Here is a 143,383-nt window from a genome sequence, read left to right as displayed (position 1 = left end):
ACTCACCCCGACCAGGCGTAGATAGCCAAGCCAAACCACGGTGAGTCAGAAGACGCCGTCGTTTTGGGAACCACTATCACTTCCTTCCCCCCTTCATAGCAGGCCTGAGTGAGTCCAAACAGACATTAATCACCTTAAAAAAACAATTACATTTAAAACTAAACTGCTCTTCTGCTCTACTTTACTTGCCTTGCAAGTGTAGATGCGGTTGTCTGATTGCGCAGAGTAGCGGCAGCGATGTTTGGCTTCGTGGTCGACTCCCTCTTTTAGGTGATTCATGCTTCTCTTGCAACCTGATCTGCAAAAAGAAACCAAGTTTATATTCAACACTTTTTAGTTTTCTGTAATTTACAAAAGTTCAGATACCAAAAAAGTATTGCTTTTTTAGATTTGCATTCAATTCCCCACCAACTCTGATACTCCTAAATAAAGTCATCTTATTATAATATAACAGTCTGGCAGGAACTCTTTGGACCTTCCACATTAGCTCTTAATAGTGACTAAAAATAATGGTTATGAATATCGTATGATAGTAAACACCAGTCTTAGAAGCTTTAGCAGTTTTTAGCAGAAAACTTCAATATAAATTCCACAGTAGAGTTACATTAAAAACACCATAAATATGTTTTTAGGTTTCTTTTCCATTAGCTTGTAAATAATAATTATTTTTTTAAACATAAAATAATGTACTTTAGAAGAAAGTCCAGGGCTCCTTTCCATAAAACAATATATGTTTTAGCTTGTTTTAAAACCTAATAATACAAATAAATTGTTTGTTTAAAATGGCAACAGATTTCCAACTGCCTCTATATTTACCAAAAATAATAAGTAGTGTTTTATTAGAAGCTGATGTAATAAATAGCTCTTTAATTTTAAAGGTTATAGACCCCTGCTTTTCTTCAGCAGGAACAGGGAAGCTAGTCAGAGTTTCTGAGAAGACATGTGGGGCTAAATACTGGAAGAAAAGCAGGTAGAGGCTGCAGAAGTCATAGGAGTGAGGTAGAGGTTCACCTTTCAGGGGATAATGACACTAAAACAAAAGCAAATTATTGGTTTGGGGTTTTTTTCCTGCCTCACAATTACCGGTATGCACAACTTTGTGTCAGTCTAGCACATAAAAACAAAATAAATCACAATAAAGTTTACAGCTGAAGCATAAGACTTGAAAAGGTTAGAAGAAAATCAATAAAAAGCTTTGCACTGATCTGTAGGTTGAGAAATGTTTGGAGATTGAATCATTTATTTCTAATTAAGGTCACATACAAGGAGTAACTTCCTGTTAGAGGCTACGTACCCACAGCTGAGGCATATGCTGGAGCAGGTGAAGTACTCATCTGGGAAAAAGGAGTTACTGGTCATTTGCTCATCTGGAATCTCCCCACAGAAACGCTCACTCAAGGCCTGAACAAAAGCAGCGGGTTAGGTTAAGAATTCAAGAGACAAATATGGAGGATCTATGACTAGCATCAACACCTGAAGAGCCTTGAAGACAACGGTTGCAGAGCGCGGTGATCGGGTGTTGTTGTTATCCAGCTGCTGCTCCAGGCTGCGCAGCAAACCACTGAAGTCTGTGGGAGGGTTGTAGGTGCGAGTCCCGCGGTACTGGATGGAGCTGAAAGCCTCGGGGAAAAGCCCCAGTTTCCTGAAACGGTCCTGGAGCAGACGCTCAGCAGATTCAGAGGGTTTGTCTAAATATGGACAGATGTAGAGAGAAGAACGGCTTAATTTAGGTAGCTCGAATACTAATAAAGGATTTGATTTAAATCCAAACCAGTTGATAGGATACCTGATCCCAGAAGCTTGGTGTGGACGGTCTCATGGAAAATGATCACCGCAGGACCCAGTGTGGACAAGGGAACATCCAGACCACAGCGGGCCGTGGTTACCTTCAGCTCCCTAGAAAAGTGTTTTAGGTAGGCGTCTGATGCGTCTCCAAGGAACTTAAAGAGATCATCATGGAGACGGTCTGCATGGGTTCTGTAGATAACCACATCAGAGATAGCTAGGACCTTTAGGAGCAGTCTGGTCCGCTGACCTTGATTAGCTCCTGATTAGAGAGAAAAAAAAGCGGTTACTAAAGGTCATTTAAAAGGGTGAACTGAGTAAATAACCAAGCAAATAATTATTTTATGCCATACCAGCCCCGAGCAATCCCTCTGTGTCAAGGACTACAACTCTATGAATGGGGTCCAAAGCTGCCCAAACACCCACGGTGCAGGACTCCTGTGTAGGGGATGTCTTAAATACTTCTCTCCCAAGGAAGAAAGTGTGGTTCAGGGTGTAAGATTTTCCCTCCCCAGTGTTGCCAAATATGGAGACCACCTTGAGCAGTTCATCTGGGCTGCAGCCCAGTCTGCTGACAAAGTCCTCCTCATTGTTCACCTAAGAATCCGAATTATATCACTTTAAATGAAAACATGATTTAAAGATGAAGCTGCTGCTTAAAGTCTGATCAATTTTAGTGGATGTTACCTGCATTTCCTCCCTCTCGTCAACCAACAGGAAGCTGCACACCTTCTCAAGCTTCAGTTTGAAGATCTCCATCTCCCCGTCAGTTACACCACTGTCCTGAGGAGCCTTGGCGGGGGGATAAGGCGTCAGAGGGTGCTTCCTCTTGTTTACTCCACCGTGGGTGCGTTTCTGGCAGTCCAAACACAAGTTGATCTTACAGCCCTGGCAACGCACCACTGCTCTGAGTCTGACAGCGCAGCTGTTGTTGCCTTTACAGGAGTCGCAGAAGGGAACGTGACCCGCTGTGATCCGAACCCGGTCATGATTCCTCATGCGCTCCTGCCGGTGGAGCTCCAGTTCACAGCGGGCACACTGCAAGCTGCTGCATTCATCGCATTCAAACGCGGCCTCGTCTGAGCCTCCACAGGCGTAGCTCTCCTGGCAGACCAGGATAGTGTTCATTCCTTTATCCACGGCTGGACTCTGGCCACTCATGGTACACCTGAAAAGTCAGATCATTTCCAAAGGAATTGAGCAACTGGGAAGCTGAATTATGTAAGTTTAAAAAAAATGAACGGCTGAAGCAAAACAGTAAAATAGGGATTAATCGATTATTGAAATAATCGTAAACTAATTTATTAATCGATTAATCGTCAACTGGAGTGTGGAGACTCTAAAACATGCCTTTAGCTCACAGAGCAATCTAATTAGGGCAGTAATTATATAAAAATTGTAAAAATATATTTAAACATTTTGCATTTAAGAAAAAAAAATTTTTTTTTTTTGTCTGTCAATACACTCTATCCAGAACTCCTCAAGTCAGGGACATCCACAGATAGACACTAGGTGGTGCTGGAGCTCCTGCCCTTTTCCTCTCTAGACAAAAAAAGTGCCTTCCTGAAATTGTTTTTTGTTTTTTTTTACTGTTTTTAGCCTTTGGCCCGAAATACAAATTATAAATTTAAAAGCCTATCAAACCAAAAGTCTAGATTTTTGTAACTTAACTCCACGAGACGTGTAGCAGCATTTCAATAGAGCCTTGCCCTGGTGAAGGGCCAGCTAACCAAACAAGAGCATTTACCTCCTTCACCAACCGGTTACTTTATAGCATATCGTCTTTAATGGCCTCTACAAGGCGCCAAGGAACAGTTTAAAACGGAAAAAAATGTAATTTAAAGCATCTCATGGATGTTATTATTGATTTGCTGTTTTTACAGCAAATCTAGAAATACATGAGTCAAACAGATAACATGACATCGATTCGACTCGTCTTTTTATGACAACTACACAACACATGTTACCTTTTGTCTGTTAAACATTTCATATAAAAGCAAACATAAGGCCAAATGATCACAATTTAAAAAAATTGGTAACCTTAAATAAGATTATTAAATATTATGCAATTGAAATAGGATAATAGAGTGGGAGTTTTTTCATATCTTAAATATAAATTTAAGTTCGTCCTCAAATTGTCATATATATACCCACTCAAAACAGAAAATAAACTTAGATAATCTGGAATCCTGGGCTTTGTATTAGACTTCCTCTATTTCTTTGTACCTTGGAAAACCTGCCTGACAAACTTTGAGCAAGTGACAAATATTTATAAAAGATATTTATCCAGGGGATGGAGACATCCTAAATTCACTACTTTCCAGAAGAGAGACTGTAGAAGAAATGGGATCCTCACACATTTAAAGACTTATAATAGCCATTACATGTAAAATGTAATGTTTATTATAAGTAGAAGGTAAAGTTTTGTACAGTGTAATCTGTTTCCTGCACCTGATAACTCAGAGCCTTAAGTTCATGGCTGTTTGCAGCTCCAAGTGACGTAGAAGGTGCCCTTTTTAGAGCCTGAGCACCTGCCCCCAAAAATATCTGTGCAGCCTAGTGACTCAATTGAAAATGTTTTAGTTTCACCTTGTTTAATTTTATAAAAAAAAATCTTCTTTAAGGATTCTGTGATTTGATCATTAATCGATTCTATTTGCAAAATAACCGTTAGTTGCAGCCCTATAAAGGACATACGGCATGCAGCAGGAGTATTAATACAAAACTGTTAAATTTATGGAGTTTATATATGATTTACCTCTAAAATCTGAAAATGTGGACCCTTTTACTTTGATAACCATAAATATAATGAAATCAATCATTATAATCCTTTATCAGTAAAAGGATTTAACCCAGGAGTTGAATCCAATAGAAAAACACAAGTACAGATGAATCTCAGCCAACAGACTTGGTCATGAAGAGGAAAATAAAAATAAGACAAACAAGCGAGTGAAAATGTTGTGAAGAACTTTAAAGCTTGGTTAAAGTCTGGAAAAATACCCCGGGCTTTGAGAAACTCACGCTGGACTGTTTAATAATTAATCTGAGAAGCAGATCTGTGAAAAGCACAGTTATTAGTTGTGTATTCCAGATAGATCTGGCTTTCATGGAGGCAAAAGCATTTAAAAAGCCATATTTGAAGGAAAAAAATATAATTTGGACCCACAGAAATCTATGTTAAGGCAGAAAATACTGCACCTCAGACCAAAACATGTTGATGGCAGCATCATACTGTGGGGAAACTTTTCCAAAGCAGCTGGAATTTGGTCAAAATGAATGATAAAATGGATAACAAATAAGTTGATATTCACTTAGGGGAGTGGTGGCCTAGTGGTTAGGGCATTGAGCATGGGGTTAAGGGCCTGAGAAAGACCCTTAAAGTCACACTGCTCCCTGGGCGCCACACAATGGCAGCCCACTGCTCCCCAAGAGGATGGGTGAAATGCTGCGAGGTGATTTCGTTGCTCTATATTTGTGACACTGTAAAGAAAATAAAGTTGAATTCTATTCTATTTTATTCATTTGTTATCTATCAATCTGAATGAGCTTGAGGTATTTTGCAATAAAGAATCTCTGTGTGCAAAGCTAATTTCTAATTTCAGGATAAGTTTATAATAATCTATCATGAATCATTTGGTTCTCAAACATTACTGATTGTCAAAAACTAACAAACAAAGTAAATTCTATCTTCTAGCATCCTGTTAATGATAAAAAAAAATTGCTCAGTCTGAAGTAAAAGAAATACTAGGAAACAAAATTGAAAACAATGCCATAGAATAAAAAAATCTGTTAGGTAACATTAGGATGCGAAGTTAATCACCAGATGGTGCTGAGTGTCAAAAGGTCCTCTAGCTCAATAATAAACAGCCGTTAGCTAACAGCCGCCTCAACACAAAGAAACAAGCAGCCTACCTTCACTTCACTCCGCTGAGCTAACAGCTCCAACTGACGGAGGGTTTCCAGGTTATAGACGCTGTCTGGACTCGGGCTAAAACTGCCCCTGTCAGCCGAGGACCATCCTGCCTACCGCCACATTTACCTGCTGTCGGCAGAGCTAAGCTATGTTTTATCAGCAGCCCCCCTAGAAGCTGCAGCTGATCGGCTTGTTTTTAACACAAGGGTCAAAAGTGGAAAACTAAGTGCATGATGGGTAATGGAGTTTATTTATTTATTTTTTATTTCACGAGTTCAGCTGCTCAATGCGATTGATTAACATATTCTATTGTATTGTGAATTTTAAAAATCTATATCTGCTTTAACTCTACCAATAGATTAAAAAGGTGTATTGAGAACTTTATGACAATTCATTTTAGCCTACCCATAATCCTTTGCTCCTCACAGCTGCTTTACGGTGTGTTTGTGGTAAACACCGGCGTGCACCGATGCGCAGAGTGACGAGGATGGAATAGAATAGAAAACACATGTTTTTCCTTAAAATAAGTAGCGTTTTGTAGCCCTTGAGAGCAGGCGAGATACTTTGCAAATGTAATAAGACCGTTTAGATCTAAAATAAGAAAAAACTACAGTCTCTTATTTAAAGTGCATATCAGTAAAAATACCGATTCCATTGGAATATTGGCTGATTTACCTACTCAATCGAAGGGTAAATACACTTATTTTAAGAAATATTTATTCATTTTAAGATTATTTTTTTTGCAGTTAAAGAACAGCGGCAATTTAGAATAAAACACAACAAGCGATATCAGTACGGAGCATAAACACAATCCATTAAAATAAATTACATTTATTTGTTCAGCCGTTGTTTGAGAAAAGTTATCTTGCCACTCACAATACGGCATACGTATCCCATCCATTTGCAAATGGCCTGTACATTTTCTTCCTCTATAACGTTTGACTTCCCTTATACATACCCATATTTCATCTTGTGTGAATATAAGTTTCAACTAGGCTAATAGCTGCTGTTAGAAATGAAATGTTTCAAAATAAAGCCCATATCTGGATGTTATGGCGCCTTCGGTTGAAGCTGGACGCTCTGGTGTGAAAAACATTGCAGCAACAGTTGAGATTGATTTCGGCACCAACATTTCAGCCAGCTGCACTTCTCTTTGAAATATATATGTATTTTTTATATGAGATGAAGAATTTACCTCTCAGTTTTAAAAGAAACCAACTGACATTATTCTGTTAGCTTTTTCCTTCCCCTGTCGTTAAGGCTTTTTTTTTTACCTTAAGTTAGCATAGCTTGTTGTTAACCTTGGTTCTGAATGTTAGCTCGCGGCTAACGTTAGCTCTGCTTTTTCACTGAATGCTTGCTTTTGCTGGGTGCGCACTCCGTTTTTTGTTTCATTCGCAATGGAGGACGAATCCTTCTGTAATATTAGCGGCAAACCGATATCCTTGGATTGTCAGAGCCACTCCAGCTTTTGTAGGGAGTTCACTGTTAGCACCCCAAAGATATCCATCGGTAAAGTGATGGTGTACACCTGCTCTGTGTGGCTTTTTGCTTATACTGTGTTCTTCTTCACGCAGGTAAGGCGGTTATTACTAAATTATGACCCGAGCTCTTTAAAAAAAAGTAATATTTACACATTCAAAGGGCATATTACATTCTATTGTAGCCTAAAGTATGGTATATGGAAATTAAGTTCCACATCTGAAAGTGTTTTGTGTTTTTTTCTGATTTTGCTGCATTATTTATCCTTTTGTCATTTCTGTCTAATCCAATGGTTAACACTGTTTAATTATCTCATTTGCATGTCAGTTATTCAAGGTCTTTAAATCTTAGAATTCTGTAAATATCAGAAGATACATACATGTAAGTTTTCAGAATAACCTAAATTATTATTATTTTGCCCATATTTACCTGTATGTGGTTGTCTCCCCTGTCTTTTAGAACACTGCAGTTCTCTCCAGTGCTATACTTATCACCCTGGTGGGAATGATGCTTCACATCCACTTTGTGAAGGTGGACCATGAGTCCCTTCTCGTCATTGGCTCCTTGGGCATCCAGGTGTCTTCCAGCTATGCATCAGGTCGCGAGGTCACCACTTTCATCGAGATGAGCAAGATCAAAGATATTGTCATCAATGAAGCCGTTTACTTGGTGCGTAAGTGCATGAAGTGATTGTGGAAAAAGTGAAGTACCATCACTTTAAATTAAGGATTTAGTGTGTATCAGAATACAGAAAAATTATGTGATACAACTAATTGGATTAATCGTGATGAATCAATTATTGGAATAATCTTCAACAAATTTAGTAATAAATTTAATTTTAACTGGAGTATAGAGACTTTACAACATGCCTTTAGCTGACAGAGCGATCCACTCAGATCAATAATTTTACCAAGATTGTAAAAGAAATATGTAAACATTTTACATTTACAAAATAGAAAAAAAATGTTTTGTCTGTCAATATGCTCTTTACAGAACTCCTCAAGTGGAAACATTGTAGTTTCACCTGTTTTAATTCAGTAAAAAAAATCTTCTTTAAGGAACCTTTGGCTGTCCGATTATTATAGAATAATCGAAAGAACAATTGACACATTAATTGAATTGAAAAATTATCATTAGTTGCAGCCCTAAATCTGTAACTTGAAGAATCTTCTGAAGTCTAACTCCAATAACACAACATAGCTGCTCACTGGCATTCATTTGTGCACAGCTGCTTGCAGGTTTGAACTTTGAGTCAATCCAGCAAAAGATGTGTTGCTGTTTGGGGGCTATGTTGCACTGTGATGCATGAACCAAATGGGTCCAAGCTTTAGCTGTAGAACCAATTGGTTGTTTGTGCTTTTATTTCAGCACCAGATCATCTACTACTTGTGTGTGCTGTTGAGGGACCCCTCAGAACCCCATGGAGTGTCGAGTGTTGTCACCTTGTTTCAGGTGAGTTAAAATCCTGGATGTCAATGCATCAAGTAGAGCTTATTTTAAATCACTGTTCTGTATCAGTCCTCTAAAAACAATGTTCGTGTTTGATTCTTATCTTTCAGAGCTCCAAGCCCAGGCTCAACTGCTTAGTGAAAATTTACAAGAGCTGTCAGGAGATTCTGTCTACGTGCAAATGACCTTCAAGTGTTTAACATTCATGGATATTCAGTGATTTATATGTAGTATTTTTTGTAATATAAAAAAAAAATCATGCATGAAACAAGAAAGATGTTATTTATTCCTATGAAGTAGTTTGAATATTTGAGCTTGTTATAAAGGTAGTTTCCTATTAAAATATGTTTTGAGATTAAAAAAAATAACTGTAAAGCCATAACTGTAGACATACTTTGAAATTAAAACACTTATATTTATATTAACTACATTAAAAAACTGACTTGTGGTCTTTACTGTTTTTTTGTTGTTGTTTTTTTTTTGTTTGTTTGTTTGTTTTTGTTTTTAGCATTTTGGCTCTTTAAAAAAAGACTTTTTGGAAATTAACACATCTCTTGTGTTTTTCTTTTTCTAAAGCAATACTTGTGTTTGTCAGTAGGGGGCATAACTGCATCATGTGATTGTTACAAGGACACATCCAAGGGCACCCAGGATGTAAATGCAACTTATTTTAGTTAAACCTTGGCACAAGAATTAAAATAAATCTGTCTAGGACCCATTTATATGTAATTCAGAAATGCAATGAAAATGTCAACAATTCTAGTTGGGCTTCCCATAAATTCTTTTCCCCATTCAGAAGAAGCCGACTTGAGAAATTAAGTTTAACGTAAATCTGACAGGAGTCTGAATAATTTGGGGCCTTCTTTTAGGGAAATTAAATTAAAAAGCAATAAAAATACTCATCTTGGTGGCGGTTGGCCACGTTTTCCCATGACTTCCTTTCTTGCCTTTTGTAAGCAATTGTTGCTTTTTTTAAATTGTGTTACCTCAAATTGCAGTTGCACTGTGAGCAGTGATAATTAGAGCCATTTTGGTTGCAGAAGGAATATACAGATGTTCAGTAAATTGTTTGATGACATGGTGCTGTATTCTGGCCAGTAGAGCATTTGAATCCCTATGAATGTCTCTAAATACTTTACCCCCTTTCTTTAGTTGTGTCCATTATATTTTTCAGGTAATATACCCTTAGAACAAGATTTTTTTAAAGCAAAGTTGCTAATATTTTCTTAAACTTAGACAAAGTCTAAGTCCCAATTCAATTAAATCCTATAGGCAGATCCAAAGTCGGTCTCTGATAATTCAATTCAAACATTGTTGCAAAATAAAATCCTCAGAAAGAAATAGTATAAGTCTCATCCTATGGCAGCTTTCCTTCCAGCTTACCGAGCTTGTTGCACATTTGACTGCATTAAGCTGCTGACTTTGCACCAGTCCCTCATTCTGACCATACATGTGGTGACATAAGTAAAGAAAACTTCCTTTTAACAGGTAGAACCCTCAGCAGAAGCTGAATTAGTATTAACAGCAATCTATTTTTTTATTGGTCACATTTTTCATTTATTGAATGTTTTAACCAATTTTAGTAAAGCTAGTTTTCACAGTTTGATTGCCGTCATGTTATCTAAACGGTAGTAAGATCTTGTTTCTTTTTGTTTACCATCGGAACCGTCTGTGACCAGTAAGTAACTGTATCTGTGTGAACTCCATGTTTTACTGGTCAAGAAAACAACAAGTAGGTGTGATATTCATGGAAAGTGGCCTTTCTCTGATGGGAGGAGTGACCTTCCATCACAATAATAGTCCCACCTGGAGGTGTGAAACAGAAAGGAATCAGCAAGAGGGGGAAGCCTGGGGGGTTACCAGGAGTGACACCTCAGGGCTCCTCAATAGGGCCTCATAAAGCAGCAGCTACCTAACCTGACAACAGCCAGATGCATGTCTGGCTGTTGTCAGGTTAGCAGCTACCCCCATAGTTAGATGAAACACAGCAAGGCTTCATTATTCTTAAGGGCTGACAGCGAAACAATATCAGCCTTTGGTCAGAATGCAAAAGCAATTTCTCTCATCACTAGATGTTTTCCATGCTTTTATTTTTTTTAAACTCAATTATATGTGAGTTTTTATACAATATTTAGTAATCATGTGTAAGAATTATCTCACAGTGATTTGGGGTGGGAAAACATCCTTTTTTATTGGGGGTGGAGGCATCAGAGACCCATTGAGAAGAGGGGTGATAGCACCTGTGGTGCAAACCCATGCCCACACTCTCATTAAAACAATACAACACAGTCAGAGGTGGTGAGTTTGCAGAAATGTGATGGGTACAGTTCATGTTGTGGCCCACAGATGAACCATGGACAAGTATTTTACCCAGGCAAAAAGAAGTCGATTTTCCAGGTAAAGTTCTTTAGTTTTCGTGGTATATTTCACCTTAAGCAAGCAAACAGAAAAGGACAATCACTTCCTCCATGCTTCTCTTGCGCTGGTAAAAACACATACACCCACCGAGATGCATGCTGGTCCTGCAATGAGAGCCTTTTCATAAACTTAATTTGCCCAAAATGCTCATAACTAACCAGAAATCAAACATAACTAGATAACCAAAAAACATAATCTCAAATAAATAAAACTAGATTATTCACAATAACTAAAAACTTAGTTTATTATTAACAAAAAATATTGGCACCTACAGTTTATTTTGAATCTTAAGATTACGATTTAGGTAAAATAACACAAACCGGTTTGGAAAACTCCTTGTAAGGAAAAAGCATTCAGAATATCTGCGTATGATGCTGTCAGGTGGACGTGGAAAACTTGAAGCTTTGTTTATGATATCAGTGTCTGGGTCATGAGGACATAGAGAAGTTCTTCCACTGCACCACATTTCTGAAGTATGTCATTCCATATGTTATATCATTGAAAATATGTGATGTTTTAAGGGTTCTCAACAAAGAAGTCAATGTTGCTATCAATATGTATATTTGAAGTAGCTTTTTAGCAGCTATCATGGTTTACTCTATCTACTAGAATTTATAATTAGAATTAGATGGTTAAATATCTGTAAATTTAAGTATTTTACAACAAATATTTTAAAGTTTAGTTTTTAGATATCTCTTGCTGTTTAGGGTTTTTTTGTTTTATTTTTTATTTAATTGATTGATTGATTGATTTTATTGATCTCACAGTGGAGAAATTAACTTGTAACATCCAATCAATAGTAAAAAAGAAAGAAGGAATTGGTGCATGGGGTATATACGGTATATATATATATACACACAGGGTTATTGCACATGTAGTTTAATACCCTTATTGAACAGGGTATTAAATATAAATAGGTTAATGCACAGGGGTATTACATAGTGATTTCATATTAGTGATTGCACAAGTTATTGCCGTTATAGTGCTGCATTGTCATCAAGTCTGATGGCAGCAGAGATGAATGATGGTTCTGAAGGTAAACAGCACTACTTTTTACAAACAGGGTGTAACGAGATTAAAGAGCTGCTCAACAGTCTGGTGCAGGGGGATGAGAGGTGTTGTCCATGATGGATGTGGTCCAGGAAGTCCCAGATAAAATCTTTTTCTTTCTTGGAAGACCTGACTAAGAGGCACCAAAAAGTATGTAATATTTCTAATACATTCAAAAGTGCTCAGGTGAATATAAAACTGAAGCTGCCCAAAGGGAAACTACTGGATAAACGTTTTGTCCAGATCTGTAAAGAACTTTGGACCAGTGAGAATTGGATGAGTTGTAATCCTTGCAGAATGACTAATGTAGGAGGGCAGAGTCCAAAATGGCTTTATAAATGGATATTAGCCAGTGCTTCTGTCTTCTCAGTTTTAATGAAGGCCATGAGAGGACAAAGAACAGCAATGATGGGTCCTGAATGCAGAATTGGTGATGGAGCATTGTTCACTGCGATAAGGTGTGTCCAAGCAGTCACTGGCTAAAGAAACTGCATTCAAGTAGAGAAGTCTGCATAATCCACAACTGAAAGGTAGAATGAACAAGTCGTTTCCTCACATCTGGTCTCAAGCTTGATTTTTTTCTGTACTAAAATGCAGATTAGTTTTCTGCTTCTTCGGAAGATGTTCAAAAAATGTTGTTTATCACCAGTCCACACCTATAACAGCAGACTTTTTCAGGGTTTGGACCGACTAATATGTGCAGATCATCATGCAGGCCACTTTGGGAGCAAGTTCTGCAAAAAGTCATGTACGCAGCCCACAGACACAAGCAAGGGCATGCAAAGGGCATGGCCGTCTACATGCTCATGGAAGAGCATTATTTATTATGAAATATGGATTTTTAAAATATTGAAAAGGTTCTGAGACATGATGAAAAATGCATACTTTTGCAGACATATTGCTGATCAACAGATAATATTTTGGTAATGATTTCATAAAAAATCTGTTTTTATTCATCTTAATATTCACTAAGTAACATTAAAATGAAAGTCTCTTGAGAGACTTGTGTTAACACTTGTAGTGTTTCTCATGTGTTCCTAGTGTTCTGAAAACATTCAGGGAATTGTATCATCAAATATGTTTTTAATAAATGTGTTTAATAAATGTCTTTATTCTTATCTTTAATTAGTTACCCTTCGCAGAATTATTTTTTTGGTTTTGTTTTAAGAAAAGAATATATTTAGGGACATTATGAAATCTTTATATCATAGCAGACATGGCTGCGGTTAATAGAGAATATTCTGGTAATATTTCAATAAACTACTGTATGTATTTCTAACAGTTTTCTTAATATGGGCGAGGTTCCACCCAAAGTCAAATAAAAGTCCTTCTTTTTTTTTTATCACAAGGCAGAGGGTTCCGTTTAAAATGTTTCTAATAACTCTCCTTATATCCTTCTTTCTTTAGTTCTACTCATCAGACTAGAATTTGCCAAACGCTCTCCATCCAACCGCACTGTGTTTGAGCTGTTTTGCAAGGAAGGATGGATAAAAATGTCAGTCTGTCACTGTGCAAAACTGATCAAGACATAACCCAAGTGACTTGCAGCTGTAGTTGCAGCATAAGAAGCTACGAAGTACAAAGTATGAATTCAAGGGGGCTGAATAATTTTGGACAGCCAATTTTTCAGTTTTTTATTTGTTATAAAAGTTTAAAATATCCAATGCATTTCATTCCGCTTCATGACTGTGGGTTTGGGTCTGACATTCTGGACATCTTTCAAACCGCTTCTCTCAACACTTTGCTGGAATTTGTGCCATTTCCTGCAGACAGAACTGGTCTAACTGAGTCAGGTATGTTGGATTTCCTGCTTACATTTGAGCTCTGCACATAAACTTTCTATGAAAGTTGGTTGGTTGCCTGCTTTTTGATGACCACTCAAAAATTGCAATTTTGTTGTCCTAAAGCTAACTAGTCTGTTGGTATATTTGGGGTTTTAAAATGGATGAAGGTGGGATGTTGTTTTCAGGCTCACAAGTTTTCACCATAGTCATTACAGCTGAGCAATTAGCTTCCACAATCCAGTGGATGTGTCCTTTAAAAATAAATGAATTTGAATTTTCAAACTGGCTTTTGAAATCTTTTTATCTGAGTGATCCTTTAGGTTTTGTTAGTACAAATATTTCATCATGGATGATGATGCAATTTTCAGCCAGGAGCTTACAAGAACCAGACTTTGGATATCCACAACTACCTTTTTTCTGGTGTTTTCTACGCATATTTCCACATTTCTCATCAAAACATTGTGGTCTCTAGGTCACAGAACCTGTCTCCTTCCTAATAATGGCTAGACATCATGTGTTATCAAACTTGCATGCAATTGTTGAAAAAAAATAAATAAATAAAAAGGAATCACCTTTGTGTGTCTTGAAACTGTGTCCAAGGAATAATCAGACTTGTTACTTCCCTGGCTTTTTTGAAGTTGAATGTTTGCAGAAGATTTTCTGATTTTGAAGAAAGGAAGCAAAATCTGTCCAACTTAAAACAGCAACAGTTTTTATTTATTTATTTAATTTGATATCAGTAGAGGAGTTGCTGTTTGTCATTTTATGCTCTGGAGTCTCTGATCGCAACTTTGTCATGTATTAAGGTGAATATTCCTAATAATAAACTAAAGTATTATGTTTTTTTTTGGTCCACAAAGATATATTTAATTGGCAAGAATATCTGTAGCACTTACAACTCACACCGGTGTGACTTGATCAGCCTGTAGTAGCTTGTAAAAACAAAAACCTTTATTTTGGTAAGGCTGACTGATTGTTTTTCAATCATCAATGTCAGAAACCTTTGGCAGTTGATCATGAATACTGGACCATATACTTCTTAGTTAAGAGGTTGATAATGAAGTCTCAGAATAGTAGTCTGTGTATTGTTGAAAACAGAGGAACGTGGGGGAATGTGTCAAACCAAAGCGTAGATAACAGAGCTGCAGCTGAACTTGCTGAAATTGGCGTCTGTTTGCGGCTTTGGTGTTTGATAAAATCTTTTACATGTTAGTTGAAAATTTTTAAGTGTGTTTCCGTGAATGGACTCTCTTCCAACACAGTATTCCAAAAAAGTTAATAAACAATCCATTGGACTTTCTGCTGATTTTCCAACTTTGAAGACGTTTCGCTTCCTATCCAGGAAGCTTTTTCAATTCAAAATGTCCGAAATAGCGTTGAGATCAAGGCTTTATAGAGTGGCCTTGTTTTGGCTTAGAAAATAGGCATATTGAACCTGACGAGCGGATCCACTCCTTTGGAATAGGGGTCGTTTGGTTTTTTTTGACAACCTGTAATACCCGAAACCTGTCTATGTCTCTAAAAGAGGGGTCGTTAAAGGGAATTGTTGGCCTGGCTGAAGAGGCGAGGTGCTCTGGGCCTCTGTGTGGCGGTTGCAATGATAGCGGAAAGGAATCAACTCAATCGCTGAATTGTATATTTTTGAAAGCTGAAATCATAGTCCACCCCCTCTGTTTAAGGTTGATTTTTCTTTCTGGACCTAGATTGCTTCCTTACACCTGTCCTCTCTGTCCAAAATGTGAACATTCTGGTCCTCAAAAGAATGTCCTTTGTCCATAAGGACGTTGGTTTGAGGACGGCAAAATCTGCAATTTTCCAAAATTCATCAGAAAAGGGTTTGGCCCACTCCTTCAAATGTTTCCCTTTGCTTCTTAATCAGATGTAACTTTATTAATGAGTTTACTCTTAATTCTCATTCAGTTTTCGGTGGGTTCGCTAACATGTAACCGGGTCCTGTTCAGCTTCAGCTTCAAGTTTTGTTTCAGCTAGTCTCAAATTTTTACCTTAAACCTCCTCAAATTTACCCCTAAGCCTCACAAACGGGGGTCTGTTTTTCAGCTAATATTTAATTCAATTTTTGAGGCCTTCACTTGAATTCATGAAGCGTCTAAACAGGAAAACCAGGCTTAACCTTGTGAAATACACTGAAAGAAAAAAAAAATATATCCTCACAGTGCTTTAAGTCCTTAATTTATTCCTGGACAAAAATTTTATTTTTAATGACATTAAGAAATACCATTTGAAATTTCTTTCTTATCATTCATTTATATTATCAGTGTTGTTAAAATGAATGTAAAATATCAATCTGTTTTTATGTTCAGCAGTTACCGTCTGGCATTTATAAAGTAGGTTATATTCCCTGATTTTCCATTCTTGTGCTGTAAATGTGAGCTGATAAATGATCATTAAGAAAATATGTTTTTATATGTTTCATCATAAGAATTTAACTTTTCCAAGTTTATTAAACCTTTAAACCTCTAGCCTCATTGTATTTAACTTATCTTTGACCTAAATACGGTGGAAGATGTGGTGTGCAGATGTCCAGCAGCTGGTATTTGTTGTCATCTCGCTGCAATGTTTAGTATGTTGAGTTCAAGGCTGACAGGTGCAGTGCAGAGAGACGCCTCGTGACTCTGAATCTGAAAAAGTGATCTAATTCAAACAGGTAAGAGAAGCATGATGTCAGTTTAGATTTAAATCTTGAAATGAGTCCCTAAACTTCCTCCCTGCCATTCAGGTGACACCATCTTTATAATCACAATAGCTTCTCTGTGTTAACCCTTTATCAACACCGTTTTGGATCAAACAAGGCAAAAATAGTGAGATAAAATATGATCTGCAGGGTCTGTAAGGTCCAGCTCACTATTAAAGCTGAATGTAACCACTCCAATGAATGTCACCAAGAGTCAATAATAATGTTACTGCATTAGTAACATTAGGTATCATTAGTTACCTAATGTTAGGTAACTAATTTGACCTGCTGTAAATTTTTGAAAAGCTTCTAAGTTGGGCTAAAAACTTAATAACCTAGGTAAAAAAGTTATTAAGTTATTTTAAAAAGTTAATAAGTTGGGTTAAAAAATTTTAAATTTAAGTAAGAGTGTTAACATTAATATTCTAAGGGTTATGTTGTAACAAAAAACAGTGCTCTTTTCCATAAGTGTTTTTCACAAATTCCTAATGGAAGCATTCTGGATTTTTTTTTTACCATATAAGGGCAAGTGATTGTTCTAGATAATTCACATTAGCCTTCATTTATGCCTTGAAAATACATTTTTTGTAAATGTTAAAAAAAGGATTAATGTCTGTTCTTTTTTAACAATGTAGACTTGAAATGTTGCTTTTTAACCGAGGGCCGTATAACGTGTTAAACACCATTTAGAGGTACTGCCTTTCCCTGTTGAATCAACATTTACATACTTCTGCTTACAACTGCCACAAACACAAAGGCTGTTTATCTGTACATTGTCTCACACTTCTTCTCCCCCATCTGAATATAAAAAGATGGGTGCTTCTTTATGTTGAACATATTTTGGTTAGATATTAACATGTTTGCTGTCACAGCAAGATTTTTATAATATTTTAACATCAACACACGTACATGACGGTTTAAACAATACTATTCCTAAAGGCTGCATAGGACAACAATATGTTTTCTTCAACTGTTGCTTGAAGCCTTAGGGCACGTGCAGGGTTCCATAAATAACTACCTAGCTTGCTAGATGTTTTAGAGGACATGTCATGGAAGAAGTTTGACCGCTGGAAAGAACAAAAAAGAAAACAAACATCAGCAACATGCACATCAGATGATGCGGAAAGCTAAAAAACCCCAGAGACTCCTCCCTAATAACCACAAACTATGTGCATCAAAGTTACCTTATCATTACTCCTTGATAAGGTTTGTTTTGTATGTACGATTGTTTCCCCTTTTTCGTTTTTTTTTTTAATCCAAATGTGCTGGTAGGGTTTTATTTAAAATGTGTTTATATTTGAAATAGCTCAGGGTCTCATGCACTCTCTACCCCTTAAGCAGCGGTGCTCAGGTCCAGTCCTCCAGAGCTACCATCCTGTAACTTTTAGAAGCATCCTTCCTCTAACACACCTGAATCGAAAGGCTAATCCCCCTCATTTAGCCCAGCAGAGTCGTGGTAATGAGACACTTATTTAATTGAGGTGTGTTAAAAATAGCCTACCAAAAAAGTTGCAGTATAGTAGCTCTTGAGGACTGGACTTGAGCACCCCTGCCCTAAAGTATTTGGAAGTGAAGAGGCCCCATAACACCAACAGTGCCTACCTTTTATTTTTTTAATATCCCTCCTTCTTTTTACTCCAAAGTCACTTGGAGTTTTATTTGTCCTAAGATTCTGTCTTTGTGTGATCTCTCGGTCCTAACCTTAAAAGAAAGGGTTTTCTAGCTGACAACGCAAAGTCCTTTTCCCAACGTCACAACCCCAAATTGGAAAACATTTATCATACATCATTTTGGATTTACTGCGAGATGACATGTGGCAGAGGAAGCCGGAGGTGAACCTACAACCTTTGGAAGACACTAACAATACCCACTGATCCACTGACACCCAAAAATGACAGAGTATGTATAAGAAATATCAAATACGGGCTTGCAGGTGGCGCAGTGCTCAGTTTGCACAACTCATGTACAGAGGCCTTAATCCTTTGCCACATCTCTCCCCCTCTCTCTTGTACCCCCTTTCCTGTCAGCCTACTGTCAGAAAAATGAGCCACTAGTGCTGTAAAAACTAAAAAAAAGAAATGACAAATACATTTTCAATAAAGATTTTGCCCTGAAATATTGGACCAAATTTGTATGGTTCCTGATCTGTGGATGTTGGCCGCAAAAAAGATAAACTGAATAATGTTTAAAACATAACTGTTGAAGTTTTAAATCTTGTTTGGGGTGGCATTATATTACAGCCTAGTTTTATTTGATCTGCACACAGACAAGGTTCCTCATTCTACAGGAAAGTCCCATGCCACTTCTGCATAAGAAAAATTACATAACCATTAATTAACCCAATCAATTATTTTTTTTTTTGCTTTGATTGCTGTTCAATAAAAGGTCCTATAAAAGCTCTGCTAACACTTTTACCCATTGTTCCACAGATCCCACAAGCTGAGCCCCTCTCCCTTTCAGTTCCCGGCCAGTTTAGATGCAAATATTTTTTTTTCAAAGCTCAATGAAAACAAATGGAGCTTTTGTGGCCACACCCTTGCAAGCGTCACCTGGCAGATGTGAGGTAAGAGAGACACATTTCTTGTCGGACGAGTTGGCAGCAGATAAGAGCGAGAAGCCTGCTCTACAGGTCGGTCGGGCTGGCTGACAAGAAGAAAGCTCTACCGGCAAATGCACATCCGTTTCTTTCTGTTTGCCTGCAAAGCAAAAGGAGAGTCCAGCCATTGTCATGAGTCTCTTATTAGCATGTGGTTTTTGTGTTTGTATATAAAGGCAGGACTTAAAAACCACCACATTCAAAACTGCCTGGACGTTTGGTACTGGCATCAAGCAGGAAATACCTAGAAATATCTTTCCATTTATTTTTTCTATTCGGTATTTAATTCACAGAGTGAGTCACAGACTGCTGACTGATTGTCAGTGTGTTCATTTTAAAGGTGACTTACTGTCTATGACCAGTTCTCCCCAGACAGTGGGAGCTAATGTGGACATACACAAATCAAAACAGGGCAACTAATAGGCAAATTAGAGGCTGCTTAATCAGATTTTACCATCCTTATTTCTTTTTAAAATTTCCAGTCGTTCATTTAGCCGAAGACTATGACTACATCATGGAGTTGTGAAATCTTGATGACAAATCTTAATGTTTCATCTTTTAGAACAGCTCTGCCTCGTAATAACAGGCCTCTCCGTGCATCGCATAGGAGCCAGGCGTTAAAAGCTAGTCCATATGTGTCAGGGAGAATATGTGTGCTCTGTAATCAGCTGTTGTGGAGATTAGAAACATAGTGATGCTATGTCACTTCTTCACAAGTAACCCCATCAGAAACCACAAGCTAAGACTGCACGAAACATGACATCAGCTGGAGCAGACGCTGGGGATAAGAGGGAGGGGGTCAGATAACAGTGGGGATTACAGGTCTAATTCACTTCTTTTTCATTTATGTCGATAGCTTCAGAGAAGTAGTCACAAGTGAATAACATATTAGTATTTGTTAATAAACAAGACATACATTTACACTAATTTGATTGGAGACAGAGAAAGAAAAGAATCAGAGTTGGTTTTTTGCATTACATGAAAACAAGAGCACAGGTTTAGCATAACAAAGATTTCTATCTGCATTAAGACCTTTATCTTATGTAACAGGGGTCAGGAGTGAAGACGACAGTCTGGAAAATCACTAAACATGACCCTCCTCCCTAAAGGGAAAACCCACAGTAACTTTTCTACTGCATTACAGTGGACTCAACAGGAGGATTTCTTAGCAGGTAAACAACAGCGTATTCGAATTATGAACATGTGACTATTTTCTGGTTTTTTTGGAAAAGATTTCCAAAAATCTGTAAGTGTTTTTGTTTTATTAAAGGTAGAAACATTCAAATCTGAACCATTCTTCCTACTCTAGAGAGTACTTCTAAAATATATTTCATATATATATATATATATATATGCTTTTTGTCCATAACCACAATGTAAGGTTGGTTTGACACTACCATGCCGTCGATCTGAATCTGGAAGTCCCACAGGATTTTGGCTTGGATTGTTCTATACCAACTTTGGCGGTATCTCCCACTTTGACTTAGGGGATCAAGTCCATACTTTGCACATAGAGTGTGGACTGGATTTATATATATATATGTCAATTAGTTCTACCCTTTCTTTCTTGTAATTTCAACAAATATTTCCAGCTATGTGTATGTGTACAAATCTGTTGCCTATGAAAATGAGAAATGAGAGAAAGGTAAACTTTAAAAATGTAAATGCAAAATGCTGATTGTTCACAAATTGTTTAATCCATACATATTCAAGGAACGTTGAATGGAAGGAGAAAGTGTTGTATGAAAATGCACTAAACACATAACAACAGCCTTGAGAGAATTGTCAGGAAAATACATTCAGAGATTTGGAGGATCTTTATAAGGAAATTCATAGTGGGAAGTTTTCACAAATAATGGCAATTTGAGGTGCCCTATCCCAGATATTTCAGAGCATGCCTCCTTCTGCTAACAAGCTTTATGAAGAAGCTGATGTTTTCTAGTGGGACATGCTAACTGAGTAAAGTCAAGAGGAAGACTAAAGAAAAAACAAAAAAAAAAAACAATGATGCTGATAACCTGAAGGCTGCTGTCAAAGCTTCCCTCACACTGCAGCAGAACGCTGATCTGCCTCCTTTCCAAACGGCTCTGATGCAGTAATTCCTTTAAACGGAGGCCGAAGCAGTTATTCAGTCAATAAAAATCAACATGCTTTCCAGAAGTGTGATATTTATTTTTAAAATATTAGATGTAATGATCTTATGTAAAAGTCAGAATTTTTGCAGTAATAAAAAAGGTTTGAAATATTAAACTCTATATTCAGTCATTCTTTATAATTCTGAAATGAGATACAAAAGATATTGGACCTTTCATGGATTTTACATGATATTAATGTATCTTCATTTCCTCCATGGCCAACACACTCTGGATGTTACTTTGAAGAACGTTTGGTACCAGCTAGAAATGACAAGTTTGGCATTTTCAGCCTTATTGCAGAGATAATGTTCCTGAACAGGCAAACAAGATGAGTCTTTCAAGCACTGGGATATGGCCAAAAAGAAAAATAAAGTTAGTAATATTTAAACAGACACCAACGGGCCTTTAGGGGCCTCATGGGTGACCACAGCATCCTCTGAAAACAGCACAACTCACCAGTGGGCCAAGATTGAAATTTTCCTTTTATTCTGTTGCCCTTCTTTTTTAATCATTTATAGAGCATTTATGGTGCATTTAATCATTTTTATCATACAGAATATTTCTAACATCTATTGATATTTTAAAATGACAATATCATAAAGAAAATTATGAGTTACAAGAAATGATAAAAATGTGTTTATTGTTTATGAAGATTAGTTGAATGCTGATCCTTTCTTAGACATTTAGTATGGTGAACCCCTGACTGCTGATGTGAGATTAAACACTATGGAAAGACATCCATGGAGGAATTTAAAGAGGTCTAAAAGAATGTACTGAAAATATTTAGCAAATACAGGACATTTGAAAGAGCTGCCAGCATGACCAACTCTGTTAATCTCAGCAGGCACACCGCTGTACAAAAACATTTACCTTTCAAAATGGGACCTATAGACAGCTCTTGCCACTGTTGTCAGTATTCGGAAGTTCACATCTGTACAATCAGAACCCGACTATGTTTAACTTACATGAGACGTGCTAAAAGGAATGAAATTATGAAAATAGACCTAAGTTAAAAAAGAAAACGTTTAATCTATAGAAAGAAACTGCTCACCATGCTTTAAAATATTTTACATTTAAACATTTTAGTTATTATTTATCCCCATACTGTGGCAAAAAGCATTGAAAAGCATGATAAAGTATTTGATTTTGATCAGATTAATGTACAAAATGAAAGTCATTTTCAACAAAACAGTAATGTCTTGCTATATTTATGTTTTTATGTGAATGGCAGCTTAAGAAATATAAGCCCCAGCAGATGATAGGACAGTTAGCTGCAAAGTGCAAATAGACAAGGAGATGAGTGATGGCTCAGGATATTTGCATACATTTTTTTTTTATGTATAACTTTAATTACTTTACAGTTTCACATTAGAAGATTTCTGAATGAGGATTTTCGTGTCCATATACAGCACTCACCTAAAACAATGATTTTAGTTAATATTCATAATGTTATTTTCTTCTTTGATTTTGTGTGTTTTTCAAAGATATTGTGAGGAAAGACATACTTTTAAAAAAAAAGGTTTGAACTGTTTGTGTGCTTACAAAACAGGAAATTTATTGGATTTTCTTCAACAGGTACAAAACAAACTGTATGACGGTTTGTATTCATCCACTGTATCTTTATTGAGAGAAATCAAGCTTAGCTGAAACAGTTTCTACGCAGTGACAACTCTTATCAATATATCTTCCCTTTCTCAGAACAAACATGTTGACTGAGTAGACACCCTCCTTTTAGTGACACAAACAGGCTGAGTAAGCCGATTTACTGTTCTGTGAGTTTCGGACAGCAAACAGTCACTTTCTGCTGAACAAGTCCAGACGCAGCTCACTGCTGTATGAAGCCTCACTGTAACATACACATTCTGTTGTAAAGCATTATGCATCACTTCCTCAATCATTCCCTCATCTTTTTTTTTTTTTTATAGCACCTGTAGAACACATCTATGTGGTAGTCAATGCACTCTCATCTTGCACTCATGTATTTACATGTGCACTCCAACAGACGTGCAGAAAGAAAAAAAGGAAAACTGGGACAGTGACGGCGGTGTTGACTTGCATCATTCACCCACTATTTTACTGCCAGCATGTGCGTTGTGTGAATGTCACAACAACCCCCCCAACGCCTCTGTGAGAACACCTCCACCCCTTGATTCCCAGACAATGACACACCCAAAGCACAAAATCACATCCAATCAAATCTGGTAGGCCTACCTCCTGGATGCAAATGACCCTTAATTTTCCCTCCTAAACATGACTTAGCTGTTACTTTTTTTGAAATGATGAAACAGCCAATGATTTGGTTGCTCTGCAGCATTGGTTTTTATTATGCTTTAATTTGATAAGATCAAAGCACCGTCTTTGTAATAGCTTCATATTCACACCAAACTAAACTGACTTTAGTGATATCTTTTTGGTTTATGACAATTAAAGACTGCTATTCTTCCTTTCACAAGCTGCAGATTCATTTTTGTTTATTCAGTATAAAATCAATGTTTATTCAGTGTCTGTCGCCTTTTTGTCTCCACTTGTTGCAAACCAGAACTGATTTGGAAAGCCTCCTACTCACCACTTCTGAAGAAAAGTGGTTTCAAAAAACTTTCTAAATAATGACTCAGGGATTTTTTGAGAAAAAAAAAACAAAAACATATCACTTTTTCTGGATTAAAAAAAACAAACAGTTAACAGTTTTAGTGCTCAATGTTAGCTTATTTTTTTCAAAAATCTAATGCATATTAGCATAGTTATAGTGAAACTATGTCTTGAAGATGTCTAAAGTTTGTCACATAACAACTATAAACTTCTATGTGTTGTTAAATACATAAATACTTGTATGTATTTCTAAAAGTATTACTGAAATCAACAGGTTTTGTTGTTTTCAAACATTTTTACAAATAAAAACCTTAAAATAAAAATGTGGCAACCTCACTTAACTCTCATGATCCCTAAAAAGTCCAGCACAAGACTTACATTTTTAGATTTAACCTGATTTAATAAATGTAGTGGCTGTGCTTAATTTAAACTCAACGTAAAACCAGCTGTGAGAATACAGCAGGCAAAATACATAATGCAGAACCCTATGTCACTGCACGTAACACAGAACAGCAGGGGCGGGCAAGACAGATCATCTAAAAATCAGAAAGAGTACACCAAAATTTGCGATTAGGCAGACGTTGAATTTTTGGGGGGGATTTTGTTGGGTTGATTTTTGCTTTTTGAACTTGGAAGAATGAAGACAGCATCCAACAGGAAGCAGGATCTCAGTTAGCAGCATGTAGAAAAAGTAAATCTCTTACATAGGGGTAAAAGTTCATAGTTTATTTCCATAAACTAAAACCTTTTTTTTTTTTAGCATTTTAGAGTATTTCAACACACTGTACCCATATATCTAAAACGCAACCACGTTGATGGTGCTGTGCCAACTGAATGCATGTAATTGCTCATGTATTCTATCCTTGATTTTCTCAAAGCCGCCTCAAATCTTCTGTTTTTTCGCGTTCCCATTGGCCTCGGGGACTTTGATGAAATCCGCTGCAAACACACGACTCCAAGGAAACAAAAGCTCATGGTTGATGGCTTATTTAGCTTTTATCACAAGCTGTGCATCATATGACAAAGCAATGCATAAACTAATACATCTGAGTTTGGTTGCATTTCCATTAAGTCAATTGGTGCTTGCAAAAGTTTTTTTAAAACCTGTGTGAATTCAGCTTTCTGATAAAATAAGGAAACTACTGCTGAGTAAAAACAGTTGAAAAGAACACATTAAAAAAACAGCACCAGTTTGTTTGCTCTTCCTCTTCTTACAAATGGGACAGATGATTTCGTCAGTTTTCACAGCTCATCCAGGCTCTTGAGTTGTGTGCTATTTACATGTTGGGCGTCCTGATATCGTCAGAGCCATAACGGGCCAGGAGACGATGCTTGTTTGAAGTGTTAATCATGTCCTTGTCCGTATCATCTCACAAGCTGTGTTCACTGCTGCTGTTTACCCCTTTGATCATCTGTGGTCATTGACAGCCACTCTAGAAGTCATTATCTCCCTCTCAGTAATGCTAAATTAAAGCTATACTTGAAACTAGCTACACACACACAAAAAAAAAATGTTTCTGAGATACATTTTATTTGAGTTTCTTTTAGCTCTCTTGATGGGAAAAACGTTTCAATCATGTCTTATTTGATTGTTAGAAAGCATTGGGATCTGTGTAAACATTGTCTTATCTATGTATTACACAACTGCATGATTAGGCCAGCAGATGAGATGCATTGAGGTGAACTGGTGCTGTTGACTGTGGGACAGGAAAACTCGTTGTTGCCTCCAGGCACAGCCAGTCAGGAACAGAGATGATTTCTCACTGTCTTTGCTCTGCACCGAAACTGACAGTTTATGTTTTGACTGAATTAATAATGGGCTTAAACAGGCTCCCATGCTGTTTGTTGTTAAACAAAAGGTTGTGTTCAAATATATTTTAACTCAAACAGAAATAGTTTAAACAAAAAAATATATATATATATCATCATTATGGCAATTTTTTGTAGCTTTGCATAAATAATAAAAAAGTATATTTAAGGATTTTTAAGTCACGTTCTGTGAAAATCCACAGCAGATAAATCCCCATAGGATTATCATTTAGTATAATCCAGTTTAGTTGGCTTGGAACGCTAAAATTATCGGTTAGTCAAGAGGTGCAAAGATTTCTGCGATCACAAAAAAAGGTCCAAACGTTTATGTAAAGTGACAGTGCGACCATGTCAACCCTGTGAGGAGCTTTTTAGTAGGTGCTTTTCAATAAGCTTTTTCATTTTAAGGTATTGCATCAGAAAACTTTATTAATGGAAACGTCAAAATAAAAAAAAATAAAATTCACATTCACAAGTTTTTGCGATTGCTGGAAATCTTGATTACTTTATTCCTTCTCACATATAAAGCCTTAAATGGCCAATCTCCATCTTATATCAGAGATATGATTGTTCCTTATGTTCCTAAAAGAGCTCTTCGCTCTAAATCTGCAGGTTTACTAGTAATTTCTAAAATTTCTAAAAGTAGAATGGCAAGCAGATATTTTAGTTATCAGGCTCCTCTCCTGTGTAACCAAACTACCAGTTTTGGTTCGTGAGGCAGACACCATGTCTACTTTCCTTTTTTATAAAGCTTATAGTTAGGTAGGCTCAGGTTATCCTGAGCTATCTCTATAGTTATGCTGCTATAGGCTTAGACTGCTGGAGGACATAGGGACCCCTTTTCATCAGTCTCTAATTTTATGCTCTCTCTGCTTTTTCTCATAGTAGCTTCATCTGGTCTGTTCTTGTTTGGCTGTGACACCATCCCGGAGAGAAATATCAGCTGTGCTGCTGCCATCAACACCATTGTTTATAGATGTTGTAGCCCCGCCTGTTTTTCAGTGTTGTCCTGTTTCTCTGACTGTGACTGGCTGTATGTGCTCTCTTCATCTGCGGACATGGGAGCTGGCTTGGAGCTGTTCGCCTGGCTGTGTGTTTCCTGGATGGGCCCCCCTGTACAACTGGTTGACAGTTACCTTTTGTATCTCTGCTTCTTTCTCTATGTCTGCTTCTGTCTCCTTTAAACCCAGTCGGCCTCGGCAGATGGCTGCTCACACTGAGCCTGCTCCACTGTCGCTACAAGCATGCTTAGTGTGGGGTCTTGCTTTAAAGTCAATGAGTGGTTGCAATCAACTGGTTTTACTTAGATAGAAAACTTTAAAACAATCTGACTGTATGATCTGGTTCACTATCAATCAGCGCAATAGAAATTTTGCCTCCAAAACAATTAGTTAAAACTGCATGATAAGATGGATTGATCTAAAAATCTGCAAGTAAAAGCAAGTTGACTAAACTGAAGGTGTGACCTTTTTCACTTACACTAACCCCATACTGATTCCTGGACCATACCAGCTGCATCAAGGTGCCTATAAAAGCTTTTCTGGTTTGCATTAGGTGTTGATTTACATGGGAGCTCATTATTGAAATTAAGGTCGGAGGTGGAGAACCAATGATCTTCCTGTGGGAAATACGTGCTCCCAAAAAAAGGAAAAAAAGGAAAAGCATATGTCATTACTTAATAGAAAAGCTAAAGTACTTACAAGTTAAACTCCCCCTTCCATCGGCTAAGTAGCACACTCCCTCTCACTCATTCTTGTTCTGTACGATATATAACAGGCGTGCTAATGCTAATAATAACTTTTGATCAGCATCAATAAATATTTAACTTACCAATCCAAGAGGAAAGTAGGAGTCCACATGGCTGCTGAGCCCCTTTGCTTCCTTAATTCAGCACCAACACCCAAAAGTTTAACTGATGATCAACCTCGTTTTCCTTTTCTTTTTGTTTGTTTGTTTTTTTATTTTCAATCTGAGAAATGTAAGAAGAAGAAGCTATTACTCAGCTCTATCAATGAGCTACTAGGATCTGGCAGCACCATATCTCTGTGGCACGAGACTAGAAACTACTACTTCTATTGGTGCCAAATCCTTTAGTTTTGGCATTGGCATTATAACCATTAGTAAATATTAATTTATTTTAGACCTATTATATTCTTTAAACAGTTTTCTTTCTCTGCAATTTTAATATTTTTATTATGACCCTCTATAGTGAATTTCTATAGATGTACTTATTTTGAAAAAAATAATAGCTTTGATGAAAAGAAGAACCACATGTAGCTATAGTGTTCATTTAAACCACTACAAAATATGCTTACTTTTTACATTGCTTTCTCTCTCTCTCTCTTTACTTTCAGACAAGAGCATCACTGGCTGCACATCACCCCCATTTTTACATTTATCGACAGTTTCTGTATAAATACCAGCCTATTGCATATATGACATTGCTTTAAAGATTCATATCGTTGCTATCCAATAAATCACATAGACATTATTTGTGACTGGAGTTGTTTGGAGGGGATAGCAGTGGTAATTTTTGTTACAAAAACTCTAGGCATAGACCATAAAATCCCATTATAAAGTTGGGTCAGGTATAAAAACCTGTATACTGTTTATTAGATCTTAAAGTTTCTAATCAATTATATGCAGAAAGCTGTAGTGTTTGCATATGTTACCTATGACTCCCCTTGGACTAGCAAGTAGTTTCATCTTTCCAGACCGCTTAAAGTGAATTTATACTAAATGAAAATATAATTGGTGATCTGATGCAGATAAGTTATTGCTTTATACAGGATTCTCTCTTTTTTTAAATCCTGACTTAGGTTGTTTTGGCATTTCAATCTGTACCATGTACTCTTATTGTCTTTCCCACACCTGCCATAGATTTCCATAAGCTCACAGTTCAGGAGCAAATAAAGATATCCAACAAAAACAAAAGCTGACATTCAATTAAAGCCAAAAGTGTCAGTGTTGCCAAGTCTTCCTCAGAGCCTAACTGTTTAACTGCCAGTTAAGAAGGCTGAGGGGTTATGAGCCAATGAGCTTTGTCGTGAGCTGGGCAGACCTGTCGGTGCACCTGCTGATTCCCAGGCCTCTTGCCAGTCTCAGAGTAGAGTGAAACCTAGAGTGATACTGGCTGTCAGCCAGAAGAAGAGTTGGTTGACGACGTTTGAGGCAATTGTTTATAGCAGGGGATCCTGGGAGAAAGACCAACCTTTAGTCAGAAGATGAGAAAAAAAGGTGAGTAACCATGAGAAGGAAAAAGAAGGAGGAGAAACAGTTCACTCAACTCATGGGAACCTAAAACCTGTCCAACATGAGCTGTCATGATTGCTCAATGAATGTGTTTTGTCTGCACAATGCCTTTTCATCATGAGTGTACTGTTTAATCATATAGATCCCTTTCTTTCTATCATTTGTTTTGCTTTATATCAAAGGTGCCAGAAAAGCTTTATATTTGACCTTTTTTATTTAGAAAGAAATGGACAACAAAAGCTATAAAGTCTCCCAACCTGTCCTCACACATTCCTAAACATTTATTTCTAAATTATTCATTATTTAACTTCCAATATAGAAGGATTTAGTGAATATGTGGACTCAGATTGTTGCATTTCATTATTGTTGTCGCTTATTCAACATAACGTAGCTCATTTCAGATGAAAAGCTTGGTGCTTATGCCTGATGAGAGGCCATCAACCCAAATAAACACAAAGCAGAGTTAAAAAAGATGATTTTTTTTTTTTTTTTAAATTTTTCTTCAAAACAACAATAACTTTTTTCATGTTATCTGCTGATTTTTAGAAATCCATACCTCATTGAATTAACTTATCCAGAATAATAGGTGTACAAGTTTCTAAAGGTGGAAATGCATGAACCACTGTAACACCTGATAAATGCACTTCCGTATGGACTAACGATCTCCACTCTCAGGTCCAGTATGTACTTTCTTTTTCTAAGCTGATATTAACAATGGAGGACTTAACTTCACTGCGATGGCCTGGCGACCTGTCCAGGATGTACACCACCTCTCTCCCGTAGACAGCTGGAGATAGGCACCAGCACCACTTGCAAATCTGCTTGGGATATGTGTGACAGAAAATGGATGGATGGCTGGATGGATGGACTTAACTTTAGGCAAAATACTAACCATTCGTGAGTCTTCAATAAATCCCCTGCTTGAATGTGAGCTTTTCTTTTGACAGAAAACAGATCAACTCTGCTAAAGTTGTCAATGTTAAAGTTAAAACTTGACAAAAGTGATTAGTCACAGGTAGTTCCAAAAACCATAAGGCTACTATACTATATGTTGTATATAACTAGATCCTGTATTCTGAATATATATCTATTTTGCAGGGGAGTGGTTGCCTAGTGGTTAGGGCATAGGGTTTGGAATCCTAAAGTTGTGAGTTCAAAACCCACTCCCACAGACAGCCACTATGGCTCTCTGAGCCAGACCCTTAACCCCACACTGCTCCCTGGGCGCCCCAAGATGGCAGCCCATTGCTCCTCAAGGGGAAGGGTTAAATGCAGAGGTAAATTTCTCCAATGTGAGATCAATAGTGTTCAATTATACAAGATTTTCTGCACCATCAACACCACGTCAAATTCCTTGTAAGTGCAAATATACTTGGCAATAATTCTGATTCCAAAGTTTTTATTTTAGTTATGTAAGTTTATTGGTGGAATAGTTGCACCTTCACCATGCTGATAAATGCTTTGATGCTAAAATATATAAGGCGACCTAATATAAGGTGTCCTGATTTAATCTATCTATGCCATTAGGTCTTTTCCTAAAGCAATCTCAAATATTCTTTGGTACTCTCCTAAAACAAATTAAAAGAAATAGAGGGTACCAGATTTTCTATTTTGCAACACCTCTGTTTTAGGTTTTATACTCTAACCAAATACCACAAGCCCTTACAAACACCATTTTGATCAGTACATTCATATATTATATCTGATTCTCTTCTAAACAGCCTGCCCCAATATTTCAAAAACAGCAAAAACCTTAAAGCATTTTTATCAAGCATTGACAGTTTGCTGTCATTTCCCAAAAAAATATTGATCTGTATTCAGGAAAACGAGAAGCAGAGCCTGCCTGGGCTTGGTTCAGAAATCAATGACCAGTGCGTGAAGAAAGGGGAGTAATTCCAAGAAATTAGCATGACCAAAAAAACTCATCTGGTCTAAAAATACTTCAGCGGCAGTCAAAGACGTCCCAGCACCTCCTGAGGCTTGACAACACGATTGATGAGCTAATGGTGCCCCTTTTCATCGAAGACCAACTTGGTCTGCTGGATGTTCCACTGCTGACAAAAAAAAACAAAAAAAAAAAACATCTTCACGTACTGGGAAATCATTTATTAGTACATGTAGCTAAAAAAAAATAAAGCAATCAGATATATTTTTATTGGTGCACTTTCCAGTACCTCACTTAAAGACATGGTCATTGCTCTTTATCAGCATCTGATCCCTGAGTGTCAACTCAAAGTTCACTGCTCCCCTTGTGACACAGTGTCAGCTGACCGAGCTTCAGCTCCTGTGTGTGACCTTCGCTGACAGGGTCAGAACCAGGATGTCCCGTTTTAACCCTGGAACAGCAGAAGTTCAAACAGAGCCCTGACACACAGGCGCATGACAGAGGGCACACTCACTAATGGCAAACAGGCGGCCGTTGTACCAGGCAAAGCTTGTGTTATTTATCCCCCGTCTTGTTTGTGACTCATCTATCCTCCTCTGGACAAACGTGGTGCACAGCTGTCACGTCTTCCAAGCGTTTAATGACCCTTTCAACTCTGTCTTTCTCACCCTACGTCAGAGGAGATGAACAATTAATGACCATAATAGACCCCTTAATCCTAGTTTCAGCCTCACCTCTCACACAAAAGCACTCTGTTGTTTTACAAGTCTTCACATTCTCCTAATAGAAAAACAGTGAATATGTTTATTCTTAATTACTAAAACTTAAACTAATACTTAAATCTTCATTGTCTCCATCCATTTGAATCAGTAACCCAACCCTAACAAAACCCATCATATGGGTAAAACCAGTCAGAAGTTATTTATCTTCGGACCGCAAAAGATGGTTTCAAAGGTACATAAGGACTAAGAAATGGAATATTTAATAATGATAAACTGGTTTATAAACAAACAAAAAGACTGACCTCATTTGCAGGTGAAGTGTTAGGAGTAAAGAAAATTGTTCAAAGTGATAACCCAAAAAAAAAAACACAAAAAAAAACAGTCAAACTAAATGTATTATACCTTTTCTCTTTAAACTGGACATAAAGGTGGTTAAAATGTTATCTACATTTAAAGGTGGAAGTATAGCTCATCTCATCTTATAAGCCCACTCTGCCTTTAGGAAATATGTGTTAAAAAGGCAAAACTAAAGGGATTAAGGTAACGATAAAGTTTCATAAAACCTATAGAGTAAAGAGACTCATGTATTTTCAACTGTCTTTCTATCAAATGTGATAATATCTACCTAAGTATTGCTGTTGAACGAATCGACAACACCAATAGCACAGAGATTCAGTGTAAAAAGCTCTTTGTTTATTGTTTCAATCACCCCACTCTGCATTTAAAGAAGGGAACAGAAGGACTGAGATGACAGGGATGTAAAAAAGGAAACAAATAATCATTTTTGCTTTTAAAATCTAACATAAAGTGCACCACATAATCAGAACACCCCTCGATAAAGATGTATAAAAACCCTAAAAAATACATTTATTTTGTTTATTGCAGTTGCATATTCTCACACTATTTTTCTCACAAACTGGTATCTCCTCTCTGCCATGAAGAGTCTGTTAATTTAATAATTTCTGAATTTAAAGGCTTAATAAACCATTTAATAAAAACAACAAGGACGACTTAAGAGAAGAAATGTTGGGACAACAGCCAAAAAAAATGAGTGATAACTTAATGTTTTTGGGTTTTTTTTTAGCAGGGAATTTTAAATTGTTTTACAAAATCACCAGTCACCACTTTTATTTCCTTTAATTATAAATGAGTTATGTTTTTTTTCTTTTTTTTTTTTTTACATATTTACTGCTCAAAGAATGAAATGACTAATTAAAAAATTTGGGATTTCAAATTCAATGTCAGCTAGAGATTTCTCTTAACCGTCCTTCAAAATGGCAAAGAGAGAAGAAGATACCATTCAGAGAAAGTATATTGACCTTCCTAAATCAGGAAATGGCTGCAGAAAAAAAATAAAATACAAGTTTACACCTGCCTATATCAACAGTTAGGATGTTAATTAAAAACTGTCAAACTGCTGGAACTGTGACAAACAATAACTGGACCCGCAATAAGGGAACTGAGCAAAAAACTATTGTGTGTTCGATTTTATGCAACATGCAGGACAAGGATAATTCATTTAAAGGTGTTACACACTTTTACCAAGGGATGTCAATAAATGTGGCCTCATATCTGTTTAAAATAAACAGAAACTTCAAGCACACTTCTACAAGAAGTAAAGCCCATAATTATATATACAATCTCATATGTACCACATATTATAACACTGGAGTGCAAAACTTTCCAAAAGGCTGTTTTAAAAGGCATATTCTCTAAAAGTCACATTTGGATTGAGGCTTTTGAGCTTCTTTTCTGCCTGTACTCACTGGGCTTCACAGGTCAGGAGCGTACTTAACAAATAAACAAAGAGGGAGGATTCCTGCAGGACTCAAGAGACCCCTGCAGTGCTTTGCTTTTACAGATGCAGATTACTGAGACAGAACGCCAAAGGTTTCTGCTCTCCTGAAACTTAAAACATCTCATCTTGGCTAAAAGATTAGGGCAGGAGTATTAAGTTTCTTTTTCCAATATAAAAAACAAAGCTCCTGTTTTGCAACATAAAAAATTGGAGCTAAATCAAAATGCCCGTCAGCTTTCAGAAGGAAAACAAAACAGCCCGGCCAAACCAGCCTGGGAACCTTTTACAAGCAGGTAACAATGCAGAACCTAATTGCAGCAGCTGCATATAAGTTAGTCGCTGCTGTAAGAAAAGTGAGAAAACAACGCCCATCTGCCAGGACACACAGTCCAAACACTTTCGTTTTGCAGCCAGTGGTAAAGCACATCATGCAAATCCCCTGTTTTGCTTTTTTTACATACTGGCCTGGTGGTTCTCTCTGCAGCTCCGTCCCACAAAGCCTCAACTAAATGTACTTTTCTCTCACGTGCCACACAAGTTGGTGGATACACAAAAGCAGCATGTGCAAACTTTTATAAATGTAAATATGCAACAGTCTGGAATAGCGTGAAATCAATCACAGGCCAGGGATGTCCCTATGTCCTCTTGGTTTTAGCTTCTAGAGCTGTTCATCTCCCCGTATTTGGCACTGATAAATCACATTTTCTGATAAGAAGTGATGGCATAGATCTCAAAGGTGAATAGAAAGGTGATATATGCCATCTAAATAAATAAAAGAAATATTTAAAAATAAATGAGAAACAGTTCAAACGAAGCAGAAGAACTTCTTCCAGCTGCACCTTGAGAAAGCCTTGGTGCGTCTCTCTGAAAACCTCCTTTTCTTCCCCTTGCGGGTTTTGTTCTTTATGGCAGCGAAAATGGCCGTATCAAACGCCTCCTTCAAGTTCTTCTGCGTCAGTGACGAGCACTCTATGTAGTCTGTGGCCCTGATCTTGTCCGCCATGCTCCGGGCCCTAGAACTCAGTACGGGCTTGACCTTGCATTTATCCAGGTTGATGAGGACGTTCACATCCAAGAGGCGGTCCAGCTGTGTACCAACAAGGATGATAGGCGAGGTGGCGTTGTGGGCCCGGATCTCCGGTATCCACTTCTTGGTGATGTTGTGGAAGGAGTCGGGATTGACCATACTGAAGCACAGGAGAAAGACGTCAGCGTGGGCGTAGGACAAAGCTCTGAGTTCATCAAACTCTTCCTGTTTGAAAAAAAAAAAAAGATAAACAATAGTTTAAGTTTCATTCAAGATGTCCAAACACAACGGAGAAACTGGCTGCTCTCACTGACTCACTGGATGTGTGCAGGAAAGATTAACAGTCATGCAGAAACTTTTTTTTTTTCACTGAGTCATAATCTGGATTAACAGTTCCTGCTTTCATATATCACACCTTAAAATACTAACACAGACTAAGAAAAATATTCATACTTTTTAAACCTAAAACTATATTGCTTTAAACCAATATTATTACTTAGACTAGAAAGTAAATGTAACTTGAATCATATTCACTTTCAATGACATATGCTATAACACTGTCTGCATGTTTAAAAACATCAGAATATGCTTGTGCATTGCACCTAATATACATATAAATATTCTCCCATTACCTCTGCAGCTTAGGTGATTACAACAGATGGAAAGATGGAATATGAAATAAACTTCTCTTAAAAGAATTAGAGGTACTGGCTGAAAAAATTGATCATGAAATAAATCTTTGTGTCACTCGATATCTTTAAGTATAATTTAATATTTTCTTTCTACCTAAGGATTAGGGAAAAAGGCTGAACTGAAACTGTAACCTAAAGTTTTCTTAACTTTTAACCTTAAAAAATAGGTCTTTCGGCCAAAGTTTGGCTGCTAGAGGTTGAGAGACTAAAACCTTTCCTCTGCCTATACATCCCACTTTCTGTATGTTTCTGAATCAGAGTTCAGAGACAAAATAGTTCTTTTTATCAACATATTTTCTATTGATAGTGGTCAGATGTTTATCCAAGAAACCAACAGTTCCTCCTTGATCCCTGTTAGATTAAGTGGTGCAATAACTTAAAAAAAAAAAGCTTTTAATTATAAGTGTAATACATTTTCTTTAATTATATTAAAGGGATGTTCTGATGAAGGTCTTTCTGACTGAAAGATTACATTAAAAAGGAAAAAGCGATAGAAGCATGAGGAAAGGAAATCCTCCTCTTGCCTTTGGGCTATTTTGTTTCTTTCCACCTTAACCAAAACATATCTTCTGCAAAAAAAAAAAAACAAGGATAACAAATAATTTGAACACATGATGTAAATTAAACTATTGCTGCATTTCTGCTCCTTTTAGGGGTAGACTTGGTTTGAAGGCCTGTAGGCAGCTCAGACTCTGGTTAAATCACAATAAAAGCCTATATTCTTGCATTTTTTTAACTAGTTATTTATATCGCTTAACATGGGCGGTTCTAGACTGGGGCCAACAGGGGCCAGTGCCCCTGTAGATCATGTCCTGGCCCCTGTACTGAAGACATAATACTCCAAAGAAATTCTAATTATGATTGCTTACTGATAGTTCTTTTGGGTCTATTTCATCTCTTCACAGATTCTGTTTTACTAATTGTCTAAAAACAATAAGGTGATAGCTTAAGTGAAATTGAGATAGGATCCTCGTTTTCATCTGCTAATTTTTTTTTCAAAACAAATTGCTCTAATTTTTACAGCTAAATTTGTCAGTTTTTCTTGAGTTCTATTCAGATTTTATAGAAAACGTTAATTTTAACTCAAATTAGGTCAAAAATATGTAACATTTCTAAATTATGAGTGTATATTGAACTAATAAGACATAGAATTTTAGTTAGTCCTAACTGAATAGATATTTCACTTCATGCAGCTATTTTAATATATTTCAATTCCTTGCCCTGTTTTTTATTTCATGCTTTTCTGGGCCCCCATGAAAACACGCTGACCCCTGGTACATTTAGTCCAGAACCGCCACTGTTGCTTAAGAAATAATTGATTAAATGTATAAAATGTTGTATAGTCACACTGCTGTTTACCTGTCCAGCTGTGTCCAGAAGTTGAATCCTTACAGGAGATCCTTCCACTTGGACCTGACCTGTTTAGCAGATTATTTAATTAGTTCAATCGAGGTTAATGATAATAAACACAATAAGCTCCTAAAAAGAAGCTCACCTGAGAAAACATCAAAGCCTGTCTGCTGGTACTCGGCCGGGTATCCATTGGAGATGTAGCTGATGATCATGCTGGTCTTCCCCACAGCTCCGTCTCCAACCAGCATGCAGCTGATCACATCGGGGTCCAGCTCATCCTCCCGGGTGAACCCGCAGGCTGAAGGGACTCGGGACTCGTGGTAAAAGTAATCCATGTTGGGTGGCATGTCGAGGTGAGCGTTAAAGTTCGGGACGCTGAGTCTTCCCCTCGCAGTGCCTACTGGCTGCTTAGAAATCAGAGAGTCGCTGCGGAGAGCAGAGGACGGTGAGACTGTCGCGCATTACTGTTGTGACTGAAGGGACGCGGCTACTTCTGCAGGATGTTCAGCAACATGTGTGGGAGGGGCCGGTGTGCCCCGACAGGTTTTGATTTGCATGGACCCTCCCACGAAGATGAGAGTCATTTAAGATGGAGAGAATTAACAAAACTCACATTTCAAAATCCGGATTATAATCCCACTGTGAATTTTCATAGTCTGCAGATCCAAACAGGGAAACCTTTTCTACATTTTTCACAATTAAACTTACAGGGTATTTTACAGGAATATAATGCCAAAAACAACAAAAGACCAATGCAAATTAAGATATTTATATATAATTAATATAGTAGAAAAGTCAGAATTTTGACTGTAATTTCAGAATTCTGACTTTTTTCTCAGAATTCTGACTTTTTTCCCATATTAAACTGAAATAAAATTTAAAAATCAGTTAACTTTTTTTATTTTTTTCAGTGGCCCTAATCCTCTTCCGTAGCCGACCATCGCTGGTGGTCTTCCACCCTTTTTCATCCAAGCTCAGGTCTTCTAGAGGCCTGGGAGCTTGAGGGTTCTGCACAGTATCTTTGCTGTTCCTAGAACTGCACTCTTCTGGACCGAGATGTCTAATGTATTTCCAGTGATCTGCTGTAACCACTCCCCCAGTTTGGGGGGTCTCTGCCCTGAGTGCCCCAATGACCACGAGTACCACTGATGCCCTGACCTTCCAGGTTTCCCCCAGCTCTTCTCTGAACCCATGGTATTTCTCTAGTTTTTCATCTTTTTTTCCTGATGTTGCAGTCACTAGGTATTGCTATATATTGCTATATATTGCTATATATATATATTATTGAGGCTATATATTACTATTATTTTGCAATCAATGGAAGATTTATCTTTTAAGCTGGTTTTTGGCCCAATGATTTTGAACCATCCTTTATTTTTGTATGTATACTTCATTTTGACAGGAAGAGGTCCAGGGGGAGACCCAGGATACTCTGGAGAGACTATGTTTCTTGGCTGGCCTTGGATCGCCTTGGGATTCCCCCGGAGGAGCTGGCCCAAGAGGCTGGGAAGAAGGATGTCTGGGCCTCCCTACTAAAGCTGCTATCCCTGCGACCCGACCCTGAATAAACAGAAGATGGATGGTCTAAAGTAGCAAGCCAGAACATAAATAAGTAAAGTGATAAAATATAACTAAATATTTGAACACATATTTTGAAATATATGATAAACATCAATTGCTATTCCATGAAAAATATTAAAACTCAACATGTTGAAACCATATATGGTTCAAAACATATTTCAAGACAACAATTGAAAAACAATATACATTAGTATACACAGTATACAATGGACATATATATTTTTTGTGTATGGAAAATATGATGAATAAAATCCATCAAAACCAAATACTTCCAGTACGCACCTAATAAACAATAAAAACCATCTTAAATTATAAGATAACATTAACCGCATATTTATCACCTAGAAGCACTAGTTGGAGGGAAATTTAAAGACAAAGGGAAAGCTTTGAAGTCAACTGAGTATAGCTGAAGAACAAAGTGAAAATGAACATGAAATGAACTTTTTCCCCTACATCCTGGATGTAGGGGAAAACCTGTTGTGAAAAACTAATACACATCCCTTTGAATAGACTGTGGCGATGGTCACACATAGTAGTGGTGGTATCATGCTGTGGGGGGTGGGCTTCAGATATGCAGGCTTATCAGAGTTAATGGGGGATTGATGGAACTAGCAAGAAAGTCTCTTTAGGGATGCAAAAACATTGAGACTGGGATAAAGGTTCACCTTTCTCTGGAAAACAACTTTAAATACCCATCCAGAGGTCCTATAGAATGAGTGAGATCAAAGTGCTTGGATTAGTTAAAATGGCCCAGTTAAAGCCTATATCCATTTAGAAAACTGGTGTGTATTGCTCTTAAAAGGCGCTCTGAATCTATTTTGTCTAAATGCGAAACATTTTCCATTCTCCTTTTTTTCCCTTTCTTCTTTTTCTTTAATTTCTCCCAATTTTGTGTCCAGCACACATCTCTACAAGTGTTTGCAAACCAGTCCTCAAACTGATCACTAGTTTAATTTATTCAACAGAAAACACTTCCACTATCCCTGAACAGAAACAAACTATGCTACTCTAGACGTATTGCGCCCTCTTCTGATTATACACATGTATTACACCTACAATGATCACGTGACTTCGGGATCATCTGACTGACGGTTCGCCCAGTTTTGCAGACTCGGAAGCTATATGAATGTTATTTTTTCACTTAGTATTAAAACCTATGTACCCGAGGCCTTTAAGCGCTACGTAGAAACTTTACAACCCAACGTGCGGTTCTTTTTTTTCTATTTAGATGCAATTTGAGAGAGAATAAAGGTAAATTAAACATCCAATTGTGCAAGCTGTTATAGCTAGCTAGCTAGCTAGCTAGCTAACAGCTGCTGTGGACTATCTTGGCTAGCTAACTGTTTGCTAACAGCTGCTGTGTACTATCTGGGTTAATCATTTGCAGGTCGTAAAATAAGTCCTCTCTGGTCATTTTGATATGGCTTCTATTCTTGATGAGTATGAGGACTCCCAGAACTTCAGGCAAAGTTCTCAGCAGCACAGCCGCCTAACCTCTGCTAACATCGGGCTAACGCATTCAGGTAGGTCTCCATCCTGTCACTAGCTAAAGAGGAACAACTAACCACTCGATCGTTGATATTAAAACGCTGCTCCTTTCTTCCATCAAAGGTTTCGTAAATGTGAGGCTGGAGGAAGAAAAGCCGATATTCAACAAGCAGAGGATTGACTTCACTCCTCCTGAGAGGATCAATCACTTGGTAGTCTGCAACAACCAGCTCTGTATGAGTCTGGGAAAGGATACTTTGTTAAGGCAAATAATCCCTCCTATATTTATTAAACAAATGCATATTTTCCCTTGTGATTAATCATGTTTTTTTGACAGAAATGCTTTTTTTGTGTTTATCCAGGATTGACTTGGCAAAACCAGATCAGCCCAATCAAACTGAATTAGGGAGGAAAGATGACAGCAAAGTGCACAAGCTGTTCTTGGACCCGACAGGTAAGATGCTGTAGAAATCTATAGAAGAATTAGATAAAAGTTATCATCTGACAGCTTGTTTCTGCTTTCTTCAAATACCTTACTAAAGTACTCAGAGCCTGTAAACAATTTCAAAATTTCTTCTTTTAAACCACAAACTTCACCCAGATAGACATTATGTGGAAGATCATCTCAGACTAAAGCATAATTCGAATGTGGAATAGCAGAATACAGGGTTTGCAAATATTACAAAATAAGTTATGCATGTATATTCTCCTATTATTCTGATTACTTAATAAATTTTAGTGCAACTGATTGATTTTAGAAGACTGTTAAATTGGGGCTTTTCTTATTAAAGATCTCAGAAGCTCCTTCGGGAGCACTGAAACAGTTTAGATCCAATCATATTTATGTATTAGAACTGCTAAGTCTTGAACTAAAACTTTAAGAAACTGCAGCATATTTTTCCTCGTTAGCCAGATGCATCTTTGTCTATAAAGTCATCTTGTAAAGATAGAAATAATGTGTTGACCTGTCCCTGGATAGATCATCTGTGACCATTTGGCTGCTTTTAATGAAAGCAATAATGGAAATGATTATTGTTATGTATTATTGTGGGACAATAAAGGGATTTACATTACACAACACCAACATTATGTCATATCCCATGCTGCTTCTTGCTGCTCAGTATATCTAACTAACGTTTTTAAATTATTGTAAAGCATATCTTTAAAGTGTCTGTAATTTATACCATTTATTTAAATCCCTGAAACTTCTTACCTTAATATGTCTAAATAATCAGACAGTTCTCTGGTTATTAGAAGCTGTGTTTTCCCTCCACAGGCTCCCATCTGCTGATCAGCCTGAGCACCAACGAATGCCTGTACCTCAACAGAAACACCCAGAAGGTGCGCAGTCTGTCCCGATGGAGAGGCCACCTCATCGAGAGTGTGGGCTGGAACAAGCTGCTTGGCAACGAGACCAGCACAGGGCCCATCCTGGTCGGCACCAGCCAAGGGGTTATTTTTGAGGCAGAGATTTCTGCAAATGAGGGCAGCCTGTTTAACACCAACCCAGATCAGTACTTCAGACAGGTCCGATTTGGTTTCAAGTTTCTGTTTTTGTTCTACACAAAAAATGAATAAATATGTGACTGAATCATGCGCGAAAGCAGCATGCTGCAGTTACACTGCTCCAGTTACGTTTTTAATTTTCTTATTTTTATCTTTTTTTGATTGCTCTTATTTTTTCACAGTGACTCTGTGAAGAATTATCTTATTTTTTTATCTTTATTACATTGTATAGTTGGATGTGTGTATATATTAAATAAAACTGTAACTGGAGCGTGTAACAAAAGTAATTTCCCTCTGGGATTATTAAAGTATTTCTGATTCTGAATCGTAGATTATTTTTGTTGCGTTAGGTCCATTCCCTGGAGGAGGATGGCAGGCCTGCACCAGTCTGCTGCTTGGAGATTGAGCGAGGCCCAGAAAACAAATACTTCATCATCGCCACCACCCGCAAGCGCCTGTTCCAGTTTGTGGGTAAGGTGGCCGAAGGGTCGGAGCAGCAAGGCTTCAGCACCATTTTCAATCAGAACCAGGACCTGCTGCCCAGTTTCCAGGAGTTCCCAGCCAACATGGGATACAGCGAGATTACATTCTACACAGCAAAACTTAGGAACTTCCCTAAAGCGTTTGCCTGGATGATGGGTAATGGCGTTCTGTACGGTCAGCTGGACTACGTTAGGCCTGATTCCCTGCTGAGTGATGTCCAGGTAAGATTAACTTCACTCATTCTCGCATTTCTTTTCAACAAATCCTTTGCTCATATGTTTTTATTGGCATAATCAGGTGTGGGAGTACACGCCAGATGTCGACATTATCCAGAACAAACCCATTTCCATCGTGCTGACACAGTTCCACTTCTTGCTGCTGCTTCATGACCGAATAAAAGCAATCTGCACCCTGAATGGAGCAGTGGTGTACGAGGATGTGTTTCCAGATAAATTTGGCCCCCTAAAGAGGATGATCAAAGATCCCATCGGAGGATTGGTGTGGATCTACACAGAGCGGGCAGTTTTCCGATACCACATCCAACGCGAGGCCAGGGATGTCTGGCAGATGTACATGAGCATGAACAAGTTTGATCTGGCCAAGGAGTACTGCCGCGATCGGCCAGAGTGCATGGATATGGTGCTAGCTAAGGAGGCTGAGTACTGCTTCCAGAATAAGAGATACCTGGAAAGCGCCAAGTGCTATGCAATGACACAGAACTACTTTGAAGAGATAGCGCTCAAGTTCATCGAAGCCAAGCAAGAAGAGGCACTGAAGGAGTTCTTACTGAAGAAGCTGAACAATCTAAAACAGACTGAGAGAACGCAGATCACCTTGCTGGTGACATGGCTAACAGAACTCTACCTGAACCGCCTGGGGCAGCTGGAGAGCGACGGCAACATCCTCATCTTCCAGGAAACCCGAGAAGAGTTCCGCCAGTTTTTAAGCAGCGCGAAGCACAGAGAATGCCTGTTCAACAACCGCAGCACCATTTACGACCTGCTGGCCAGCCACGGCAACGTGGACGACATGGTTTACTTCTCAGTCGTCATGCAGGACTACGAGAGAGTCATATCCCACCACTGTCAGCATGACAACTTCAGCGCAACCCTTGATGTGCTCCCCAAGCACTGCGACGAAAAGCTCTTCTACAAATTCTCGCCTGTCCTCATGCAGCACATTCCCAAGAACGTGGTGGACGCATGGATTCAGATGGGCAATAGGCTGGACCCAAAGAAGCTCATCCCTGCCCTGATGAACTACAGCCAGATGGGCAGCACCCAGCAGATCAACGAGACCATCCGCTACATGGAGTTCTGTGTTTATGAGCTAAACGTGACCGAGGAGGCCATTCATAACTATCTGCTGTCCCTTTACGCAAAGTACAAGCCCGACTCTCTGTTGCAGTATCTAAAACAGGCAGGTACTCACCCCAAAGAGATCTACTATGATCTAAAGTATGCCCTCAGACTGTGTGCTGAGCATGGCTTCCTTCAGGCCTGCGTGTTGGTTTATAGAATCATGGAGCTGCACGAGGAGGCAGTGGATCTAGCTTTACAAGTAAGTACTTTCTAGTTCAGCATGTGCTGTTTCTTCACGTGCTTTTAAAATTAGTTTTTTAGAAAGGGTTTCTCTTCTCCCTAGGTGGACGTAGATTTGGCCAAGTCCTGTGCAGATCTGCCTGAGGATGACGAGGAGATGAGGAAAAAGCTTTGGCTGAAGATCGCCAGGCATGTGGTGCAGGAGGAGAAGGATGTGAAGAAAGCCATGAACTGTCTGTCCAGCTGCAACCTGCTCAAGATTGAAGACATTCTGCCTTTCTTTCCAGATTTTGTCACCATTGACCACTTTAAGGTTTGCATCATGATTGCCATTTCTGTTTGCCGTAACTAGTTGGATTAATTCACAATTTTATGAATGGAGGTTTGAACCTCAATATCGATCTAAGTAGCTTTAGAAAAGCCATTTGCGTACGTTGAGTTTCTGTCAATTACTTCTTTAAAAACACACATTTAAAGGGGCCTAGTTAATCACTATGACTACATATTTTTACACCAGCTTACAAATGTTCTCCCATTAAATGATTGCGTTTGCTTAAGTATTCTGTACTTGGTTTTTGCTGCATATTTGATTGTAAGCACAGAGCTCTCTCTATATTTACCTTGAGACGAGGTGACTAGAGATACAGTATTGCACAATGTGTAAACAAGGAAGCCATAAAGAGGCAATGAAGGGAAGCGAGTATGCAATGTGTAAAAGCACAGAAAGTGCAAACAAAAGAGAAAAAGTCGAAATGTGGTGTTAAAAAAAAAATTTGATGCAAAGACAGAAGTAGTGCTCTGATTTCTTTGCCAAGTTAATGGATGCATTAGTGGACGGCCTTACTGATACTGGCCATAGCCTTGGTATTCTTAGGCTCTTGGTTATAGCTACAGAAAAGCTTATACAATACGTACAATATTCTTCACTGTTTAAATTTCCAATTTTGGTCAAATATTAGCTATGAACATGTAGAGACGACACACAATAATTTTTGCCACTTCTGGATATCAGGATAAACGCTAGATGTATATTTTTTTTTATTTGAAGCTGAAGAAATGTTTTTTTTTTTTTAAGCAAACACGTAATGTGTAAAATAACTTGCTATATTTCATAAGCATTACATGACTACATTTGGGTAAATATCCCCTACTTAACTCAACTTCATATTAATCAACACGATTAATGTGATTATTGTTTTTTTGGCCTTAATACATTTTAATGTATTTCCAGTGTCTAAAGAAAACTTAGTTTTCTTACTCATAAACAGCCATTTGACTCGAGCATCCAGGCATTTGAAGGCACGCCGTGTAACTTTTGGCCACAAGGGGCACTAGACCCTTAACTGCCCGTATTTTGTTTCTACTAAACATGGAAAATAATAACAGACATATATGAGTGCATTCTAGGAGCAAAGTGTTTGCCTACCAGTCTAAAAATGACGTTGAGAAAAGAGAATCAGTTTTACATCTGGCTTCTTTTTTTCAGCCTGCGCCGACAAACTACCGTAATTATTTTCCAAGATATACTCTTGTTTTTTTCCTTAGGCACGATCCCTTTCACGTTTTCTCTTTTTAATCTCCTTAGGAGTTTTCAACTTTTTCCTTTCCTCAGTCATGACCAGTAGTTGAGCAGGTGGGAAAATAGTAGAGCAAAAGCCTTAGCTCTATGACTATATAACAGCCTGCGGCCATAAAGAGATATGTTCTTCCAGGTCACATGACCTGGCCAACGACGGTGCATCTTCTCACAGTATTTCAAGAGGGTAGCACCACTTGATAGTATCAAGCACTGTATGTTGGCTTGAGGAACCATTTAAAATACCTCAAATGTGTCAACTCTTTAGGTCACTAAGTCTGCGGTGTGGCTTTAAGGGTTTGTGTTTCCGCTGCTGTTTGCGAGCCCTAAAGCAGCCATTAGTTTCAGGTTCCTAGTAACATTATTGTAAAGACTGGGAAACAGACGTGTAATACAACTAAACAGGATCTGTTTTTTAATGCTTATATCATTGCAAAGAGTGAAAAAAAGTATATCAATATAGTAACAAAATTCAAAGCCTGTAATCCTTCCTTTATATACTGTGAACAAGAAAGCTATTTAGAAAAACTGCCAGCCTGTTTAGGGTGAGACTTGCAAACAGAGCAGAGTGTATTCAGGCATCCTGTTTATGGTCTTTACAAACAAAAAAATAAATCACAAAATTGAATATATTTTCTTTATTTCAGGAGGCAATCTGCAGTTCCCTGGAGGAGTACAACAAGCACATTGAGGAGCTAAAGCAGGAAATGGAGGAGGCAACAGAGAGCGCTAAACGAATCAGGGAAGACATCCAGGAAATGAGGAATAAGTATGGTGTTGTGGATTCCCAAGAAAAGTGTGCGGCGTGTGACTTCCCGTTACTCAACAGGCCCTTCTATTTGTTTCTGTGTGGTCACATGTTCCATAACGACTGCCTGTTTCAGGTAGAGAGCTTTTCAAAACTTCCTGCTTTTCCTAGATATAATAATCCTGTAGCAAAAAGGCTTTATGAGCCGAACTCAAATATTTCTGTAGTAATTTTAGTAAATTACAATTCTTAAGCAGCCATGGCTCGATAGATTTTCTCATTGTGATTATATTGTTTTTCTTCCATGAAGGAAGTGACCCCTCACCTGTCAGCCTTTAAGCAGAATCGCCTGGAAGAGCTCCAGAAAAAGCTGGCTGCTACAACACCTTCTACTAAATCCCGCAACCGCCCGGCACCCAAGGAGGAGGGGGACACAGCCAGTCTGGGAAAGGGCATGGGGGCAACGAGTCGTGAGCAGATAGTATCCGACATCGATGACATTGTTGCGTCGGAGTGCGCATACTGTGGCGAACTGATGATCAAATCTATCGACAAGCCTTTCATTGATCCACAGAAATTTGAACAAGACAAATCCAGCTGGCTGTGAAGACACTGGTATGGTAACATCAAAACAAATTGCATTTTTATGTCTGTTTTAAGAACAAGGAAGCCAATAAAAACAGATTCTTGCCTGTTGGTAGTGCCTATTCTGATGCACAGAATCCTTATTTTGCTGTCAGTTTGTGAACCTGATGGAAAACCTTTGCACTTTGTACAGAAGTATTTAATGAGCAACTGTCATGAACAGACTGTGTTATTCAAGACAGTTTAATATGAAATATTTGCAGTACATAATTAACATACATGTCTGATAATAGCTGTGACTGTCACCACACAATACCAGTTTGAACTTAGTTGATTATTTGCCACTTGATACCATAACATCCACATTCATTTGTGTGTTTTGTCTCTCTGGTCTGTTTTCATTTACTATTAAATGTCTGGAAAATAAACAACTACTTCATGTTAAAGCCTTTTTTGGGGAATTGTATTGTTCTTTTGTTTTATATGGTAAAAAAATCTGTTTAAAAATATTAAACAGAGTAATTTTAGAGATGCGATTACATAGCGGAATTGATACACATTAAAGACTTAAGAAGGCAAATTTTGGAGATGTTTAAGAACAGCCTAATGACAAGTAAAATAAGGTAGAAATCAAGCAAGTGCTAGGTTATGGGTGTGATGGCATTTGAATTGGGTTCATTCAAATATCTAGTAGTATTTGAGGAAAAAACACCGTAAGTTAATAGTGCAAAGATTAGTTGTTCATTAGTTTAAAAAAAAATTGTGCAGATTAATTGTATTTAAAGGTGTTTTTTCTTTTATATTTGGATCCAATTTTTTTTTTTTTTAAAGTCATAATATTTTAGTTATATATTTATAACGAACTCTACTTAATTATATCACTTCTCCAAGACCAGTGGTGGGAAAAAAACGAAGTACATTTACTTGATTACTGTACTTTTATTGAGTATCTTTACTTGAGTACCTTTTTGGGGATACTAATAACTTTCAGTCCACTATATTTAGAGGAAGCTGCTAGTTGCTTGTTCCCTTTGGCTCAGCTTAGCTTTGAAAAACCACTGTTGCTGTTTTTTTTTTCTTGAAATGCATTTCAACATAACAGATAGCAGCCCTTTGGACTAAATTTGGACACCACTCTTTTAGAGATTTGTGTGAAATTCCGCAAATTTGGGAAACTCATGCAGATATCCATAGTTAATAGAATCTATTAAGGCGTGAGTTTTTGCCAGGTGACCAAGTTTGTTCAGTAATGTGAGTTCTCACATCAGAGTTGTAGTTTCTTTGTGGTAATAGATTCAAAACTAAACCTCTTTTCCATAGTGAATGGATGATGAGAATCAAGACACACATTTTTTTTTTATTTTTGATGTGTTTTTGAATAAGAAATAATAATCGAAATAGCTGTCCTTATATATTTGTGGTATTTTGATGCTGAAGTTCTTTACAAATGGTGTAGAATTGGTAGCAGATTGGTTCTACGGGTTAATACATCAAGTGGTTTCTGAAAGTTACAAGGTTCTTTTAAAATTACTGGGAAAATTTTGCAGAAATTTACTGATATTAGAACATTTTATTTTTATTTTTGAATACTTCAGTACTTTTAAAAAACATGTATTTTGAATAGTTATTTTCAAAAGTGAGTACTTCAATACTTTAACTTCAGTAGATGTTTGACCAAGTAACCTTTACTTGTACTTGTTTAAGAATTAACTATGAGTATCAATACTTTTACTCAAGTACTACTGTTGAGTACTTCGTCCACCACTGTCTGAGACATCCAGTTAATTTGTATTCTGCTTTTAAACATTACAGTATCGCGTGTTTCCAGCTTGTTTTTGTAAAAAAAATATCCAACTAGTGTAATTCGGGAGATATTTAAAATCCTTTTAAACAGTTGTAGCATTTCTACACCACATAAAAAAGTATCCACCTAGTAGTAGATAACTTTAGTCTCATTTTAAATGATGGTCTAAATTTGGGTAATGTTAACTTATATTATTTCTGGTCTTTATCTAAAAAAATATGTCTGTTTTGAACATTTATTTTCATTATTGTTTTCACCTCAGATATGTTCTTGAAATTATTGAACTGTAATGCACAGTTACAGCTTTTTTGCATAACGTAATTATTTAGTTCAGCGCCACTGTCCTGTCTGTATTTAAACTTAAGATCTGAAAAAAAATTATTTAGGGAATTTATAGACAAACATGCATCCAGTCAACCAATATTGTCTCAACAATATAATAATTATGTGAGTGTTTCCTGGCAACAAACGCAGTTGGTGAAATCAAAATAATCATTCAGGGCATTTACTTTATTACAAATGTGTTAAAGGTGTAAAATATTATAGAATAAAATAGTAAACATTATGTCAGACGAATAAACAGATGTGAGTTTAAGTTTAACTTCTTCCAAGAAATTCTTGTAATAAACTCCTTGAACATTGTGGCTGCCTCACTTTACCAAAAACGGAGTTCCCTTTTGATGACGTAAAACGTAGTTCGGTAATCTTCGTAAAAGGCAGACTCTATCAATCGAAATCGGGAATTCATCGTTGTATCTGTATTGTTCCTATTTATGCGAGCCGAGGAGTAATATGTGAACTCAGTATTATATTTTTTACCAATATATAAATATTATCACAATTCTTGTTGGTTGTGTCGCCTTAAAGATGCCAGTTGAATCGATTCTTTCCATCTGGAATTGATTAATACGCCTGCTCGTTGCTGTAACCTGGCCATGGCGTCGTATCTCTGCTCTCTCAGTAACAGAAAGTGGCCGCCTCTCTGCTGCTGCTGCCGACTCAAAGCTCACAGACTCGCTCGGTGCCCCAAACCGCCATTTTGGAGTGAGAGAACCGAGAGTCGGCAGCAGCGACGAGAGGGACCAGAGGGGGGACACGGGGCTGAGGTGAGAGAGTCGGCGGTGGTTGTTATGGCGAAGGAGCAATGGGGAAGATGGCCAGCAGGGAGAAAGAATTAAAGAGATGGGGACCGTGCATTCACCAGGCAGCCGAGCCTCTGCTGTTACCCACTGCGAGGGTACGAGAGGCGTTGGCGTAGGGCCTCGGTGCCGTAGCAGCAAGCAAACCAACAAATAATAATTAAAGTGTTATATCTTTATAGATCGTTTACGCTGGGAGGTGGTGGCCTTAAAGAGACAGAGTCAGTTTGAATACCACATATTTATGGCGTGAGACGATGTCTGCTAGGGCGCCTTAGTTTCTGATGAGCTAACAAGCTAGCATTACAGGTAATAATAAACCGAGTTTACAGTGTTTTAGCGGACTCTGTGTTCCCTTCGCAACTGGTGGCTACTGATGGGAGCCACCGACAATGACTTGATTATTAGGGCTGGTAAAATAAGCAGCTGTCAGCGCATGTGTGCAGCAGCACCTTGACCCCTTTCTATCAGAGATCGGGGCTAGCTAACGGTCGTGAGCTTGTATGCTAGCCACGCAAGGTTAGCTAGCCACAGGAGCCCTACAACAGCACTAGCATTGATGTGCTTCATGAACAATCATCATGATTATGAAATAAAAAAAAATATAAATATATCCCAGTCCAAAAAAATAAAATAATTATATATATATATCATTATTATTTACAATATCCCTACAATATTTTAGTAAGTATTTTGAGGCATGTACTTTCTAAAAAGTTGTTTTAATTATGTCCATCATTGTGCATTTTCCAGTAAATACATTATAAAGGTAACTTATGTTGTTTATTGTAATCGATTAAGCTCTTGAACCTACATCACCAAGTTCTTAAAAGTCCTAAAATATACTTACTACTATTATTACTCTTTAATACAATCAGTGCCTCAAACAGAAACTGCTATTTAACATCAATGTTCTCTTTATCAAATAGATTACTTGAAATGATCCATTACATATTAATGGATTAACTTTACAGCTAAACAATAAGGGGTAGTAGTAGGATTAGAATAGAATAGAAAATCCCTTTATTGTCCCACAATGGGGAAATTGTAGTTTTACAGCAGCAAAAGATTATAGCAAAGGTAGTCACAAAAATGTGGACCAAAAAAAGTGTTACAAAATAACAGAATGAGTGACAAAAGTAGAAAAAAAAAAAGAAACAAAAATGCTCTACTGTACAGTGTTTTTACAATATATAAATCTGGAGAATAAAAAAATCAATATACAGCTGTGGAAATTTCGACTTGAAAAATAATATTTATATTATATTATTATATGTTTATAAAATTTTCCAGTAATGTATATGTGAAAATAGCAGCAAACACCCGAGATGTGCAAAAATGACAGCAGCGTGTTATTTAACTGACTAAGACAGACACTGTGGAAATAAGCATGATTGCTTCAGTCAATGATAGAGCTACTTTCCTTAAAATAATGGCAATATTTTCTATTTGGCTTGTTCATTAGACTTTTATTTACCTATCCCTTTCCAGAAGATGAAATACATTTGACATGTGACTTCTAAGAATTAGAAGGGGAGAATTCTCCAATGTGAGATCAATACAAGTTCAGTTATTTTTATTAATAATAATTATTATTAGAGAGACGAATCACTGTGTACATCGAGCACATCAGAAAGTGATTGGATTTATTCTCTTACAGGCTCTTTCACCTTTGTGAGGTCATTTGTCTTGAAGTTAGGAGGAATGCCATTCCTCACCCTTACGGTAACAACACTCTGGGTTCTCATGAATAAAGTGTCTTTTTTTTTTTTTTTTTACAATATTCAGTGTCGTGGAATTTCATTATTTATGGATTTCTTCAGTAACAGGTTGTGCCCTGTTGGGCGTAGGAGTCAGTGCCAAATGGCGTCAGGGCAAGACGGCCACCAGGAGGGTGGGACGCCAGGGGTCTCTGGTCTGGCCAAACCTCTCTATCTGCAGCGGCTGGAAAGATCCCTTAAGCTGGACAGCTTTCTCAGACAAACGGCTGCTATCTTTAACAGAGATATAAGGTACAGGAAAAACAGGATTTTACATTTACAAACTGCAGGTCAACTGTTTGCTTTTTCTACATTTTAGTGTTATCTTGTTGTTTTAGTGATGATAGCGATGACAGTGATGCTGAATTGGAGACAGGGCTTTCCCTGGATGCATCCAGCCAACATATAGGATTGTCGGTGAAGAGTGAGCCATGTGAGCAAGAAGAAGGTTTATCAGATAGCAAACCCCTTAATGGAGTATTGCAAGCTAAAGGTAAGAGTACCTTTATGACAGTTGAACAAACCTCGTGGTTGTTTCTTATGACCAAATGGATTACTTTTTTTTATGTTGATTTATAAAACCGTATATTTTTCCCCTTGTTCGAATCCAGCAGACCAAAAGGCAGATAAAGCAAACCTCTACAATTTTTCAAAGCTGAAAAAGAACAGGAAATGGCTCAAGGTAATTATGGGCTGCCTTCTTATACTCGTAAAAATATTTAGTAAACAGTCCCCAGTAAATCATCTGGTAATTAACTGCTAAATTTAATTAGCTGTTAATCAACGGCAGCATAGATCACTGTTATTTTTTGAGGGTTGATGGGTAACAAATCGATAGTGTTATAGGTTAAATATTGGGTAAATATGGTAAAGTTAGTACACAGCTTATAGTCCTGTTTCTTTTTTTAAAGTTTTAGTTTCTTTAGGACCATTTTGGATCCCCCTTTCTGACATAGCCTCCATAAACTATGTGCTTCTTCATTTTTTTCTGCAGAACATCCTTCTAAGTGACGACACCACCGACTCTGACACGGAGTCAGATGACGCTAACTTCAGTTTGTCACCGGAGGAGCTGCATGACATGCTTAGATTACATCGTTACAACAGGCAGCATCAGAGCAAGTTCTACTCCGACCGAGAGGTATCGGCTTTTGGGTTAATATCAGAAATCCCAGCGACAAAATTCAAATCTGTGTTAATTTTGTACCTGTCTCCATGCAGCTCTATCAGTATCAGTACTACAGCACTGGACTTCTATCAAGCCATGATCCTTTCTATGAACAACAGCGCCACCTGCTGGGCCCTAAGAAAAAGAAAATTAAAGATGAGAAGAAGTTTAAAGGTAATGGGAATAGTTTTGATGAGGTCGTTGAGGAAAGACATGGCATAATGACATTGTTGTTGTTTGTTTTGTCTAGCAAAATTAAAGAAAGTCAAGAAGAAAAAGAAAAGAGGAGAAGGAGAATATCCTGATGAGGAGCGTCCTTATATCACCAAGGTGTTTGCTAAGTTTTCCCATGATGCTCCGATGCCCATGGTGAAGAAAAAGCATCTGACGGTGGAGCAGCTAAATGCACGGCGGCGTAAAGTGTGGCTCACCATTGCTAAAAAGGAGATCCCCAAGGTTTGTGTGACAGAAACATTTTGGGTATTTTATTGCTGTTATAACATTTTATCAAACCATCATCTAAAGAGTATTTTTGTGTTTAGTAACCTTTCATCTCTTTTGTCTTTATTACAGACTTTCAAGCAGAAGACTTCTGCTAAAAACGTCCTACTCACCAATGCAAAAAAAGTAAGAACACAAATAAGTGTTTGGTTGGATGAAAGTTTTAGAAATACCGGTAATTTTTTTTTTTCTCGTTGCAAGTCTAACCGTTTAATTTTTTTAGCTGGCCCACCAGTGCATGCGAGAAGTAAGACGTGCAGCCATTCAGGCTCAGAAAAACTGCAAAGAGACGCTGCCTCGCGCTCGCCGCCTCACCAAGGAGATGATGCTGTACTGGAAGAAATATGACAAAGTGGAAAAAGAGCACAGGAAGAGAGCTGAGAAGGAAGCTCTGGAGCAGCGGAAACTGGATGAAGAGATGAGAGAGGTAGGTTCACTGTGAATGAAGATGCTGGACATTCTGTTCAAGTAACAAAAATGATACAGAAGAAAATTTAGTTATAGAAATATTTTTGTTTTCCAGGCTTTATTTTTTTTAACTTTTTTATTTATACTTAAAATAAAATATATAAACTATAAAAATGGATGAGAAAGGACTGAGAACACTGGGTTTTCTCTCTTCACAGGCTAAACGTCAGCAGCGTAAACTGAACTTTCTCATCACTCAGACGGAGCTTTATGCTCATTTTATGAGTGGGAAAGCCAGCGTTGGGGCGCCTGGAGGGGACGCAACACAGGAAGACATTTTGCGAAAGCTTGACGACAATGCAACCCAGAGACAAATAGATGTCGGCGGAGGAGTGATGGTCAATGTTGGACAAGAGGATTATGGTATGTTTAATTAATTACAAAAACACAGTAAAAAATTCTAAAAATAGCATAAAAACAAAAAAATTCACCCTTTAGTTTGTTAAAGCAATGTTGTATGTGGTCAAAAGAATCTCATGCTTAATTTTATTTTAACAGTTTATGCTTGCAAATTGATGTAATGTGATTGCAGACAGTGAATACTACAAATCCCAAGCCTTGAGGAATGCTAGAGAAGCTTATCAAATTCATCAAGAGAGAGTAAGTAGATATTATTCACATCTACAAAAATATAACTTTATTCTGTAAAAAAAAAAAATACAATAAACTATTTAAAATAATTGGTAATCATCTTTTCCTGTAGACGAGGATGTTTGATGAAGAGGCTAAAGACAGCCGCAGTGCCTCTCTCCATGTCGCCTCTGGGTTTGGAGAAAGCTACAGTCTCTCAAACCCCTCGATCCAAGCAGGAGAAGACATTCCTCAGCCCACCATTTTCAATGGAAAACTCAAGGGTTACCAACTCAAAGGCATGAACTGGCTGGCTAACCTTTACGAACAGGTAACCTTGTCTGGTGTTTTAGTAAAAACTTGAATAGAATAGTTGAAAGTTTCTAATTTAGGAAATTTACATTGTTTTCTTAGTATCCAAAATTCATCAATAAGATCAGCTTCAAATAACTGCCTCAAAGATCGCAACGTGACTCCAATAATAACATTACTTAATCTCACACTGTTCACATGCTTCACTCACATCAGCATGCTGGATGCTTGAAACTGAGATACTTTTTCATAACTGATTGCTGTAATGTTAATCAGATCTTTATAGAGGTGTGAGATGTAATTCCAAAGTAGTTGGTAAATATTTGATTATGAATAAATGCAATAAAAAAAGATTGTAATGTTACGACAACAAGTGAGGTACCTGGTCCTCGGGTAAATTCTACACCCTTGATTGCGATTCAGAACTGAAGAGTGTACAACTTAAAGGTATAGTGGAGGATGTTCTTTTTCGGGGTGGATCATCAAAATAAGTGGTCCTCCTAATTCTCAATCATTCTGGTGATATGTTTACTTACGTAAGGCTTTCCTACGTTCTCGTCCCCATTTTCTTAGCAGAGCGTGCACGAGGAGAAATGGGCTCGTGCATGCTCTCGCACGCATTTAATAGGCTTTCCCTCTCGGCAGCTGGTACAGGGTTGTGCATGTGCTTTTTCGCGAAATTCTCGAAAAACCTCCACTATACATTTAACGCTAAGGGAGATTTGATGTTTTGTTTTAAGTTGAACAATGCCTAACTCGGGTCACCAGATTATTATTGTCCTACATCTTTATTATAAAAGGGTAAACTACTGAAGGCTGAGTTTTTTCAAGCATGGAATCGGTCAGTTCTCACCAGTATCACTTCACAGGATGTTTCAAAAAGAATACAAACATGTATAACTGTAGGCTAAATTGTAGAGAAAACAAACAAGCAGCCTTTCAGCAAACATGGTGTGAAATATTGTTGAAGGCTTTGGAAAGTGTGAGCAAATTGTCGCATACTGCATCTCACTACACAGCCAGCAGCTGCTTCCAGAGATGTAACATGAAACCTCATTGCACAACTAGGGAACCGCGGACAAAAAGACTGCAGAGGTTTCTGGGCACAAGCTCATCCTAGATTGTTAAAGACATCTGTTGTGTGGTCAGCTGAGTCATGATTCCAGCTTGCTCTAAAGAAATATGAAAGCGAGATGCTCGGTGTTGTGTTGATTTATTTTCTTAGTTTCTACATTCTTAAAGAAGCATTATGTGTGCTCAACTGGAGAAGCCACAGTCCATGTCTGAGAAAAAGGGAAAGGATTTTAAAGCTGAAAGATAATTGGAGCTGACAGTAGAGGAGCTGAAATCTTGACCTTTTTCACTTCTTTCCCAACATTTAAATTTTCTGGTTTGTAAATTCTTGTTTTCTGAACATTAAAGTTGGTTAGTATACATAATAAAACAATTTTTTGTGCTTTTGCTTTAAAGATTAAATATAAATTAACAGAAAAACCTTAATTTGGCAGATATTTTTTCTATTTATGTGGCCAAAGTGTTTTTGCGTTGACAGCTCTGCAAGACTATTCATAGTCCTTAAATTTATTAAAAATGACCCACATTACAACTAGAACCTTTGAAGTATTTTATCAGGATTTTATGTGATAGACCAACGTATTATCCCGAACATGGTGATGGCAGCATGATTGTATGGGATTTCCTTTCTTTAGCAGAGATAGGGTTGTCAAAGTGAACAGATGGCGCTAAATGCAGAGCGAAGCTGGAGGAAAAGCTGTTATACACTGCAATAAAAATAAATAAAAAAGCTTAAAACTGCGACAGAGGTTGATTTTATATATTATTTTTTCTAGCAGAATTAGGCTTAAACATACAGGCAGAGTTAAATAAAGCACTTAAGATCATTGCATATTCATGGCCTAATATGTAAAAACCCACACTTCAGCCTCTAGATGTGCGTAGTTGGTAGAAACATACCACTTAAACCTGTAACTACAGTTTACGGTTAGTTTTACAAATTAAAAAGTCACCATAACATAATAAAGACAATTTTTTTTTTAACTTCATGTTTGTTTTTCAGGTTTAACTCCCAAAAAATACACCTAAGATTGAGATGAAAAAAACGATAAAAAGTTCAAACGTTTAAATATTTCTGTAATTTTACGTATTTGGTTGCTTTTCTATTTACTTAAAGAAGTGAGTGTTTAAGTAAAAGAATTCAGTAACAAAACACTGTGTGGTCAGCATTTCGTCAAAACGATGTATTTGAAGTTTTTTAGTTTCGCAAGCCTTTTGGCAAACCATTTGGTCATTATGTGCCCACATGGAGTAATTTTGTTCTCCCTTTGTTTTCTGCTCTTATCCACAGGGAATAAATGGAATCTTGGCAGATGAAATGGGACTTGGGAAGACGGTTCAGAGTATCGCCCTGCTAGCCCACCTAGCGGAGGTGAGAGAGAGGCCAAAGGGGATTTCATTCACTCCTCTATCCCCAAACATGCTGGAATTTGTTTCTCGCCTCTGTTTGCACCTTGTTTCCTTTAAATAGTCCTTAGTTTTGCAGCAATGCTTTTTTTTAGGTGCATTTGACTGCTTGAGTATTTTCAGTTTTCAGAAATGTAAATAGCTGAAAACCTCTAAAGAGGGGAAGAGAAGTAATCGAAGTATGTGAGCCGTTTAGACCGCTGACAGAAAGATGCAATGTTTTCCTGGTGCCTCCGTCAACCTCATATATAAAGACCCTCTATTCTAGCAGCTGATGATGCCTGCCCTTCTCCTTCACAGAGAGACAACATCTGGGGTCCCTTCCTTATCATCTCTCCGGCGTCTACCCTCAACAACTGGCACCAGGAGTTCAGCCGCTTTGTGCCAAAATTCAAGGTAGGGGAGACAGCCGACTGCAACAGAAACTGCAGAAAACCTTCCTCATGTGAACCCGTTCCCTATTTACTCCTATTATGTTTTATCTTTTCTTCCTCTTCTCAGTTTCTGTGTCAAAACTAGTAAATATGTTGAATTTTGATTTTTACTACAACCACCCCTTAGGGGGCAGTATTGTAGCATTGCAATTTTTTCTACATAACAGATTATTTTGAAATTTCAAGATCAGAAGTTGTCTTTACTTGGCTTTTGGATACATGTTTTGTCACTTTATGAAAATGCTTTAATTTAAATATTCATTTTCAGATTACAATCATATTTAAATGTAACCTGACTGGATTTAACTTGATAGCTTAAAAATAAGGAGAACATAATCATTGAAATGAAGGAAAATACTAAATGGGTTTTACAAATAAAAATCCTAAATGTGATCATATTCAGCCTTTTCTTTGATACCACTAAAGAAAATGCTTGTTTCTTTCGGACATCACCTAATTTGTAACCATACTCCCCATGGGTATAATTTGATCTAATTTTAAATGCTTTTTTCCACACACTGAACTCGGCTATTAAACCTATAACACAGCTATAAATTAGCTCACACACACCCCTCATATTTGTTGTCCCTAGCATTCAGCTCACTTTATCATTAATGTTGGAAGAAAATCCATTCCAGTTTGCTTTGCTAATGAGGTGCAAAAGGAGCCTATTACACAATCTAAAGATAAGCTTCCTGGGCAAGAAAGCAAGGCTGACTGAAAACAATGGTTTGACAGCTTGTGTTGAGGGATCAAGTGACGTGTATTTCTTTTCACATCATGTTCTACATCAGCAGCCCAGCCTGTGATTTACTGGAGATGTTGGGCCTTTTTTTTGTGTTCTCCTGTGAACATCACTAGTATTTTTCTCCCAATAATCACCATAACCATGAAGGATTTGAAGAAGTGTGTTATTTGGTAAATTAACTTATTTTATGTTTTTTTTTTTTTGTGTCCCGCAGGTTTTGCCGTACTGGGGGAATCCGCATGATCGCAAAGTAATTCGGAAATTCTGGAGTCAGGTACCATAGAATTATAATTTTTACATGAAGTGTTAAAGGACTGGTTCAGAAAAAGCTGTTAGTATTTTGCCTGAAAGAAATTTATATTTTTTCATACTTATTTCTTAGGAATCCAGATAATTTTGTCCTGAAGGCTGAAGCTAATGTCTAGAAAGGGCAAGATAAAAGTGGACTTCAGTGTTTTGAACAGCATGAATTTTGAGAACACCTCAGACTTGCTAACAAAAACGATTTCATATCAACTCTCAACCTTTTTGAAGCGAGCATCATTAGTAATCTTTACAAAACAAAGATTGAAGCATATAATAAACACTATATTTTTTTTTTTACATTGTAGTTTACATGTTTAAAGTAGTAGTTCTGATCTCAGTTCTTGTTTCACACTAGAAAGGTTTTAGTGACACACCACCTCCAAACTCCATTTACTGTTTAAACAGTTATTTGCTTTTACATATGTATTATCCAAGACCAGATCATCTAGATTTATACTAACCACAGAAACTAAAATAGGAAACTACTGCCTTAAAGAAAAATGCTTAAACTTTTACTTTTACTTTACTTCAAAAATCTGACTCCAAAGAGACATTATTATCTTTTACTTCTTAATTTGTTTGTTGTAAACTCTTCCCTAGAAAACGCTTTATACCCAAAACGCACCTTTCCATGTGGTGATCACAAGCTACCAGCTGGTGGTCCAGGATGTCAAGTACTTCCAGAGGGTCAAGTGGCAGTACATGGTTCTGGATGAGGCGCAGGCTTTGAAAAGCAGCTCCAGGTAAAGCAAATTTCTTTAAAAAATCTATTTTTATCCATGCTACTATTAGACTCTGCATAGTAGAATTAGATGAGGGAGTACAGAAATAAAATTGGGCATTTTGATCTCTACAATCTCAAAAAGAACTCCAGACATGAACATTAAATCTAAATAGCTTTAGAGAGTTTGCCAACTTATGTTTAAACCAACACTTTGTGGAGCTGATACAAAGCCTGAGCTGTTAAGTGAGGACAGCGCATCATAAATCAGCCAGAATATTGATTTCAAGAAGGCCGTTCTTTAGCTCAAAATCAACAAAAACATCTGGGAAAATGTTCTCACCTACTAAGCACAGCTGCACAGCTATGCATCATACATGTTTTTGTTGGAGACAAGTCAGAATTTACTCAACTATATGGAAAAAAAACCCACACAGGATGTCCAGTTGCCGTTTCTGGTGGCTAGCGTGTTAATATTGGCGACAAATGTTTGCGGCTTTTTTAAGAACTTTTTTCTGTCTCCCTAGCGTTCGATGGAAAATCCTCCTGCAGTTCCAGTGTCGAAACAGACTCCTGCTGACAGGGACACCCATCCAGAACACCATGGCTGAGGTTGGCAGTGTGTGTTTGTGGATTTAAAATGTGTGTACACTTATCAGGAGTGTTAACAACTGTATGTCGTTACTGTTTCTCAGCTCTGGGCCCTGCTGCACTTCATCATGCCCACACTGTTCGATTCCCACGAAGAGTTTAATGAGTGGTTCTCCAAGGACATAGAGAGCCACGCTGAGAACAAGTCTGCCATCGATGAGAGTGAGTGTGACCGAAAGATTCCTCTCGGCTGCCTAAATTTGGGGATGTTGATCTTCAAACTATTAATCTGTAGTATTTTTGCCATCAGATGTGCTTCATTCTTGCTCTTTTTTTGTTTTTGGCAATGTGTTGGAAACATGTACATTTTTTTCCTGTTTATTTAAGATCAGCTTTCCAGACTGCACATGATCCTCAAGCCGTTCATGCTGCGCAGGATCAAGAAGGATGTGGAAAATGAGCTCTCAGATAAGGTAACAAAATGATTCAATTCCAAATTGTAAACTGTCCTTAAGAACTACTGTTTTTTATGGAATAAGAACACAGAGTTTAAGATTATTTACCAATAAAAAAAAATAAATAAAAAAAAATGATATACTTTGACGAGAGTTTAATCTAAAACTAAAATGTACAAAACTGATATCCCAGTTTAGTGAAAATCCCGGCTTTCTGCCTCCCGGTCTTCCTCACTGAAACATTAAGTGTTGCAATAAGCTTGCAAGTGATGCTTATATTGGCAGATCCTCCTGAAGGTTGTTGGGCTCACAGCCTCCTGCTACACACACACACTTATGGTGTGAGTTTTGGTATGCAGAGGCAGAGGAATGGCAGAGGTCACCACTCCCCCACATCTGTCTTTTTCACTTCTTCGCCTCAGCGCCCACTTGTAGGCCTGCCAGCCCACTTCTTTTCCTTTTCCACTTTTGTTGTGCGCCAGCTTTTCTAAACCCAATGCAGGCAGCTGAAGTTCCCTCCATGTGGAAAATCGGTTTGGATTATTGCTGTTCGCTGTCCTTATAAATGGGGTGATACGTACAGTAATACAGACATGGATTTTAGTGTTTGTTTTTTTTTTAAATGTTTATCTTTTCTATTTTATTTCCTTTGCCTTCCTCTCTTCTATAGTTTATCTGAACATGGAGATGATTCTGGGGTCTTTCAGAATCACTCTGTGATATCCTGCTAAGCTAACTTGGTGTGAATATGAATGGGTTATTTAAACAGTTGTCCTTTATCACTCTGCAGATTGAAATCCTAAAATACTGCCAGCTGACGTCCCGTCAGAGGTTGCTCTACCAGGCTCTGAGGAACAAGATCTCCATCGAAGATCTTCTTCAGTCCTCCATGGGCACGGCCCAGCAGGCCAGCAGCACCACCTCCTCGCTCATGAACCTGGTCATGCAGTTCAGGAAGGTACATGCAGTCTCTGTTTCAACAAAGTATCCGATCTGAGTCCAGAAAGTGGATTTTCTTTTTACCGTTAATTTAATGTTTCTACTAGAGGTAAAGAAACAGTAATTAACTCCATTATTCGTCGGTGCCACCGTCTCCAAAAAGCACAGATAATCTTATATTTGTACGCAGGTTTGCAACCACCCTGACCTGTTTGAGCGTCAGGAGACCCGCTCCCCTTTCCACATGTCTATCAAGCCATACGTCATTTCCAAGTTTCTCTACCGTCATGGTCTGATCCACATGTGCAACCAGTCCAAGAACAAGTACGTTCCTCTGCACGGCACACTCCATCTTTCTAGAAAACGCACCACGCCAGTCAGTGCTTCTGCTTAATCTACACAACCCTCAAATCTTTTCCATTCACCTTGAAACTGTTTTCATTTTTGTCTCACCACAAACACATTTTTATATATTTTACTGGGATCAGTGTTGTTTTTGACAGCTACCTTAGGTTTAGTTTTATGCTATGCTCAGATGGCAAGTGCTGGAAGCAGCAAAAAAGCTTCTGCTGCTTCATTTTTAAAGCTCGTACACATTAAGGTCCGACGAGCCTCAAGTGCGTCTTTGATGCTCCTGAATCTCGTCCAGTAAAGTGTGTCCAGATGCGTCCGATTCTTCTGCTGCCTACTGCATTTAGTGGTAGAGAGCGGCTTTGCCATATTTGCTGTTATAAGTGGGGAAAAAGTAGTTTTAACATATTTTTAAATGAGAAAGTCCACCTAAACAAACCTCATCTGTGCAATCAGTTCAGCCAGCTCCCAGATCAACTTCTCTGATTGGTTGATGTGACGCATCGAGCAGCAAAAGTTCAGTTTTTCCAACTCCAGCATCTGCTGCTTCTGAAGCGCGTCATGCACGTCATTACTATATGATATTTTTTTAGTAAACTAAAATTTTAAAAATGTTTCAGTTTAGTTTTAGTCAGTTTTATGTTGCAATTCATTAAACAATTAACATTTACAAATTCTAATAACAACCAGATTCTTTACCAGACTGACAGCTCTTGCCTAGATACTACAATTGCTGGGTATAGAATGCCGCCGTGCAGTTCATCATTACTGTTAAGCAGAAAACTTTGATTTATGGAATATAAATAAACTTTTTCTCATGAATTAATGTCCTACTTTATATAAAAGTGTCTCACAAAAAGTGGAAACAGCAGATCTAGTTCAGCACATAACCTTGTTTGACAAAATGTACAATAATAAATGACTGGTTTTAGACATACAGTGTCTCCATCCAAAAGAAAAAACTTCCTGATCTACAATGAATTATGCATTACCCACCGATCGATCAATCTTCATTACTCCAAAAAAGCAAAGAACAAAAACAGTCTTGTTTCTACTTTGGCAATTTTGGCTTTATTTCTAAGAATTTGCCCATTGGTTACTGCTGCTCATGGGTCAAAGTAGATTTAAATTCATAGGGGTCTGATATGAAAAAGAAAAAACACAAAGAACCTACATAATTGCTTATAATGCCATATTCATCTGGACCTAAATTTACTGTTTAGCTTATCTAACGGATTGTAGCACAATGATGCATTTTAAATGTTTTATAGACCACCTATTAACATTTTTATACAGTCTCGCCCCATCAACAAAAACTCATAACCAAGACTCGCCATGTTTTCGTCATCAAAAATCTATGTTTAGCTCCTCAGTTTTCGTTATCGTCATGAAAAAAAGGAACGTCTTCCGACTAAATTCATCATCGCTGACGAAAACATCACTGATTGGGAAGCATAGGAGAAGGAAAAGAGGTTTCTACATCATATTATATCATAATAGAACTACCTTTAATACCAATCACAGTCATTTGTTGAGTTTTTTAAAATGTTTTTGCACACCTGGACCCTAAAAGATTTCCCTCATCTTTACAAAATATGTAGCTGAAGAATAATCAGATTCTAGCAGGGCTGTTCACGTCTCATCACAGATGCTTGGTTAGATTTAGTTCTGGACGCTCTCTGCTCTGTCCCGCTCTTCCATAGCTGTGGTCGTCTGTTTGAACTTGATTTCCTGTTGGAAGTTAAACTCTAATGGATTCCTCGATTACAATCTGACCCCTCTCTCTGTCCCAACTGATGTTTGTCAAATCAAATCAAAAAACAACAACATGTGGAAAGGTTTGACAGTCTAAATACTGTCTTATTTCCTTGCATTCTAACAGTGTTGGTCTTTGTATGCAGTGGTTTATTCTACATATCTGTCCTCATCTTTCTCAGATTGCTACAAGTGCTGTTATCTCCTTTCTCGCCGAATCACATCCAGCAGTCCCTTTTTCATAGAAGAGGTGAGCTCACTGCAGAGAACAAAGCATAGCAGCAACAGCATTCAGTGAGCAGTGTCACATTCATTGTTCTGTGTTCTGGTTGTGACGTCTCAGATGATGAAAAGGGAAGCTGCTTCTCCTTTTTGCGCTTTATTGATGTGTCACCAGCAGAGATGTCCAATATGATGCTTCAAGGCACCTTAGTGAGGTGGGTATTGAAAGTCTGATTGTAATGCTGTTTATTTTTCTTAAAACAAATACAAAATATGCTGCAACTATGGATTTTGTTTTCCTTTTTGAGATCCTTTTTTAGTGATTACATTTTATTGTTTGTCTCTCAGATGGTTAGGTCTTTTCCTGTCCCTGAAAGCTGCTTACCGGCTCTACTATCAACGACTGTTCAACCACGAAGAGGAGCCCCAAGCGGAGGCTGGTGATGTGGAGGCCGCTGGAGAGAGGATGCATCACGGCAACAAGTGTCTTACTCGCAAGGATCTGATCCTGTGGCTCAACAGACCCACCGCCTTCCCAAACACACAAAGCAGTCTCATCCTCCAGGTAATTAAAAACAATAAGACGCCCACAGACTGTGGCATGTGAAGAAGACATTTTATTGGTTGGCATTAATTTCTAACTGGAATATGATCTTAATCAAGACTAAAATCTCTGAACCGTCAACGTTTGTGTCTCTATAACCACGTTCATCCTGAGTTTGTGACATATGAAGAAAAAATGTAACACCTAAAATAACTTTTTTTTTTAAATGGCTTAAAATTAATAATGTTTATAGATTTTGCTGGACAACAGTTTTTTTCAAGAAACTATTGCGAAAAACATTATTACAATTTGGAAACCATCTTAAAGTACTGTAATAATAATAATGTAAACAAATGCAAGTATACACTCTCAAATATCCATTTAAACCGCAGGGTTTTAAAGTTCACAGCTCATGATGAATGTTCTTACACTTTACGGCCCAAAGCTCTGATGCAATGGCACTGCTCACACTGTACGTCCAAAAACCACACGTCAGACTCAGCACCGACAGATTCCACTGGTAGGACTCGTCAATCTGGAAGAAGAAGAACTCCCATTTTTTGCTCCTGTGCAGTGCTTGAGGTCCTGGTAAATCGATTCGTTACTCAGCTTCAACAGCTGGATTTGCTCAGGAATGCCTCACCAGAGCCGACTGGATTTCAAACCTTATGTTTCCTGATCGTGAGGTGGTCGTGAGAGACTGATCGCCCCTCGTTACCCCCTATATAGTACACGACGCAGGACGCACAATGAGGCTGAAACTCAGCCCGATCCAAAAAATTCTCGCACGACTGGAGAATCAGCACGAAAAGGGCAAAAAATAATACACTGTATGCCTGCTTTAACTTTAATTTCTAAAGGGAACGTAACACTGGAGCTAGAAGACATTTTGAATATGCCAAAAAAAACAAAACCTAAAACAATAAATAAAATGCACTTGGATTAAAAAAACAACCAAATCCAGAAAACTGTAAAATGGAAATAAAAACCACACACAACCCAAACAATAAATCAAATGCCTCATGAAGTCTGTACAATGTATCTTTAAAATAATATTAATCCTTATGATTAATATTATTTTAAAGATACATTGTACAGACTTTTACCCTTAAAAACTTATGTTTTAAGGGTAAAAACAGACAAAACTATTAGTTTTATAAACAAGTGCAAACTGAAGTCAAGCACTTGAGTTGGCTCAGATGAGATGCTTCAATGGACGATATGTAAGCTATGTTTTCCAAGGCAAGTGGTTCTAGTAGTTTGCTACTAGTATCAGTTGCTTCTTTAGACACTCTGTGTGTCTTTTTTGTTCAAGAAATGTCTTCCACTTGGTGGTAAAAGACAATTTCTTTACAAAATAAACTTGAAAGCAATTGTAATGTTATATAATTTCAGGAAAAAAAAACAGAAACTTAGCTTGTCTCCAAAACGGCTGTACCAGACTCATAACAACAAATCCATCCATCCATGTTTAGACGTCATTGTTAGTTCTGGATGTTCATGGCAGATAATAGAACGTGTTATTTTGCCTTTGCTTCCCTTAAAACCTTTGTAAGGGATTGTGTTGCTGCGAGGTACATGATCAGATCGCAATATTTATGTTTCTGTAATGCCATTTGAAATGTGGGAATTGCGTCCAGTTCAAATAGACAGACCACTAGGGGACAAAATCACCTCTTATTTGTTTGGTAACAGCTTCCAGAAAACCCCTGCAGTTCTGCTTGTCAGAAGGGGTCAAAACATAAACAATCAAGTTTGTCTGTGGTCAGCTGTGTGTCACATCAACTCTCACCAATGTAGTTATAGTTTCACATACTAAGGGGTTAGAAATATTTCTTGCTGACGTCAATTACATCTCAGCGTTCCCCTTTGGAAAAAAAATAAAAAAACAAAAACAAATGAGACCCATAAACTTGAATATATCAGAAGAGTTTAAACTTTATAGACCATGCTTAATTCAAACACTGCCCCGTTTGTTTGTAGAAATCCCTCATTCCTGTAGCTTGGGCCAACTTCTTGCAGCGGCTTATTTTTCTTGCAGAGACTAGCCGTTCTCTTCTTGGCTCATCGTTCTTATTTTACCCAATGATTGACATCGTGGTCGGTTTTATATTCAGGTTTTCTGGCAGACTGTGGAAGAACAGGGGCTGAATATTCCTACATCTAATCACAGGATTTTTCTTTTACCACACCTAGCAAGAGTTAATATTAAAGACACAACAAACCTCAGAGTTTTTTGTCAGACCAACACAAAGTCGAGCATAATTGTGGACAAAAACATATCTGAAAAGAGGCCACCTCTTGCCTGATTACTTAATAAAAAAAACGCCTAGATGGTTTGGATTAAAACAAATGTATATGTCAGAAAGGCTCAGTCAGAGGCCAGACTTTAATTCTTCAGGGCAGTTATAAAAAGACCAGAACATTGATTTTTCTTGCTACTCCCTTTTCGATCTAATGGAGCTCAAATGTGGAGGATTTTCATAAAGTTTTGAAAAGACCTGCCCTTTCCACTTAAAAAAAACTAAAGCACATGCACAACCTTGTACCCGCTCCCAAGGGGGACGCCTATTAAACACGTTTGAGAGCGTGTAGGAGACCATTTCTCCTTCTGCACGCTCTGTTTAAAAGTTTCTGTTAGCATCACTCATACAAGCTTAGTTTACAAAAGAAGATTTGCAATTTTTCCACTTTGTCAGACTCACCACCCATAAGTAAAAATGGGGACAAGCACGTAGGACTAACCTGACTCCGCCAGATGGATTCGCTCCGCATACTGGTTAGCTGATTGGATCAACGAAGCATATGACGTACTAACAGAGCGACGACGAAAACACAACCACAAGCCAGGCTACTCTTGCCGAAACCAGTCGGGAGAAGAGCAAAAACATCTTTTCCTCTGAGAAAAGCCTCCAGAGCAGTATTTTGCTCTTCTTTCAGTGAAGAAATACTCTGTAATTCCGATAAAACTTGCTCGATAGCCACGCTGACGCTAGTTTCATCGGCTGAAGCCGCCATGTTCTTGGGACTGAACTGTCGCGCTTCTCGTTGCGTCACACCTCAACCCGCCTCAAAGCCAACTCTGATTGGACGTTCGATCAGGATGGTCTCACGAGGCTAACGTAGGACGGCTTTACGTTAACATATCGACAGAATGATTGACAATTAGATTCGTTTAGATTAGATTAGATGAGCTTTATTGATCTCACAGCGGAGAAATTCACTCGTCACATATTTACATAGAATTAGGAGGACAACTTGTTTTGATGATCTACCCGGAAAAAGAACATCCTCCACTATACTTATAAGCTAGTTTGTTTAAAGAATTGGTAAAAACATTTAGTGTCAAGCTGGCAGAGGTGGCTAAAAACTGGTAGCTGTAAGTTCAGCGAAAAGAGGTTCTAACAATGGGGTGCTAAATACAATTTTTAATTGCTGGTTAAGATTCTCAGTCATCCAGTTCATAGTCATTCCAAAAAAGTTAAAAAACAATCCACTGGACTTTGTTTCCAAGTTTTAAGACGTTTCGCTTCCCATCAAGGAAGCTTTTTCAACTCAAAAATGTGTTCAGTGTCCAGTGGATTGTTTTTTTTTTTTTTGCAACAATTTATAATTATTTCTTAAAATGTTGTAGTGTTAAACTCCTTTATGACTTTATGTTTTTCTTTTACATAAAAAAGCTACAAGAAGTTCAGCATGTGAGGTAAACTAATAGCATTTGCTAACATGAAAGTGAGATAAAATGAAGTATATTTTTCTCCAATGCTGTTTTTTTTGGTCTGCCAGTAGGTGGCAATGTGTAGCCACATTGAAACCAAACCACCAACCCCTATGAACTCCTCTAGAATCAACCTCTGTGTTATTCTTAGATTTCTCCAAATGTTTTTTTTTTCACACCATCTATTGTCCAAGTATTAGATAAGAAATGAATGTTTATTCTCATGCATTTAAAAATTCAACACTTGAGTCACAGATTTAACATATTAAGTTAAGCTTTTTGAGACAATGTTATGTAAATGTTTTAGAAATATATCCAGTTTGATCTGCTCAGTAGAAGCTCTTATTCACTTCTTCCTTTATGCTATAATGTATGGATAATATATTACTTTATTTCTTTATTTAGGATCTGGTTTTTACAGCGTCCAGGCCAGGACTGCTGGGGCACACAGATGTGAAGATCCACAGCAGAAACTGTGCCACCTCCACCCTCCGACCCTGTGAACCCACGCTGCCCCCTAAATTCCTGCTGGCTGCCACCCCTAAGGTTAGTGCTTCGGGAAGATGCTCCAACAGCGTCCTGCTGTGTGAATGGTGTTATTGGCCTGAACGTGTTGAAAGTGGTGAGAGTGTTTGGGTGGTCGTGGCAGTAGAAGAGGGAAGCACTGCTTTTTGTTGGTTTTTAACAATGAGAAGCTCTTATCTATGAAATGTGTGTTTTACAGGGTAGGTGGGGGTTGACCCCAAGGCCTTACAGCTGCTCTTAAAACAAACAAACCTTTAAAAAAAAAAAAGCTCTTTACACAGGTTGTTCTCAAGCTGTTAAGCTTTCTATAACAACCACAAACACATGTTCACACACAAATACACAGAATCAGCGGGTGAATGTTCATTAAAACCCATCTGCATTTAGTACAGCTGTAAAGAAATCAGGTGAAGTTATTACAGAATACGTTTACATGAGAATTCATCTCATTTGTTCAGATTCTATTTTAATTAAAAAAAAAATAAAACAAAAACAAAAGGCCTCGCTCTTTCCTCTCCATCACACATATTATCTCCGGTTGCCTAGGTGACTGCAGTTCCCATGGAGCGGTATTGTGTTGACCGGAGTGCCGAGTACGAGTGGCGGGTGATGCGCAGCGGAGGGGGAACGGTCTACAGGCAGTGTTTTCTGTATGGCTCCCCTGAACTGGCCTCAGATTGGCGCGGTAGGGCCAACACCATCCACCCACACACCCCGGGGGGCGTGATGGCCCTCCAGCCTCGCCATGGATGGTCCTTCATACGGATACCCGGTAGGCACTGGTCTTACTACAGGTTTCATTGCTGCAGATTAATTTGCCTCACTGGTTACAGAGCCGATAAATAAAAAAGAAAGTTGGAATAAGTCCAGTAATGTGAATAATTCTGCTCAGCACAGTAGTTCTCACCCTAAGAATCAGATTGACCTGCAGAGGATGTCTGCTGAAATTCATTCCCATCAATCAAAGCAGCTCATTGCTTGAAAGCATTAGTGTGAATTGTGTCCATGTGTGGGTTTTCCAGTTGTCCAGGATTTTATCAGAAGGGCTGAAGGGTCAGGTAAGTGGAACTGAAGGCGGTTTGCTTCCAGGGTTCAGCTGACTGATGGATGTCTGAGGTTACGGAGGCCATTGCCATTTTACAGACAACATGTCCGTTCTCACTGACCTACTCACCCCTCCTTGCTATGAGAAGGTGTCTTTCTTCCATTCTGATGACTGCTGTTTTTTTTGTGATAAATGGATGCTCACATCCGATTAGCCAGCCCAATAAAATGGCTTGATGCTTAAATAGGTCTTCTAAATTATGAGGCTGCGTATTTACAAAGCTTTTATTCTCCATTCTCCGCATCTCTGCATGCATGTGCTCGTCAGTGTTTGTATGTAAATGTGAGAAACAAAACAACTATTTGTGTGTCTGTGTGAGAACAGCCTGAAAGCTCTTGTGAAGTTATACGCAGGCAGACAAAGCGAGGAAGTTTAGCCACTGCTCATTGTTCAAGTGCGTAGTTAGGTAACACTAATAAATGGTCCGTCCGCGTATGACTGAGTGTGTATGTGTGTTGTTTGTGTACAATCAAGCCCATTCAGGGACTTCTGCAGCGCTCACACGGGGGGCCTGAGGTGTCTCCCAGCTCACCGTGCACACTCTCCCACGCTCGTCGGCATTGGCTGTCCTCACACACCAACAAAAAAACCAAAGACAGCCTCAGCTTACTCTGTAAAAAAAAAAAAAAGCAAAACAGAGCACAGACAGCACCCAGCGCTGTGCTGGAATCGGTATCTGGACCGCGGCCTTTCGGCCCGTCTGGTCTCCTACTTCTTTCTCAGCCCCAGTAGGAAGGAAGTGACCCAACGCGCCGGCACCCGTCCTAACTGAACACATTGTTGCCACATCAAGGCTTAGATATGTACAGTAGCTCAGCTGAAGTTTCCCACCCTCCCTGCTCCTCCGCGCTCCCAGCCCCACACCTTAAGAACAAATGGCAGAGCTGAATTACTGTTTGTTTGAGCGCCATGGCGTGAGTAGGGCTGCCTACTGATATCGATGGAGGAATCTAATCAGAGGACCTATTAGGAATCAGGACATAGAGGAGGAAAAAACAATTGAGGCTGTAATGATTTGGGCCACAGATTTTGTTTGTTTTTCAGTGTTATTGTACTGGCAGGATTTCCATGACGGAAAGATGTTTCATTAGAAATAAAGTGCTCTTTGTGACAGAGACCTGCTAGTTGGTCCTGGTGATGAGCCGGGGGTAGAGATAAGCTTTTACTCTCAAACCATAAATAGTTACATGGAAGTTGGGTTTAATGGGAATAAGGCTGCAATGATGGAACATAAAGATATAGGAGACTTTTATATGACGACAATGGTGGAGAACTACAGGATCACTTACACTAAGCTGCTTAGTAGAACTTATTCAGCTGCACATAAAGTGGCTCAAAAGAATCTTTAGCTCTGGCAGGTTTGGATTGAAATGAAATAAGTTTGTTTCTGATAGGAATTGAGACGCATCTCTAAAATGATGAAAAAGGAGTATCATTTTTTTTTTAGAAATAGATTCAAATAAAAGTATTGTTATGAACATGTTTTAGATGGCGTACCTACATTTGTTTAAATGTTCAGATTAGTCAAATAAAATAAGAAAAAATTATTACTACAACCTGCATTTTTACATGTTTTCATCGATTTTTGATGATTTATCTTTGATGATGAGCTAAAAGTCTGGAAAGGCCTCCTTACTATCAACCTAATTTTTAACAGATTCAAATTTAAACAGATTTAAACAGATTAAATCAAAAGATAACTTTAAATTTAAATCTGCCTAATAGTTTGAAACATTTTAACTGTACAAACTGTTTGCAGCGATAATAGATTTCTCACCTCAAGATGCTTGAAACAAAGATTGAAAATATACAGCTTGGCTTATTCCTCTCTTAGATATAAAAAGTATAAAACAGACTGTACCTGTATTTTTATCAACATTTTGTTTGGACATTTCAAAATATTGCAATAAAATAAGGTTTGATGGAAATGGCAAAGTTTGAAAATGCTTTCTCAGTTTGCAGTGTGTAATTTTGTTCGAGCTTGGTTTTTGATCTTCCCAAAGAGTTAATGTGCTTAAAGAGGAGATTCAATGTTTCAACTGTTAGGATCCTTCTAGATGCTCCCATAACACAGCTTTCTATATAAACCTCTATTTATTGTGTCATGCTAATTTGCAACTACTACTTCCTGTTTGACAGGAAAAAAATAAATTAGGCTTTGCATAGTCTGGGTAATTTGATCCAAACCAATAGATGGAAGCACACCTAATTTGATATTTTTTTTTATAAATGTATATTTTTCTAGATTTTTTTAAAGTTTGTTAAATTGGATGTAAACATACCAAATAATGCACAGCAAAAGTAACATACCCAATGTTATTCAACTAAACAAGTAGTTCCATAACTATGAAGCACATCAGCAGGGACTAAGAAACTAAAAGTTGCGACAAGAATCGATGTTCAAGAAATTAAACTTAAAATGAAACAGAACAACAGCTGCCTTATTCAACATCCTGACAATTGGAGTGGAATTGTCTATTAAAGAGAACTATACAAGGTTCCTGAAATAACATATGACTCAACAGGCTAAAGTGTTCTTGCACTAAGTTTTTTTTCTCTTTTCTCCAGAAAAGAAATGCAAAAGGAACACTTCCTAAAGTTGATCATGGTGGCAACGTCTGAGGTCCCCAAACAAACCACAGCTGGTTACAATGTATTAAAATGGAATGAAAGTTGCAGGTGTAAACTACCCGAGTTTCTATATTATTGTGCCACTGACTTACTCAGTGGGACAGAACCCTTTAGAGATTATCATTATTGTTGGCTTGTTGGCCAGTTAGCTTTAGCAGCACAGAATTAACAGATCCCTCTGTTTTTATGACTCAAAACTTTAAAGCGTGTAAACCAAGCTCTAACTTCTAGGAAATATCGAATGTAGCATAAAAATGAGCCCCTCCTTTTAAAGCCAGAGCCTTTAGGAAAGGCATTTTTTTCTTAATTAAGATGGACCTGCACCAGAGCTTTGTTCCCATTATGATTCATTAGCATGAAATCAACTTGCATATAGAGTCAAGCCATGGGAATGCAAGCCTTTATTAGCTCTGAACATTTGCTAGGACAGGATAGAAGACAGACACAGTCGGACATATAGAAAGTTGCACAGGAATGGACTTCTTTCCTGGGTCAGATCAGGACAAATCTGGGAACATTTCACGTGTTTTCACTGAACCGATAAATAATACACCAAAACAAACCATCAAGCCAACATGAATGTTTTATTTATTTATCTTTGATTAAAGAAGCCCCTTTTTATTCTGAACCAGGGTGTGCCGCATTTTTAAGTCTTGATGACTTGGCTGAAGGAATACAATGCAAAAAACTACATGCAAACTCAGTAGCAATAATAAGGAAATTAACTAGACAAATTTTGATTAACTCAACTCAAGCTAGAAATCAACTCTGATAAACATAAGATCTGTATTTGATTTTATTAGATTGAGACGTTAAGGAGTAGATTAGCAGAAAGTCATGTATAACTAAAGTAGAAGAATATAAAAACCTGATTAAAATCAGTCCTTTTAAAGTTGTTCAGCAAATCCAACCATGGGAAGACGTTGCAAAACTACAAACCTACCCTTTCAAAGCAGAGAAATAGAAATTCCTTTCAAAAGTTTTGAGAAACAGTGCAGGGGAAACAGTAACCCCCATTGAAGAAATGTCTTTGGTCAGATTAGATGGAAATTTAACTTACCCAGAAAATGAACGCTAAAGCTGCAGAAGCAAGTCAGAGCTTAAGGACTTTGATCCAGATGAAACCAACTAACTAGATCTAATTCTAAAAGATTACATTAAGATTTGCTCATATTTTGTTTTTTATTTACTTCTTTGCAATTATGCCTTATGGTTTTTGTACTCTGTTGAAAATAAAATAACATTACAGCCGTATTAAAGGTTGTAAGGTGATACATGCTAAAACACTGAACCCTATTCAAGGTGAAATACTTGTGAAGTTGCATGCAGACAGATTACATTGCGGTAGAACTGGCCTCGCTGTCTGTGTGGCCTGTCTCTCACATTAAAATAATTAGAGGCACCCTCCCGACAAAATAACAGGCTTTTCATCATAAAGCTGACTCCTTTCTATTCGTTTTTAGCTGTGTTATAAACTATGATTTGTGCTGTCTAAGTCTACATGTATGTGGAATATTGCAGACAACTTTTTTGTTATATAATCCACTAGATTTATTGCATGCATGCATTGATTTCTATGTATAAGTCAGACTTCAAGAAAGAAAGAGAGAGAGAGAGAAAGGTTTGTCACTACTAGGCCATGAAGCTCACATTAAACTGTGGGAAATGCAGCTCTGCCTTCCTGTCCCTTCAAAGAAACCCCGCTCCCCGTCAAAATGGCAGGAAACTTCCCCAGCCCTCTGATAGACGGGCACAAAACAACACAGACGGCCAGCCTCACCACATCGCCGACTGACTCTGCATTAAACTGGCACCGCCAACCGTCTGTGGTATTTGGCTTTTTTTAACTCTCAGAAAAGAGGGAACCTAATCAGCCAGCCAAGTGTGTGTAAAACCAGGTTTCCTACTCTAATTTATGGGAAATAATTTGTGACAATAGGCCCAAAAATGTCACCTCCTTAAACATGAGGAACTCCAAAGTAGACTGAAGGGGGAGACATTAGCCACATGATTCTTGTATGGGTTTACCGTAGGCGCTGTTTTCGGCGCTCTGCTGTGGCGTTCCTCAGTGTCAGCTCCGGCCAGCGGTGATATACCCCTTAATGACAGAGGCAACATTTAGCCACTGTGGTGTGGCGTGTCTGTCTGTCTCTTCTTTTGCTTTGTGACTCCTAGAAAACCCAAAGAAGTGCTCTTCTTCCATTTTTGAGGAGAGACGGCTGCTCTTATGCCAAACCATCCTGCGTTTGTTCACATCATTGCAGCTCATCACTAACTCTGCGTTACAGAGTGGGGTAGTTAGGGGCTTATGGGAAATCCACGCTCCTTATCTTAGTTCTCCCTCTCCAGAGGCTGATATATTTTGTTTTTATTCCTGTTTTGTGTCTGTAAAACATCCCAAAGTTCAATATTCTCCTGTTTTCCGTCTCCTGTCGGCTTCCAAAGCCTCCCACTGGCATCTGGCTCTTATCTGCTGCTACTGTTAAGAAAATCAAGTTTAGATCTGATTTTGTCAATATGTGCAGAAGCAGTGAAGTCGTTCAGAGCTAATATTTCCTTTATCAGCAGTGGTGGACAAGTGTTGCTCATTGACTTATTGATCGCATAGTGTAATGTGTCATTATACAGTGAGAAGCTGATGCCTGGTTCGATCGTGGGTTCGACCTGTCCTGTGGCCCCCCATCTGTCTCTCTTTCTCACATAACCATCCATCCATCTTTCTTGACCAGCTCTCGTTCTACACTCATGCTGTTGTTTGTCATCCTCTCTGCCGCTCGCATCTGGCCCGCTTCCCTCTCCGCTGAGGGCAATGGCGCTCTTTGGCAGAGGGGAAGGGGACAGGACAGTAGTGGCGTATTAATGAAATTAACGTCTTACTTTGGTAGGGAGTATCAGGCGCCAGGCACCAGGGGCTGTGGCTCGGGTTAATTAGCTGGCAGCACGCCTCTAATTGGGTCAGGACCATGTCAGGCCCCTGGCTTTGGCCCTGCAGGGATTGAATTACAATGTCGGGGGACAGCAGCCGCAGGGAGGCGGTGGGTCAGAAGGGAGCAGGAGGGAGGCTGAAGCAGTGGAGGAGGAGCTGGAGGGTGTCGTGGATGAGGCAGAAAGGGGGAGTGTAGCTTAATCTGCCAGCAGGCGTTGAAGACAGGAGGAGGTGGGGAGGGGCGGCTGCATGAATACCGCTGTTAGACTGGATTGGATTGAAGCGCATATGAGGGGAGGGGTGCGTTCTGAAAGTGGGACAGGGCAGGTGGTGTAGCTTGATATGTGTATCCATGGCAACGGCAGAGTGGTGTGACACAGCATGTGTTGTGGGGTGTGGTTAATACCACAGTCCCTGATTTTCAGTTGTTTGTTGTTGTTTTTTGCTGTTTTCAGTTAGAAGTAAACTAAAACATCCCACTCAATGGGTTCATGTTTGGTTTTTGGGATAGAAGAGCTGAGATTTAAGTTAGTTTCACTGTCAGCTCCCTCATACTGTCGACACTGGAAGCGCAGTAAAGAACAGAATGCATCATTTTCTTTTACAAACATAAATCTGTATTTTTGAGGGAAAGCTGTATTCTGCCCTCTTTACTCTGACAACCATCAACAAAATCCTGTGCAGCCGAATGCCTTCAGAAATTACCTATTCTCTGTTTCAATCAAGCTGTTAGAGTTATCAGATATTTGGTAGAGAATATTATGGAGATGAAGATTCTCAGTCATCCAAACGACCTGCTCGTCTGTTTCAATTTGCATGTTTCCAAGCAATACAAGGCCTTGTCTATATAAAGCTTCAAACTCTCTGCAAATCCAGACATTTTAATTGAGAAAGTTTCAGGGACGGGAAGCGAAAGGTCTTAAAACCTTGGGAACCAAGTCCAGTGGATTGTTTTTTTTTAAACTTTTATGGAATTATGGAGCACCCATTTTCACAAAGTACCAGAAAAACAGCGAGGAGGCCAGAGGTTACATTCTGAAGTAGTTTAAAACAAGGTTAGATTCCAAAACCGTATCCTAAGCTCTGAGCATCTCATCTGGCTATGTTTGGTACATTAATCAATTATAGAGAGTGATTTAGGAGCCTTTTTGTGACTCTGGAGGAGCTGCAGAGACCCCACAGCCCGCATACGCCAATCATGGAAGAAAACAGCTAAGTCCAGAGCTGATCTAATTTGTTGGTAAAACCTGAAAATGTGTGTTTTAACTGGTCCCCGTTTGGTCTGCCTGAGCTTAAGCTTTTATCAAAAGTAAAAGAGATAAAGTTTCAGTCTGTAGATGTTCACATCTCTTTATATTCATAAATTTAATTACTTTTAGTTTGTTCTAAGGATTCCTTATCTGAGGGCTCAATCCGAATATTTTTATCATTCTTTTGTGTAAACATAAACGTTTTTCCTTTACTTCACAGTTACACCCTGCGTATTGTTGTCCAATAATAAAAAAAATCTTAATAGTGTTAATATTAAGCATTTTACGTATAAGCTCTTTTCCATTAAAGCTCCTCTGAGCTCCTAATAATTCATTTTAAGAGCTTCATTACTGTGTGTGTAGCTTGAAGCATTCATGCATTTCTCTGCAACCACATGCAGCTCACAACGTAAGCCATAAATGTTATGGCTAAGTGACACAGACCACTAAAGCCCTCCCAAATTGAAATTATTCACTTTCTTGGCATCCCTTTGTAGGGTTCGGCTGCAATATTTAGATTGCATGCAGCAGTATGTGAACTCAGCCACCTCGCTCTGCTGTGGGAAGCCTGCATGGCTGTAGGGGTGTTATTTTTGTTTCCCTTGTCGACATAGTTGGGTTCAATCTGTTTCCTTTTTGCTGATCCCTTCCTTATCATTCGAATGTCACTGAAAATTCTAAACATGACAGTGAACTGACAGTCATGCACTTAACCGAACTAAACCTGTTCCTTACGTGCTTTGATTGAGACTTTTAACGGTTCCAAAGTGAGGTCAGACATTGGATGCTTGAATCTGCTAAACAGAAACAGATGAGTTTTCAGGAGCTAAGCGATACTGGCCTATATCAACATTTAGATCTTTGCCAAGTGGTGGCTAGTGTCTGGGTGTTTGCTGGTATGACCCAATGGATTTAAGGAAGTCTTTGAATGAGCACCAGCAATGGATCCACTGGCACCTGTGGTGAGAGGGCCCTGTCTGCTCCAAACCACAACATCACCACCATCACCACCAGGGCTAATGCTGCCTTTCTGCACCCCATACTCTGCCTGGACAATTTTCTTTTCTCGGATGCGTAATCCCCAGCAAGTCTCGCTGTCTCCTCTGCCTTAAACCTTTCTTTCTTTATTCCAAGAAGCAGTACCACCCTAATACCGCTTTGCTTCGTTGGCTCCTGCAGCGAGGCAGTATTACTATGATTCATACAAGGCTTTGTCTGATGCTGACCTCCATTGAGGAAGATTGTTGCCATTTTGATTATTTTCTGGTTCCATTTCTGCAAGGAAGACCATGTATTATCCTCTTTTTTATAAAAGTTCCTCCTTTTATTTATTGCAGTGATTTTTTTTTTCTTTTCTAGAACTTGATCACAGTATATATTTTGCACAAAAAAAATTCTTACCGGTATGTTGTCTATTAGTAAAGGAATAAAAAGTTTACTGTATCCGACGTTTGTAGAAAATTGCATCAAGCTAATGAGAGGACACACGGTGACAGCCTCATTAGATCCTAATGGGTATCATTTCTGCAAATCTCTGTTTTTGTCTGTCAGAACTATAGTAAATGTTTAGGGAATAGAGTTAGTGTGTTTGATAATGATGAAATAAAACAAGTGTTTTTCTTTGTCAGCTCTCTCAGTTAAATAGTGCAACTCTAGAAGGGCTTCCTTTCTACTCCAAAATAAGAGCTCTCGTGTTAGCCCTATGAGCCCCTAATTATGAAATAATGGTTAGAATTTTTTTTTTTTTAAACTAGTCTTCTGACATAAAAATTATATATAAATGTGCATTTTTTCATTGATTAAGACATTTAAGTTGAAAAGACATTAGACATTTACATGCAAATTATTATGATTTTTCTGTTCACTATATGTTTGATTGTATACACCAGGTTTTTCCAAGTGAAAAATGACACCGATAATGTTGACGTCTCAGAAAGTAGTGTACCAAATATTATACTCTTGGCTTTACAGGGTTAATACTTTACATTTCATCAAATGAAGCCATATGCTAAAGGCACCTCTCAGCCGTCCTTGAGAAAGATTCACTTTGACAAGAAATATTGTGGCAAGGTAAATATTATGAGATCATGTAACACTGTTTGGCAAGTTCCAGAGTTTGGCTGACTTTCTTTTTACAGTTTTCTGGCATAGTTTCCTCTTTAAAGCTTTTTTGATCAGCATTTTTCCTGTTTGGAAACGCTGGACTGTCTATTAAAAAAAATCATTCCGCCAGAGAAGGGAAATGACATTAAAGACATTTACTCTGGGAGCTAATCCTTTTTTAAGGAGCTTTACGTCCATGTAACCAGGACTTAAAGTATTTATCAGGCTAACACCTTTCTGCTCTGATATGTCATTGACCTTTTGTGAGCGTCCCCAGAGCATTTTGCCCATTCATCTCTTCTATTAGTTCCTCTTTAACACCTCTACAGGACCTGACCTTTTTTAGGGATTATCCTACGGAGGTCACAGTTCAGAGTTCAGTCTGGGTACGTATTAGCATACAGTTGTGTCGAGGAAATACCAGAAGGATGTGAATGGTACTGGACAGTTTTTTTTTTTGTTAAATTTGAGATGCCTGAGATTTATTCAGTTGATTATAATAATTTGAAAGGAAAATAGAAATTTAGATAAGGAAAGTTTGAAAAGCTGGAGGTTTAAACTTAAAAAAAAAATAGAAACTTTTATCAATTTAAATCTAAGACAGGCATGCTTAACTCTCCCATTGGGACCGTCCTGTAACCTCTGTTCAGCCATGTCAGCCTTTGCTTGTCTCCTCCCGGTGCCATGACCCCTGGGTCAAACACAGAAGTGTGCCTGTCTTTGGGTCGATGGCAGCGCTGACCTTCTCCTCATTCAGCTATTCACCACATGTTGTTAATTCCTCATCAGAGAACCACTTCAGCAGCAAGCCAGGGGTCAGATTGCTGCCCAGTCTGCTCTCATTAGTCGGTTGTTGATAGAAAAGGAGAAAATGTGATGCTGCATCAGACGACAACTAAGAAATCGCTTTTACTGAAACAAAGATTAAATAAAAAAGCTGTCAATATTCAGAAATACCCTCGTTACTGGTGCATTGGTGCAAACATAATTTCTTTGATGTAGAGAGATCCACAGCTGCCAATTGATAACACGAATGTATTGATATTTCTTCTAAGTCTTTCATTTTTTTTTAATGGGTTAAATTTATACGCTCAATTTTTTTCTGTGTGCTGCAAAAAATTTTAATCTAAATAAGTCATTTTTTCTTAAATTTAGTGCATTTGTTATTGAATTGAGGAGGTAAGTGAGACACTTTGCCAATGGAACAAGACAATTTAAATTCATGAAAAGAAAAAAACTATTACATTGTCTTATTTCATTTACATATTATCTCATTTTAAGATTAAATATACTGATTCCATTGTCAAATCTTCTTATCTACCGGCTCAAATTAAGGGAAAATAGACTTAATTTAAGAAATTTTACTTATTTCTAGATTTGGAGTGTAATTTCAGCAGTGAAACCAAAATTGAACATTTGACTTGCAGTGTCTCTATTTTTTTTCCTGGGTTAATTTGTTTTCTTCTTTCAGATAAAGAAAGCCTGATCACAGAGAGTGGCAAACTCCACACTTTGGATAACCTGTTGAACCGACTAAAGGTCCAGGGGCACAGGGTCCTCATCTACTCCCAAATGACCCGCATGATAGACCTGCTTGAGGTATGAACTAGAACACAAACCTCGTCTCCACATCCACTGTTTGCATATACATTTATGTTTTATGCTGATGAGTTGTTTCACAGGCCGTCTGTTACGGTTTTTGAGCTCCAGCACCACTAATAAGCCAGCCTGTCCCTCGTTAGCGAGCCTATTAGATGGATAATTATCAGGTCAGGGCTAATTAGAGGGGTCTCATCTGCAGGGGAGCCAGGCAGATGGGTGGAGGAGCAAAAAGTGGTGATGAAAGAAGGGAGAGCTTGAAGATGCTAAAACCCTTGGGTGGTAGGGTAACGCATTTAGATCATTATTCCTCCACCTTTAGGGCAAAACCAGAAAAATTATAAAGATGGCAACGAGTAACTGACCTTTTTATTTTTCTTCTGAGCATCGAATAAATGGTTTGAAGTCAAAACACATGTTATTGAAATCAAAAAGAGATCCTCTTGGTTAGCATTAATCTGATCAAAGGTCAAGGTACTGTAGTTAGGTTTTAAAGATCCAGATTTCGAGTTGATAATTTTGTTTCTTTATGGGAAAGAAAGCGAAGCAGCTCTGATGGTTATTCTGCATCAGAAACTCAGTGCAGCACTGTTGTTTCCTCCATGTTTGTCGCAACCATCTCTATGGAGCCAAAAGTCTCCGGCATGATGTCACTGGGAATTCCTTCCCCTTTCGATTGATGTCGTCCTATTTCCACAGCCAGACTTTTCGATGGCTGATGGACCTGACCCTGGTGGTTAAGAGTCGTCTTCCTGCGTGTCTGTAAAGTAGCGAGTATACCTCACGTTTAGGTCGAAGACTAGAGGACTGAAAAAAGCACTTAAGACAGCTAGCCATTCTTTTTAATATCCCTCTCACTGGCTTTCCCAGCGTGTGCCTCGTGAATCAAGATAGACTGTTGATAAGTGAGCTCATAGTGCAATAGAAGGGAGCTGAGGATAGGTGTGACCGCATCTGCTTGCCTAACAGGGAGAAGATATCCGGGATGAAATCATACGTTCACCCAATCTGGCTGCTGTCTTCATGCATTGTTTTCTTTATGCTGGTTGGGAAATAAATCCTGCAGATGGTTTTGATTTCCACAAAATAAGATCTCCTTTTCCAGCAAAGGAAAGGCCTGATCCTAATCTCTGTTTTATGATTTGGTCACTTGCTGGCTGATGGTTTTATTGGATGACGTCAGGTAGTCTGATGATGGATCACAAATTTAAAAAATGAACACGATGGTGAAGATTGCCTTCTATGATAATTCCCTTATTTTATTTAAGACTTGAAGATATTTTTAGCTCTCCTTTTTTCCTTTTCTTTATTCATACAGAGAATCTGATATTAACATTCACTGTAAAAAAATCACAGCCGTTTTTAAGGTCATTTAGGAAAAAAAAATAATGTTTTAGTAAATGCCAGAATATTAAATCAGATAGATTTTGTGGAAAATTATTTAAACATCTTTAAAGTATACATTTAGTTGTCTCTAGTATTTGGTAGAATTGCCTCATAAACTGTATGATGAGGATAAACTTGGTGCTGTTCTAACAAACAACTGGTTTCACTTTGTCCCTTAATAAGGATTTCAGCCCTGGGGTCGATCTAATCTGCTTTTTTCTTTTGATTTTGAGACATGATGTCCTCTCTGTGAATGATGACTTTGTTGACAGCTCCAGCCAACATCGCTGCAAAAAACTAACATCTATCACTTCAAGATCTGCACGTTACAGTTTTACTTTTCACTGTTAATGTTTAAGTCAATTGAAAAATGACAACTCTTTTAACTCATCTAAGAAAGCTGGTTAGGAAGATATATTTGATGACGATGACCTGAGCCATATATGGAGGGTTCGATATAGCATTAAATAAATAGGTGTAAATATATAATAAAAAATCAATGTACCATGAATTTATTAAATTACATGATTTAAAAAATAAATTAACCATTAAATTATGAAATGTAAAATTAAATAGTTGAATCTAATATTAATTTATTTACATACACATTTCATTGTTTTAGTCTGTGTTTAATCATTTCATGGAGTCCGCACAGCAGACTTTTCTAGAACCGCTTCGATAGAAACTCTAACATCTGATTGGCTGCTTTTCACTAACGAAGATTTTTATTTACTATAAAGTTAACATTTTTCTAAAATATGTTGCAATGCCTATACAGCAGACTTAGTGAGCAACTCCAGCCTCTATATTCCTCGTTTGGTCTCTATAAAGTTTTAAAAAGAGAATGTGAGCTGAAGTCTGAAGGAACTATGGATATAGAGGCTGGAACTGCCCAATTAGTGTGCTGTAAATATGTTACCTTTTTAGAGATAATATTAACTTTAGGAGGAAAAGAAAAAGAAAGAATTTGTCCTATTTTAGTCAGTGTGAAGCAGCCATTCAGTCATCAGGGTTTCTATGGAAACCGCCTTCTTGACTTTGATAGAGCCGTTTGATTTAATTCATGGTGTTCCTCAGGAACATGAAATCATTTATTAAATCATGAAATAATTATATTTACTTTTTGAAATAAAATCTGTATATATTTGATTAAATAATGTATTACCAGTTTATTACCATACGCATTAAATAATTATTTCAGAAGTTATTTCTTCATTGTATAGTGGCACTCGTCTACATCCATAGACATAATCACACATGTTGAGCCTGGCTTGGCCTTTGTGAAACAGATAAAGTCAGGATGCATTGATCATGCTAGGTAAAGCCTAGCTTTTTATCTAAATCCAGTTTTTGTGAAATAGTCCCCCTAACATTTCTATTATGTTTTTTTTTTTGCATGTACTTGTTTCCAAACATGAATAGGAAACCTTGTATACTCTTTAATAAAATCAGTATGGAGGTACACACTTCTCTTCCTGATTTTTTATTTATTTTTTTAATTTATGCTTGATGCTGGACAAGGAGGCAGAGGTTTTCGGGTTCTTTTTCAGGAAAGGTACAAAGATATGACATAATCGTCTGAGCTTCGTAATATTAGTGTATGTAAACATCTGATTCTAAAGAAAGTAAAACACGATTCTGGCTTTTAGCAAATAATAACATCATTTTAACTGATTTAAAACAGGATTTCTTTTTTGTTTAAATTTGCCTCACATGTTGAAAAGAAATAGTAATGTGTTGTTAAAGAGCATAGGCACACATCTAGTTTTGTTGAGAGGATCCTTGAAAAACTTGATCCTTGAATAAATTCCTGTCTCTTTCAATCGGATGTCCAGGATGATGATTTTTATCAATTCTTTTTTCCCCATCCAACCTTTTATTCTTATTTTTCATTTTGGTTCAGTTTATAATCAGCTTTTGATGGTTCAATGAAAAAATAAACACAGGAGATTGAGCGTGACCAATGTATTCCTTAAATCATATCATCTGTGTTAAAATGTCATGTCCTATACGATGTGTCAGAGCTAAAGCCGATTAGATCTCAGTTTCTCAATGCTTGCTAAGAAAGCAGCCAAGCAACTGTCCTTGAAACCTTTCTTCTGATCATTTCCATGTTATTTTTGGACGCCATTTTTCTCAGAAGAAATAAGAACCGGATTCTGGAGGATTGGGAACATTTTTGGAGCTCTAATGTGCGAGTGGTTCCTAATGCGGTGTTCATTCAGAGCAGATGGGGTGCATGGGAACGGAGCCAGACAGGCCGAGGAGGGCAGGCCCTGGTGGGGCAGAGGGCCTGGTGTCATGATAAAGGACATAGAAAACACGGTGTCAAATCGTTCATATCGTCGCTAATGATTGTGTGAGGTGAGCCGTGATGGGTTTTAGGGATTGTGACTGCTTTGGGGGGCACCCGTGTATTGTAACAAGGAGGTCGTAAGTTCATGGCAGTACTTAAAGCGGGATCAGTGTGTCACCTCATCAGTGCTCCTCAGACCCTCCCGTCAACCCGAACACCCCCACACCGACACTCAGAGCAGCTAAGCAGACTTCTGGGAGGATAAAGTGTCAATGCATCAATATCTGTCGTTCTTAGTGTCTCACTGGGTTTAAACCTACTTTTAAAACGTGGAATTAGGATATTTTCAACAAAAAAAGTGATGTCACAGACAGATTATCATAATGAAGATAAATATTTCTCAACTCTTGAAGTGTAATCAATAGCTCTGCTGGGCCTGTCTGTTCCTTAGAGAATGAGCTCAATAGAGTTTCATATTAAATAGCCTGTTAAGGTCAGTCGACAGTTGCTGGAAATTTTCTTTCTGCAGCAAGATGTTTTAAAAAAAAACTGTTTTCAACTTGAATTTCAACATGTTTGGAAGAAAAATGTCAGTAGGTTTCTAAGTCAGATCCAAGAAGGTTCAACTTATTCCAAACTTTGTACTCTTTCAGAAATGCAATTCAGGATTTGGTCCATTTTATTCATTGTGTTTGAAAAGTGGAAACAAACAGTAGTTGTTTTTGTAATCAGCATATAATCAGTCATTTCTCTTGTATTGTTTATGACCTTTGTATGTCTGCAGGCTTCCACACTAGGAATCAACGAATTTTTGGTCTTTATAAATATTTAAACAATGTGTGGTATAATTTTTTTTTTTCCCTAGGAGTATATGGTTTATCGAAAACACACCTACATCCGACTTGATGGATCTTCCAAGATTTCTGAACGCAGAGATATGGTGGCTGACTTCCAGAGCCGGTGAGTGTACTAAAAATGGCCATGTAATGCTTCCCTTTTGTATATTATAGCAATCAGTGAACAGTTTTATCAAACATCCAGATATTACAAGCATATGTGTGCCTTGAGTTTTGGTGTCCACATGTTCTGGATCGCATTAGCGGGGCTCCCAGGCCCCTGTCTTACTCTATTGTTTGCATTTAGGACGGTGGTTTTCAAACTGGGAGGGCATGAAGTTACTGGAAAGAAGTGGGGGGGGTAGAGTGACCAGAAAAAAAATGATGAACAGGATTTATGTGGAGAAAATAAACACAATAGAGGTATCTGGCTCTGTTTGTCAGTCCTTTGTTTCTCTAAAATCTGCCATTTTTATCATTTTATTTATTTTTCAGGAACAGTTTTTATGTAAATTATCTTTTGACAGCCATTTGGCTTCTGAAGGGATTGTCATTCATTTTCTGACAGTTTCAATTATTTTAAATCTGCTTGGGTGGATTTTAATCAAATTTTTAACCCAGATGCAGGTTTTTTTTTAAAGGATTCTTTAGCATTGTGAGATAGTGATTAATGGAGGAAATAAGCAGTTCACCCCCCATACCAGAGGGGGGCAGTAGTGACTATTTACAGCGTCAGCATTGCACTCCAAAAGTCATGATCCGGATTAGCGAGTTTTAGCTGTAGGTGTAGTTCACAATATAAGTCGGAGGTCTGCGCTCTCCAAGTGCTTTTTTAGTTTTTGATGCATTAATAAACAGTTTTTCTTGTTTTTTATTTTGTTTGTTTACTAGGGCTGGGTATTTTAGCCGAAGTCCTGAATCGATTCGATTTTGATTCCTAGAGTTCTAAATCAATTAATTTTGATTCAATCTGTTTTTACAATATTAAAAGTGGTTTAACTGTGTTTAAATAAAATACCCATGTATTTAATTTTTTCCTGTCATATTAAAGTGCAAACTTTTAAATCTGACAGTTTAAACAGGAGATGTGAACAAAACTGTCTCAAAAGTGCAAGCTTGTTTGTGAAAAGTGAAAAAGTGAAGCCTCACTCGAGCGAGCAGACGTGACACAGCAGACATGCAGGAGCTGCATTATCTTCACTGTACAAACCATACTTGCAGAGTTGTCTGTAACACCTACAGGGTGTTTTCTGGTCAGCCCCCATTGGTTAATGTCTTCAGTGAACCTATTGGGTATATTTGCAGCTGTCTGGCTTGAAGTAATCTTGAGTGCATCTTTCCTGCTCATTTGAATGTGAACGTCACACGTGTCACTATAAAACTAGTCAATCTCATTCCCTAGACATCGATTTTGCAAAAATGTAAAGGAATTATTCAAAATCGATTTTTTTACCCAGCCCTATTGTTTACTGTCCCAATAAAACTGATGCTGTGTATATGCTTGGAAACTTGGTTGCTTTTGAGTGCAATAGAATAACAAACTGCACTAAATTTCATCTAATAAACCCACCAATTATGTTTCACATGCAGCTTTATCCATTTCTATCTTTCACTAAGCCAATGCTAGCATAGTTGGTCTTTATGGTTCCAATTATTAGTCTGGTCACAAAAGATCCCCGTCTGGCTTGGAATTTGTAAGATTGAAAGCCTTGTGTTGAGAGTTGTTCAGCCAGCAGGTCACATGACACAGAGAGAGCATAAGCTCCTAGCTGCCAGAACAGTTTCTTTTCTACAGTAAGGCTGCAGGTAAAGAAGGAAAAGAAGGTCTAACTTGAGGTACACAAAAACTTAACACAAGTGTTAAATAATATTTTTTCTCTCTCAGGATGCTGAATTATTCAAACATTTCACAAGCTTTTATCATTTGTTTTTGGACTAAAATGTTGAAAATTCCCCAAAAAGAAAATGTGAAGGGAATTGAAAATGATTGAATATTTGTATTTTAAGGGTGAATAAATTCTCACCTTTTCGCCATTTGCCATCCACAGTACGGATATCTTCGTATTCCTGCTCAGCACAAGAGCCGGAGGACTGGGCATCAACCTGACTGCTGCAGACACTGTGAGTCCCACATGCTAGGAAATATTAGAGATCATATTCAAACTTAAACAGAGATTTCTTTAAAGATCAAGACACGTTCTACATGGTTGCTTTAGCTTATTGGCTACGATGGATTAGAGTGATTTTGTAAAATGGCTTAAAATCCATCTATGGTAATGAATTTGTCCTTTTCCTTGTTTACTGTGGTTCAAAAATACAAACGTTGTCGTTCTTCCATCCAGGTCATCTTCTATGACAGCGACTGGAACCCCACAGTGGACCAGCAGGCCATGGACCGGGCTCACCGGCTGGGTCAAACCAAGCAGGTCACCGTTTACCGCCTTATCTGCCAGGGAACCATTGAAGAGAGGATCCTGCAGCGCGCCAAGGAGAAGAGCGAGGTCTGATAAACACCCTGCGCACAGCTACAGAGAATCAATATTTATGTCTTATAAGTTAAACAATTATCAAGTATGCATGGCTGCATTGATTAATGTTTGTGTGTTAAATGTGCCCAGATCCAAAGGGTGGTGATCTCTGGAGGGAACTTCAAACCGGATACACTCAAGCCTAAAGAGGTGGTCAGTCTACTTTTAGATGACGATGAGCTGGAGAAGAAATGTGAGCATGTGCCTTTCAGTAGCAAAAAAACAAACAAAACAAATGATAGCTGTAGCAGGAAAGGAGGAAACTGAACCCAATGTGTGTCTTCCTGTAGTGCGCCAAAGACAGGAGGAAAAGAGGCAGCAGGAGGAGAGCAGCAAGGTGAAGGAACGGAAGAGGAAGAGGGAAAAGTATGCTGAGAAGGTATCGACACAGCGATAAAAAATCTGCAACGCTTTGCTTTAGATATCTGCTTTTAATTCATGATAAATGTTTAGATTTATAAATGCTGTCCCAGAAGGAAACTGAAACCCTTTAAGTAAAGTTATCTATATTAACCCTTTATCTTCTGCCTCCTCCTTTCTTTGTCCGACCAGCAGAAGAAGATCGAAGAGTCGGAGAACAAGAAGAAGAAGGAGGTGAACTTGGTCATCGCCCACGCGCCGTCGGCCGATAACTCCAACCTGTCGGCAGACGGGGACGACTCGTTCATCAGCGTTGAGATGGACTCGGCCATGCCCAGTCCTTTCAGCGAGGTGGGGGAATGTAGAGGCCTTTAGAAAGCATGGGGTGTTTGTTAAAGTTATGGACAAATCATCATAAATACTCTAAATAAGTCTGGTACCTTAACATCTTTGTTAGCTGCTCTGCAACATGTTGCCTGTGAATTTATTTGCATTTTAAAACCTTTATTTAATTTATTCCACTGCATATAGTTTCCCTAATTTTTTTTTTTTTATCCACTCTGATTTTTCTTTATTCCTATGCATTCAACACACCTGTTGCATCCTTTCCTTTCTTTCCTCATCTGCTGTACCGACCCGGTTCCTGTTCCCCCCCCGTGGTTCTGACCCTCAGCCTGTCTGTGTTTCTGTGTGTGCTTCTGTGCGCGGCCAGATCTCCCTGAGCAGCGAACTGCAGCCCGGCTCACTGCCACCGGACGCCGACCCTGACGAAAGCAGCAGCGACATGCTGGTCATCGTGGATGATCCGGGTTCTTCGGCGCCGCAGTCTCGTGCCACCAACTCCCCCGCCTCTGTGACGGGATCGGTTTCTGACAACATGAACGGTGAGGAAATGCGTAACATTTGGACCCGTATGATTTATGTTCAATTAAATTCAATGCAGAGCTGATAAGTTTAGGATCAAACTAACGGCTGTTTTTAAACTGTTATGATACATTTAAAAAATATACTTTTAGGGTCTTAATAAAAACTTTCTAGTTGAAATCACAATAAAATGTTGTAGTTGTTATATCCATCCATCTATTTTCTTCCGCTTTATCTGGCGCTGGGTCTTGGAGGCAGCAATATAAGCAGAGATGCCCAGACTTCCCAATCCACGCACACTTCCTCCAGCTACCCTGAGGCGACACCATGCCACCTGGGAGACATAGTCCCTCCAGCATCTCCTGAGCCTTCCACAAGGCCTCCTCCCTGAAGGACATGCCTGGAAAACATCCCGAGGGAGGCGACCAAGAGGCATCCGTAATAGATGCCCGAGCCACCTCAGCTGGCTCCTTTCGCTGTGGAGGAGCAACGACTCTACTCTGAGCTCCCCAACCAACTGCGCCCAGCCACCCTGTGAAGGAAACTCATTTCGGCCGCTTGTATTCGTGATCTTGTCCTTTCAGTCACTACACAGATCCCATGACCATAGGTGAGGGTGGGAACATAGATCTGTCGGTAAATCGAGAGCTTTGCTGCCCCCACTCAGCTCCCTCTCCACCACGACAGTCTAATACAGCGACCTCATCACTGCCAACCCCGCACTTCACTGCAGCTTCACACTCAGCTGCAAACTGCCGCAGTGCACGCTGAAGGTCCTGGTTTCCTGAGGCCAACAGAACAACATCCTCTGCAAACAGCAGAGATGATATCCTGAGGTTCCCAAAATGGACACCCTCTGATCCCTGGCTGCACGTAGAAATTCTGTGCATAAATGTAATGAACAGAACTGGTGACAAAGGGCAGTTCTGGCAGAGACCAATATGCATTGGGAACAGGTTTGAATCACTGCCAGCAATGCGAACCAAGCTCCTGCTGCGGTCATGCAGAGAACAGACAGCCCTTGACAGAGGGCCCCGGACCCCATACTCCCAGAGCACTCCCTACAGGGCACCCAGAGGGACATGGTTGAACGGCTTCTCCAGATCCACTAAACAGATGTGGACTGGTTGGGCAAACTTCCACGAATCCTTGAGCACCAATGAAGGGTATAGAGCTGGTCCAGTGTGCCGCACACTAAGGGTGTATATATATATATATATATATATATATATAGCTTAATTTCTGCGAGTCTATCGATTTTAATTAAATATGATAAATCTCTTTTTATTCTTACGGTAGTTGTTGGTTTGACCCTAACCCTTTCAGATTATTAACAAGCTTAACATGTTGATGTATTGACATGTCTTAACCTTTTTAACTAACTTTTCTTTAAACTACCTACACAGTTTGTTTGTAAGAAACTGTGCAAAGTATTTTGGTTTTTGCCTATTTGCTAAACAACCTGATGCTCACCCTCAGCTCTGCTCAGCATCGAGCTTGCATCGCAATTCTGCATCAGCGTGGTTGTGCTCATGCTCGGAAAAAGAAGTTACAACACAGTAATAACGGATTTAACTGTTGTAACAGTTAAAGGGCAGCAATATTTTGCAACATTTTGTTTTCTAAAAATCCAAGAAAAGAGCAGTGCTTGCTTAAAAAAAACCAATAGGCTGATTGGTCAACAACACAAAACTTGCTCAGCGTTGTGTTTTGTCCTTTCAGGTAGGTTGACGAGTTTGCGTGTGGGCAGGTGCCAATTTCACGCCCTGGTCACAGCTATTCATTATTTTGTGTTTGTGTATAGTATGAATTATATTTCAGGCCCCTTTAAATGTGGAGCACTGAAACACATTTGATTGGAGCCTAGAAGACATGTTTTTTTAAATGTCCCACATTGTTTCTCTGCACTTTTAACCTATGTGATGCCTGCTTCTTGCATCTGCTCTTAATTTAATAACTTGATTGATAAAAATGATCTTTATGCTGAGCTTTGGCATCCAGAGGGATGGGATATATGCTGTAATCGTCTATAACCACAAGCTTTATTGACATGTGGTGGAACCTATTTTTTCTTTTTGTTGCCTTACTAAAAAGGCACCTACTTGTAAAATAATTAATGCCTGGTGAAGATCAGGCCTAAATACATTGGATGCCTTCGGAGAGCAGCTCACATTTGAATGTAAGGTCTGCTTTCATGAATGAAGAATCAACTGGTGAACTTGGACAAATATGGGAAACGGCAAAAAGGAGTCACTTATAAGCAAGAAGGCAGCGAAAGAAATCAAATGTTCATGCATGCCTTACTGTTAGTGATATTATAGGCTGTGTAGTACATTAAATGGAGCGAATCATTGAAATAAATTAGACCACCAGTATGATGTGGGCAGCAGGAGAAGGAGAGCAGAGGCTACAGGACTCTACCACAGAGCCTGGAACTGGGTCCTATTTTGCAAACTGTATGGAAAATTGAGAGTGATATTTTTTCTTGGTCTGTATTTATGGTAATTATAAGATGATTAATGTTTTAAACTTCTTTAATGCCATAAAATTACCGCAGTATGTTTAGTAAAGTGAGGCAGGGCCAAGTCAAGCAGCAGCTCTCATACGCTGTGGGGTTTCAGGGGGTTTCTGGTGATTTGATTTGAAAACGGTGAAGACAGACGGCTTTACACAAAATCTACCAAGTTATCACCTTTATGATTCCTATAAGAGTTTATTGTGGATCCGATATTAAAAAGGAAACTAAATACAAAAAAGGGTTGCATTTCCTGCATTTAGTCTTTTATTCCAGTACCTGAAAGACAAAAATTTAACTTTTGATAAGAATAAAAGAAAAATTCTAGATTTTATGTTTAAATAGTGTATTTACTGTTAGAGAACATAGCAATAAATGCACACGTGTTCAATAATGGGTTTTAGATCCTCTTGCATCAGTTTTAAATAAAAACCTGCAGCTAAAAAGACTGAAATCAACAAATTTTCTTTCATTTTTACAAAATCTATAAAAAGGATGACATATTTCTGATCTATATTTTGTCTTTGACATTCTTAAATGTAAGAATAATTGAAAAACTTTCCAAAGAATGTGAAAATCTAAAGAAATTAAACAGATAATCTTCTAGAATCCAGTATTCCAAAGAAAAAAAACTAAGCACAATTCAGTATTTTTTAATGTTTTTTTATGTGTACAGGTGTTACAGCCTCTGAGTCCATCAGTCCCGGTAGAGGCCGTTCCGGTCGGAGTCGTGGACGGCCCAAAGGATCCGGAAGCGGCGGCAAGTCTGGAGGGAAAGGGCGTAGCCGGAAGTCAGCGGCTGGGAGTGCAGCAGCCATGGCAGGAGCGATGGCTGGAGCGGCGGCAGCCTCAGCAGCGGCTTATGCCGCTTACGGATACAGTGTTTCTAAAGGTTGGTCTAATGTCATTCCCACGCCATACTCTGGCTTAAGATTCATAAACTGTCTGACTCGTACCAAACTTTGTTTGCTTAAAGGCACACCGTAGACTTTGTGACCTAAAGAGTTGACACATATTTTATTTTAAATGATTCCTCAGGCCAATATACAGCACTTGACATTATCACTGCTACGAGCAAGGCTCCCCTCTTGAAATACTATGTAATTAGGGAGTTGACCAGGTCATGTGACCTGGAAGAAAGTATCGCCTTATGGCTGCAGGCTCTGATATAGTCATGGAGCTAAGGCTTTTGCTCTACTATTTTCCCGCCTGCTCAACTACTGGTCATGACTGAGGCAAGGAAAAAGTTTAAACCTTCTGAGGAGGCTAAAAGGAGAAAATGTGAGGAAAATGTGAGGAAAAACAGGATTCGATCGTTGTTGGAGTTCATTCGTTGGCTCAGGATGAAAGAAGTAGCCAGATGTAAAACCAATTCTTTTCTCAACTTTATTATTAGACTGGTAAGTTAACACTTTGCTCATAATATACAGTCATAGATCTTTCTTTGTATTCATTTAGTTTTGTATAAAAAAATACACTTTAAACTACCTCAACAGGTATGTATCCCTTTAGTCATGTACAAAAAATATTTAAAGGGAAGTCATGTTTACATGTCAAATCATTCTGGCTTAAACATGTATATAAATATACTCTTTATCAGACCATATTGTCCCAGAAGTTAGAAAATTTCTATTTTATAAAAAATCCTGTCTTAAAGTCTGTGGGGTTTTTTTTTTCCGTTATCTTTTGCAGGCCAGTTAGTTATACGTCAGCTTGAACACCTAAATTCGGTCAGTCATATCAACGGTCATCTGTCAATCAAATTTTTTCAGTCATAGCATCTTCATTCATATGACGTAGCTAATATAGGCAACAGTTAAAATAAGAAATAAGAATAATTTACTTTACCATTGAGTTCCGTCCCAGTGTTCATGGGGATGGACGTCTGTGTCTTCGGCAGGCGTAGATCTAAGAACAGGCAGCGTTGCGAGGCAAGGGCTCAAACATGTACGGCTATAAGCCTTCTACACCAAACCAAGCTTCCGTCGCCCTGGCGTCCTCTTCCACAATATCTTCATCCCCGTTTTCCTCCTCTAAATAAAAAAATGCATGATGGAGGAGACTCCTCCAGGACCTCTGAAACAAAACTCTCTCCTCCTCTTCCATGTTTCCGCTGTCCATAACGTTCCTTGACAGTGTCGTTGCAAAGTGCTACTTGGTCCCAATGTAATTTCCTATTGGGAACCTACTAGCACTAAGTTGCTAACTGGTTAGTAAGATGCGTCCGAGTCACCGGACACAACCAAAATGCTTTAGAACTTTCCGTCCACAACAATCCCGCCCCCTTGATAATCGACCAATCACATTCACTTTATTCACTCGTGTAAAGTCGGGGTCCACTCGGGAGAATTTGGAAATGCAATGTTGGAACAGCTGCTTCCCTACAACTTTAATAACTTTTTGGTATTTTTTTTAAGCGTATGGCAATCTGACCTTAAAAAGTCTTTTTTTGTACATGACTACAGGGATACATGCCCATCCAGCTAGTTTAAAATCTATTTTTCGTACAGAACTAAAGGGATAAACGCAAAGCTGTCGTCTTGATGTCTGCGTATTGACTTTGGGTATGCTGGCAGCAGCGTTTCTCAGGCCCTCCAAGCTGAGCCTAGACACGTAGCGTATTCCCCAATCGAAAGACACATGAGGCTGGCCAACTGTTTGTTGACTTTTGGGACAGTGCTGCGCCGCTTGTGGCCACTAGGGGCACTAGATGTGAAAGTTAGAGGTCTAGTGCCCCTAGTGGCCAAAAGTTTGTTCTAATTGTGTTGACAAGTTGTTTTATTTCTAAGTTTCTTTGTTTTAAGCTTTAATTCCAGCTCATTTTTATTTAGTTAAGGCACAAAATAATGAATTAGATTTTTAAACCTTATCTGAGGGACACAACTTGTTTTCCCTTTCAGTCACATTATTTTATTCATTTAAAGGATGTCGGAGTAAAGGAGATTCAATAATGCCTCATTTTCCACTCAGAAAACCAAGTATTATTTTCCTCCACTACATTATCCTGCATTAGATTGTGTTGGTCTATCACATAAAATCCCAGTGAGAGATGTTAAAGCCTGCGGTTGCTGTGTGACAGCGGTTTGAATTCTTTGCTCTATGGGGATCACCCTGTTAGTATAAAACGAAAACTGAAGCTGCTGAAACTTTTAAACCTTTTGAAGTCTGCAGTCTTTGTGCTGCTCGTAAAAACAGCTTTTCTTTCAACGGTACGGCTTTTTGGATGTGTGCTTATTCTTGTGCCACTGGACCACCGTGATGCTCTTAACGTCTCATTCTTTTCCATCTGTCTTTGATTTTTATGAGCAAACTCCGGTTTCACATGGATTTTGCTAATAAAATAAACATGCCAATCCGATGACCTTTTGGTGTCTCCTTAAAAACTTTTATCTGAATTGTGAGAGATATTTCTTTGTGAACTAATTGTGTAACTAAACCGGTTATTGGCTCATAACTATCTAGGCTGGTTTTACAAGCGAAGTAACAATGCTGTTTTTCCGTTCCTTCCTTTCAGCCGGCCTCTCTGCCTCCAGCCCCCTGCAGCCCTCCCTGGGGCGGCCTGCTACCAGCCCAGCCTTCAACCCTAGCAGAAGCTCCTCCCCCCTCACCAAAGGAGCCCCCTCTACCCACGGCTCCCACTCGCAGTTGGCCCACAGCCACCACCACAGCAGCCATAGTGCAGTCAGGAAAGGCAAGGGCCCCGGTGGTCCCGGGGCTCGATGATGCACGCACAGACTGATTCCTAAACCTGCTGCTCACTGTGAATCCCACCAATGCTTAATGGCTAAGCTAACAAAGAGAGTGCAGTATTTGTACCCATTTCCTGGAAGACAACACTCAGAAACTTAATGCGCACACATCAATCTGGTGGTCTGGCTCTGGCAGCCCACTCCTCTTATGTTCCAGTTTATTTTCAATGTATATGAGTTGGCTGACAATGTTGGCCTCAAGTGTTTTTGTCAGGGTTGCAGGAGCATTTCAAACTGCTTTAACGAGAGGATCAGTGTCGTCGCATTGACTGATCTGAAGCCGCAAATGGCTTCTTCCATTGGATCTCTTTGACAAGATGGGGATGTTGAACGTCTGTCACTGAGCCGCGTCTTCCATTTTTTGGTGTTAACTAGTCTCATAGATAAATGTGCACTAGGTTATTTAATTGTTTTGTAGATGTGTAAGCTCAGTTTAAAGCTGTGCAGGAATCAGAATTTCCCAGAGCCTAATGTTAACCCCCCCTCCCCAGTCTGTTAGCTAACAGTAGAGCTAAAGCTTTTCTACAAAAGCCCTTATTTTTCTAACAGATTTAAATCGAGGAACTAACACGGTGACGGACATTTTTCCAGTATTGCAATTCACTTGAAAATATTTTTGCCCAAGCAAAAAAAAAAAAAAAAAGAGTTATAAAAAAAATAATAAAATCTATATTCCAATTTGAAATGTGCTGGTTGACTCAGCTCTGCTGCTAACAATTAAATTACTGATTCAGATTATTTGGTAATTTGCTTATATAAGTTATTTTATTTTTCGCATTAAAAAATGGGGAGTTTATATTGATTGTGATAGAGGTCACATGTGCAACTATAAAATGTGAAATGAGTCACTGTTTTTACTTTTTGTGAGTTATGCGTGATGAGAGGTTCGTGGATTTCTGTATGTTTTCGAATAAAAACAAACAAGGTTGGCATCAGTGTCCCTACTTGAGCACTACATCCGTTCTAGGTTTGTATTCCTGTTTATATTGCGATGAGAACTGAAAGCTCTATATTTGATGTAAATAAAGAGGAGAGCGACGTTGTGGCTCTTCTCTCTCATTCGCCTGTTTTATTTTTATAGATTGGGTACATGTGAAGAAATGGGTCGGCTGTTTTAACTCAGTGGAGGTTTAAGGTGAAAAAATAAAGGTGCTTGATTTCAATCTTTTTGTTGTATGACTGCTACTGATTTTGTTATCATACAAAGAATCTGATGTAAAAGTTACAGTTGTAACCAAATTTGAATTAGGGAATGTCATTTATTTCTCTCCTGTTTCATAAAAGCAGAGAAAAATCTGTTTTTAAGGGCTCAGCAACACCCCCTAAAGTGTGCCTCTTTGCACCATGACTTCTGGACCTTTTCATATTAAAATTTATTTTTGTCCTGGAGCTCCCTCCCCAGCAAGGTTTCCTCAACCTTTTTTTCTTTACATTTCATGGTTTTCCTAAATCAAATCATCTTAAACAAGCAGGATGCCATTTTAGAATGCAGATAGACGATTTTACATAAAATATATGTAAAATTACTAGCATAGAGAGTAAACAAGCAAATCAAATTAATGTGGATGTGACCAAAGTAATTCCATAGCAACAGTGTCAACAACATCTTATTAAAAATTGCTCCGATAGAACAGCTCAATCACTCTTAAGCTACAACTCCTTGGCAGGAATATACAATATCTTTGAGGAATCCTTTTGAATATGGGCCCAGACAGATATTAATTTCTGTCTTCATTTGTTCATTTTTTATGGTGCATTTGCAGAAATGGCTTCTTCCCGTGTGAGTGGCATTTCAGACCTTGTTACAGGAGTCATTACAAAGTGTAGTGGCTCTTAAGGTAATTGCAGCGAGAGGGAGGTTGTTGGTGCACAAACCTTATAAACCAATGGGTTTATTATGATGGACTTCTTTTTGCTTTTGTTCTGGGTTTCATATGCACATCCTGTTTATCTCTGAGACACAAAACCTATTTTTTCCTAAACTAAATGATGGCTCAACCTCCCTATGGTGTTCATTCTTGTCTTTAACTGTAAGAGCCGTTCCAAAATCCAGATGTTTTAAATTAGAATTAATATCAATCTGTAATATTTTTAACTCCTCTCCCTTCCACTCCCTTCAACTCTCTATCTCTCTCAAAGGGAAGACTCAACACATTCTAGATATGAATAAATGATGTATTCTAATTGAATACTTTGTACAGAGTTGAATGTGCTGACAGCAAAATCGTGAAAAAATCATATTTATTAATCATGGAGGCCTGGATTTTGAGTCACACAAAGTGGATAAACACACAGGCCAAGTTAACTTTGATGTAATGTCCTTAAAAACATGTCTAAAGGAGGCTCAGTATTGTGTGTGGCCTCCATGTGCCTGTATGACCTCCCTACAATGCCTGGGCATGCTTCTGATCAGGTAGCACATGGTCTCCTGAGGGATCTCCTCCCAGACCTGGACTAAAGCATCCACCAACTCTTGGACAGTCTGGTTCAACGTGATGTTGGTGGATCCAGACATGATGTCCCAGATATGCCCAATTGGATTCAGGTCTGAGGAACGGGTGGGCCAGTCCATAGCTTAAAGGCTTCAAGGTCTAGCATAGTTCTGCATTGGGCGGAACCCAGGGCCAACCACACCAGCATATGGTCTCACAAGGGGTCTGAGGATCTCATCTCCCTACCTAATGGACGTCATGCTACCTCTGACGAGCACAAAGAAATGCCACCCCTCACCATTACCGACCATCTGTCAAACCAATCATGCTGAAGGATGTTGCAGGCAGCCAATTCCCCTCCACCATGTTTTCAGACTCTGTCATGTGCTCAATGTGAAGCTGCTTTTGTGGCGAGCACAGGGCAGTGGTGGCGAATTTGTTGGTGTTCTCTGATGGATGCCAAGCATCCTGGATGGTGTTGGGCTATGAGCACAACCCCCATCTGTAGAAGTCATTTTTCAAGGCTCTGGCAGTGCTCCTTCTGTTCCTTTTTGCACAAAGGCGGGGGTAGTGGTCCTGCAGCTGGGTTGTTGTTCTCCTCCATGTCTCCTGGTAGCGCCTATGGACACTACGGACAGACAACCTTCTTGCCACATCTCACATCGATGTGCCATCCTGGATGAGCTGCACTACCTGAGCTACTTGTGTGGGTTGTAGCTGCTTTGGTCATTCAAAAGTGACCAAAACATTAGCCAGAAAGAAAAGGTATCAGTGTTGCTTCCCTACAGTTTTTCACAGAAGTTGGATTTAATCAGTTATATTGTGTTGTTTGCATGTTCCTTTTTTTTTTTTAGCATATATATATATAATGTATATAAACATGACAGAAACAGATCCCCAGTTCGCACCTTTGTTATTTTTTTAAACATATTTTAAAGTAGTGCTTCAGGCATCCTCTCCGCTTCAGCAACCAACAATTTATATTTTCTTAAAGCATTTGGTCAAAATAGCTGCCAAATATAGAAAAAAACTCACATTTTTAAAATGCATCTGAACCTCTCCTTTTTAAAATGTAACTCAGCAGGTTAGAGCTCTTTCTGTGGCATCATTTCATGTCAGTCTACTGTAAATCTACTCAGTTTTTTTATCCAACACATTGCACAGGAAAGTAAGCCCTCTTATTGCAAATTATGCTGCAGAGTTTTGCTTCCATTGCCTCCCCCATAAGGAGTGAAACAAAAGCTGCTCTCCAAGTTAGCTTCTTTAAGAGCTTGTAGTTTGCAGTATATGATAATCAGTGCAAACTAAAAAGGTTTTGGTCATCCTTTGTTTCTCTATATCTCATGCGAAAAATTAAGAGTGTATTTTCCAAGGTTCCCCATCTTTAATTTCAAATTATACATGCTTAAGTTCACTATGCCTTTCTGACCTTGCTACATCGAGTAGGTTTTACTTGTGGATCCTGGAGAAAACAAAAAACAAAGAAAGGAAGAGAGACATGGCATAGGAGAAAAGAACAAAAGAAAAGGTACTTGAGGTATAACTGAAGAAAACACAAAGAGGGGAAAAGAAGGGAGGTAAGATCAGACACAGAGGAAAGAAAAAAAATACAGAAGGGATGTAGAATACGAGAAAAAGGAAAGAACACATTAAGGGATGTAGAACACAGAAGGAAAACGAGAGGAAGCAGAGCAAAAGGGCATAAAGATTAAGGCGAGATTAAAACTGTAAAGGCAAAAAAAGAAAAAAAAAAAGTATAAAACGAGATATTTAGGAAATACAAACATTCTCCAATTTTCAAATCCTTAAAATGCTTTATAGATTTCTTTAAAGTGGTGAAGCATCATGGTCATGCAAATCTTTAAATTGAGGCAAATGTTGGTAGTTCAATCTAATTACATTTATTGGGGTTTTAAATACTCTGTCGAGAGTCTCAACTGCAGAATTCATGAATCAGACATGTAAACACAGCACTTCCAGTTTGGGTTTCCTCTCAGCCAGTTACACAAGCGGTGCACCTAGAGACCCGACTTGAATGGCATCCAAGGTACAAGCTGCCCCGGTCACAGCTTGGGAGTGTCTGACCCCTGTTACACGCATTGCTGGGGTCAAACTTTGGTAAACAGCTCAGACCCAGACATGTAAAAAGCTTGTGTTGGCATTTGTAAAACTACATTAGTTATAACGCCACAGGTTAGTGAAATATGTTTAGTGTGCACATAAGCATTTATAGCAAATAGAATATACACTGAATGTCATCCCTTGCAGAAATTTCAACTTGTTCCAAAACTTTCTGCAAATATTTAGTTTACCTTTAAAACACATGTTGAGAAAAAGTAATTTCTGCAACCGTCTTTTATAAAAGCCTCCACAGAATTCACAGACCTTAAAACCATTTACTAAAGCTACTATTAAGCCTTTTTGTATGTTTATTTCACTTTAGTAAAACCTTTTGGTTATCCAGCAGATACTTAGTGAATAGTGTAGTACAGGAAATCTCATTCAACCCTTTTCACAATAAAAGCACAAAAAGTTTATGTTTCCATTTTTTATTGGCATTTTGCTTTAAAACTGGATGAAGGTTGCATCACAAACACAGTAACCAGTGAGTTTTACAGTAAACTTTTGGTACCTTTAACAATGAACTGGACGGCTTCAGAACTGGAAAATAAATATATGTCTTGAGCCAAACCACATAATGCTTACAGCTCATAATTGCACATTTTGTTACTTTAGTGGAATTAGGATTCAGATACTAGTCTGAATCTATTGAAACATGGACTGATGATGGATTACAGCCTCCTGATGAGTTAAATATCCGCTACAAGCTAGTGAAACAAAGGGTACAAGCTACTGAGTTGCCAAAAGATATGACACCACAGTCAGCGCAGCCCGCTCTATAGCAAACAGGTGATGGTCTTCAACCTGAGGACAGCTGGTCCTCATGAACTCCGCCAGCCGGAGCAGGTACTCTAGATTGTGACCAGTCTTCCCTCTGGACACAGCGATCTGGGCTCCGATCTGCTCCGCACTGGCCGGCCCCAGGTAGAGAGGGTTGTCAACGGTGGCGATGTACACCAGCGCTTGAACCGGAGACCGGTCCTCTCCATCAGGGAAGAACTCCACCATCTTAGTGATGTAGCCGCCACGGACCGTCTCTCGAACAGTGAGGTACTTGAGGGAATCCTCCAACTGGGAGCCAGAGACTTCAAAAGCCACACCCCAGGTGGATGCCTGCAAGGAAACAAGAGAGGTTAAGCTATGACGTCAGAGGAACTACTCAGTTTCAGGGACGTAAGAAGAAGTTTCCACTTACGCTGTCATCTTCGATTAGAGTCACCACTCTGCCAGGCTGAGGGCAGGAAACGAGTTGCATCATGGGAAAAAAACAAAACCACATCATATGTTATTTGCATCACTGCAATATGCGACTAAATATATACATTAATGTCAAAGATTATGTCAGAGTGTCAAAATTAAACGTGAATTTTGACCTAATTACTTACAGCTAAATATTTGGTATAAAAACATGGTTCAAAGTGGATTTAACCTTACCGACTCGTCATCCCCCCGATGGAAGTTATCTCCGTGCCAGAATCGCCTCTTGTAGCCTTGAATGTAACCGACTTCGCTCCTCTTGTACTTGAAGTCTGGCTTCCACACCAGCGACCCGTACCCGAAGATCCACAGGCTGCTCTTTCCTGCGATGATGTCTTGAGGTTTCATGTTGATCGGTAGTGTTGACGTTCAGATGAATCGATGGTATTTGTTTTTATTTTCAGAAAAAGAAAAAAGGTCAGCCGTGATGTGACTAGCTGGTTGTTAGCGTTAGCTTCCTCCGATCCAGAAGAAGAGGTACCGGTTGGCTCGCCGGGATACCGCGTACGGTACTGGAGCCCAACTGCTTGGCAGTTGCGAAGATGGAGTTTCGCGGTTGGTTTTGCCTTGTACTGTGCATTGCCATTGCATTAGAGGTGCCGCATTATGCCTTAAAAATCCATGGCAGCCGCTTGGGCCTGTGGCTCGATGAGGTAAAAAAACGAGAAAATTTGCCTGGCCAGCTGTTGTGCCGGCCCGTAGAGGTATTAATTAGAGAGGAAGGATGGAAAGATCGAGGTTTTACAGATGTAACCGTTCTAAACACGCCAGTGTTTGTCGTCTCCCCTCCAGATGCGACGTTTTTCAGTCTGACGCATTTCCTCGATAAGATGGCGAGGTGAGGTCCGGCTATTTATAAAGCGCAGTGAGAAGTAGGCGGGGGTCCACTAACGCTTCCAACCAATGATATCCTTGCATTCTTTCTCTCCGATCTTTTTTAGCCAAAGCAATTTCAGTGCGCCTATGAGAGGCGGGACTTAGACCCATGTTCGACACATGATTGGTCCTAATTCAATGTATGACGTGTTTTCAGTTTACATTGTGATTTGTTGCTAACGCTTCAATCTAATACACCTTGCTCCTGATTGGTTTTTCTTGTTGTCATTCTTTTAACATAGATCTGGCTGACGCAACTTAGCTGAGCATTTCAGGTCCATTTAAGCAACAGATCAAGACATTGCGTCATCCTTGAACTGAAACAGTCTAACAACCCTACTTCTTAATCTATTTTTTATTCCATTAAAAATGGATTATACGGTTTTTTTCAAGGTTTCATTTTGTGTATGTTTTTAGATGTGGTAATAATAACAATAACAACAACAATAATAACAACAACAACAATAATAATAATAATAATAATAATAGAAACTTTATTACTCTCACACTGGAGATATTCACCCCTGCATTTGACTCACCTTGGAGAGCAGTGAGCTGCCACTGTGCAGCGCCGGGTGAGCAGTGTGGGGTTAAGGGCCTTGCTCAGGGACCTAGAGTGTAGGCTGTGGGGATCAAACCTTGTATTTGCAACCTTCTCAGAGCACAAGCTAGGTCAACACTCCCCTAAGTATGTGACTTTTTAAAATGTAGATTAATCTGGTGGCAACTGTTCAAAATAGCACATTTCAATTATTTATCATTTCTATAAAGTTATGAGAAGCACTATGAACTAAATTAAAGAACATGCCAAGGAGTTTAGTTAGAACCCCTATATGGATGTTTACATGAGGCTGAAGCATGCATGAACTGCAATCCAGTCCCACAGCTCAAGTATCCAAAAGCTGGACGGAAGTCAAATGTTACATCATTCTGGACTGTTGAAAGAGTTCATACACATTTATATCTAAAGTCACATTTTTGGTATTTGTTCCCTTCAGCGGAGGGTCACTCTGACATACTCCCTGTTATATGTCCACTGGGTCAGAGCATAGTAAACAGGATATTTGTTTTAGTTGGCTATACACACACACAACCAGGCCCATTTTATATAAAATGGTGGTTCAGTTTTGTTTTGCCCATGTACCAATATAAAATGCCACATCCTCACTAATAATGAGCTTTTAATGTTCAAAACTAATTTTAGAAACTTTTAGAAGCCTTTTTCAACCACTGACCACCAAGTGGTAAACAGACATGTTCAAATACACCAAAATACTAACCTCTCCTGGCAGATCCTATACACAGCTGTAGAACAAGCTCGTCTGTTCTTAATAAATAGGTTATCTATAAATAGTTGGCATTATCTGCTTTAATAAGAGGGCAGTCAACTGTATCAGCTCTGCATTGATCCGGCCCAGGCATGATTTGAGCGACCCTCTGTCAGACACAAACAGATCCCCTATAACCCCTCTCTGTCATTTACACCTTCTGCATTTATACTACATTCCATAGCTTGTTAAACCTCGGGAACCCGAGGCCTTCAGTGACACTGTCAGCAGTGATGTTTTCTCTGTGAGATATTCACATCATATTAACAAAGTCTAATCTGCAATTTAAAGTCAATCACCAGATAAGAAAGGGTTATAGACTCTGCAAAAAGCACCATAGACCTCTCGCACCTTGCAAAGCTGAACTTGTTCAGTTTATGTTTGCACTCCTTTATGGGTCAAGTGAATCAGGACAAGTCAGTTGTAAGTAAACAAAAACAAGATTGAATTGGCAAGGTGACATTGACATATAACTGATCTGATCAAATCAGCTGAAATAAAAGAAAAATAACCATATTTATCTACAATCTGACATTTTCTTTGTTTTGTGAGTTGTGACCAACAAAATAGCTTTTTTATTCCTAAAGATAATAATTTTTAAAATCAAAATACCTCTATTCAGATCTTCAGGTTAACATACATTAAAATTAGTATGAATGAATAGAATTATTTCAGACAATCTACTAAAATAAAGACAGATGACAACATTTTGTATGTCTATATATATATATATATAAAGTCATGTTATCTGTATAATTTATTATATTATATATATTTATTGTATGTCTGAAAAGAGTTGAACAATTCCTAAATTCCATTAAGTGAGCAAATAAATACATTTATGTACATATGCAAACATTCTTTTCGTGTTGGTTTAAGTCTGTCAGGTTTTGAAACTTAGATTATCTCTTTAGCCATAGCCTCCCTCTCTCTCCTAACAAAAAAGATTTTGTAAGTGCTAGTTTTGTATGGTAGCTGTTTATTTCTAGCTTAAGAAATTAAATGGGATGTTTGAAATTCCAGCAGCTCAGATGAATTTCAAACAGGAATTAAATGACAGTGGATTTGAGTGGTTATGATAGCTAGCCTTATGAACTATTCTGCTTGCTATTCTCTGCAGTTTGTATATAGGTTTCAGTAATGACCTGTCAGTGTTACCCCAGGCTTCTACACCAGTGGTTCTCAAACCTGCTCCTCAAGTACTACTGCCCTGAATGCTTTAGATGTTTCTCTGTCGCAGCACATCTCATTCAAATGACTAAATGACATCCTCAGCTGCCATCAAGAGCTACAGAAGCCTGTTAATCACTCTAGGATATGTGTCAGGTATGTGGCTGCATGCAGAAATGTAACACAGGCAGGGCATACTGGAGCACCACGGTTGAAAACCACTGTTCTACACAATAGTTAAGATATATAGTAAAATCAATGAAGAGCACATAATCTGTAATGTTTAATAATTCAGAAAAATGTTTTGCTTGGCAAGGAATTGTAATAATTCTATTATTATTATTTATTTATTATTTATTTATTTAATATTTAATTAAAGTTTAGAATACTTGTAAACAATTTAGGGAAGCCAAATATCAGGAGGAGAACTGTATGCCTCCACTAGTCTAATGTAGTTCACTAAGGCTCAACATCCCAATGTCAGTAGGTGCCATATCTGTTTAAGTATAATCACCACTCAGTGAGGAAGAAGCCACAATATCAAAATACAGTGATTAGGCTCAGTGCCTAACGAATAGAACCTAAATTTTTTTTAACAATGCTGTCTAATATAACTAAACCAGCGTGATTGACCATAACAATAATCTTTACAATTAGGCTTACTGATTGATCTGTGTGGTCAGTTTATGGTGAATTATCCTGTTTTTTAAATAGTTTTTCAGAGAAAAGGGCCTATGTACTGTCCGCTCTGGGCGCCAGGCCAGCTGAGTGTGGATGGGTTTCCCCTTTAGCTGCTGCTATAATGTCTGTACTGTAAGTCAATGGGTCATTCCCCAATTTATTGAATTAACACATTAAATAGTTTTGATTTTGATATTTACGTGAGAATGCACACTGAAAACTTCATCTGTGCTTTCAGTTCATCAAGATTATGAGCTACTTGAGGTATAGGAGAGGTATAGGAGAGGATTTTCATGAATTTTTGAAAAGACCCGCCCTCTCCACTTTAAAAAAAAAAGATGCACATGCACAACCCTTTATACACTAACGAGAGGGAACGCCTATTAAACGAGAGCATGCAAGAGCCCTTTTCTCCTCGTGCTCGCTCTGTTTAAAAGTTGTTGTTTGCATCGTTGATACAAGCTTACTTTCAAAAGAAAATCAGCCGTTTTTCCACTATGCATGCCTTACGTAAACATATCACCAGAATGAGTGACAATTGGGAGGACCATTTATTTTGGTGGTCCACCAAGAAAAAGAACATCCTCCACTATACCTTTAACTGGACCAGATATTTACCAGATTCTCTCTATTTACGCTCTCTATATACCTTTATATAGGGACTGAAATGAACATAAACCATTGATTATGTGATAAAAAGAGCAAGTACCAAAATGTAAAGGCAAGATTTGACACTTAAAATTAATGTAGGTGTTAATTATAACCTTGTTTACCACACAGTTCAGTCAGGAAAATATCATAGTACAGTACTAATGATCTTACATAAAAGTATACATTTGAGTTATAGTCATGCGTTGAGGATTTTTTACAGTTGTCCTCGGATTTTGCACGAGCCTAAACATGTGAATGCTGATGTTGGTAGATCAACAATTGATAATTTCCTATCAATTTCCTGTTTCTTGCAAAACTTAAGACTCATAACAGTTAAAACAGTAAAACAGTGAAGAGAAAATGATCTACTGACGTCTTCATAGAAAACTGTACCAAGATGCGGACTGTGTGTAAAGCCTAACTTTATAAGTAGCTGGAACTTATGTCTTAGTTACCTTTTTCTGATTGTTTTTCTGTTCCTATTTTCCTTGTGTTCTTAAAGTAATAATTAATTGGGGGTGAAAAGGTTTCATGTTTTTTATTGTTGTTTAAGGTCCATGTCATGTTACCAAAATTCAGAGATAAATGACCACATGCAGAGCAGTGGCGGGATTAAGTCACTGTTAATACCCTGTTCAAGGGATTAAGTACTGACCTATAGTTTAATATTGGTTTTCATGTAAACATAATCTTTTTTTTTTTTTTATTTCATTGTTTTATGCTGACAGCTCTGCACAAGGAGAGACCACAGCTTAGATGCATTGACATTCTACCAGCTCGTTGAACTTCTCTGGAGTTCTGCTATCACTTTCTAGAAATATTTGTTTTTAATTACACAGACAAGGTATAAAATCCCTTTACTTGGTGACTGCCTCAAATTAAATGAAACTTTAATTGAAAATATGTTTGTTTGGTACATATCAGAGATTTACCTTGTTATTGTAAGAAATGAAATATGTGTGTAATAAATAATAAATCACACTGTTGTAATACAACGGCTTTGGCCATATCACAAGTTGATTAAAATATTATATTTCCAATACTTTTGCCTGCTTATGGATCCAGTGCAGCTTAATAATGAAAGGAATTAATCAGATGCATAAAACTAAACCTGATCATTTGTTATTATTTATCAGTTGAAAGACAACAACCAAAAATAGTGTTTTTTTTTTTAAAGGGAGTGAACAGTGTTGTAATTATTCTATAAGCCAATTAAAGAGTAAAACCAACTATTCGTTCTTATTACCACCACCCGCTGGATTGATGGTGTAGTGCAGGTTTTTCCAGGTCGCAATACAGTGGGCTTCAAGTTCCCTTTTATCTGGGTAAACAAATCCTAGGGCTTTAGGTGGAAAAGGGACAAAGATGAATTAAGGAAAACAAAGTCATTATATTGGAGTGGCTGTCAAAAAGATGCGATTTCAGTCTTACAGAACTTTACCTGCAGAACTAAGAAGGTGTCTATGAGATCTATTTTGAAGGAACACTACTTCTGAATCCTAATCATACAGTTTAAAATGAAGTTCTTACAAATGCAAATTCGTTCTTTTAAAGCTTTCTTAATTTTAAGTATAAAAGACCAGTAACTTTTTTCATTAACTTGGCATTTAAAAAACAGATATAATTATATCATTTCTAACGGACCTAAAAATGGAAAAAAAGGGACTTACTCACCATCTTACTTTTCATTTAGGAAAATGACTTTTGCTTCTCTTTATAGAGCTTATATTCATATCTGGTTTTACACCAGATCATCCAAATGTCTCAATTATATAGAAAATTAAATGATCTTGGCATTCATGTTTTAAAAATATTAACATCAGCTCTTCCCTGATGGCATGGTGGGAATTTCTTAAAATGACGAAGTCATCACTTAAACCATGCAGTCAGACACCCTTCTGAAATAATCCTGACATTCTACAAAGCAATGATATGATAAACTTTCTGTACTGGAAGGATAAAGGTATTACATATCTGGATCATTTATTTGAAGGAACGGAGTTTATCACATAGGCTAGATTGAATTTGCAATATGGCATTAACAAAAAAAAATTCTTAGAATAGAATAAAAAATTAAAGCTATGATTAGAAACAAATGTAAGCATATTGGTGGAGGTTTACAAATTCCAACTAATAAGAACTTTTAACATGCCCTAAAAATTAAATGATCTTTTACAATGGAAATCCAATTGGCTCTTTGCTGATCAAAAGAACCTGAGGGTAGGTGGAGGTTTGTTTGGACTTCTGCTGACTTCCTGTTTAGGCAGTTCTTACTGACACCTAGTGTTATTTAAAGAGACAACTACAAGTATTTATCTAAGGAATGACACTGAACAGCAATCAGCAGCAGATACAACACTAAAAACAAACTAATAGAGATCTTTTTTAAACTCTGGCTAAAGCAAGGTGGCCAACAAACATTTAATTCTTTATATATTTTTATACTGTATCCACAATCCATAATGTATTTTACTGGGAGGGAAATGTCACATACAGTAGTTGTTAAACTTCCAAATTTACAGTGTATTGCATGTATTCCACCTTTTTTACTCTGAGGCAGATTCCGTGCCATAAGAAGCTGGTGATAGTGCACTGTTCTGGTAAGACCAAAATTAAACACTTATTTTACTGTTTACTCCTCAGACGTTCCTTTTAATAGCATATTAATGTGGCAGCATCATGCTGTGGGCTTGCTTTTCCCAGGCAAAGGCAGGGAGGCTGGTCTAAACTGATAGGACAATGGATGTAGCTTAAACACAGGGCAATCCTGAAAGATAAACTGTTAGAGGCAGCAAAACATTTTAGTCCAAGAAGAAATTTTACTTTCTGGCAACATAATTTCCCTAAATGTTCTAGTAGAACTACACTGGAATTGTTTAAATCAAAGTATATCTAATGGTTTGAATAGTCTATTTAAAGCTGGGGATATATGGAGAGGCTTGATAAACCTATAATGAGATCCTTTCCATGCAATCGGACTGAACATAAGCTATGCGGTGAATAAGAATGGAAAAGTTAAAGTCACTAAGTGCAAAGCTGGTAGAGGAATATCTCAAAAGATAAGGGGTTTTAAACGGAGTGAGATATACCTGCAAACCACATGATTTAGATTTGGAATGTGTTGCATAAAACTGTTGAAAAGGAGCCGATAGGTCTTCAGCCGACGCTTACTGCTAAGGAGTTAAGTAAGGTGATGAGCAGCGGTAGCTGCTGAGTGAGAGCTAAAGTTCTTTAAAGAAAAGTGGGGAAAAAAAACTCTGAGGCAGGGAGTCACTGTGAGACTCCTTGTCTGCATTTAAAATAGGAAAAAACACTGGAAAACACAGAAAATTGACTTATTTCCTAGGTGTAACTAACTCTGGTTTGGGGTAATTGTCAGCAACCTTTTGCATAATCTTTTTTTTTCTTTTTTGAGGTTATTTCCTGATACTTTGAGTCATCTGTGTGAGCCAAAGCAAAATGAAGGGAGAGACGCGTGAGAAAAATCTTTTGCCCTCGCCGGCATGTTCTGCATTTTTTAATCAAGGAGGAAACAGGAACTGATGTCACTGGGTCACAAACAGGATGCAGTGATTATAACACAATGAAAATGCCTGGCTGTGTTATGGACACCCAGAGGCCAAAGAGCAGAGCCCTAGCAAGTGCAAACCAGGGTGCGGTGTGTGTGTCTGCTGATTGGTGTGAGGACTGCAACCATGGGAAGAAACTCTTAAGAGCTATCAGGCTGGGTCAGGTAGCAGAGCTAAGAATAAGATGCTTTAACTGGATGATTAATCATAAAGATGACATCTAGATGAGGAAGTTCCCTTTTACAAACTTTTGTTGTTTTTTTCACTGTAATTGTATAATCTTGTAGATGAGGATGCCCAGGTCAAATGCCTGACAGGATATGGGTGAGGAGGGAACAAAACAGATTCACTGTAGTGTTGATAGCTGCTGATTAGTCCATGTTGACGTTTAGAGGATCTTTGTTAATTGGAGGCAAAAGACATTTTCATAACCTGGATGTGCTATAAAAAACAAAACAAAATCAAGGTTGTTTTGAACGTTATTTCATTGAAGCTTTCCAGATTGATCAGATGGCATTTGACAACTACGATGAAGATAGTTTTTATTTATTTTATTTATGGATTCCTCTCAGATTTACTGGTTCCCATCTGGTTTCGGCCTCTTCTCTGATGTCGTGAGGGAGCAGTGCCAGGCCCGCTCCCCTGGCTTTGTTTGCTGGAGTGTGTGGTATAGAATGGGGCATTGAAATATTGCTCCTAACCCTGAGGGGGAAGCAGGCAGTTGGGGAGCCTGCAAGAGCCTGATTTTTTTTTTTATGGGAGGAGGTCTGTACACAGTGTGGGTCATGCACACGGGGTGAGAGGCATGGCATATGCTGCTGTTTTTATGGCATCGCAGACTCCCTCTTCGAGCTCCCCCCACACGGCATCTGTTTGGCTGGCTGTGTGTCTGCACACGGATGCGTGTGCGAGCATTACGAGAGGGGTGAGGGGCTCGAGGTTCCCCTTTGCCCCGCGCCTTGGCTTTGTTTCACCATTTTCAGCTCGAGGGGGTGGTTTCCCTGGAAACGGATTTGAATTTCAAGCCAATTTAAAGGCCTGAGAGAGAGAGGAAGAGAGAGAGAGCAAGGGTGTGGGTGAATGGGGTGGGAGCCAAAAGCGTTTCCAGGAATTACTCGAGGTAGTGATGCTACAAGCAGGGAAGCTTTTTGTCAGTGCTAGGCAAGTCCTGCTGGACATCAATGCTTCATCTGACGGCACTAAACAGTGAAACTAGGATATCTATTCGGGAGTAATGGTTCTGCATTGCTATAGTGAAAAACACATCAGTCATGTTGACTTTCGTTTGTTCTTATTAACAATGTGTTTTCATTTACCAAGATCTGAATAAGATGTTCTAAAACGTTCTAGGCTCTGTCTGGTCTTTCATAAAGGTAAAGGCATACTGTATATTCTCAGTTACATTCCTCTAATAGATACATTTACATGCACTGGGTAATTCTTGCTAAATTGGGCACAGACAAACCTCAGCTATTGATAAGAAGCATCACTGCTTCTAAAAGGAAACAGACAGAGAACTATTGCTGCATGCTGTGCCATGAAGATCTTGATAGGCTAGTTGTTGGTGTGTGTTGTGTAACACAACTCTAGATCATTTTGTTTGCAGAAAGTGACAAATCTGATTCTACTGCTACACTGATGACAACCTGACTTATATAAACATGAAGCTGATGTTTCTGATCAGGTGCCTAGCTTTTATGTAGGAGAAATAACGTGCTGGTTTGCAAATTAAATCTTTCTTTTGAGCTCTGACAAAACCAAAAAAGTTGATCTGGCCATTGAAATTCGGTAGCCAACCATACATGAGTTTTCACAGGTTTGCTTTAGCCTCAAATCAAGTATAAGCCAATTGGAAGTCATTCCTTTGTTTAAGAACAAAATGAAACCTTTTTCCATCTGTCTTAAGTGTAAAAACAATGAGGTTTTTACATGTAAATTGTGTGCAAACAAACAAAACCTGTAGATTTCAGCAGTATCCTTTAACCTAGTTACATTTCAGCAGTTGATACAGAAATCTAAAACTAGATATCTTACTGAAAAGAGATCATACCACTTTCTGACACATCACCATGTTCACCATTTTTTTTTTACCTAGACAGAGGAGCCTGTATCACAGCAACCAAGGTCTTCATATCCTGATCCATCCTACCATCACCTGTGACCAATATGTCATCAAGACACCTAGACATCTGCTAAAGGCGGACCGTGACCAAGATTATACTGGTCTGAGATAACTTCTTATTGCCGTTTAATTATCCAGATTATATATCTGGGTTGTCTGTATTACAGCTGCTCATTGATAGTGTTCTTCATTTCAAATGTAGGGAAACAGCTGACTTTCAAAACCCCCAAACCCTAAAACCAGATGTAAACACATGACGCATCAGACCATTGTTTCTTGTTAACATCATTATTTAAAAGCATCTCAAAATAATCTGTTTTTTTAATTTTAGTGTCAGTTTTATTTTTCAGAAGTTTGGTCCTTATAAATATGCATTATATACAAAATAATATTATAAAACATATAAAGAGCAGTGTCATATTTAAATTAAACTCTGGAAATAATCATTTAAAAAAAAATTACATTATTGTTTTTTCAACTTTGTCTGAAATTTACTATAGGCAGGCAGTGGTGTGATAGTCTCTTTCGTCTCCTCTTGAGTCTCGGTTATTTTTCTTTTCCAGTTAGCCTGCATAAGACACATTCCTATGCACACTTTCTCTGGGATTTTGCTGGCACTGCACTGACTTTCGGGCTCCTGTGGTTTTTCTCCTAAAAATCCCTGTTGATTCAAAAGCGTTCTCTTTTTTTTACGTTCTTGTTTTATATGGTAGTGCAAATGAACAGACAAGGGTGCCAATTTAGCATTGAAACCCCCTCTTTTAAGGCTTCTGAAGTGAATTTGGGCTGCATACAATCTCCACCCATGTGCTGACCGAATCCAACTAGTCTTTTTTTCCCCAACGTCACGAACAGCTGAGGGATATTTTCGCATATTCGTAGCTATCATTGTTGTTGAAGTTGGACTGGGACAGCCGGTGAGTTCACTCCTTTCAATCCTGAGTCTTGCATAGCAGGCAAAGCTGGCGGGACTGATTATTGGGGAGGGAGGAACGGGAAGTCGGGGTGATTTGGGGGAGTCAGATCTTAGGCACCTTTATTCTGATTGGTTGGTTGGCTTTCAAAGTCATTATGATTATCAAACAAGGCCGGGTCAGTTATGAGAGGGGCAAACATCCACCTTTCTTCTCCTTTAGCTGTCCAGGCTGGCAAATACTCTAACTGAGCATTTCCCAGATGCTTTGTCCATCTTCAAACCACAGCTGGTCAGTCTGATTTGCCTTCCATCCATTTGGAAAGGTCCTTCATTGTACACGCTTTGCATACAAACACTCGGTCAACATTAGATTTTTCAGCTCTGTCCTCCTCCTGCTGTGTTTCGACTTTTTATTTTAGGCCAAACGTCTCGGCCCTCTATAGTTCCTCAGTGTTCCAGAGAAGTGGCGAGCATCTAAAACAATCCCCGGACTCCTCTCAGCAATTTGTAAACAATCCAGAATATTACATTCTGCCTCGATTGTGTCTCAGTCATGCGTCCAAAACTCTGACCTCTCACAGTTTATACCTGTGGGAAAAACAAAGGAGGGAAAAGAAATGAGTCTACAGCAAAAAAGGCTTGGGTTGTCCGAACTGTGTAAATACATTAAAACAAATGATTTTCCAAAGGTCGTAACAGCTCATAAGTTATTCTCTTTTATATTTAACTTGGAATGATAAAAAGAATTTTGCCAAATGCCACAAGAATAAAACATAGCGCCTTTGAGACCACACAGAGCCAAACATATGTGAGAAAACATCATGAGTAAAGGTTTTAGGTTATCATGTAGCCAAGATAAAGAATAGCCAGTCTAACTTACAGAAACCAATAATGCTTATATATGAGGTTTCCCAACCTTAAACCTCCAAATCTACAGTCTTTCCATAAATGGTAAGATCATTAAAGAGTAACAGTGCACTTGGGACCAAATACTGCATTTAAAATCTGAGAATATGCTTACCTCAGTTGCTATGACGCATTCCCTCCGCTCCTCTGCTATAACAAATACCGACTGGTACATGGAGTCTCTTGAGGAACATATTGTTGATATCCTACACTCTGGCTTTTCACTGCGTACACAAAGTGAAAATTGCATTAATGCAAAAGTACTCACAAGGGATAGCTGTACATTAGCAACTACAGGTGGGGAACAATGCAAAGTTTCCATCCAAGCTATAAAAGAAAAGCTAGTGTACTGATATTAAGAGAATCATAGCTTTAAGAGAGAGGCGACTCTTCTACATCTTTCTACAGAGCAGAACATCATTTATGCATGTTTTGTATGCAGTAAAATGATTAAGATTTTTTTTTTTAAAGAGAGGTTTAACATATAATTTCTTCCCTGCAGTAGATCAACTTTCTTGGTATTTATTGCCTATTAATTTATGGCTTCAGGTCTAAAGCTAATGGCTTTTCAGAGAACGTCGGGATAAAAGTGAAGTTCTGCTCATTAAAAAAACTCCAGGCTCTAATGTTTCAAAGCAGTTTATGTGACACTCTTCCATGAACCTTCAGACTCTTGTCTGGACTGGTAAACTAAACTAACTGTGGGATATAAAAGTAAAGTGGTAAAGAATGAAAAAATGCTATTACTGTAGGAGGTTTATAAACAATCATTGGTTTCTTTGTTCAATTCAAAGATTACAATAGTTAAAAGGTTCATAAAATAGTATTTGCATAGATCTCTATGAGGTTTTTCAGACTGCCGTTAGATATTCGTACTCCACATGAACAAAGAAATGTATTCTTGCTCCCACAGTGAAGTCTTGGGGGGGGGGGGGTCTCGCTGCTTGTTTTCGACAATATCTCTGGGCTTTCCTTTTTTCCTTTTTTGTCCGACTACTGTACTGTGGTTGGACAGCTTTAGATGACTGTGTTTGGGTAAGAAAAGCAGATTCCTCAAATATCTGTCAAAATTAACACTGTAGTTGGCCAGTGGTGGTTAAACAGGCTACATCTGCTCACTTGCAGCTTATCCTCTAAAAAATTATCCTAACAAGGAAGTCCAAACTCCATAGCACCCTGGAGTATGAACACTTTGATGCAAAACACATATTTCTTCTGATCTTTGCTAAATTGAGAGTAAGAACAAATGTCCCACTTCTCATAGAGTATGTAGCAGCCTTTAACTAAGACCTAGTGCGGACATTAAAAAATTGAAATAGTGCAAGTTAAATGCTTATAACATTTAGCAAAACATCCTCAAGTCTTTATTTATTCTGAAAATCAGTTTAAGGTTTTTCTCTTACCTGTACTTTCTACTCAAAGGTGTTTTATCTTCTAAAGTCTTGTCATAAATAAGACTTTTATCTTCTTGTGATTTTTCATCCTTAAATTCTTTTGTTTTCGAGTTGTAAGAGTCCAAGTGATAGTTTTTTTGGATAAAGTTTGATTTCTCTGTGTCACAGTCCACCTCCAGGCTGAGTTTCTGATTGGTGTTTTTCAGCTGCGATGCTGGGATCAAGTTATCGCTCTGCACCTTAGAAAGGTTGTTCATAGTCTCCGTTTCTGCACCTCGGTCCCGTGCCTGCCGGTAGATGTGCCTCAAAGCAAAGCCCACCATGCAGAGCAGCACCAGCAGCGCCACAAGACCCACAGCCAGAGAGACTGCGGCCCACTGGAAGCCGTCTTCACCTGTAGGATCAATTGTAGCGAAGGATTCACACCGAGGTCCAGTGTAGCCAGGAGGACAGGTGCAGGCTGCCTGACTCTTCCCTGGGCCACTACCTCCGGTGCAAACGCCTCCGTTGAGACAGGGCCTTACAAAACACTCATCCACGATTCTGTCACATTTGCGTCCGCTGTAACCTGCTGGGCAAATGCAGGCATAGTCATTTATTCGGTCTTGGCAGGTTCCTCCGTTAAGGCATGGGTTCCCGGCACATTCGTTGATGTTGATCTCGCAGCGCTGTCCAGTGAATCCTGCACGGCAGCTACAAAAGCGCATGCCACCTTGGAGCATACACAGACCACCTATAGAAGCCAGAGTGGACAATAAGTATCTATAAATACAGACATTTCAAGCTTTATACAATTAGAAAGAACTCAATCCCTCATAAATCTGTCAAATCCATTGTGACCACAACATTGTGTATTGTTCCTCTTAACAGAGAGCAATATCCTAGATCCCTGCATGTTTATAAGATGACACTAAACTAAACTGTCTTTGAGTATTTGTCGCCTTTCACCAAAAACCTGCAGCAAGCGCTGGTGACATTTACAAGCCGTTGCTCCGAGCTGCTGAATGTTTATATGGAAGACAATAGACACCAAGTTCCCAACAATTCCTGTTGTTTCGCACTGCTTCCAGTTGCAGGAATTTAAAAGCTGATGGGGGTGGGGGTTCAGAAGAGGGGGGCATAGGGGCCAAAGAGCAGAGGAAGAACGTACCATTAGCGCAGGGAAGCGACGTGCACTTGTCCACTCTCTTCTCACAGTTGAGTCCGGTGTAGCCATGAGGACACTCACACATGTAGCTTCGGCCATTGTCTTTCTCCCAGCATTTGCCACCATGGAAGCACGGGGAGTCAGCGCATGTTAGCAGGTTGTGCTCGCAGTGGGTGCCCTCGAAACCTTGGGGGCATTTGCACATGTAGCCGGTCTCCAAATTCTTAAGAATACAAGAAAAAAAAAAGGTAAATGAGCCAAAAAACAAAACAAAAGCAGCCTTTATCTGAATGGATTTGTATGAAGTCTACTCACAGTGCATATGCCTCCATTCCTACAGGGGTTGCTGTCGCACACTTTCATCTCCAGATGACAGTTATCTCCAGTGAATCCTGGCAAGCACGTGCATGTGTAACTCCCTTGACCTGTATTCATGCAGGTGGCGCCGTTCAAACAGGGATGATGATGGGTGCAAAAGTTCAGGTCTAAAAGGGAGGTGGAGAAGATGTTTTTTTTTTTTTAAGTGGAACCAGAGGGAGTAAAAAGAGCAATCTACCCTGGATATGCATGTGTCAAGCTATGAATACCCTTCAGGGGATTAACTAATTTACTAATGCTTTCAAACTAGTTCCAACACAGTAATATGAGAGCATCTATTCTACATAGAAACAACAGGAGTGGGACAAGTTGTGTGTGGTTTACCTTGGTCACATAATAGGCCTCCCCAGCCCTCCTGGCAGTTGCACTGCCAAGGTAGCTGGCAGGTACCATGCTTACAGGCTGGGTACTTCCTGCATTCATCGCAAAATGTCCCCTGCCAACCTTCTCTGCATCTGAAAAATAACAACACATGTTTACGGATTATTCTAGGTAACATCAATAAGTTTCTCTGGCAACTGTATATAAAGCTTCAGCTCTCGTAGACATGCTAGCTATTGATATTGAACTTTATAGATCAAGTGTAAACAACCATGTGTTATAACTTTGTTAGGAATTTACTGGCGAGAAGCTAAAAAAAAAAGAGCAGTTCTGCAACATTAGAAGCTCATTCATCATATTTAAATCCTGGTAGTATTACATGGTGGAATCCTTTGCAGGAATATGATAAATTACAGAGTGAATTTTTGGTAAACGTAGCTATAATCAATAATGTATATACAAACGTCGTTTTGCAACATCAGTCAAACCAACCAAGACTATATCTAAGCCAAAGAAGCAATGTCAATGATGGATTTAGGTCTAAAACTGGAGCTAAAGAGATTTGAGGAGGAATTTCTATCAGCGATGGGAGTAAGTGTGAGAATTATTCTTGTTGCTGAGCAAATAAATGGGAGAGGGTAGTGATAGGAAGGGAACGTGGGAAGAAAAGAAATCAGAAAGCTCTGTGTTACTGTAATAACCTAAAAGAGCTGTTCCACTTCCATATTTGAATTTTCCAAATATATAATGCAAATCAGCAGGATTTCTTTATTAAAATATTTCAAATCATTTGGTTTTTGATCTAATATAAAATGCCTTTACATTACTCTTTTTCAATCCCAGCAGTAGATTCCTTTTATTGGTTATGTTTCCTATTCTGCCGACAAATACAGTGCAAAACACTCTCTTTGGTTAATAAAGAATGATGGTTGATGAGAAACAAAAGCAAATAACACTGCTCACATATCCTGTGTTCCAGCACATAATTCAACACTTCATAATTTTTATACTTACACACATTCCCCAGGTTTGGAGCAGTTCCCATTCCTCTCACTGCACCCCTCAAGGCAGATAGCTGCAGTTAAAAAAATATATTTTAAATTATACAAAGCTTTGTTTGAAAATACACATTCTTAAAGACAACTGTTAGATTGTAAATATGTCAGATAATCCTTTAATACTCCACAATAACAACCATGAAAGCTAAAGAGCTGGTTATTTCTCAAAATAGGCACGAGGCTTTTGTCCTTCTCAACTTTTGTCATCTGATCTAAACCTGTCCGCCACACCCAAGCACAGCTGCCCCTTGAAGGCAGAGCTGCATGATGGGGGTCTGCGGCGGGTGGGCATGGCAGATAGTTTGTTTGTCCTGTTTGAAGTGTACTGGTCTGGCATGACACTGATTCGCGGGACAACATATCAGGCGGCTGACAGTAAAGCGCTCCGCTTTAAGTCCGGAACAGATGCTCGCTCTCAATAGCAGACAGCTGTCACTATTGTTGTTTGTGGTCCGCCGCAACCATATTTGCAGCTGCTACTGCCGAGCGCCCAACAATGGAACGGGCTAAACATCGCTGGCGCGTGGCGGATAATAATGCCGCGATTAACCTTGGCGCGTGCTGTCGCCCGGACTCCTCCTATCTATGCTCGCGTGCCCCCCTCCTCCTCCTCCTTCTTTCCCGCCCGAGGATTAAGTTACCGGGCACGCGCGCATACATCCCTCCTCCGAGATGAACCCGAAATGAAACTAACTGCAAATTCTCAAAAACTGCTTTAATTGCATCATTTATCCCATATTAAGTTCAAGAAAGTGGACTTAAATAGTCCAAGTTCTTTTCAATTCATAGCATCTAATGGGTGTCTACTTTTAAGCAGATGCGTAGCCAGAAAATTTTAATAATGGTGGCCAGTCAAAAACCAATGTAAACTGAGGGGTGGCCGAAAACTGATAGGCACCAGAACCTCTGGGTCAATCTACACTGGAACGAGCACCACATCCAGATTTTCTAAATATGACTAAGGATACTTTCCTACAGCTTTTGCTAACAAATAGACTCATATATTCAAACATCCACTCTGTCTGAATAAAAGGTTTAGTGGAAAAAATGTCTGGGGCGAACATCTTTTCCTTTGTCATTACTTACTATTATCAAAAAAATGTTAATATTTACATGGACTAATATCTACATTAAGTTATTATTAAAGTAGTTACTTATCTATGATTTCCCTGATGACTTGCATAGACACATAATTTTCTCTTTACCCCATATAACACAAAATTTAGTTCTGAAGAGAGCATGAATTCTGTATATATCAACTTTAATTTTTGTATTTTGATGTGTATAATTAACCACAGAGTTTTAGTTGTCAAGTAATGGTGAATGAATGAAAAATACTTTTTTTAAAATAAGTTTGAACATTCCCCTTGAGAGTATTACAGCTGCCACCATCTGTATTAGAGATATGATTGGCTAAGGGTGTCCATGGCCACCTCTGGCCCCCCATCTAGCTCGACCCCTGCTTTTAAGCGGAACCGCTCAATTAACAGTTCTTTTAGGAATAAATAGAAAAGAGGAAACTATTATATCCAGATTACGTTTTGATCATACAAGGTTAAATAGTACATTATTTAAAATGGGGAAAACATCCAACAGGAAATTGTGATTTTTGTTTTGAAGAAGAGACAGTAAAACATGTTTTGTTAGTCTTTCTAAATATTCTTTTGATAGAAGTAAATTAGTTAGTCGATTATAAGAAAATAAATTGCAATTAAATATACAAGATATTTTGGACAAACTCTCTACTTCTAAATGTTTTTTTTTTAATTTAATGAATTACCTTAAGAAAACAAAATTGATAGAAAGAATATAAGATTTATTAACTTAATTATTATAATTTTTATTTTTAATTATTTTTTTGTTTTTTGGAAGAATTTATATATAGCATCCCGATCCAAACTCCATTCCAGTAGATGGTGGTAATGCTCAGCAATAAGTTGCTTACCAACCGCCATAAAGAAAGAAGAAGAAGAAGAAGAAGAACAGTTATTTTATGTCCAGAGGCAGTCCAAGAGTATATCTGGCTCTGAGCAGAATCTGGTGTGAGGAACCCTTTTCAGTTAAGATCATCACCCACAACAATTTTTTACACCCCTTCAACTTTTTGTTTTTTTTCCAAGCAGGATTGTTTGAAAAATATTTGATTCCTAAATAGTGCTAAATAAGTTGTGAGGACAACATAAAATCTTCATATAGTCCAGAAGGCGATTTTTTTCACACAACTTTTATTGGAAAATAAACTAAATAAATGTTTTATGCTCTAAGCATTTTAATATCTAAAATAATTATTTTAACGTATCTTAAATGTGTCATTTATACATTTTTCAGCCAAAATCAAAAGTAGCTCCATTCTATATTAATGTCAGTAAAAAAAAATTTTGACATCTCTATCTCTATGCAAACAGTGCAGTTTGGCTTGGGGGGGCCCTGTATACCTGTTAGGGGAAGGAGGGGCCCTACAGCATATCAGTAAGCTTGTGGTTTAGACTGGCTCTGATTGTATAATCCATGTTTAGATGTTTATGTATTACACATCTTACATAAGCATTATAATGGCTTACATCTAGAAAGTAATATCTACCACACACTGACCAAATGCTTTAAAAACATGCACCTCACATATATTATATGTGGTAGAATTTTTCTGCTAAATATATTTTAAATATATGATAGAAAATATGAATTAACCAACATATTGCAGCTTTGTGCCGATTTGTGCATTTAAAGAATTATTTCAGATAATTTTGAGGGAAAGCCAAAATATCTTTATGTTTATATTTGAAGTAGTTTATTAAACCTACTTCCAAAATATTAACCTGTTAAACTATAAAATAATGGACATGCAAAAAAATCTTACTACACTTATTCACTATGTATTATATATTAGCGACCAAGAACTTTATTTTCTAATTACTAATTACATTTCCTCTCTGGTGCCTCGTCTTGGGTGCCATAAGCAGCTATTTATTTAATTTTTGCATTGTCCCCGCTCTTCAGTCTCGCCTAAGTGCAAGTTACACTAAACCCAAATGAACATTCCCACTCACATCCATGCATGGGAGTGTGGGAGCAGAGGGGAAATTATGGTGTCTGAAAGATGTTCAATCTGTCTTCTCCCATGTATATTTTCTGAAGTCATACACGATTGATGTGTGTGCGTAATTGCAACACGTGAGCCCATCTGGTTAGAATTTGGCGCCATGGTCAAAATAGCACATGCCAGTTTCTCTTTCGCCACCAGTGTGACATGGATGACAGATCCACTGTCACCCATGTGGTCACAGATCCAGCACATGGTAGCTATTACTCTCACGATGCCTCCTTCCAATCTACTCTTTGATTAATTTGTTTTCGGTGAAAGGGGGGCCCTTTGGTATTTCGGAGCCAAATGGCATCACGAGCTCCCCTGGGCTCACTTGGAGCTTTTCAGATCATGAGAGCGTGTCTGCAATTTGTCCAAGTGGGTTTGCATGAGCATAATGTTGTGTTTACAATCTCACAACCAATTACACCTCTGAATTATACGACAGAAATAAGCTATCAAGGAGCATTCCACGGACAAACTGCCTGAAAAGCGATAGGATATCATTAGGTAACCTCTAGTGGAAGATCTCCTTGGACTTCGGTGATGATGACATCTTAAATACTATAATTGACTTTTGTTGGCAAGTGTGTAACTAGAAAAACACCCAGAGAGCACAGACTTCCGCCAAGCAGCAAATTTAGCCCCACATTGTGACACCTACAGCTAAAACGTGCACATGATCACATGTTTAGATCTAGTAAAACATTTCCTTGAAATCCGTTAATGTTTTCAGCTGATTCTGCTCGTGAACCAATAACGTTCCTTTTTCTTGTGCTTTCTTCAGTAAAATACCAGGACTTTTTGAGTCCGATGCTGAGGCTGTCAATAGCCACTGCTGCCACCCTCTGGTTTAATGGGAAACTGTTTGTTCTGACAAATAATGTTAAAGAATCCTTTAAAGAATCCTTGCCTCTGGATTATGATGCGGATCATCACCAAAATTTACTGGATTATTTCTTGGACTCAGGTGTTACTTTTGTAAAAACGTAATTAAAATCTGTCCATAACTTTTCAAGTTATTCTGTTCACAGACAGATGCACAAACTTGACTAAAAACATAATAATATATCTAAATGCCTATATGGTTGTAGAAAAAGCTTTTATAAACGTTTCCATATTGCTAGATTGAAAAATAAATATCTGCACCCAAGTTCAACCCAGGACTCTGAATTTGCATTTGCAAGAACAACTTTGCAACAAGACAACAGTTTAGACATAAAAAGACAAGATTTTACTTACGTTCTTCACAGTATTTCCCTTTCCAGCCAGGAAGGCAGGACAACTGTCCATCTCGGGTGCAGGTGTAGTGCCCAAAGCGGTCATCCCTCGGTGTGCACTTCTTAGAACAACTGTCCCCATAGTAGCTCTCATTGCAGATGAACCGATAGGAATATCTGAGCTCTGTTTGCTTCTCGATTTGTGTGTCCTGGGACCAGTCAGTACCTACGGCAAGTTGTCTTTGGATGGCAAAAAGGCTGATCATAAAGTCAGGATTGTTGGTATCTGTAAAATATGAAATATCAATTAGAAAGCGAGAAAGGATAATAAAAGGTAAAAGATTTAGAGCTGCCTTTGATTCTCTAATACAATCTGATTCAGCTCAGATGAAAGATAAGCTCAGGTTAAAATGTCCACTTTTTTTTCCTGTCAGCAGAAAAAAAAAAAAAAAAACATTCCCAGGCTCAGTCCCCTCTTCCAAAGGGTAGAACAGCGTAAGGTGTAAAATACAGGAAGATGTAGTCAGGGGCTTTTGGCAGGCGCTGTGTATTCTCACCAAGAGCCCACAGCTCTTTCCCACGCCAAAAATAAAACTAGAGGAAGTTCAATTGTATTGGGCATAAGAATGAAAAAAGGTGCTCTGAAGTTCATAATAAAGGGACGCAGAGGCGTGAAAAATACCTGAAAGTATGCCCCATTAACATTATGATTAAGATGTAAACGTTTTATAACCTTGTCTCATCAAATTGTTGTTTTTTTTTGGTTTGTTTGTTGTTTTTAACAGCTGTAAAAAAAAAAAAAAAAAAAAAGAACTAAAGAGAGCTCCCTCCTGTGGTAGTATATGTTCCACTCACCTACAGGTAGATTTCCATAAGGTGAATGCCAGGCCTCAATAATTAATGAAAACGACCCCTGAGGAGAAAAACACCCAGTTAGTGAAACCAATGCAAACCGTATATAGTTTAAAAATGTGCAAGTTGTATTTTTCAGATGTGGTACAGAACAAAAAAAAAAAAAAAAAAAAAAAAAATATGAGCGTTTGCATGAGTTCCAGTTTGCAACACTGCATGGCCCCTCTAGATTTTAAAGTGATCGACGTCGCAGCGGTGCAATCTGATTGTCGCGAGAGCATTACCTAATGATATGGATTATATGAGCGGACCAATAACCGGTGCGCTCCCAACGCGCACAGCTGCTCCCCCGTTAAAAAGAACAACAACAAAACAACACAAAAGGAATCTATTCTGCTGCCCAAAATGATCATTTAGATACATATATGCTATTTTCCTCCTACGCGCTTACCGGCCATCCGAACTTGAAGGGTATTTGAATGGGTCTTTGTAAAGTGGCGCTGTCCTTGGCGCTGAAAGAGTTCGTCCCCAGCACCGGTGTCTCCGTACTCCCAAAGATGCAGTCACCTGGCGACACCACAGCCTGGTAGTTCTTTAGGCAAATTTTAAAATAAGTCCTGCAGCTGGGTTTGCAAGCGTTCCCGTTTGCCAGCAAACCTTTGTGGTTTTTAAATTCGTGGAGATCCAGCTCAAAAACTCCCGACCCTAATACCTATAATAATAAAATAAAATAAAAGGGAAAAAGAGATTTATTTTAGAAAACCTGCAAAACATAAAAGGAAACAACGGTCTCTTCGTTTGTTTATTCTCTTCCATCCTCCTTCATACCTGTAATACTAACGTGGTGCTGAACGCGATGGTAAAGGTGAACCAGGCTGCCATCCTTCTCGTTTCTCCAGGGCAGCCGTGTCACCAGCCAACAGAACCAACAAAACCTCTTTACTCCCAGTTATTTACACCCAAGGAAATTATTTCTTTTATGGGGGCAAAAAGGAAAATCTAAAAAACACATAAATCCTCCAGTAGCTCCTCGTTGGCGTGCGTCAAAATGGTCCAGAGGAACCGTTCCCAAATCTCAAAGTTATCCTGAAGCTGAGGGAAGACCAGAATATCCACAGCTGCGCGTCGTTCAGGTCAGCAGGCGTCCCTCCGTGTGTATACTCCAAAGTGTGTCCCTCCGCTGAGTGCGTGTAAAGGCTTAAAGCTTGTTTTGGTTCTGAACTCTGTGCGTCAGTGCGCCACAGACGTACATCAGCCTCCTTATTACTACTGAATGAACCGTAGAGCGTCTCCACTCGGATATATAGACTTGCACTGCGCGGCTCATTACATAAACTGTCACTCACCCAACATAGCACCGCCCCCCCTTCACATATTCAACCCCCTTCCTTTTCACCCCAACAGCAATTATCTAGATTTAATACCCAGTGGCAATGAGATACCCCACCACTGTTAAAAATCCGGAGCATTTGTTGATATATTTTTAGAATCAAGGGCGCAGATTGGAATGTTTTACGCACAGAACAAGAGGACACAAAACTTTGACTCTACAGAGTAATAAAATTAATTGAGGGTCTTTCGTGTATTTTTTTTTTTTCGGAGTTGGTTCCACTCAATTGCACGCCTAATCAGCTCTCACTACAGGTTTGGAGAGTCCTCCCAGACACACCACTGACAGGGCGCACTGGGGGAGCGTCCCCTGGGATGGAACACAAACAGCAACAGCAGCAAGAATGACATTAAACAATCAACCTATAGTTAACTTCTAAATTAAACTGATTTATTCCTACTGGTTTAATTGTTTATAATCATGCAGGTTATTGATGCGTAGATTTTTCGTATTTTTTATTTTTATAATGTGCTTAAACCAGCAAATAAACAGGCTGTCTTTCAATTTTACGCACGGTTTACGCACGGTTATGAAAGCTTATATTAAATGGCTGTTTTTAGTGCTAAGTGGTGGGCGTGTTTAATCTTGAACGTGGCGTGTGCCCCTTCGTGCCCACACATGCATTTTACGGTTAATAGCAGCGTGCCTCCTATTGTTGTCGCGCGTGTCCCTCTCTCGCCCTCATGCGGGTGTTCTTTACGGGACGGGAGACATAACTATTCAGCTGTATGCAAATCAGCGCTCTCTCTCTCTCCCTGTATCCTCTCATGGCCTTTAGGAGAGGCAGGCACTGGGCTCCCAGAACTGAGATTAAAGAATACCACTTTATCGGAAGGAAGAGATGCGCAAAGGCGTATACAATCTTTACGCAAGTTTTATTTTTGTGCGTATTACCACAGAATTCCAAAGGCACAATACTTGGTCCATGTAATTTGATTTTATGTAGGCTATTTGTAATCCGATCATCCATCTGTCGGGACTTGGGAGTCTGTGGCATCATATGTTCAACATTTAGTAGCTTTACCAGGTGTGGTCCAAATTTAGTATATAACAAACGTGAATTTTGCAAGAAAATACAATTAGCCAAAGAGGATTGAATGAATGCGGTATATTTTGAAGAAGACGTGGCTTTTCTAACTACAACCGCTGACTTTATTATTATCAGGATTTTGGGCTTAAAACCAACACAAAATAATACAGCATTCTGAAATGGAAAGGAAAATTAAACATTAATATTTTTTTTTTCATAGATTAAAGATAATTTTTTTTTAATTTAAAATTAATTTTATTGGGATTTTTTGTGCAAAAACGATGCCGTTTTATTTTTTTTAACATACAAAATCGGAAAATGAAGGCATGCATTTAGCTCCTTTATTTTGGTGCCTTTTACATATAGCTATTCCAGTACAATCAACTGTTTTTGGAAGCCAATTATTTTTCCCGGGGGTTTTGGTTTTTTTTTTCTTGTTAAAATCTATTCTGTAAAGATGTTTTAAAAAAGAAAACTATCTTTATGCTTTATGAAGAGCAACATTTTGAGACCATAGTGCATAGTGATGGCAATGTTAAGCTGGGGATACTATCCAAGATAGCATGGATGAAATTTTAATTTCAGAAGGGGGGATGCAAGTTTTTTTTAGTATAACTAACTTCAGGGTGTTTGACCATCCAATCATGGACCTGATTCAGTGGCACATCAGATGTTTGTAAAATGAGCTTCTCAGGAGTGACAGCGTTGACAGCCATTCAAACGAGAAGACTGTGGGCCAATCAGTAAACGTGTGGGCGGTCTAAACTCAGGGAAGCGGGCTTCAGCTTGAGGTGTGGTTTTCCGTTCGGTCCTAGTGCTCAACGATTGTCTGTGTACTGTAGCGTAAAGGGCAGATTATACTTCTTCATCCACACACATCAAATGTCGCTTGCGTCTGGTCACTTTTGCTGTTATGCTTCTGCAACGTTGGTCTGGAATTTCTAGGGATGCACAGCAGTTTCCCGCCAAAGCGCAAGGGGGAGCATGTTCAAGAACTTGCAAGAACTTTGGCGGATGGTAACAAGAACTTCTTCGGCTGCGCCAGCGGGATTGTTTATTTTCCAAAACAACATGTCTGAGGCATTGTACAAGTGGTTGTACTTCCAAACCTGCTTGATCAACCTTTCGTCGTGGTTATCCATTGTTGCTATTACTCCTCGGTTTTTAAAAATGACATGCCCCGGCACCGAATCGAGAAGGACGACCGCACAGACAGCCGGAAAGGCATACCAAGGACCAATCGCAGCTGCTTTTTGTCTGCACACTTCCGCTTGAGGTCTGCGCAGGTTTGCGACCGTCCAACGCCTAGTCAGGATTTTTTGAGGTGCGCGACGACAGTTGCGGAGCCTCTGTGCGGGGGGCGTTGTCGCACAGAGACAGATTTGATGGTTGCAGAGGCTATGCATCAGAAGTAAAAATTGGCCTTACCATTGTTTTTGGACAGTAAAATGTGCAGTGGACCAAAACGGACTTTTGAAAAAGTGCAAGGGACATGTCCTTAATGATGTTTATGCAAGATAGTATAAAAAAACTGTTCTGGTGTTACCTTTGATTCTTAATTGTATTTAGGTTTGGACTTTAGCCATTATAACAAGCAAACAAGGTTTTATCTGCACTATCATGGACCGGCTATATGTTAAATGTCTTGACTCGTAAACGTCTAAGTCTCTACTGAAGAACCCTTCTTACAGCATCCTGCTGTCCCTATGGAGTTTGCTCACCAATGCTCTCTAAAATAATCTGTGTGGCCTTCAGAAAACAGCACAGTTAATCTGTTTATGTTGAAAATTAATTATACACATGAATCTATTAACAAAATGGTTAACTTCCATAGGCAGTTGGTAGCACTGTGTAAGATTTATGTAAAGGAGGCTGAATCGAGCCCAGATCTTTCAGACTTTCATTTATGTAAGAAAAATACAGTTGGCACATTACATCAAAATAGAAATATTCTTGAAATACATTTATTTAGCAGTATTAATGGGATAACATTTTTCTAATGTTGGAATACATTGGAAAGTTAAAGCACAATGATTTTTATAATCATCTACCTAGATCAGGGGTACTCAAGTCCAGTCCTCAAAAGCTACCATCCTGTAACTTTTAGATGCATCTCTTCTCTAACACACACCTGAATAGAAAGGCTCGATCCCCTTATTGAGCTCTGGAGTGGCATGGTAACGAGCCACTCATTTGATTCAGGTGTGTTAAAAATGGGGCGCATCAAAAAGTTGCAGGATTGTATTTCTTGAGGACTGGACTTGAGCACTCCTGACCTAGATGGTAATTATTATTTTAATAAATGAAAATCAAATCATCAACACACAGCAATGTGTCATCCCTCTAAGAAACATTTTACAAAATGTGACTGAGAATTCAGAGATTTAAAAGATATCCACATTGTAAAGATGTAATTTGACGTCATGCTAACAGACTAACCAAACAGGATTTTCAAAATCCTTTAGATAAATGTTGATGTTCAATCTTCTATCTCTTTTTCTGTGAATAACCACTCTTAAAAAGCTGTTAACATTAACTTCCCCCAAAAATGTCTAAATACAGCTGTAAAATAACTACTTAAGTTAAATTGGATACTGGTCTTAAACCATTTAGAGAACCTTCAAATTAACATTCAGAATTTTTAACCATAAAGCAGTTACACATAATTTGTCATTGTGTTCATGTAACTGTCAAAGGTGGTTGACTTATAATACTACATATTTAACTCTTATCCACTAAAAGTTCAAATTTGGTAACAATAAGAAAAGAAATCAGTACTCAGGGAGGATTTTCTGTTGGTATGTCCTGGTATTTTTTCTATTAATATCTAAAACATTGTTTATTATTACCACCGCATTGATTGGGTCTGGAAATAACCATTAAAAGACAGAACTTACTGTATTGAAATAGGTGTCAAGTGAAAGAAAAAATGTTGGCAACCATTTTGGCATAATTGTGTAAAATAAAAAGTATTTAAAAAATAAAAATGTCATGATGTGATGTCGAAATAATGAAATTGATAATTTTGCAAATCCGGTCCAGGAACCTGAAGAGGTTTAACAGCCTAAAAACCAATCAGACATCCAGAAATTAAACTTTTTTTTTTAATTCACAGAGAATTAAAAAAATCTGTCAAATTAAAACTTATTTTGCAGGATAATTAATTCTGTTTTTAGTCTTAGTAAAACTAAGACAGCTTTTACGGAATCCTTTTTGTCCTTTCGTCTTTCCTCTGTCTCTCTGAACTCCACATGACTTTAGCGTGTTTGCTTTTCATCTGTCATTTTCCTCCCATAAACTGTGCACGACTGAGAGTGAAAATGGAGAGCATCTATATTTATTCAGTGTTCATAGGAGGCAGACGTGATGTACTGGCTAAATGCATGTCATATTGACACACCTGTTGTGTCTGCAGCGGGTCCACAGAGACACAATGGCATTGCCTTTACTGACTGTATTCTTGTGTCTATATACTCCTGCTTCTCCTTCTGTTACTTGTTGACAGAACATTTTTGATGGTTCTTCCTGATTGTATTGCTTTTTGGTACAAAGGAGGATTCTGTTGCTGTCTGTGCACTTTACACATTCTGCTTCATTTTTTTGGGCTTTTTATTTCAGGTTGGAGCTCTTTAGTGCCCCAAATGTCCCACCAGTAATGCGTTTCAATCATGGATATTGCCTTGTTTATCTAGTTTTATAGCCATCTGTTTCGGTCGAGGTAACATTAAATGGCAATAAAAAGTGTGACAACTGCAGTTCATGTGTTTAACAGGTGAGCAGAGTTGATAACACCAAACTGTCCTCAATATAGAGGAGAGGGGCTTATGCTCTCTTCTGTACATAAAAACTTTATTATAATGCTGTCAAATGCAGAAGGCTCTTCGTTTATTACACTGTTTGCACTGCGTACACATCTCACCAACTAAGGTTCTCACCAAATGGCCTTGGTTTACGTACCAAAATATCTACAGAATTAAATCACTTCTTGACCTTTGTCAAAATACTTTCCCAAGTTGAGCTAGTTTTGCACTCGTTTCTTAATAATCAGATCTCTTCTGGAATCTCAACATATGATTGCCTGTATTTGCTATTATTTTAAATTTCATTGGCGATGTAAAGTAGCCGAAGGTAGAAAACAGTCATTATCAGTCTTGAAGGAAACTGCATTCTAAGACAGACTGAGCTCTGACATTTAACAAGGGGACACAAAAAATCTCAGTGCCTCCTCTTATTCTTTTTATTTAGATCTGAGGGCAGAGGAGGACAATTGGAACATCTTAAAAATTGAATTTCGTATAGATTTAAGACAAAGAAAATAACAGTTATCCTACTTGTAGAAAATGAGCGGTCAGTTTTTTTTATCAATCAGGTAAAGATTCATCCGTGATTGGACAAGCTAACACTACAGATGCTGATGACTCGGCACACAGATGCTGGATTACGTTATTATTGTTGCCTGGGCAACCACAATGTTTTACATTATCATTCAACCTCACTGGTACCTACACCACCTACTCGAGGTGGAGAGCTTTCCTGGACCACCTCGAAATAAATTGCTTCACTTCTCAAAACTGGCCGTAGTCCTCCTCAACCCGTATCTTGTTATTACGTTTATGACAAGATGTGCGCGTTCTCACCTGCATGTAGAGTTAGATTAAGGTTTCTAAATGGGAAAAGGTTAAGGGAGATGCTAACTGTTAAATATAAACTCTTCTCCATGGTCATGGTTGAAAAAGGTGCAAAATAAGGTACAGCACCTTTAAGTGTGACTTTGTCTTTCTGCAAAACTGCAATTATTTTTTTCTTGCTAAGTGCCTTCCAAGGACATTTTAATGACCTTATGCCATATAAATGAAGTAAGTTCAAATTAATTTCATGGAAGGCAACATAAATAATAACAGTCTGTAGGATGTTTTTCTGTTTCAATTATTAGTGCCAACACTTTTACCTGATTAATACTAAATAATTCTCAAGTACTATCAGTAGTACCACAGCTTTAGGGAACAGTGGGTAAGAACAAATACAGCACTATTTGAAATATTTAAGCACATGCTGTTTGATGTCTACACATACAGACATCTGTAATAGTTGTGCTTAAACTGCTGTCAACAAAAGCTTTGTGGTTTTATTTATAACTCGCCTTATTGGGAAAGCATTGTATCCTCACACACTAACGCAATGCCAGGGAGCAACTTGAGCCCGCAACAAACCGGTTGCCACCAGCTGCTCAGCTTGAAGCTATTTCTTTTTTCTACAGGCAAGCTTAGATCCTGCATTTATTAAGATGTTCTATGAAAGCTGTTTTGCTTTCCAGCAGCACAGCAAGAGACCTGACTGGCCAGACTAAAGTTCATACTCATACTTTGATGTCTACGTGTGTGTCTGTGACTGCAAGCTTGTATGTGGGTGTTGTGGAAGTACGACAAAGAACACAAGTCGATGCACCAACCCCATAGGTCCCTTTTGCCTTTTAGTGAGAAAAACCTGCAGAGTTCACACGGGGGGGGCTTTGGATTGTTCCATGTCCCACTCGGATTCCTTTGCAGTTGTTTGTAGATTTGTGTAGATGCTGTAGAGAAAGACCCAGTTCCTGTTCTCACAATTCTGGCCATTTCTTGTAACTTAACCATAATCTGTAAACAAATTGAGATTCCAGAAATCAGATTTTAAAATATCTTTTGTGAGCGGAATGTAGAGAATGCCGTCAATGCTGTCTCTATGATGCAATGCTTTCTGTGTGTGATATGGAAAAATAAAAACATTAAAGTGTTCAAAAACCTTTACAAATATGGTTTTTAATATTCTCCATATCTAAAACTGACATAAGTAGATTTGAAACAGGCAACTCTTTCAATATCCAGAACTACCATTATGACATGGAGAGGTAACATTCAAACAGAAGGGTCATAAAAGTAGTAGAAACCAGTCTGAAGGTATATATATTCAACAGAAACCACTAAAGATGAAAGAAAACACAGGTGAAGGTTTTTTGACAATCCAGGTGGTATTTTTTGAGGCCAACATGTGCTAAGGTGATGTTTAATGTGGAATACAGCTGCTTAAATAAGATAATAAGAATTTTCTGGGGGAAAAAAACATACATGCATTGCAGTACACGGTTTTTTAGTATCAACAAAAGTAGAAAGACTGACATTTTTCAGTTTTAAATATAGTCTTTTTTTTTTTTTTTGCTTTAAAAGAAAACACATTTTGTTTAACCAGTCTAGACTCTGGCTGTCTGGTTGAAATCCAGCAGCTGTCAAAAAGATTTCTGTGTTTGCTTAAGGCTTGGTTTTTATAGCAATTCCCCCCATTTGTAATGCAAAAGTCAAATTTGCAACACAAATTCAACATGTTTTGATGAAAAGAAGTCATAAAACGTTCAATTTTCCTTTCTGCCTGTGAAGAGAGATGAGAACAAACCCATGTTAACTCTGAGGGTGTAGGATATCACATGAATTTATCGAAGGTATTGACAGTTTTACATTATTGCATGCATGTTAGAGAAAGTAACAATATTAATAACAATCCAGGTTATCTGACAGCAAGGGGGGTTAGTCTGATGTGCCATATGTGTTTGGCCATTTTTATCTGATTCTGTTAAGCCTTCGTAGGGCCAGCTGTTATATTGATCAGGAGGCCCAGGCCATATTTGCCCTCCTCTGTGTCGCTTATGTTTGAAGTCCAGCTGGGCTTTATTGTAAAATGTGTTATAAATCTTGATTGAAGCGAAAGGAGGCCAATATGTTGTACCAGATTGACAATGACGTCGGCGGTAAGACCGGAGGAGAGAGCTAGATTTACGACCTGCTCTGCTGAGGCCCCTGGTTCAGTTCCCTCGACTTCAAACTAGAATCCCTTCTATAACCGCACCTGAAAGAGCTCCTTTAAAGAAGTGGTCAATGACCCACATAAATAGAAAAGGCAGAGAAAGTCACATATTAAATTGTAGTTTCTCTGGATTTCTCATTTACCCCTATTACAGGTGAAGGAATTGACTTGTGGCCGGCTTATAGTTTTACTGTATTATTTCATCAAAGTCAATCAATTTTAGAAAACTATTATAAAAAAAGGAGGAAAATGTCTTCATTATATTGTTTAGTTTTGTGTATGAAACATTTTTTCTTTACAAAAATCCAAAATAATAGAAGTTTAGTTAGAACAGAATAATACGTAGAAATGATTCATAGACCAAATGATTTGACCTGGCATTATTTCTCAAGTTCATTACTTTCCTATATACATCAGGATTTCACAGAAGCTAGAGAGAAAGATGATGCACCAGTGAGCCATTCTGTTCACCTTAACACTATTCTCCCTCATCTTGTGTTTTGGAACTTTCTTTTCTTTTCTCTGACTTTTTTTAGTGTTTACTCTAAACAACACTGTACCAGCACTGACCTGGCCTTTGACGAGTACAGTGGCAACACCAACCAACTGGGCTGTTTGGCTGTGTTGCAAAGTATACAGAGTGAAGGGTGTCATCATATTCCTTGGAGTTTGTCTTTATTCTGAGAACACTGTGATCTGAGAGAAGGGGAGCAAGGGAAAGTGGGACTCAAGGTCAGCTTTCTCCATATGTATACGATGAAAGGGCAAAAATTAGGTTTGATTTGGACTTTCACCATGTAAAAACTAATTGAAATTCATGCCCTTCAGTCTTAGCAAAAGCCAAAATTGTTATGTGTAGCATTATGTCTCAAAATAGTAAGAAATCCGGTATTCAGGGATGCAAAACCGACAGTGTCATGGAAAAAAAGCCTAAAATACTTGTGTTTTCAGACAATTGCTGAAAGTGGACTATGTGTTTTGGAAAGCTTCTTTTAGAATGAATGCAAAGAGCAGGGAGGGCGTAAACAGATTTAGGGATAAAAGTGATATTTATCTGAGACTTGCAGACATGATGTCAGAATGTTGGATTTTACAGGTTTGGTGTTATGCTTTTCAACTGTTGTTGCCATGGAAACACCGGCTATACAGCCTATATAAAGTGACAGCCAAATCTAGTTGATAAAAGCATTGAATACTCTTCAAAAAATGTTTATTAATGAGAAAAGAGAAACATAGATGAATATAATTGCATTAAAATAAGCTTCAAACTTGAACTTGTGTTGCCAGTTGATTCAATTTATTCATTTGGTAACACATGTAAGTGTGTTTCAAGAGTCTTCATTTGGATTTGGAATCTCAGTTAAGAATTTTTAGGGAATCACATATCAGCTGTTGAAAAATCCAATCAAATCGCCCATGAGATGAGCATTGAGTAGGAAAATATACTTCACAAATCCCTCCATGGGTGTTGAAAGCCCCAACAGATTGGTGCCTCAAATGCGAGAGCATTTCAGGAGTGAGAGTGAAGTGGATGTATGTGTTGCCTCTCCAAAGCTCAACCACAATGAGATTAGTGTCAGTCTGCAGCATTAATCCCAGTAGTCTCTGGGCAGCGGCATCAGGCTGGCCCACCTTCGGCTGAGGAAAACTCCAGGGGGAGACTGAAGGGAGTGGGGACTTTACCAAACTGTGGATTAATGAAATGTATGTGTGTGTGCGTGTGTGTGTGGGAAGGGGGGTATGCATAATATGTAAGGACAGGATGGTGGTACAATGGTGTTAGAAGAGGCATAGTGACTGGTAAATATTACTTAATTCAAAGTTACCCGCAGTATACAGTTTACAGAGATGCAATCCGAGGTAGAGGTTTAAAATGCTTAGCTGGCTTTTAACTTTTTTAGTGTTTTTAATAATTCAATTTAGATTATTTTTTACCTGTAACCGGTGCTCTCATCGATGCCACCGATGTGAGCAACCAGGTTAGTACTGAAAATGTACCAGGCAATTAAAAAACACTGAAAAAATGTATCTGAAACAATGTTTTAGATAATTTTTTTCAATTATGGTTATTAGTGATAAATACAAACAAACTGTAATGTGATGTCTATGTAAAAAAGAAAAAAAAGTAATTGCCCCTTTGCTAATTGATGATTTAACTGTGGTTTGAAACTGATTTTTTTTGAAAATGTGAACTTAGTTTTATTAAACTGTCCAAGGTCTGATAACCGTCAAACCCAAAGATCTAATATATCAGCAGAATCTAAAATACAGGACAAATAAGTAAAAATAGTCATTTACACTAAAGGGTTTTGAAACTATTTCTAAAGCTTTTGGACCCCAGAAAATTAAGTTACATTTAATTTTGGTTCAGAATTCTTAATTGCATTCAAAAGAAAATTAAATGTTATTAAATTATAGAGGCTTCCTCTGAGTTTAACTGATGCTAATGGCTGAGGTTGGAGGATCTTTTCTGGCAGTTAGTCCTACAGCTTATCTGCAAGAGACTCTTACTGAATAGACTCTTGCTGTTTGACCCCGATGAACACGAGGCTCAGAGTTGCCTGCAATGTCTTTTACTTTATGAAAAAGTCAGATTTATAAATCATACTAGAAGTTTTGGAGGAGTTTACATAACAGAGTCAGTCCTCTTTTTGAGCTTGTTCAGCTTTTTTTTTTTTTTTTAATGCTGATATCCCAACAAATGATGGCAAAAGATCCTACTCTCCACAGAAGACCTATAGATCATTTTGCTATAAACACTTTAGATCCTATGCTTCCTGAAGAAGTACAGTCTGCTATGTCCCGTTTTGTAGACAGCTTCACAATTGTATCTCCAGTCCAGTCTGTTTTCCAGGTAACATAAATTAAATTAGACTTCCCCCTATTACCTCCACTTCTCCTTCTTCTTCTTTAATTTTGATAGCTTAAAACATTTTCCTGTTTCTCCTAAAATATACAGTCCCATTCAGGATATGTTATGTTCACATTCAGGATAAGATGATTATTTCCACACCCTGCCATTGAGCGGTCCACCAGCACTCAGCAGTTAGCCTCTTGTTCATCCCTGATACACTGCACAACAACAGAGTCATCAAAGTTTTCTGCAGATGACGAGTGTCTGTCTTGTACTTGAAGTCCAAGTTGTAAAAAGTCAGGTTAGAGAACCTGGAGGTCAACAGCAGAAACCTTGTCTCACAAATTCTGGTGGTTAGTCTTTGATCAAGAGAAAGGTTGAGGTTTCTGACAGAGCAAATCAGACAAAGTTGTGTTAAATTAATGAATGTTCCCTAGTCTAGATGACCTACTGTTATCTGGAAAAGGTTTCGTCAGTAAGTAAAAGTTTTATCTTGTTTAAGTCTCTCCAACTGCTTACCTAACTGACTTTCAGAGAAAGACGGATAAAAGGGGGAAGCAAAGGGAGCGGTAACATTATCTGATTTGGTTTAGTGAAAATATGTAGAACCAGAAGGGCCCATGGGTGAAGTGGGGGATAAAAAGTTTGTGGTGTGACAGGGAAGCTTTGAATCAAGGAAAGGAGGGATGTCTGTTTCAGTTTAGGTAGGCGACAAAGGCGAGTTTTTCCCTTAACTAAACCTGACTTAATCTGTTGAAGACTGTGTTTAGTTCATTGGCTCTATCCAGACCTGCATATATATATACTATCCTCTTTCTGCTGAAAGCCTGCCATCTTCTTCATCACTGACCTCACATCCCCTGTTATTCTGCTTGCTATCCAGCTTCTTCTTTTATTCCTCCCTGCCGTTTCTTATCTCAACTTGAAGTACTTTTCTTTACTCTTCAATAATCCCCTGTCCCCTTTTTCCGAAATTGCTTTTTTTTCTTGATTAGCAGAATTAGCAGAACCTTAAATGTTGCCTCACTTAAGGTGTTTTCACACCAAAGGCTTTTTATGGGGGACGGAAAGGTCCTGCAGCGCATCGGGAGCGACGCATCTGAGCATCTTGGTGTCTGGCAGTTTGAGAATGGCCTTAATAGAATTATATCACAACAATCATAATAATGATGAATATTATTTATTTAAATTCTACATAAATACCGCAAAGTGGCACCAGCAAAAGTAAAGAATATAAATATCTGAAGGTAACATAGTTAGACTTAGACAGATTAATTTGTCATTTTGTTTACACAAGTGTAAAACAAAAAGAAATTTCGTTTGGAACAGCTCTCTGGACAATTTCATCTTTTTAAAGTTAAATATAAAAGATGGAATATCAATCATAGAACCTAAAAAATCATACTTTGTCTGCTCATGCTTGTGACACCCTCTGACGGAGAAGTCAGATTTTCAACTGGACAATGGTGTAAAAATTTGGATTTACCTTCATAAACTGCTCAAAATATCCACTTAACCCAATATATTTCAAAATGAGGTAGGTCCATAATAAAAAAGTAAGACAGAATCGTGCCTTGGAGAAAAAAAATTGCTCTTACCACAGACAAGGGATGTGCAATTTTAAACCCCCAACCCTTATCTTTGGTCAACATGCTTGCAATATTTACGTTCAGTTAGGTTTTTTATTTTTGTCAATTTATTGCTCACTGCTGCATTAATCTAGGCCAACTTATAAAGCCAGTCTTTGTCCCCACTAATATATTTTTTACTTATGTTATTTTTGACATTCCTCTTTGTCTCCATTATATGTATTATTTTATAGTAATTCATCAATGATGGCCATAATGTCTGCAAACATTTTTGTGTGAGTTTGCAGCTGATTTCAAATGTATTAAAATCAGAGGCAAAAACTGCACCTACAATCGTTTCCAGTTTGTATATATTGCTTTGTAGGTGTTAAGTATCTCATTTTCACATCTTCTAATTGAAAATAATATGTATCTATATGAAGGTGAGCACACAAAAACTGTTTGCACCTGCCGCCAGCTGATTTTGCATATAAAAAATGCATCACACCTTTTGTAAAGACCTGCTTTAGGTCTGTCCATGTTTTAATACATACAAACCAGTTGATGACGAGGTCCCATGTGGTTTTGTTTGCAGCACAAGTGATTCTTTTATTTGACATTTCAGAGAAAATCAAGTAAAGTATTAAGCAAAGATGATATTGAATTCCTTATAGTATAGTTTCTCTTGCTGTTGATTGTTGGTCTCTGTTCTCATTTCAGAAACATCTTTTAAACAATACAACAAAGGGCCTGATCATAAAGATTCCAAATAAAAGGTGCTAAATTACATGTGTAATTGAGTGTTGATGACTGTTGGTGATTTACAAATATTGCCGAGCATATGACAAGATGTACAAAGCAATTTTGTTCCAGCCATTAAAATAGCATATTCTACTAGCAGTCAAAGAATGACCATGCAAGAAAGATGATGTTCATAGCATAAAGATAGAGCTAATGCTGATAATTATCCAAAAAGAGAAATATTGATAATACAAAATATTATTTATAGTGCACCTCATAGCCTATCTTAAAGTACTACAACCAAAAGTAAAAGAAAATATAACTGTGCAAAATTTTTGTTTTATGTCAGTTTGGACTGCAGTTGAGTTTCTGATTTTTAAAATCATTTTTGCATGTTAAATTAACATCTGCATAATCTCCAACCTTAATTTTGCAGTTTGGTCACTGCAATATCATCTGCCTATGGGAAAAGCCAAGCACGCAAAAAATGGGTTTGCACATGCTGTCTCCTGAATTACCAATGCAAATCACTTTGCACCTTTTTTGAAGATCTTCTCCGTGTGTCCAAACACGTTTAGACCTGTTTTAAGACAAGCAAACCTTCGTAAGATTAGGCCCTAAAAGTTAATTTTGGTTAATGCCCTCCTTGGACAAGTGCCTAACTTATCCTTTGGAACTTGTTAATGTAGAAGTATTACTTGGTTTAAATCAAAAGGAGAATTCCTCAAGCATTGCCTGCTGCTGGTGAAATAAAGTTTACAAATTCTGCTTATAAACTTTGAACAAAACCTCTCTTTGAAACTGTTGGACCATCCCTCTTATTCAACATGCAATCAACAGAACGGAAGGACATCCTCAAGTATGAATGCGCACCTCCTTATGTAACCAGACCACTGCAGACAGACATGTGATGATTATTTCGTGAAATCATGTGTCACACCTCAGAGACGTTCCATGTGACCACTATTTTGCCTTGAGGTGATGCCTGCCTTATTTGAAGGCTAATTGTCCAACAAGTAGCAGCTGGAAAAAAGCTCTAGCCTGGATATAAGAACATATAAGAATTTATACTTTAGTCAAAGTTTATGCTTCCATTTTTGCAAAAATGACAAAAGTTCTGCAAATTCAATTGCTTTTATGAAATTTTATATATTTTCCATAGAAATTTGCCACTTTAGCAAGAAACCACTGTATAAAGCCATAGAGCGCTACTTGTTTATTCTTGCTTTTTTCTACACCGCTGGCACTCTTCCAAAAGTGAAGAAATCACTTGCAGGGTGTTTCATAAATTACCTCCATCTTATGTTTGCTTCGATATGCTTGCCTTACAAATGTTTTTAAATGTAAGAGTTAATTCTGTTAAGGAGTTAGGGCAAAACAATGGAGGGAAAATAAAATCTCAATCTTGAAGTAAACCATGGTCAGATTGCTGATGCTGCAATTCCTGTGACTCACGCCGTGGCTCGCTTGCTTTCACTAAGTGGTATCTTCATCTGCAGAGGTTTCTGTTTATTAGTTCAAGTGTTTGAAATTTTTCCAACGCAATGTCTTACTCAAACAAGCCTGCCCTTAGCATGCTGCTTTAATCACAAACCCCTCTTTTAAGGTAAATACAAGCATCAGCCTGTCAGACAGACATTTTACCTAAACTGAGTTTGTGTTTACTGAATATGACATGTTAGATGTGTGAGTGCACATGAACAGGTTCATAAGAATTTGTGTGTATGTGTGTCAGTCGCAGTCACTGCGATTACAAAGAGCCAATAGGAGTGGGGGACCACACTCTAGCACATCCTGTTTGACTTGACCTCAGAGGATATTCTCCTTTCCCAAGCAAACAAACCTCTGGTTTTTTGGATCCTACCAACGTCGGAGGGGAAGGGAGGGGACAGCAGCCAGGAGATGTCTCTGTTGGGGAATCTGATGGTAAAACACATGCTTCATTTTTTGTTTATTTTTTTTTGCAAAGGGTTACAGAAACCATTAAAGTCTCCAGCTCCAGATTCTAAGCAGTTCAGGTCACCTATAATATAAACTTATTATTTACCATACACAGAGAGTATATGTTCTTGATCAAAATGACAGATGGAGCAAAAGCTTTCTAAACTACCTTTCAATCTGAAAAACTCACAAGGAAAAGAAAGACAAATAGAAGAGTTTTACTGATGCAATTACTTAAGTATTTGGCGCTCAGACCTCAGCAGGAAACATTAGCACAGAATTGGCTTTGATATGCATAAACAGGAGTAAAGAATAGGGATGTTTTCCCCCAGGTCTGAACCTGGTGGTGGAGTGGAGAGGATAAAGTTGGTCAGTCCATGACTGCTGGCTGGCGAGATGGTGTGCTTGAGCTGTATGAAGAGACCCGGTGGGCTGCATGAGCTGATACTAGTGCGTCACCCTGGGACCTGGAAGATGGAAGTCCAGCTTGGATAACACAGGTTGCGTAAACCTGTCCATGATGAGCAAGCATGAAGCGACAGTGGTGAGGAAAAACTCCCCTTTGGGAAGAAAGCTCTGGCAGAACAAGGCTCAACTTGGCGGTCTTCTGCCAGACCGGTTGAGATGAGACAGGGAACGCAGCAATAGTCCGTTAGGGATGACACTCTGATGAAGCTTTAGCTACAAAGGTGGAGAAGGGGATGGAGGTGGGCTGAATCTGGGTCTTCTGAATAGAAGTCCGACATAGTGCAACCGCTGCCTGAGCTTTGGGCAGCCGACTGAGATGTGGATTGGAGTATTTTTAAGATGCTGATTGGCCCGTGACAGAGACGAATAGTAATAATTTCTTCAGTTGAACTTCTGCCTAGGCTCCATTGTACATTTAGGGCTTGATCTTCAGAAGGTTTCCATCTCTTAAAACAGGTGCAAACACATTTGTATGTACAAAGCAGATAAAAAAAAGAAAAAATTATTAGCTTTTGCAATTCAGCAGACGGTTGTGCAAAACTTTTTTCGCATGCTTGCCATCATCAATGTGCAGATTATCTTATAATGACCAGACTCCTCCAATTCAAGGTAGAATGATTTGCAAATGTAGACATTTACTACTTGCAAACTATTTTTCAAATTGGAAACTCAACATGGGTGCAGTTTTTTCACCTTTTTTAGTGCTTCTGAAAGTCAGGTGTGAACTTAACCACTGTTGCCACAAAGGAGGCCTTGGTTCAAAGCCACTGGATGGAGAGATTCAGGGTGGATGTTAACATATTTGAAGCCTCAGAAACAATAACAGTAGAGTAATATTTTACTCTACTGTAATATTTTATATCAGGTTGGTACAAGTTAATGCAGCTTTACTAAAAAGAAAAGCCAAACTCAAACATTATGGCATTACAAAAACATAAATGATCAAATGAGCATTGACATAAGCTATGAGGTGCACCACAAATATTATTTTGTATTTTCATTATTATTTTTAAGAATGTATCAGCATTACTCCCCCCCCATAATAAAATTAAATTCATATTAAAATGGTGTATAAAAATCTGCATATCTTTTTATATTCTACATTTGAATCCAACTGCTGACAGTACTGTCTGTCTGTCTGTACCTACCAAACAACTAACAAACCATCCAAAGTAGGAAGGAAATAAATCTTTTTCATTATAAGTTTATTGGGATTTTTTTTAATAGTTTTTTTTTAAGTTGTAAAATAATCCCCTATGGCAATACTGTTTAGAATAAATGCTACCATTAATCAATGCATAAAGATTGTATCTGCTCTCTTATCAGTAGGAAATTGTGCAGAGCAATATTATACTCTAAATGACGTTTAGAATACTGTCTAAGGAAACATCTTATTCTTATTGAACTACATGCTGGATCTGCTTTACAACTTTCACAAAGTTTATGCCTTTTGTCCCTTCACCCATTAAAAATAAATTTGATCCCCCATCATTATCGATGGAGGAGGGCCCTCTGTTATGTCACAACATTGTGCTTTGGGGGTTACTTTTAGTGGCTTAAAATGTTGCTAGTTGTTAGGTAAATATTACTAAATTGATAGCCCATCATCCATCCATCCATCCATCCATCCATCCATCCATCCATCCATCCATCCATCCATCCATCCATCCATCCATCCATCNCATCCATCCATCCATCCATCCATCCATCCATCCATCCATCCATCCATCCATCCATCCATCCATCCATCCATCCATCCATCCATCCCACCTTAACTGGCTTCTCTCAATGTGGAGAGGCAGCGGCTCTTCTCAGAGTCCCCTACAGATGGCGGCCTAGTGGTTAGGGCATAGGGCTTTGAATCCTGAGGTTGTGAGTTTGATCCCCCACTCCCACAGACTGCCACTCTGGGACCCTGAGCAAGACCCTTAACCCCACACTACCGCATAATGACAGCCCACTGCTCCCCAAGGGGATGGGTTAAATGAAGAACTCATTTTGTTGTTCTGTACTTGTGACAATAAAATGTGTCAAGGGAGAGCCGCTGGAGAGAATCCTGTCTAAAAGGTATTCTTACATCATGAGGTGCAAAAGCTATAATTTCTTTTACTAGTACTATTACTACAACTCTGATCTGTGCCATTCATTTTGAGTGTTTTATGTTCATTTTGTCAGTATTTTAACTTAAAATTGGAAGATTTTAGCTCCCAACGGAAAATGTAATTAATTCACCTCTATCATCTAATGCTGTGAAAGTAGATTTTGATTTTTAATTTTTTTAATTTTTTTTTTTGCTTGAAAAAATCCAGGTCATGTAAGGAAACAGTTCTACATTGCATGTCAGAATGATGGAATGTTAAAAAGTTCAGGTAAACTGGCAATGAGTCAGGCTCTACCTTTTTACCCCTTTGTTTCCTACTTTACAATCCCGCATCTTTAGCACGCCACCTGAGTTAGGCATCACACGTCATCAAATCCCTCAAAGGTTAAGTGTGTTGTTTAAAGGTTATGGCCACTTCTAAGAGCAGAATTACAAGGAGGGAAGTTTTCATTTAACTCGTGTCACATGCTGGTAAGAACACAAGGTTTGGAGACCTTGCGCTTTTCAAACTGGACAGCATGAAATGTGTTCCTTATTTTGAGGACAAAAGAAAAGGATGTTGGGAATGAGGTATGGCTCTGTTGGAACATCCTAATAGAGGACCAATGGCTTGGAAATTGAATCAATAAGGAAGAAGAGGTCAAAGGAAATGACCTCAGGGTCGGTGAACCCCTACCCCCTAACCACAGGAAGGGATCTGTCAGTATGTTGTCCACCGATTTGGTAACTTGCTTTATCTAAATCTCCTGAAAGATAGAGATCTTTATGATTGGTAATTATTAGCTTTCCTTCATAAGGCATCCTGTGCATCTGTTTATTGGAAGAGCTTTGGATTAGGGAGGAGCAAATCCTGTAAAGTCAATGACTTGATGGAATCAGCTGGGCTTCCTTAGATAAATAAAAAAAACTTTTAACCAGTCGGTCTGTATGATGATAAATAAGACTAGACTGAATTGCAAAGGTTACAAACTGGCCGCTTTGAACAGTGGACCAACAAAGAGCTTCGACAACAAATGTTTCCTTAATTGAGGATGAGTTGCCAGAAGCTGAACTAAAGAGCAGAGGAAGAGATAAAGGAAGCATGTGAGGAAATCTCCTGAACAGGAGGATGAGAGTAATGATATTTCTGTTTATCTGAGGAGATGGTTGCAGGGTATTTTTGGATAGCTGCTGTTTTTTCCTCCATAAATTCCAGGTTCCGGCTGTTTTTCCTTCTCCTTGTTCCCAGCCTGTGAAAGCAGAGCTGCTTCCTCTCCCTCCTTCCTATTCTGAGCTTCTGATTGCATGGTGGGGGTGGTTTTAGTGTCTGTGCACGTGTGTGTTTGCATCCTTGAGTGAGCGAGTGTTAGTTTAATCAGGGGGTGTGCAATATATATTTTTTTCTTCTGTCAGACGTTTTGAACTTATCAAAGTGTGTGTTTCTGAGCATCTTGGGTTTTGGGTGTGGAGGATGTAACCATTAAAGAGATCAGCGAGTCAACTGTTCCCCAAGTGCTGCTTTCTAAAATCCAGCTGGTGAAATGAGGTGTAAGTGCATTTGTTGTTGTTGTTGTTGCTGTGTGTGTGTGTGTGTCTACATGCTCATGGCAGCAAGAAAAAGACAGATGGATCCTTCCTTTAGTTGATGTCTGAACATCCTGCTGCAGGCCAAATTGCTCTGCAACTTCCCCTGTTAATCTAGCCACACTTAGTGAAGCAACACTTTAAAGAAAAAATATAGATGTGTGCAAATTCCAAGTTTGCATCTTGAATATTTCTATTTTCTACAGCTTGTCAAGGATAGACATAAACACTATCCGGAACATGTTGCCTTTTATCGGTATGGAATCTGTCATGTTACTTCAACATTTATCATGGGAAAAATTTTTCTTGACATTCTGGGGCTGGAGACTGGTATTTTATCTCTTGACCTCTTCATTTAGTTTATAAATATTAGATAGAGAAGGCCAAATGCCTGTATTTGACTCCAAAATTGTTATTGAGAATGTTTATAAAGTTGAATTTTGACTGTTGCATTGTGATTTTGGAATTTAATCAGTAGACGTTCTCATAAACACTCAAAAGAAGTAGGACTTGTATCGGGTGCACACATTTTAGTAAGAAAGCTGTTAGGTAACTGGAAATATTTCATCTCTTGCATTAACTTGCTCTCTTTTTGTGACTCATATTTTACTGTGGATAAACAAAAAAAAAAGATTTATTTCTTCTTTGCATAGCCCAAACATAGTGATGCATGACTCACAGTGTACATAATGGAGGACAAAGTACAGCAGAATTTATGTTCAAGCTGTAGAGAAATCAAGTTGAAGTTCAGAAGATTAAAGGATAGTTGCTTGGTGGAAAAAAAAAAGATAATGTCTTGAAATAGTATTGAAATATTAAAATATTTCCCCGAAACTTCCTTATCAAAACTTGTCATGCTCAGTCAGAGTGGATAAATGGCACCAGTGAGCATCCCTACTTAGGTCTAGCAACAACTTCGTTGGATTTAGATCTAGACTTTGAGTATAGCTTTGTGAAAAATGGATATGTTCTGGTCTAGATCATTTCATGACAGCTCTGGTTTTATGTAAAGATTTTTTTCCTGCAAGAAGACAAATCATTATCCCTGTCCCAAGTCTCTTGCAATAAATTGTGTGTGTGACAAAGACACAGCATGGCAAGTATCATTGCATAAAAAGAGTTATTCTGATAAGGATTAGGTAAAATAATAATGACAGTATTATTATTGACAGGATTATTTATGAACATTTTAAGGCAATGCATGTCTGAATATGAGTATCTTCAGCATTAAAGTCATTAGTCCATATTAGTGTTAGAATCCTTTGGTGTTTGGTTTTCCTCCTGCTCTTGTTTTGATAATTTCCTTTTTCTATATGTATGTTCTAAAAGACTTGCCATATTGAGTTATCTGTGATCAATACTAAGGTGTTTCCATCTTAGTGTATTCCTTGATTTATGGCTTTCATCAATTTTAGTGTTCTCCATTGATTATCATTTTCTATCTTAGGCCTAATTTTTTTTATTAATCTTATTCTGTCAGCTTCCTTGATTTTCTTCTGCCCATTCAAGACCTATAGGTTTTTCGTTTTATTATTAAAACATTCCTCATGCTAATCTTCATAGGCATCTTTGTCCATCTCAAAAACTACAAACCATGACAATTATACATATTGCATGAGAAAGATCTACAAATACGAGTGTATGCAACACATTTCATTGTTTTTTTTGTCAAATATTTCTAAAAAAATTCCTAGTTTGCATTCTCCTCACAGTAGGGTATAACTTGGTTTTAATATACAATTAATCTCAATAAAACACTTTGATTATTCTCTTTGCAAAGTGACAAAATATTCCAGCAGGTATTAGAACAAACAGA

The 143,383-nt window shown here is 38.4% G+C and overlaps 7 protein-coding genes across 17 annotated transcripts in view; 3 read left to right on the top strand and 4 right to left on the bottom strand.

The window, feature by feature from the left end:
• The window catches only part of zfyve1 (zinc finger, FYVE domain containing 1), an 8,370-nt gene extending 2,483 nt beyond the window's left edge, over nt 1-5,887 (bottom strand). Inside the window, exons 1-8 of the mRNA XM_015380668.1 lie at nt 5,698-5,887; nt 2,473-2,953; nt 2,139-2,382; nt 1,787-2,047; nt 1,474-1,688; nt 1,295-1,401; nt 190-298; nt 7-104 (exon numbers count right to left, since the gene is read on the bottom strand). Of these exons, the coding sequence (XP_015236154.1) occupies nt 7-104; nt 190-298; nt 1,295-1,401; nt 1,474-1,688; nt 1,787-2,047; nt 2,139-2,382; nt 2,473-2,946 (1,508 nt within the window). The 5' untranslated portion in view covers nt 2,947-2,953; nt 5,698-5,887. The remainder of the gene's footprint in view (nt 1-6; nt 105-189; nt 299-1,294; nt 1,402-1,473; nt 1,689-1,786; nt 2,048-2,138; nt 2,383-2,472; nt 2,954-5,697) is intronic.
• A 1,001-nt stretch (nt 5,888-6,888) lies between these two features.
• Nucleotides 6,889-9,062, top strand: pigh (phosphatidylinositol glycan anchor biosynthesis class H). Its single transcript, XM_015380669.1, has 4 exons — nt 6,889-7,275; nt 7,640-7,849; nt 8,549-8,632; nt 8,740-9,062. Exons 1-4 carry the CDS (start codon nt 7,099-7,101, stop codon nt 8,812-8,814), a joined length of 546 nt encoding a protein of 181 aa, XP_015236155.1. The 5' UTR covers nt 6,889-7,098; the 3' UTR covers nt 8,815-9,062.
• Nucleotides 9,063-32,733: 23,671 nt separating this feature from the next.
• Nucleotides 32,734-36,892, bottom strand: rhov (ras homolog family member V). The gene is made up of 3 exons (XM_015380696.1): nt 36,574-36,892; nt 36,438-36,496; nt 32,734-34,611 (listed from the first exon to the last, which is right to left on the bottom strand). Exons 1-3 carry the CDS (start codon nt 36,776-36,778, stop codon nt 34,165-34,167), a joined length of 711 nt encoding a protein of 236 aa, XP_015236182.1. The 5' UTR covers nt 36,779-36,892; the 3' UTR covers nt 32,734-34,164.
• Nucleotides 36,893-39,087: 2,195 nt separating this feature from the next.
• vps18 (VPS18 CORVET/HOPS core subunit) lies at nt 39,088-46,391 on the top strand. Of its 2 annotated transcripts, XM_015380692.1 has the most exons (10): nt 39,088-39,263; nt 39,400-39,535; nt 39,624-39,765; nt 39,863-39,954; nt 40,777-41,027; nt 41,357-41,710; nt 41,787-43,049; nt 43,134-43,343; nt 45,254-45,490; nt 45,665-46,391. In XM_015380692.1, the coding sequence occupies exons 2-10, from the start codon at nt 39,433-39,435 to the stop codon at nt 45,959-45,961; spliced, it is 2,949 nt and encodes a 982-aa protein (XP_015236178.1). In that variant the 5' UTR covers nt 39,088-39,263; nt 39,400-39,432; the 3' UTR covers nt 45,962-46,391. The 2 variants fall into 2 exon arrangements, with proteins under 2 accessions (XP_015236178.1, XP_015236179.1); XM_015380693.1 differs by lacking the exon at nt 39,088-39,263 and having other exon boundaries at nt 39,299-39,535.
• Nucleotides 46,392-48,697: 2,306 nt separating this feature from the next.
• Nucleotides 48,698-94,777, top strand: ino80 (INO80 complex subunit). 10 transcript variants are annotated; one of them, XM_015380682.1, is made up of 38 exons: nt 48,698-48,980; nt 49,065-49,191; nt 50,543-50,607; nt 50,706-50,894; nt 50,981-51,135; nt 51,254-51,324; nt 51,637-51,783; nt 51,864-51,984; nt 52,061-52,266; nt 52,384-52,437; nt 52,535-52,738; nt 52,938-53,142; nt 53,312-53,379; nt 53,483-53,680; nt 56,027-56,107; nt 56,443-56,538; nt 57,539-57,598; nt 58,231-58,373; nt 58,879-58,963; nt 59,047-59,164; nt 59,330-59,415; nt 60,188-60,355; nt 60,527-60,660; nt 62,625-62,692; nt 62,786-62,879; nt 63,013-63,229; nt 67,332-67,472; nt 67,998-68,223; nt 78,938-79,065; nt 83,613-83,707; nt 85,632-85,704; nt 85,926-86,084; nt 86,202-86,304; nt 86,402-86,490; nt 86,664-86,822; nt 87,145-87,355; nt 90,527-90,742; nt 93,365-94,777. In XM_015380682.1, exons 4-38 carry the CDS (start codon nt 50,746-50,748, stop codon nt 93,571-93,573), a joined length of 4,737 nt encoding a protein of 1,578 aa, XP_015236168.1. In that variant the 5' UTR covers nt 48,698-48,980; nt 49,065-49,191; nt 50,543-50,607; nt 50,706-50,745; the 3' UTR covers nt 93,574-94,777. The 10 variants fall into 10 exon arrangements, with proteins under 10 accessions (XP_015236168.1, XP_015236171.1, XP_015236169.1 ...); XM_015380685.1 differs by lacking the exon at nt 49,065-49,191 and having other exon boundaries at nt 50,712-50,894; XM_015380683.1 differs by lacking the exon at nt 49,065-49,191.
• A 3,783-nt stretch (nt 94,778-98,560) lies between these two features.
• chac1 (ChaC glutathione-specific gamma-glutamylcyclotransferase 1) lies at nt 98,561-100,233 on the bottom strand. Its single transcript, XM_015380639.1, has 3 exons — nt 99,587-100,233; nt 99,348-99,383; nt 98,561-99,265 (listed from the first exon to the last, which is right to left on the bottom strand). The coding sequence occupies exons 1-3, from the start codon at nt 99,755-99,757 to the stop codon at nt 98,882-98,884; spliced, it is 591 nt and encodes a 196-aa protein (XP_015236125.1). The 5' UTR covers nt 99,758-100,233; the 3' UTR covers nt 98,561-98,881.
• Nucleotides 100,234-110,168: 9,935 nt separating this feature from the next.
• On the bottom strand, nt 110,169-122,364 carry dll4 (delta-like 4 (Drosophila)). Its single transcript, XM_015380694.1, has 11 exons — nt 121,909-122,364; nt 121,532-121,792; nt 121,084-121,141; nt 120,251-120,514; nt 115,883-115,943; nt 114,872-115,002; nt 114,485-114,654; nt 114,173-114,392; nt 113,032-113,755; nt 111,744-111,852; nt 110,169-111,310 (listed from the first exon to the last, which is right to left on the bottom strand). Exons 1-11 carry the CDS (start codon nt 121,960-121,962, stop codon nt 111,305-111,307), a joined length of 2,058 nt encoding a protein of 685 aa, XP_015236180.1. The 5' UTR covers nt 121,963-122,364; the 3' UTR covers nt 110,169-111,304.
• Between the last annotated feature and the right edge of the window lie 21,019 nt (nt 122,365-143,383).

The sequence above is a fragment of the Cyprinodon variegatus genome, unplaced genomic scaffold (assembly GCF_000732505.1).
Source record: "Cyprinodon variegatus isolate N-32 unplaced genomic scaffold, C_variegatus-1.0 Scaffold219, whole genome shotgun sequence".
NCBI classification, from domain to species: domain Eukaryota; kingdom Metazoa; phylum Chordata; class Actinopteri; order Cyprinodontiformes; family Cyprinodontidae; genus Cyprinodon; species Cyprinodon variegatus.
The sequence above is the reverse complement of the archived record's forward strand: the minus strand, read 5'-3'. Positions and strand labels throughout refer to the sequence as shown.

Bases quoted from the DNA above. Each gene is read 5' to 3' on its own strand.
- pigh (XM_015380669.1), top strand. From the start codon at position 7,099: ATGGAGGACGAATCCTTCTGTAATATTAGCGGCAAACCGATATCCTTG. The intron at 7,276-7,639 runs GTAAGGCGGTTA...CCTGTCTTTTAG, and splicing joins CTGTGTTCTTCTTCACGCAG to AACACTGCAGTTCTCTCCAG. The intron at 7,850-8,548 runs GTGCGTAAGTGC...CTTTTATTTCAG, and splicing joins TCAATGAAGCCGTTTACTTG to CACCAGATCATCTACTACTT.
- rhov (XM_015380696.1), bottom strand. From the start codon at position 36,778: ATGCCACCCAACATGGATTACTTTTACCACGAGTCCCGAGTCCCTTCA. The intron at 36,497-36,573 runs GTGAGCTTCTTT...TCTGCTAAACAG, and splicing joins AGGCTTTGATGTTTTCTCAG to GTCAGGTCCAAGTGGAAGGA. The intron at 34,612-36,437 runs GTAAACAGCAGT...TTTTTCAAACAG, and splicing joins TTCTGGACACAGCTGGACAG to GAAGAGTTTGATGAACTCAG.
- vps18 (XM_015380692.1), top strand. From the start codon at position 39,433: ATGGCTTCTATTCTTGATGAGTATGAGGACTCCCAGAACTTCAGGCAA. The intron at 41,028-41,356 runs GTCCGATTTGGT...TTGTTGCGTTAG, and splicing joins CAGATCAGTACTTCAGACAG to GTCCATTCCCTGGAGGAGGA. The intron at 43,344-45,253 runs GTTTGCATCATG...TCTTTATTTCAG, and splicing joins TCACCATTGACCACTTTAAG to GAGGCAATCTGCAGTTCCCT.
- ino80 (XM_015380685.1), top strand. From the start codon at position 50,746: ATGGCGTCAGGGCAAGACGGCCACCAGGAGGGTGGGACGCCAGGGGTC. The intron at 56,108-56,442 runs GTGAGAGAGAGG...TCTCCTTCACAG, and splicing joins TGCTAGCCCACCTAGCGGAG to AGAGACAACATCTGGGGTCC. The intron at 58,964-59,046 runs GTTGGCAGTGTG...ACTGTTTCTCAG, and splicing joins TCCAGAACACCATGGCTGAG to CTCTGGGCCCTGCTGCACTT.
- chac1 (XM_015380639.1), bottom strand. From the start codon at position 99,757: ATGAAACCTCAAGACATCATCGCAGGAAAGAGCAGCCTGTGGATCTTC. The intron at 99,384-99,586 runs GTAAGGTTAAAT...TCCTGCCCTCAG, and splicing joins ATCGGGGGGATGACGAGTCG to CCTGGCAGAGTGGTGACTCT. The intron at 99,266-99,347 runs GTAAGTGGAAAC...GTTTCCTTGCAG, and splicing joins CTCTAATCGAAGATGACAGC to GCATCCACCTGGGGTGTGGC.
- dll4 (XM_015380694.1), bottom strand. From the start codon at position 121,962: ATGGCAGCCTGGTTCACCTTTACCATCGCGTTCAGCACCACGTTAGTA. The intron at 114,655-114,871 runs GTAAACCACACA...CCTCCCTTTTAG, and splicing joins AGGCCTATTATGTGACCAAG to ACCTGAACTTTTGCACCCAT. The intron at 111,853-113,031 runs GTAAGAGAAAAA...TTGTGTACGCAG, and splicing joins CCTTTGAGTAGAAAGTACAG to TGAAAAGCCAGAGTGTAGGA.